The 144,179-nt window shown below is 41.0% G+C and overlaps 5 protein-coding genes and 1 long non-coding RNA gene across 10 annotated transcripts; 2 read left to right on the top strand and 4 right to left on the bottom strand.

The window, feature by feature from the left end:
• Window positions 1-4,329: 4,329 nt before the first annotated feature.
• Window positions 4,330-6,914, bottom strand: LOC121652365. Its single transcript, XR_006012587.1, has 3 exons — window positions 6,820-6,914; window positions 4,629-5,007; window positions 4,330-4,490 (listed from the first exon to the last, which is right to left on the bottom strand). It is a non-coding gene; the product is annotated as an uncharacterized LOC121652365 (long non-coding RNA).
• An 8,435-nt stretch (window positions 6,915-15,349) lies between these two features.
• Window positions 15,350-20,744, top strand: LOC121652251 (myb-like protein V). Its single transcript, XM_042004925.1, has 11 exons — window positions 15,350-15,446; window positions 15,553-15,687; window positions 15,791-15,829; window positions 16,358-16,435; window positions 17,231-17,278; window positions 17,424-17,951; window positions 18,493-18,540; window positions 19,014-19,174; window positions 19,276-19,340; window positions 19,599-19,699; window positions 20,620-20,744. The coding sequence occupies exons 1-11, from the start codon at window positions 15,350-15,352 to the stop codon at window positions 20,742-20,744; spliced, it is 1,425 nt and encodes a 474-aa protein (XP_041860859.1).
• A 28,745-nt stretch (window positions 20,745-49,489) lies between these two features.
• On the bottom strand, window positions 49,490-52,063 carry LOC121652246. Its single transcript, XM_042004918.1, has 3 exons — window positions 51,628-52,063; window positions 50,981-51,159; window positions 49,490-49,864 (listed from the first exon to the last, which is right to left on the bottom strand). Exons 1-3 carry the CDS (start codon window positions 51,815-51,817, stop codon window positions 49,490-49,492), a joined length of 744 nt encoding a protein of 247 aa, XP_041860852.1. The 5' UTR covers window positions 51,818-52,063.
• A 16,938-nt stretch (window positions 52,064-69,001) lies between these two features.
• lima1a (LIM domain and actin binding 1a) lies at window positions 69,002-95,892 on the bottom strand. 4 transcript variants are annotated; one of them, XM_042004347.1, is made up of 11 exons: window positions 95,804-95,892; window positions 91,725-91,889; window positions 90,395-90,440; window positions 81,312-81,686; window positions 76,410-76,470; window positions 74,210-74,289; window positions 72,322-72,387; window positions 71,608-71,659; window positions 71,201-71,265; window positions 70,989-71,122; window positions 69,002-70,484 (listed from the first exon to the last, which is right to left on the bottom strand). In XM_042004347.1, the coding sequence occupies exons 2-11, from the start codon at window positions 91,844-91,846 to the stop codon at window positions 69,482-69,484; spliced, it is 2,004 nt and encodes a 667-aa protein (XP_041860281.1). In that variant the 5' UTR covers window positions 91,847-91,889; window positions 95,804-95,892; the 3' UTR covers window positions 69,002-69,481. The 4 variants fall into 4 exon arrangements, with proteins under 4 accessions (XP_041860281.1, XP_041860282.1, XP_041860284.1 ...); XM_042004348.1 differs by lacking the exon at window positions 95,804-95,892 and adding an exon at window positions 92,944-93,079; XM_042004350.1 differs by lacking the exon at window positions 81,312-81,686.
• A 12,238-nt stretch (window positions 95,893-108,130) lies between these two features.
• LOC121652393 (monocarboxylate transporter 1-like) lies at window positions 108,131-121,614 on the top strand. 2 transcript variants are annotated; one of them, XR_006012592.1, is made up of 6 exons: window positions 108,131-108,290; window positions 114,129-114,397; window positions 118,516-118,659; window positions 118,788-119,585; window positions 119,768-120,599; window positions 120,702-121,614. XR_006012592.1 is itself a non-coding variant. In XM_042005170.1 (5 exons), exons 2-5 carry the CDS (start codon window positions 114,181-114,183, stop codon window positions 120,037-120,039), a joined length of 1,431 nt encoding a protein of 476 aa, XP_041861104.1. In that variant the 5' UTR covers window positions 108,131-108,290; window positions 114,129-114,180; the 3' UTR covers window positions 120,040-121,614. The 2 variants fall into 2 exon arrangements, 1 of the variants encoding a protein (XP_041861104.1); XM_042005170.1 differs by having other exon boundaries at window positions 119,768-121,614.
• Window positions 121,615-126,938: 5,324 nt separating this feature from the next.
• LOC121652394 (isocitrate dehydrogenase [NAD] subunit gamma, mitochondrial-like) lies at window positions 126,939-142,462 on the bottom strand. Its single transcript, XM_042005171.1, has 12 exons — window positions 141,215-142,462; window positions 140,334-140,381; window positions 140,117-140,122; window positions 139,937-140,034; window positions 136,047-136,162; window positions 135,780-135,840; window positions 132,419-132,551; window positions 132,211-132,344; window positions 132,013-132,115; window positions 130,394-130,540; window positions 127,388-127,543; window positions 126,939-127,313 (listed from the first exon to the last, which is right to left on the bottom strand). Exons 1-12 carry the CDS (start codon window positions 141,284-141,286, stop codon window positions 127,212-127,214), a joined length of 1,176 nt encoding a protein of 391 aa, XP_041861105.1. The 5' UTR covers window positions 141,287-142,462; the 3' UTR covers window positions 126,939-127,211.
• Between the last annotated feature and the right edge of the window lie 1,717 nt (window positions 142,463-144,179).

The raw sequence follows: 144,179 nt of genomic DNA, 5'->3' as shown, positions 1-144,179 counted from the left end.
TGAATGACTTTCCAACAAGTGGAGGCATCACAGGTCACCCATATCCTGTCAAATATTTCATATTTGGCTGCTTGCTGGACATTTTCTGTCAGAAAGGTCATCTTTATCAGGGGAAATTTTCACTAAATATCTCCATAATCTCCATATATAATACTAACCATGAGAGTCATTCAGTCACTTAAATTCACAAAACCCACAAATGTCTGCAGCAAATTTCCAAGTAATTGAAGCTGCAGCTGTTGGGATGTTTTGCTCTAAACCACATGGCACAAGAGGATTCAACAAGAAAAAAATAAATTCAGTGTCCATGGAAATCTGAGCTGTGGTTATGAAATGGGACATACTGTAGCTACGAAGTTGTTGTAAACTTGTTTTGTCAGTCTGTGGGGAGAGAAGAGATTATTTATGTGATGGATACACATCAGTGAGAAGATTTTAAGGATGATAAATGCAGTGAAGATGATCCGTTGCCCAGACATTAATCTGTGGTTTACGTTGAATAAATCCAGACCTTAACTCTTTCTAATGTTTCTGTATTATGGAAAGTTCTTTAAAATCACTGATCATATCAGAGTCATCAATCAGGAGACCAACACTCAGACATTCCAGCCCACATGGCAGTCAGCCAGAGGAATCCTCGGGATTGTGGTCCAGACCAGCAGACTTGGCAGATCCAGGGATTTTAGGATTGGACCAGTCGCTACATTCTTCAATGTCTCTGTCTTCCTCTGCTGATATCTCACTCTGTTCTCTCTCCCTCCCTCCCTCCCTTTCTCACTCTCTCTCTCTCTCTCTCTCTCTCTCTCTCTCTCTCTCTCTCTCTCACACACACACTTTTCCTCCCATTTCCTCTCTCCAAACCCAGGTGGGGTTGTTGACTCCACATGTTGGCCCAGCAATGCTGCCTTGTAACATATAATTTTTTTCCTTTTTGAGAGATAAATTGTCTATTCAGTCTCACACCAATGAGTTTGTTTACATGACCATCATAATGAGATAGCTGGGAGTAATGAGATTATTAGGCCGTAAGGTCAACCCTGTTATCTTTTCATCTCGCTCCACAGTCTGGGGACCACACAATTCTTCCTCGAAAAAAAAAGACCAGTTTGCATTTTGCTTAACTCTGAAAGTTTGAAGCTGAATATCAGTGTTGGGAGCAACAATATTGCTTTTTGGGGTAACGAAGTAGTGTGTTTACACTTAAAATATTGGTAACAAAATTACTTTACTGGACAACAGTAACGTGTTTTTCTGCATTACTCGAGCCGTGTTTGTCTATGTGTAAAGTTCTGATCTGTTTTAAGTGGTACTCGCATGCTGCTGCCTGTGTGTGTGCTTGCCCAGGCTTGTTGTCATAGAGATCAATTTGCATGACGTAGCTGATTGTGCGCTAACTAAAGAGAAGGAAAAATTAAGCTGGAGAGTCAGAGATACGGGCTTTTGGTCAGTGGCGATATTCACATTATTTTCAGTTCAGTCCAGTTTCAGTCCAAACTTGTGGTGAAATATCCTGTTCGCCAGTCAGTGGAAGGAGTTCTTCAGCAGCCGACCCGCCTAAACAAGCTAATCTTTTTTCAACCTTTCCTGGAGCGCAGCAGCCGGTAAGACAGAAATTAACAAGCTAATAGCAGGGTTTATTGTAGGAGACATGCTCCCCCTGTCGACTATTGAATCGCCCAGGTTTAGAAAAATTCTAGATAAAAAGATTATGAGACAAGTGTGCGCATTTCTTCCCACAGACAGGGATGTTGTTCTTGTGGTTTTAAAGCCATTTTGTTTACAATATACAGTAAACACTATGCAGACAGGCAGTGATGATTCGGCTATGATGTTTGTCCATGTCTACACGGTAAATTAAGAAATGGTGAAGTAACGTAATTAGTAGTGGCGTTAGTTTTCAAATGCAGTAACGAGTAAAGTAATGTCATTACAATTTACAGAAGTGATGAGTAACTAGTAACTAATTACTTTTTTAGAGTAACTACCCCAACACTTCTGATTATCCAAGTCCTGGGATCACGGCCGTAAATCAGCACTAGCTACTGTTCAGCATAACAACATTTTACTTAGAAAGTGGTGGTACATCCGTCACGTGATTGCTCTACACCAATCAGAGGCCAGCTTCTGGTAAACAGAAAAGAGATGCACTGAGCAGCACTGATAGAGAAGAAAATGTCCCAAAAATCATCGAAATTGGACAGACAGGAACTGAAACCGAACTATATACATAGACATGTTCATGCAGAACGACAAGGCAAAAAGCGAAAGTGTCTTAAACTACATTTGATTACATACTGTACTTGCTAACTTGCCTGTGCTTTTCTTTAGAGAACAGGACCTCTGGTCTGCATTTGTTAAATGGCTGTTGATTTCTTTTTGTAGTCTGGAAAAGGATTGTAATGAATATGTAAATAATCAAAAAACTGTATGCTGATGTAATTGTTTTCAAGTTTATTAACACAATAAACACTTATTTAATTCAAATCTATTTAACAGTTTTTCAGCCAACTTTGTTTCTAAAGCATCTTACTGAACAAAAGAGCTCAACAGAAAATGGCTAAGAAGCTAAAAAAAAAAAAAAAATAGTAAAAACAAAAAACAAACAAAAAAAACTAAATCAGCTCTGAATGGTCCCCAGACTGTGGAGCGAAAATCTGTTTCTGAATGTCTATTCTAGGTTCACCCTATGGCCTATATTGTAATAATCAGATCTGATGCGTCGGCATCCTTTTCTGAAACAGGATATTCTAAAAATCCTGGGCTGTGTCCGAATGTCCACCCTACTCCCTAATCCCTCGTTCACTACATAGGGCTGCACTATATAGCACACTACATAGTGCGCTCATTCTCTTAGTTCATTCTCTTGGCACGAAGCTGGCTATTTTTTCCTCGCTGCAGACCACATGAGTACCAGCCATCACCACGGCAACCACAACACTTGTCAAAATGTTATTCCAAATCAAATCCAAAGTTGTGTGTAAATATTTTTACTTTTTGTTCCTTATGTTGTATTTTATTCTTTGTTTGTTTGCATATAGGTCATTTCGCGTTGCTTGATTTTTTCGCCTACTTGTGCCATGTTGAGCTTCTGCCCGCAATGCATTGTGGTCTATATTGACCTGTCCATGTAGGAATATCATCGATGACCATCGATGCTCACTACTTTTCAAGATGCACTTGTAGGTAATTTTGAGTGCATTACTTTTTTCTCTCTGGACAAAAAATGGCGTGACCCCTATGTAGGGTACTATGTAGGGAATAGGGAGCACATTCAGACACAGCCTTGGTCTACGTTTTCCAGTCCATTATTGGAGTACATACAGTACGTAGTGATGCAACTTCCTCTTTTTTTTTTGTTTTGTTTTAGTATAAAGAAGTACACATACATTATCAATATGCTTATTTATATTAAACTATGCTTTTAGAAAACATTATGAGCAACCTAAAAATTTTTAAGCGCAGTTTCAGTTATATTTTACCAAAGTTACACATTTAATACAAGTTTCAGATCACAGTGGATCAATAAAATCACCAAACATTTAATTCCACGTATTTAGAAGTGATAAAAGCTTCTGGTAATATACAAGCCCCATGCAGATTTGCGCTTGCTGAACCATGTAAACATTACGTCATTAACCGGTCAGGGTGTCTCAGTGTTTTTTTTTTTTTTGTTCTTTTTTTTTTTATTGTTTTCTCTCTCTCTGTCGCTCACACACACACACACACACACACACACACACACACACACACACACACACACACACACACTATTTTATATTGTAGGTGGCTCTACATGTCAGTATCTATCTGCAGCCCCTGCTTCTCACTCATTATGTTCACTATGTTCATTATGACACTGAAATCATGGATTTTTAAGTGGTTAGAAGCTAGAAAACAATAGCTTGCCTCTGAGGTCAATTTAATGACCTAATATTAATATATATATATATATATATATATATATGTCCTCTCTCCAATCTCTCTCCTGATTATAAGACAACCCCCAATCTCCATAACTAACCTTCAGAAAACGACTATCAGTGTTTCCCGGCTGTTGAGAAATAACAGAGCAGAGCGGCTGGAGGCGCGGGCGGCAGTTAAGTTTAACAGCATCTATATACAGTGATTTACGTTGGTCTTTGCTGCTGGGGCTAGACTCAAAAGACCCGGGGCTAAAGCCCCAGAAAAATCGGCTGACGACACCACCGCAATCAGACAAATAGCAAACACAAAGTGAACTAATTGCAAAACTCAAAAAGCTCATTTGAATCATTGAACCTGTCCAATGTTCCACTGGCTCAACCTATAAAATATGTAATAATCTGTTCATCATGGATTTTTAGAATTTCAGCCAGGGCATCTGCTGTCTTCCCAGTTTTTGATGCCTTCTGTCTGAATAAGGTCATAAGTCGAGTAAGATGGCAGTCCAGCTCAGTATAGAATGTGTTGGGCAGGTTCTGATTGGTAATCTGCTGGAATTCTGCATACAACTACAATGAAATAACAGGAGGATAATACAGCAACATAGTTCAATTTGAAGAATCTCACACACATTTATAAAGCAGCAAATAGCTGCCAAATGAGAAAGAATCAGTTTTCACTTTAGAGAGTCAGATGATCTATATTACCTCATACTCCATTTTCAGAGTGGGCCAGATGTCCATGAGCTCCTTCACTGGTGGACAGGACATCACTATGGTCTGTCGGTGCAGGGGAAACGTGGTCTCCATCATCTTTCTAATGACAAGCAGGTTCTTGTCAGCCTTCTTGACTTCTTCATCGATTGTCTGCCTCAACTTCTCAAGGCTTGAGGTATCCTTTCCTTGGGGAAAGTTGGGTAGGAAGTTGACTTCTGCTCACTTGGGTCTTTTAATGTTGGAATGTGAAGGTTCATTTTCAGGATTATTTCTACTTTGGTTTCCAGCATTAACAGTGACCTCCTGACATGCAGCCCATCTCATCTTGTTCCTGTAATTGCCCATCTTAAACTTGATGCTGTTTTTCCATCTATCGGTCTGTGTCAGACACTTGACATAACTTGCCGACATGCCCCACCCGCGCCATGCTGGTTGTATCTCGGATATTAAAAAGCAACACAACGAGCAGTATTTTAGTTAGTAGTATGCTTTAAAACCATTAACTCAGTCACCAGTAAATCTCTGAAATCTCACAGACATTTCAGGAATGGCTGGGTGCAGGATCTGTTCACATTTCCACCGCAGGACTGCACAACACAGTCTCACTGCAAAGGTAAGCTCACCTGCTGTTAGTGAAGTTATGACTGGTGGTTAGGGTTACTTTAATTTCTCTGATTTTCTTTACTTGTTTAAACTCTGAGCATAAATGATTAATATGCATTACAATGTTGCAAAAGAAACAACTTCATATTTATATTAATAACTCAGGAAAGCCTGTAAACCAGAAACTGTAATAATACAGACATCCTTATAAATGAAGCTAAATATAGCAAACGGTTGAACACTGTTGTAAACGGTTGTTGTCTGTCTGCCAGTGTGTGTCTACAGGTCCTGCACTCCCAGCACCTGACTGACTCTCCACTGAAGCTCTGGGTCATCATGGAGGTCTACAGCATGCAGCATCTAAAGAAAACTTCTAGATCTGCTGTCATTGTTGCTCTTGTTGACAAATTTGCACATAGTTTGCACTGTTTTTAGAACAACTGCACATTATATTGTTTCAGTGCTGAAATTTCCATGCAAAGATGTGAAATTCTCTCTCTACATTACCTGAAGATATTACGCCACAACGTCAGTGTTTTAATTATATCACATGTGCATATTCTCTATTTTCTTTTATTGAAATTTTATCTGTTTACCTTTGTGCTGCTACTGTTTATTCGGACTGAGAATTTCAATAAAAACTTTTATGAAAAAGTAAAACTTTCAAGTTTCTTATCTGGTTGAATGGATCATGTTTTCTATTCAGGGTTTATCTCCACAAGATTTTTTAATGTAATTAAAATTTAATGTAATGTAGTTTTCATTATCAAAACTGACACTGGTTATTTATGTACTTAAGAGGCAACGAAAAGTCAAAATACTTCAAAAATGCCTTTGACACACTATTATTCATGTTTAAGTCATGTACAAAAAAAACTGCACATTTTTGCTGCACAAATATAAAAAAACCTTCCAACTGTAACTGTAACTGCATCATCATCATCTTGTGTCTTATCCTCTGATCAGTTGATCACCTTCCTCTCCAGCATCAGATGTTCTTCATGGTCTCTAGCTCTCCAAGGTCTACATCTTGGTGGAATATACTAATATAAATAAATACTGATCAAACATAGATTAACTTATTTCTATTTCCCTCCCTCTTTGCCTGCAGTTTACAAGTGAAGTTAGCCAATGTGAATATAGCGGCTTTAAAAAGCCAAATAAAGTATATTCACTAACATTACTTGCGCAATAAAAACAACAGCAACAACAAAAACTCTCCTACTTGCCTTTATGAAAATGCAGAGAGCAAACACGCATGAAGGGAGATGGTGTTGAAAGTGATGTCCTTCCCTCACCGCTGCGACCCAGGCCATCCAATGCCTCAGTTACATCCTCAACCTGTTGTCCAAAGCCTCTTTCACAAGTGGGAAACCGAAAAAAATCTAACGCTGTGGCCGAATTTTCTACCTCTTTTATTCGTGTGACTTCGTATGGCAGCCTTTCACACAACACGAGACTCCCATTTTATCAAAGATTATAACACAGCAAAGACGACGCACATTTGTTTACTACGAGGATGCAACCAACATGGTGATTGACTGCGGCTATCCCGAGTGTGACATCAGCTGACACAGACCAATTGTAGCTAGTCTCGGATTCTGCTTCCTTCAAGCAGGAATGTTTGGTTACAAGAGCCCAAGCAGCCATTGCAATCTCTTTATCACTTGGGTATGCCTTTCCCTGAGGACTCTCCAAAGGGATTAATAAAGTATTTCTATTCTATTATATTCTATTCTAAAACAACATATAGTGAATGCAAGCTTTTCTAAAATGTCTTGCTTTAGCTCTCGTGTCAACTTAAGTTGATGGTTGTTCTTCCCATACTCCGCATTTCCAGTTCAACATCAAATGCAAATGTGGGAACTGGAAAAAATACCTGGAGGCCATGTGCTGAGACGTTCTGGAGACGACATGTCTGAAAGGAAATCAGTAGAGGCAGTAGAGCTGCAGTCTTGTGAAGGTGAGATATGCACGACAGCTTTTTGTGCCAATTGCTCAATGTCTGCAAGGGAAGTAAGTTTCCTGTCAAAGTCTGGATCACCATAAAGCAAACTGACGTCAAGGTCGAATTTGAAGTTACAGAGAAAAAATAGTCCATCTGACAAATTATCTTTCATAGTTTACTTGTAATTAAATTTTTTTTCAAGTGTTCATTTTGCTTTACAACCTCAACTTGGCGATTACAACTTCCTGAATCTGCTGCTGCAAGTCACAAATGTGCTATTTTTTCTCTTCAAATTCAGTTCACGTGTGTGTGAGTTTTCTTTACAGCTGAAAATTTTGACATACATGTTCAGATTTTTGATGTGCAACTTCTCACATTGTATTCTACAAGTTTTCACATCAAATCTACAAGTTTGTTCATTTTGGCACATTTTTACCTTCATACTTAAGGAACACCACAAAGCAAAAGGCAGTTTTTCTTTTCTGTAAGGAACAACCTTGCAGAGACACACTCAACCAGCAATGACGTTAACTTCTGGGGTAGGTTAAAAAAATTTAATTCGGATAAAAAGCTATTTGGGAATCCCATTTTTCAGGGTGGCGGCTCACGTAATCCAGCTTACTTTTATCCCAGTTGTTCAAAGCAAAATAAGATTGGATCACCCTGATCCAAAATCCTGTTTTTCAGGATCACCAAATCTGGATTTTCAGCATGTAAATCTGTGTGTGCTGCAGGCCATGTGAACAACAACAGATAGAAGAAACGGTTTGCATGCCCTAACGACTTGCAAGTCAAACCACAGGGTGCATGTAACATAATACGTGCGTGTATTGTCCTTCATTACATTGCGACCAGGTGGACTGCCCCACTCTGTGACAATGTTGACGACACACCTGAGCCCCGTGCTGAGGTATCGCCCCAACCTCTGTCATTCTGTCAGAATGACGGACGGACTGGTAGTGCAGTGAGGGATGCAATCGTTATAAATTTCTTTTTTGACAGGTTCTTTTCTGACTATGTAATGATGAATAACAGTACAAATTGAATATTTTATTTGTGTTTGTTATTGAATTTGTTTCGGAGTTTATTTCATGGGGACATGATAGTGTCATGTTTTTATTCTTGCTTTACTATGCTGAAAGGCTTAATGGGTAGCCTATCCACCTATCCCTATGTTAACCACTTTATCCCTGTAATGGTTAAAAAAGTCAGGTGCAACATATAGACATTAACATGCACTGACTACAAAGATATTTGTCCAAATCTGAGGTTTTACCACAGTTACCCCCTGAAATCGCCCTTGTAATCCTACCCTCTGTTGGGATCAGGATAATCCTGTTTTTTTTATTCAAAGTTATCTAGACTACTACTCAAACGTTTTGAACAACCCAAACTGAGGGTTTTACCCAGATAAAAAACAGGATTGTATTACGTGATCCAAGTCAATTTCGGAATCTGGATTTCCCTTTTGAACAACCCATTTTCAAGATTTGATCCTATCTGATAACCAAAATCCGATCGGAATATTTACTTTAATTGGAGAAGTCAAGATGCTAGATAAATTAAGTCCCTAAATTAAAAGGGAATGGCTTAAATTTAAAATTAATGATATTAATATTCAAGAAGGCAAGAAAATCGCTGCAAGGAGAAGACAGCAACAGTATGAAATAATATCTCAAATTAACATGCTATATAACCGAAATATTTCAACTGATTAATTTAGAATTAATTTAGAAAAAAAAAGAAATGGCTGCACGGTAGTTTGGTGGTTAGCACCGCAGCCTCACAGCAAGACAGTTGCTGGTTCGAGTCGTGCAATGGACTGGTGACCTGTCCAGGGTGTACCTGCCTCTCACCTGTTAAAATGCTGGGATAGGCTCCAGCTTACCCGTGACCCTTAATGGATTAAGTGGTTCAGAAAATGAATAAATGAAAAAAGAAAAAAAAAACAATTTAAAAAAGGTTGTAAACAAATTAGATATTAACAACTGTATTACCAAAGACTAAAATAAGATAGATAATTACGTTTGTAACTTTTATAAGAACCTGTACAGGTCAAATTATATAGACAGTGAGACAATTTTGTTTTTTGGATACGATTAAAGGTCTGTCTCCAAAAATCGATAATTTTAAAGCCTTGACAGAAACTAAAATGTTAATCTAAACTAAACTGGGTGATGCCCTTTCTCACATGTCCATTGGTAAATCTCCCGGCCCTGATGGCCTCACTGCAAAATTCTTCAAACATTTTTGGAATGAAATTAGATTTTTAGTATACGCACGTTGAATGTTATTATTTACGTTCGGTAATCCCGCGCATGCGCACTACGCTGGAGGGCAAAAAGATTTGCTTTCGTGATGACTAAAACATTGTAGTGTACAAGTATATCGTCATTTTGACCAAATCTGTTCACATAATGAAAACTAAAGATTTAGGTATTACTAATTCAGATCATCTTTGTGCAGATGATCGCGGAAGGTACAGTGCAAAGCTAACTGTATTTAGCAAAAAGCTTACAGACCCATTTAAAATAGCTGACGATCTATGGGTTGACAGTCCTCAGAAATGACCGCCAGTTCAGTATGGCGATATCTACAACTACCTCATTAACACGTCAGGAATTTATACAGCAGAGGCGATGAAGGCATACAAGTCACTAGATTGCCATAACTTCTTTGTGTCTGGACATGTGGGGCAGATATTGTACCACAGCAATGAACGCATGAACGTAGTGTGTTTCTTAAAGTGTGCCGTAATGCCATCGCAGAAGATAACCGACAAGAAACGGAAGCATCAGGTGTGGATCTGCTTGGAAAAATTAAAAGGCTACGTAGTGTCTGCCCACTGAACATGCAAAGCAGGGTAAGAATTCATATCCAGTCGCATTCTCCTCATGGCTGTTATCCACTGCTTTCAGCGTTTTACATCCGCTGGAAACCTATTAAATTTGACATGACTGTCCTTCTTTCGTCTATTTGTGCAGCCTACAGCGCTACACGTGTTAACCATACTTATTTAATAATATTTCAGGGCGAGATTTAGATTTAGCGTAACTTGCAGTCAACTTCACATCTTCTAACAGTGGAGGGCACCGGCTCTTCTTACCCTCCAACTGGAGACTGGGTCAATGAGCACGTGGGCGTGACGTCACTTGTCAACGTGCGTATATAAGGCCTTCATGGAATGCATTGACAATAACATGTCACAGACTATGAAACAAGGTTTAATTACTCTCTTCCCTAAGCCAAATAATGACAAACTTCATTTGGCTAACTGGAGGTCCATCACTCTTCTATGTGTAGACTACAAACTTCTAGCTTACATTGTTGTGAACAGACTTAAGAGAGGATTAAATGCAATAACTGATGAGACAATCTGCATTTATAAAAGGGTACACATATTCATAACCACACACATTTAATTCTAGATACTTCTACTTGATTACAACTCACTGGTCCCACACGAGAGCCTAATCCTCTTTTTGGACTTCTTTAAAGCCTTTGACTCCTTAGAGAACCAATTTTTATTTAAATCCTTAGCCATGTTTGGATTCACGAATAACTTCGGTAAAGTAATCCAGATGTTATGCAAAGATATTTCCAGTAGCGTTTCCCACACCCTGGGTCCCTCTCCAAGGTTTTCGGTTAATTGGGGCATCCGTCAAGGCTGTGCGATTAGCTCTCTTTTATTTATCATTGCTAGTGAATTGATAGCAATTTGTCTTAAGAATTCCCCAGACATCCGGGGAATTAAAATATTGGGGAAAAAAATTAGAACTAGCCAGTTTGCTGATGACACAGCACTACTGTTAAAAAATGGTAATATGAATCCCAAAGTAATTGATAAAGTGAATACTTTTTCAAGAGCATCTGGCCTGACTTTTAATCTCCAGAAATGTGAAGTCCTGGCTGTCCATGAGAATAATCTAAGCAACATCCCACTAAACATTGGACGTCGTATAGACGTAGAAATTATGTCTAAATCATGTCCGTCAGTCCATGACCAATTTTGGACCTCAAAATGACGTCCAAACTAGGTCCACAATTTGGACGTCTAATAATGACCCCATTTGTACGTCAAAATGAAGTTGAAAATTTGGACGTCAGTCTTTTGGACATCTTTTGGACGTCACTTTTTTGGACGTCTAAAACAGGTTAAGGTAATTGACATGATTTAAATGTATGAAATAATAATTATTTAATTGCTGTTAAATTCAAGAACTTGGGTGGGGGAAACAGTATGTGGTGAGTGAATTTGGAGATAAATCTTAATTGCAGATACAAAGGCATTCTGGAGAACAATGTTATAGGTATATTTCATTACTTGAAAACAGGGTTCCACAATGTAAAATTCTAAAAGAAGAGTGGCATATCATAACGTGTATCCAAGAGCCACCCCCATTGGCTCAGCCAGTGGAAGTATCATTTGAATCGTCCGCTTCAAGCCTGCATACCTGAGAACCTCCATCGTTTGGCACTTTGCACCAAAGATTCTAGAGCGGAGCTCTTGCACTGTCATTGTCTACTAGATTGCAGGTAAGTTCGGTCTGCCCATAGACCTCCTAGTTTATGTTCATCGTCATTTATGAATAGCAACGATAGTCAAGTTGGAATATAGCGTTGTCGTTTTAGCTGTGTGTTAATCTACTTCAAACGTGTTGTTGCTACGGCATAGCATTGCATGTGCTTTTGCAAGACCCGAAGCCGGCGAAAAGCTGGTAACACATACGATGTTACGACGTGGATGTTAATAATTTGTGTAGTCTTAAAGGTAGAGAGTTTGGCAGAGATGTGCTAGACCGGCTGTGGTTTTGGTGAGCAGCCTGGGAAGCAAGTGTTAGCGCGCATGCTAGCACTAACCGCATGCTAGCACTAAGCGCTAAGTTATCATCGCGCTAGCTCACCACACATGGCACTAGCCTGTTCCTCATTTCCAAATAGCCTAGTTCTAAATCGCGTTTAACAGTATTTGTTGCATGCCGCAACATTGTTGATTTGTAATTATTTTTAAAACGCACGCGGCATGCACTGCAATTAGGGTTGCCAACTTTCAGATTTCAAAATAAGTAATGGGGGGGATTTCGCTCAGGGGGGAGGGGGCTTGGCAGTGGTGTTTGGTCGAACTTCCCTCAAACTGCCATGCCCCCCACCCCCTTGCTAGATTTCGCCTGCGGATAACGCGCAGCCACACACCATCCAGCTCAAGTCAGAGCCCTGTATCAAACATCCCTGACTTGAGATTGCTTCGACATGATCAGAGGGAATTGTTTTTTTTCCCTTGCGCTCTCTTCTGACTGCTTACGTAAAAGCCAGTTGTGCATTGTTGCAGTATGACCATGATGAATGTTTTTTTTTTTTTTTTTTTAATAGTCACTGAAGTATAGTGCCACAGTAAAATTGCATAATGACAAGACATATGATGTTCCTTGAGTACCTTGAAAGGGACCTCAAATAAGAGTACTTAGCTATGTATTGTAAAGCTTTGATTTGGTGCTTCTAATTCAGTTGTATCCCTTTATCAGGTGGTGAAAAATCATTGGAAAGTGTGTAAGAGTAACACACGTCACAAGGTACAGTTTTTCCATGTTCTTTTGCACACACAGATAAACTGTAAACACTAAAATTTTAAAACTGTCTGTGTCTACAGATGGCTATGAAAATGAGAGAATGGCGAAAACGCAAACGAGACATGGATCAACTTCTATGTTATTCTGACAGCGAAGATGAACAAAGAACTGAAATTAATAGCAGTGTTGAGTCTGGGAGTAGCAGTGTGCCTAGAACCCCATTATCAGGGGACAGCGTTCCTGGGACATCTTATGGTTTTGATTTTGACACTGATGTGGCTTGCTTTACTGATTCTGAACATGATGATGATGATGAGGGGGAGGGGGAGGAAGAAGGTGAAGTGATTAGCAGTTTTGAAGATGACCTGAGACAATGGGCCACAGAGCACAAAGTGACACACAGGGCACTTAACGGGTTATTGTCCATTTTAAGAAAGCAGGGGCACCCATTGCCAGTCGATTGCCGGACACTCCTAGCTACACCACTACAAAACACAACAGAGTCTAAATGTGGAGGGTACTACAAGTATTACGGCTTAGAAAAGGGAATAAGTGAAAACCTAAGACTTATGGATAGTAATGAAGTGCACCTGGCGGTAAACGTCGATGGCATCCCACTTTTCAAAAGTAGTGGAATGCAATTTTGGCCAATACTGGTGAAGTGTGGCCATTTTGATCCCTTTATTGCTGCAATGTTTAGTGGGAAAAGTAAGCCCAGTCCACTTGAGGACTTTTTGAAAGATTTTCTGACCGAATACAAATATCTGAAAGATAATGGCATAGTTTATAAAGGCCAGACCTACACCGTTACTATTGATGCTCTCATCTGTGATGCACCAGCAAGGGCATATCTGAAATGTATTAAGGGTCATGCCTCATATGAGAGTTGTGAAAGGTGTGTAATCCAAGGTACTCGTGTGGAGGGAAGAATGGTATTCGGTGATCAGGAATGCACTCCTCGGACAGATGACCGCTTTGCTAGAGTAGAGTACAGGAACCACCAAACTGGTCTTAGCCCCCTCATCGCTGCAGGGATTCCTTGTGTGAGTTCGTGTGTGTTGGATTACATGCATATGGTCTGCCTTGGTGTAGTTAGGCGAATGTTGATCTACTTGACTCGTGGCCCGAAAATATGTCGACTATCTGTGAGGCAAAAAGATGCAATATCCAAAAAACTAATTGGACTGAGAGGGAGAATGCCAAGTGAATTTGCTCGGCAACCACGTGGTCTACATGAAATGGATAGGTGGAAAGCCACTGAATTTCGCCAGTTTCTGCTATACACAGGACCTGTGGTGTTAAAAACTGTGATGTCCCCTGAAAGGTACAAGCATTTCCTGTCCTTATCAGTAGCCATGTCCATACTGCTGGAGTCCGATGACAGGATTCGAAACGCCTATCTTCATTATGCTCATGACCTCATCAAACACTTTATCACCAACTGCGCTGTCCTCTATGGCAAGACATTCTCAGTGTACAATGTACACGGACTTACTCATCTTCATGAAGATGCCAGCCACTTCAATTGCTCTCTCAATGACATCTCCTGTTTTCCATTTGAAAACCATCTGCAACAGGTGAAGAAGCATGTGAGAAGTGGGAGAAATCCTCTCGAACAAGTGACAAGACGTTTGTCAGAAAGCGAACATGTAATTGTGAAAAAGAACAAAACTCACCCCCAAGTGATTGTTTCTGTGAAAGAAAGGGACAGTTGTTTTCTGTTGAAAGACGAGAGATTTGCTTTTGTGCAACAAAAAAATGCGGATGGAACCTTGGCTTGTAAAATCCTTCACCAGCGTCACACCTCGCCCCTATTTCAGCAACCATGTAGCTCTGCACTTTTAAATATAGTGTGCATTGGAAGTGGTCAGGTGAGGATGAAAAATGGGCTGCTGCATGAAAAGGAGCTGTACCGCAAGGTGGCCTACCTCCCACAAGAATCTGGTGGTGCTGTGCTCTTACCCCTTCGCCATGGCCCGGAAAATACATATTAAAGGTTTATATTTTTATATTTTTTAAAGCCGTATCCCATCCATCTTTTAGTTTTATTCTCGGTAATCCTCCCATCCGCATGTCCTTTCTCACTGCATCGTGCTGTGGCCTCTATCCTCTAGTCAAAACATCCATTTCTGAATTTAACCATCTTCCTTCTTTCACACATAACCAACCATTTCAAGCTCAACTCCACTAACCTCACTGGGTGCTATTAACTTGTTGGTAATCCGTCCTTTCCCAATATGTATTGTGGCAGTTATGAATTTCTGCCACTTCCAGCTCTGGGGTGTCTTCTAACATGACATTTGGTATATATCTTGGTATATATATATCTTGCATGTGTAATCCAGCCCCTAGGTTGAAAATGTAACCTCAACATGTAACTGTTTGAATCAAATACGTGTACATTTGTAAACCACTGTTCTGCTTAGTAAAAATGCTTAGGCTAAGTAACAATGTAACTTAAATTAACATGTGTATGCCGTCTTTTACAGGTCATGTATGCGAGGGCAGTGTGGAAGGAGGGTGACATCGAGGAGGAGGGCGTAGTTCCCGAGAACTGGATCAACAGGACCAAAAAAATTCTTAGATGGCCACGGATGAGCAGCACCAAAACAGAAAAAGCTATTAAGGACAAAATGAACCCCAAGGATGACTGGATGACGTTCCCGTTAATAAAGATAAAATTTACATCAGGCAAGTACTGATTTAGATCAATAGAAAATTACTTGCATGTCCAAGTCAAAATATACTTTAAGTTTGAAATGTATCTCTTTTTGAATTTCAATTATTTTGCTTCCAGATGTTCATAGGCAATGTGAGAACTATAACCTGACCAGTCAGGCAGAGGATGATGATAAGGATGAGGATGAGGGTGTGGGTGTGGTGAAGAGGAACCGAATGAAGAAAAAACTTCCAGATGGTTTTGTAAGAAATGGTATGTTTTGTCATTCTGAAGTATTTAATACATTTGTATAAAATCTGTTAACATACCTTTGGCCTCTAATTTTACACAGCAATGTTTCTAACCGTTTTTGCAGAATTATCAGATTCCGACGAGGAAGGGCATAGTGACGGGGGTAATATTTTTCTACCATGACTTTGAATTTCCAGGGAAATTCTGGAACGCATGGACCTACATTCCCTGGCCAGAAGCTGTGTAGTACTGGCATATGTCAAAAATTGAATCAGATCAGTTTTACCTTAGCTCAGTAGTGCAATGGAAATGTTTAGAGACAGCATTTTAAGCGGACTAACATCCATTAGTCAATTTACTCCATGTGCACCAACACCATGGATTAGTATTGGGTATTGCATTGAAAATCCCTGCATTCTGTTTGTAAACGAGAGTGGATACAGATTCGGCACTCAACTGTTAAGGGCTTTCGCGAGCAGGAGTAAATTGATAAATATAAGTTGGTCTGCTTAAAATGCGGTCTCTAAACATTTCCGCCCGAGGTTGTACCAATTTTTCACATTTTGACACATGACCATACTAAACGATTTCCAGCAATGGAAAATAGGTCTATATGTGCCGTAATTTCCCTTACAATATGATGAAAATGTTGGCATGAGCATGCTTTCTTTTTTGTTCTACTAAATTCAAGGTGTCAAGCTACCCAACTACCCTGCTCCACCAGAAAAGCTGCAGCCCATTCAGGACAAAGATGTAATGTCCAGTCCTGGTGGGTATTTACTTCTCCCTTTGCAATATTCACTGTACATATACACTGCTCAAAAAAATAAAGAACACTAAAACAATACATCCTAAATGTCAATTAATGAAATGTTCCAGTTGAAAATCTTTATTAATCACATCGTGTAAGGTGTTGACAACAAAATAACATAAAAATTGTCTACGTAAAATTAATTTATTGACCCCTGGGGGTCTGGATTTGGAACCCTACCCAAAATCAAAGTGGAAAATCAACATACCAAGAAACATCTTTATACCTTCCGCGGTTTGTTTACCATTTGTGGGCATGGTGCTTCTGGTTACTATGGTAGCCCACGTGGATTTGATTGATGAAACGTGGAGATGCAGATCGGATTTGACTACTTGCTTGTGCAATGCTAACGGTCGAAAAAAAATCGGATTTCAGTTGCCAGTCTGAACATAGCCATACAGGCATGAGGGGGCAACACACACTACTGAGCCTCATTTTGACTTGTCCTGAGGAATTTCCAATGAAGTTGGATCAGCCTGTATTCTGATTTTCCACTTTGATTTTGGGTAGGGCTCCAAATCCAGACCCCCAGGGGTTAATAAATTAATTTTACATAGATAATTTTTGTTCTCAACATAGATATTTACATAGATATTTTGTTCTCAACACCTTATACTATGTGATTAATAAAGATTTTCAACTGGAACATTTCATTAATTGACATTTAGGACGTATTGTTTTAGTGTTCCATTTATTTTTTTGAGCAGTGTATTTACACAAGGCGGTAGTTATGGGCTCAATCATGTGTTTCAGACTTGTTTGATACCAGTGGATCAAGGGAAACGAGGGAAACAACACCGGGTAAATATTTATTAGAACTAGTGCCCATCTTTTTGTTTACATTTCTATCATTTTCCATGTCTGAACTGTCATTTTAAACTTTAGTGTTCATCTAATCACCTTGCTATTTAATTAGGCCTTGTGAAGAACATTCTCTGTTTTTCAGGATCTCGACACTCGACCAGAAGTGAAACCATTGCACACAACCAGCGCAACAGTGTGTCCCAACCCAGGTCCAGGTCCACGTCTACGCCCCAGCGCACACACACAACCAGCCGTTGCAACAGATCTGGTAGCAAGAGTGGTGGTGCTAGATATGGCCAAAAGTCCGGCAGCAGCAGTGGCGCCAGATATCGCCGCAGGTCTGGCAGCAGCAGTGATGACGCCAGACACCCCCACCAATCCGGCGGCTACAGCGATTATCAACACCGATCTGGCAGTGAGAGGGAGTCCTCAAGAGACAGGCAAAGATTCGGCAGCAACAGGACACCCACTAGCTCCCGGAGTTATCTTGGCAACAGGGACTACATTCGGTATAGCCATACATCTGACAGCCCCAGTGATCGCCACAGTGATCGCCACAGATTTGGCAGTGAGAGGGAGTCCTCAAGAGACAGGCAAAGGTTCGGCAGCAACAGGACACCCACCAGCTCCCGGAGTTATCTTAGCCCCCCGCATCACACACCAAGCCCGAGTGAGTTGTTCAAAGACAGCCATTTTTATCAAAACGCCTCACTCTGTGGCACTGATGTACAGTAATGCTCAAAATAATAGCAGTGTCTTTGAAAAGGTGAATAATTGGAAAAAGTCTTCAAATAAATTGTGCTTTAATGCATTAGGGACACTGCATGTATTTCAAAGCAAAAAAAGTTGGAAAACATAATTGATTCACAGAAAATTAAGAATGTTTAAAATGTCTATGGATCAGAAGGTTGCAGGTTAAATCCCACCCTAACCAGTAGGTAATGACTGAAGTGCCCTTAAGCAAGGCACCTACATTGACTCCACAGACTCCACATTGCTCCAGGTTGTAACCAATACCCTGTAATAACTAAGTTGCTTTGGATGAAAGCGTCAGCTAAGTGGAATATAATAAATGCAATGTAATTATTTTGAGCGCATCTGTATTCCTGTTGGTTAGAATATTACAGATGTAGTATTTCTCCTCCAATGTGTCCCAAATATGTTAAGTTTTGTCATTTGGTGATTTCTCAAACATACTTTCTGTGGTGCAGATGCAGGGACTGGGAGTGGAAGATGGACGTTCCCAATGCCTTGGGATGGTAAGTGTGTTGTCTAATATGAAGGACAGGACGCTGAGCTAGAGACACTTTCAAAACTACCACCTTCTCCCTCTATTCACTACTGATAGGCATGTGCTTGAGTAAAATGAGCCTTGTTTCATTTTTAAACTACTGACATTTCCTCCGAATTTCAATTAAAACGATTGTCATTTAGCAATTTTATTTGCACCACAAGAAAGGCAAGGTAAACGATAATGTTCCCCTAAACTGCTTTTCAATTATTATGAGTGACTTCTAGGGAGGGGGAAAATATATTCATGTATGAATTGTGATTCTTATCCTCTACAGTTCCAGATTGATTCCTACATTTCAGAGATTTATCTTTTAGCGTTGCAGCAAGCTGTGTTGTGCTAGATCAGTTGCTGCAAAAACTTTTGCTTTTAATCACACAAAAATGCTCTATTGAATGTCAAACTTTGGTTTTATCAATGACAAGACCCCATGTATTTCAGTGTACCAGAAGCGGGTGTTGGGTTTACTGATTGACCTTAAAAATCAGTATAAAATGGCACAGCCTACCACCTCTTCTGCCCATATCGAGAAGATTGGCTCAATGGAGGAGTTCCAGGACGTTGAGCAACGGCTGTGTGATAAAGACGCCTTTGATGCCCTGGTAGGTTTTACAAGTCGGAAATACAGATTTAGTGCACTTGCGCACTGCTGGATTCCTCTGGGGAGCGTCAGTCAATTTGTGTTGTGTACTTGGTTCAACAGGTGGCGAAAATCGCAAAAATCGGTGGGAAGAGCACCAAGGACTGTGTCCACAAAGTTCTTGACGGGTATGTTTCAACATAAAGTAATATCTGGGTAGTATGTGCCTTTTCAATGTTTTAACTTTTTTTGTTTGATCTGGAAATGTTGGCATTTGGAAATGACTGCATAAATTCTAAATGACTTCAAACTGAACAGGTTTTGTCCGATTTGAAGTCAGGGAATGAGAGGGAAACGTGTTTTTTTCACATACAGTGTATGTAAATATACGTTTTGAACTGTATATTGTTCAAATTGATTTATAAATGTAATTTATTCCTCTTTAGACTCTTCACCAATGCCCTCATGAGTCAGTTTAACATGAAGGGAAGGGGGAAAAAGGCCAAAAAACCCCTGGAACTGACCAAGACTTTCAGAGCAATCCAAGGTAAGCCTGTATTTTATGTTGGAAGAGAGAAGGTTTTGGTCCTGCTAATCTCTGAAAATTGTGACAAAACATTTCCTCCCCGTTAACATTTCAAATATAATGCCAACTGCCTACAATGGCGGATTGTTTTGTTTTATTAGTTGATCCATGAGCAACATACAGCCTTGGAGGACATTAAAAGACCGTTTGGTTACTACTTAAAGGCATGTGCTTGATTGAGTAGAATGAACATTGTTTCATTCTTTGAACAACTGACTACATTCCATCCGAATTTCCAATTCATTTAGAGCTTTTATTTACAGATAATGACATGGTCAAAATAAAACTGAGGCAATGTTTTTAGACATCACAAAAGCCAAGGAAAACAAAATGATGTTCACTTAAAAAAAAAAAACATAATAGTAATGTTCAGAAATCCATATTTGGTGGAATTGGCCGGAATTTTTATTTATTTATTTATTTATTTATTTATTATTTAATTACTGTTTTTGTATGCTTTCCATCAATTTTTCACATTGTTTTGGATGAGGCCTGGTGCAAGAATTGGTTGATGGCTCGTGACTATCCCTCTTCCTCTTGATCACATTTCTGAGGTTTTCAGCAGGGTTTGGGCCTGGAGTTTAGGGGAACATTATCGTTTTCCTTGCCTTTCTTGTGGTGCAAATAAAATTGCTAAATGACAATCGTTTTAATTGAAATTCGGAGGAAATGTCAGTAGTTTAAAAATGAAACAAGGCTCATTTTACTCAAGCACATGCCTATCAGTAGTAAACTAAGAAAATAATGAATTTCCAAGTGGTCTGTAAATTTCTTCCAAGGCTGTATTTTTGCTTACAGATATGCAGACTTTGTGTATCAACGCAGTTTTCATTTGCATATTTCTTCTGTCATCTATCATCTATCTTTTTCTGCTTGCACAGATGGAGTCATGCAATTTGACACTACGGCCACAGTGGAGCTCATCAAGATGTATGCTTCAGACCATTTGAAGCATGCACCGCAAAGGAGTGGGGGAGGGGGCTTCACAACCTGTGAAGGCACCTAAGGTGATTCGTTTTTTTGTTTTATTAAGGGCTAAGCAGCGAAGGGACCTTAAGTTAATCGTAGGTTTTTGTTTTAATAGGGGCCAAGCTGCGTAGGTAGGTTTTCTTTCTTCTCCTCTGGAAGTCTATGGCAGCCCATAGAACCGTTCACGGGAAAATGTCAAGATTTTTCTCAAGAAAGTTCAGGTTCCCAACCCTCTAGCGCCACAACCAGGTCAAATTTGCAGGTACATTTGCCAATAACTTTTAGACCGTTTGTCCGATAGATGTCAGCTATATTTTAACATGTTCTTGTTTTTTTTGTTTTTTAATTAATGGAATTTGTCATTTGTCCATTGACATGTTTATATAAATAAAGAGCATTGAGAATTGTTGTATTCATTTGGTGGTCATGTTTTGTAATGATCCGCAATCATTTGCAATAAAGATGGGGAAAAACAGTTAGATTGGATTGATTTATCATGACTAGTCACTTGTCCAGAAGGTAGGAACCTATTTACTTTACCAGTTAATTTTTACTGAAGCTTCATTTGGCTCGGCAGCAGATTAAACATGGAAATGTATGTCTTGGTATACAATTCAAGTGGCCATCTGCTGGTGAGTCAAATAAAGCTTCAGGAAAATAAACTGGTAAAGTAAACAGGTTCCTACCTTCTGGACATGAGACTACAGTGGTGATAAATCAATCCAATCTAGAGTTTTTTCCCCATCTTTATTGCAAATGATGGCCTACCTGAGATGAGACTACAGAAATCGATCGATGTCAAAAATAAGTCCCAATTTGACGTCCAAAAGACGTCCCCGAAGATGACGTCAAAATGGCTCTGCAAAATGACGTATAAAAAACGTCCACAAAGACCCTATTTGGACGCGAAATTGCTCTTAAATGGACGTACTTTGGACGTCATAAATGGACGTTCAATAGACGTCGGGAAAAGACGTCGCCTGGAGTAACAGTCTGCACCTTCAGTTGACGTAAAATGGACGTCCAAAAATGACTTTAAAAAGACGTCGTATGGACGTCACTTCGCTCAGTGGGATTGACAACATCCCTGTGAGGAGTGAGGTCAAATATCTTGGGCTAAGAATACAGTGATCCCTCGCCATATTGCGGCTTATCTTCTGCGGTCTTACTGTTTCGCAGATTTTATTTTGTATGCAGCACTGCATATTTAAGTATATGTAAATGCTATTTCAACTATTCTATGTCCAAATTTTACTGTAGGAATCAGCCCACTGTGCTTTGTTTTTTGGGTCGGTAAGCATCAATGCGCTGCGTTTTGTGTCTTGATTGGCCAAAGGACTGTGTCCAGGGTCAGTCTACTTCGTGTCCTGCTGTCTTTTTCTGAAAATGACAGCAACACATGGGTCGTCTGTGAAAAACTAAGTAATTATTAAGAAATTAACGTTGTTAAATACATGTAGGTTTTTGAGAGTGTATAAAGTGTGTGAGAATGTTGCAAATAGTTTATAGTTTGGAAAAGGTCTATAAACTACGGTGGCCGACAGATGCAAACGCGCTGCAAATACAGAAACGTGCTGCAAATACAGAGAAGCGCTGCATAAACGAAAAGGATCCTTGTTCCTTTTGTTTTTCGAAGGCAGAAACCATTGAATACCATTTTTATGAATGCTCTGTTAACTTGTTTTGGTCAGACATCCATAGCTGGTTATCTTTGAAAATGACAAACATTCCTTTGTTTACCTGTAAGCATATTATTTACTTTATCGATAACCTGGAAACAAGCATCTTGTAACGAGACAGATCAGGTTCAATCAGCATTTTAATAACAAGCTTGGAGATCAATGAGCAGCTTACAATGGAGGCAAAGGAGGGAATAAACTTGGAAGTCCAAACAACAATCAGGTGAGTCAGAGCCAGGAAGGTGGAAGGTCCAGCATTGTTGATACGAGGTCCGACAACGTGAGAGTGTGGAGCAGGGGTATATGAAGCCGGGTAGGGAATTGGATGCAGGTGTCCTCTATCAGTAATCAGACTGACTGCGGTGAAGCCTGGCGGGAGTGGGCGTGTTCGTGACAGAGCTAGGTGCGGGTGCAACAGTACCCCTCCTCCAGGAGTCACTCCCGGGCGGAGAGGGCACCGGCACCGGGGTCGACCACGGGGACAGGGTCGAGGATGATCAGGATGCTGCGCATGGAACTCCCTGAGCATGAATCGATCCAGGATGTCAGACCAGGGAACCCATGACCGTTCCTCAGGCCCGTAACCTTCCCAGTTGCCCAAGTATTCCAAAAGGTCCCGACGCCGTCTAGAGTCCAGGATGCCCCGGATGGCGTACACAGACCCATCTTCGGTATTCAGAGGAAGAGGAGGAGGGGGAGCTGCCGCCGCACCAGGCTCTGTGGAGGAAGAGGCAACAGGAGGATGGTGGCTTAAGCAAAGATATGTGAAAAACAGGATGTATTTTATATGTAGCAGGTAACTGCTGACAGAAAGTCACTGGATTGATCTGAGCTATGACTCCAAAGTCCACTTAGGACCTCAGGGTTTGTGGCGGAGCAGAGATGTGAAGGGCACGGCTAAGGTGCTATAATTCCGGATAAAGCGTTGATAGACGTTTGCAAAACCGAGGAAGCGTTGGAGGGCCTTAATAGAGTCAGGTTTTGACCAGTCTAGAACAGTCTGCACCTTCCTTTGGTCCATCTTGATTCCATCAGGACCCACCACATATCCGAGGAAGTCTACCGATGGCTGATGGAAAGCGCATTTCTCTGCTTTGAGAAATAAGCGATGGGTCCTGAGTCTGTTGAGCACCGGTGTCACATGCTGGACATGAGTCTGGAGATCTGGAGAAAAGATGAGAATGTCATCGATGTACACAAGCAGGAAGTGATGGAGCATATCACGGAATATTTTGTTCATGAATTCTTGAAAGATGGCAGGAGCGATAGCCAGACCGTACTGCACGACTAAGTATTCATAGTGGCCTGCTGGTGTGACAAACGCGGTTTTCCATTCACCACCCTGCCTTATGCTGTTAAGATTATACGTACTGCGCAGGTCCAATCTTTCAAGGGCTGACGGTACCAATGGGAGTGGATACTTGTATTTGATTGTCATCTGATTCAAGGTCCGATAATCGGTACACGGCCTCAGCACTCCATCCTTCTTTTCCATCAAAAAGAAGCTGGATGCCTCAGGAGATGTGTAACCCTGCGAAAGAGCCTCGGCTATGTATTCCTGCATGGCTTTCTGTTCGGGAATAGAGAGGGGGTAAATTCTACCTGCAGGCAGTTTTCCTCCAGGAAAAAGGTCTGTGGCACAGTCCCATGGACGATGAGGTGGAAGTTTAGCTGCCTGACGTGGACAGAAAACCTCTGGCTCTCTACTGATGTGGCTCCTAATATGACACTAGTCACCTGTCTGGGTCGAGGTAGCTGGGGAAAGCAGGAGGGATTGCACGTGGAACCCCAACATATTATTTCTCCGGTCTTCCAGGATAATATGGGATCATGATATTGGAGCCAAGGGAGAGGAGCAGGAGAGGAGTGTTTATGTAGCCTCATTAACAGACAGTAGGGAGAAGTCTGAGTGGGAAGGGAGAGTGGAGTAAACCTCATCAGACAGCTGTGTAGGTCTGAGGGATCTCAAGTTTCTGCGGTGGGATACCATTTTTGGAGCCGCTTGAGTGACATGAGGAAGGAAGACAGAATTTAACCAGGAAATGGCCTGAGAGATGCAGTGGGGTGACGGACAGTTTGGCTGTGGAGCAGTTTCTGGTCAGTGCCAAGTCAAGAGTATTGCCAGCTTTGTTTGTTGGAGGAGTCTGTACCAGTTTGAGATTGAAAGAGTAGATGAGAGCCAGAAAGTCAGTTGCCTGTAGTTTGCCAATGTGAATGTTCATGTCTCCCATGACTCAGACTGCACCCTCTCTATTTGAAATTAACTTGTCACGTGACCCGCTACTTCAGATGTATTCTGGGCCTAAACCATTCTGGGATTCGTAAACAATCAGAAGGGTTTTAAAATCTATTCTGTGACTGACTGGAAGCCAGTGTAAAGATTTCAAAACTGGTGTGATGTGTTCAGATCTCCTAGTCCTTGTTAAAACTCAAGCAGCAGCGTTTTGTATGAGCTGCAGATGTTTAATGGTCTTTTTAGGAAGTCCTGTTAAAAGACCATTACAGTAATCCAGCCTACTGAAGATGAATGCATGGATGAGTTTCTCTTGGTCTTTCTGGGAGACTAAACTTTTAATTCTGTTGATGTTTCCGAGCTGGTAAAAAGCTTCTTAGTGAAGCTTTTATATGGCTGCTGAAAGTCAGGTCTGAGTCCATCAACACTCCAAGGTTACAAACTTGTTCGGTGATTTTAAGAACCTGAGTCTCCAGGTGTTGACCAGTGCTGACCCTCTTCTCTTTGCTACCATACAGAATAATCTCAGTTTTATCTTCACTTAACTGTAGAAAATTCATCCTCATCCAGGTTTTTATTTGCTCCAGACACTGACACAATATGTCTATTGGGCTGCAGTCGTCTGGTGACAAAGACACATAAAGTTGTGTATCATCTGCATAACTTTTATAATTAATGCTATAGTTCTGTAATATTTGACCCAAAGGGAGCATATACAAGTTGAACAGAAGAGGTCCAAGGACCCTGGGGTACTCCGCAAGTCATGGCCACTCACTTGGATTCATAGCTGCTGATCGTAACAAAATAACTCTGGCCTTCTAAATAGGACCTGAACCAGTTAAGGAAAAGTCCAAACCAGTTTTCCAGCCTGTGCAACAGGATTCTGTGATCTACAGTTTCAAACGCAGCACTGAGATCCAGCAGAACCAGGACTGATACTTGACCAGAATCAGTATTCAACCTAATGTCATTTAACACTTTGACCAGAGCTATTTCACTGAAATTTATCAAGATTTCCACTTTCATTTAAAAAGTCACTAAGCTGGTGAAATACAACTTTCTCAATAATCTTGAGAAAAAAGAGGTTAGAGATAGAGATAGAGAGACAGGTCTATAGTACCTGACAGTACCGGGACAGTACCTAATTACTTAGATCAAATCGTAGGCCAGTTTCCACTTTTTATTTATTTATTTCACAAGGACATTGACCCAAGAGTAATGTGGCCCAATGGGAATCCTCTCGAACCTCCGGCATTGCTCTGGATGTGTATTTCAGCATGAGAAATCAGAGGTGGGGTGTGAGAGTGTGTGAAGCCACTCAAATGCGTGAGTCTCACAGCAAATGTGTGAGAGTTAGCAGGTATGCATTTAAGTCCATGTCAAGTTTCATTTTAACCTCTGTGTTAGAATAAAACCAAGTGGAACCTGAAACACCCAGTGGTTGTAGGCATTATTTATGAATTAGAAGATTTACTGGCAAAATTATCCCTATTTCCCCATAGTAAAGAATCCTTTAAAAAGTTGCTGGATCCAGGCTATGGCCCAAAATCTAATCATTTCTTTTTTCCATTTCTAAGATTTTCTGAAAATTTTATCAAAATCTGTCCATGACTTTTCAAGTTAAGTAGCTAAAACACAGACAGAAAGAAAGACATACAGACAGACAGAAGGGTAAACAGCATAGCAAATATGACAACCTATGTTCCAGTCAGATGATGATGTGTAGTCAAAAAGAAGCTCTTGTTAAAACACTCCAGAAGAAAAAGAAGACAAGAAATTAATAACGTCCAAAAGAAATAATCAACAATAGGGTTTTAAAAAGAAAACACTGCAGAGGCAACCTGCAGACTCCTCATGCACAGCAACATGGCTGCTGCTTGTAAATATTTATGAAGTTGTCATGGAGTCCATCCTTGGCTCAGGATCCTGTTTAAAGTGTCTCTGTTGAAGCAGCCAGGCAGACATTGTATCATTACAGCTCCATGCGGGTCATTAGAACAACACCACACACAAAGTAAATAGTGGAATCTGCATGGCTAAATATAGGAGAGCAGGACTGGGAAAGACAAGACATGCTTGGCAGAGCAGCTGGTCCTGATTCTGATTAAGGCTTTCCTTTGAAAACACTCTTTCGCATGGCACTATGGTTGTGTGAGTCATGAACAAATTGTTCCGTACTCGAGAATCACTTTACCGATTAGTAAATCATGATTCCTCATCCCCTCTGACTCTTTCACCAACTCGTCCCTGCTACTGCAGCTAGCTAACTGCGGAGCTAACTGAAGAGACCTAACAATATGGAACTGCAATTTTAACTGCACTTCTAGAATATATCCACTTAATCATTGTAATTGTGGGTAAAGCAAGACTTTGTGTTTCTTAACTAAACTCCCTCTTTCCCTACTGGACCATTACTATTTCCCTCCCTACTAGGATCTGTGAATGAAGAAAAACACCAGTACAATCTACACAGTAGCCTAGCCTGACTCACAACACAAGAGCATCATTCACCAGCTCACAGTATGTAACATTGCTCGACTCACAGCGCGTAGGACTCACTCACCCCTTTCCTTCCCATGAGCTTCAAATTATTCCTTAAAGCTCACAGTACGTAGCATCGTTGACTCAGACTGACTCTCTCACTCCATCCTTGTGAACCACGAACCATGGTAGCTTGCATTATCTTGGCACTGATTCATTACATGAATGAATCACTCTGTTAAACTGGGCACACACATAAAGACTATCTGGCTGTTTTTATCCTGATTTTCCCCCTTCCTAACCACAGACGGCAAATGCCTAATTATCTTAAGTCTGATAAGATTATCCGATAAGATTATCTTGTGGTCAGAGGTCTCTTACAAGCAAATTCGTCCTGACAACGAAACGGGTCATGGCTGACAATCACAAGTGTAAAACATGTTCAATATTTATGACCAAAATTCTTTACATCTGAGAGGAAAGCTGACGACTCCTGACTTGTGACTCTGTGATGTGAATGTAACCAATCAGAGAGCGAGCTAACTGGGGAGCAAGGAAGGATATAAAGTCCATGTTCATGCTGTCTCCACTCTCTTTTTTTTTATTTCTGGATGTTTCTATTTACAAAAGTCGCTAGACCACCATCCATGGGTGTAGAATTGGGTAGGGACGATTGGGACAGGCGTTATTATTGTGCCTCATTCTTGAGCGTACAGAGGGCCCTTCTGAGCAGACAAATATGTTTTGGAAGCACATCAGTTATATTGTGAGCAAAAAGAAACTGGTCATCTTTCCTTGATGTTGCTAGGCCACCTGTTGCAGGACACGTGTGAACCAAATCAGCAACAAAAAAAGTTCATATCACAGCCACATGTAAGCAGTGGTTCATTTTGTTTGGTCTAGCCTTGTTATGAGTATATAATTATATGTTCTTGGCAACGGATTCTGGTGATAGTTTTTTCCTTATACTTTTAGACCTGACCACTGCTTTTGACAATGTAGGCCACCAGATCCTCATCTCAAGGTTGGAACAGTGGGTGGGCATCACAAGAGCCGCCCTCCAGTGGTTTAGGTCATACCTCTCAGAGCGGAGTTTCTTCAGATCTGGGGAGTTTAGCTCCTCCAGTGTCAACCTTCCCTGGGGGGTGCTGCAAGGTTCTGTTCTGGGACCCCTCCTTGTTTCTTTGTACCTTCTGCCTCTGAGTACAATTTTTAGGAAGCATAACATCTGTTTTCATTTGTATGCTGATGATTGTCAGGTTTATTTTCTCCTCAGGTGTGCACGTGCTTGCTCTGTTCAGCCTCTACTCAACTGCCTCTCTGAGGTTAGGAACTGGATGGCTCTGAACTTTTTGAATTTCAGTGAAAACAAGACTATGGTCATTTTCTTTAGGCAAAGCAGTACTTGCAGGAGACCCAGTGCTGATCTTTCTATGCGTGCTCCTTATGAAAAGCCTGTTATCACAGATGTAGGTGTGAAAATAGATGCTGATCTAAAACTGGACAAACATGTAAATGCAGTGATTAAATCCTGCTTTTTCCAACTTTCTAAAGTAAAACCTGTTTCGTCCAAGCGTAATCTGGAAACTTTAATCCATGCTTTTACCACATCCCGTTTGAATTACTGCAACTCATTTTGGCAGGAGTTAACCAGGTCTGCATAGCCAGACTGCAAGTCATTCAGAATGCAGCAGCCTGGTATTTAGCAGATACAGAGAGATTGGAGCAAATCATTACAGTTCTAGCAACCCTTCACTGGCTTACTGTGCACTTGTGAATTAATTTTAAAATTCTTTTATTTGTTTTTAAATCTGTTAATTTCCATGCCCCTTCCTATTTGTCTGACCTGCTGCAGCCATATGTGCCATCTCACTCCCTCAGGTCAGCAGATCAGATTGTGTTAGTAGTTCCAAGGCATCAAAGGAAACTTAGAGATTCTGCTTTCTCTGTTTTAAGTCCTAAGCCAGGGGTCTCCAACTCTGGTCCTCGTGAGCTACTGTCTTGCAGGTTTTAGATGTATCCTACTACAACACACCTTTGCACAAGCCTGTTAATGACGTAGTGATTTGAGTCAGGTGTGTTGCATCAGGGTAGAATCGAAAACCTGCAGGACAGTAGCTCACGAGGACCGGAATCGGAGATCCCTGTCCTAAGCTATGAAATAAGCATCCCCAGCACATCAGACAAGCTCCCTCAATTGCTGTTTTTAAATCTCGTTTAAAAACACACCTTTATTCTTTGGCCTTTAACCCAGAGTAGAGGCTGGGACAGTCGCTTTTAGGATATTTAACGGTGTTATCTTTTGTTGGTTTTAGTTGTTTTTAATTTTCTGTTTTATAAGTGTCACTTTGTTTCATTTTTATAAATTTTTTTTTAATTTAGGTCAAGGGTTTTAATGTTTTTATTGTTCTATTTTATTTTTTATTTCTGTTTTTATTGTACTTTGGTCAGCCACATTGTTGTTTTTAAGGTGCTTTATAAATAAAGATGGTATGGCATGGTGTGGTATCATATATCGATGACAGTGGGCCTGATCCGTAGGCATACATCTGTTTACTATAATCCCATGCTGTGCGCTTTGAGTAACGTCATGCGCTAATGTTGAGCCACGTGGAGGATCACATTTGTTTTCAAAGTGGAGCAAGCAAAATGATCAGGCACGTGGAACTTTTTCATACTATCTCAGCCAAAACATTCAACAGCAGCTATGTGCAAACCTGCGCAGTGAATGTTCCAAGAAGCTTGAGACATCTGCTTGAGCACGTCATTGAGTATGTGTGTGAAAAAGCTTGACAAGTTGGGACTATCTGATTTATTTGTTTTATCAAGCTAGTTAAGCTACTGATTTATTCAGCAGTTTTGTAAAAGATGTTTAATGTCAGAGCTTCGGATTTCCAGTTTGCAGAGTTTTTGCGCCAAAAACAAAAAGAGAAAAAGACTATTTAATTAGTTAATGTGCACTAATGTGGACTGTTATTACACCCGCACCAGCCTCTGCCACGGACACACCCACTCCTGCCATGAATCACTGCAGTCAATCTCCGGAGTACTGATTGATCACACCTGCAATCACTTCACCACCCAGTTTCATATACCCCAGCTCCACACTCACTCTTCGTCGGACCTCATGTCAGCTATGCTGGACCCTTTCTTCTTCCCCATTCCCAGCTCTGACTCACCTGGCTGTGTTCTGGTCTTCCAAGTCTGCTACCTCTTTTGCCCATAACGTAAGCTGTTGGTTATTCTCCAAACTTGTTATTAAAATCCTGGTTGACTCTGATCTGTCTCTGAGAGGTCCTTCATTACAGCTGTCACATTTAGTTTATCCACCAATGATGTGAGATGAAAGCAGTTTTGCTCTCACTTAAACATATTAATAAACCATCATAAGCTGAGCTGGACCTTGGAAAATGCATGGATGAGAAATCCAGCTGCAGTTTAAATCTACGCTAGATCACTGATTGGGACGATAGAGCAGAAACGTTGATGAATAGCTGTAAACCTTAAATTAAACTACTGTAACATGATTTATTTTCCCCCAATTTCTGTAATATTAATTTGATAAATATACATTGATTTATACGTTCACTACATTTTGTGTATTAAGCCTGGTACACACATAACGATTTTTTCAATCTTATGAGATTTTTTTATCAGTTCAAGACCCCACACGTGAAGATAAAAAATCTGGCATTAAATAGTTTTGACCATAATGTGTGTGGTGTGCGCCGATGATCTAATCACAGAGCAACACACATAACGATGCTGTCCCGCAACTCATTTACAATCTGGTCCTCCGAGCTGTACAAACGTCGAAATGTAGAAGAAGAACCATAGCAACAACGGCAAAAAACAAAGAAGAAACATAGTAACAATCGGAAAACACAACACCCAGCATGGAAGCGGATATATAGGACGAGGTAATGATGGTGGTCTTGGGACTACTGTTAAGAAAAAAGAGCCAGAACTGAAAAAAATAACAGACTGGAGACAGCCGGAACATGGATTTTTTTTTACTTGTTCCCCAGCCAGCTCCCTCTCTGATTGGCTACATTCTGTGCCACGTCACCACCCACGCAGTCACAATGCACAAGTCATCGGCATTGCTTCAAGTTTTGACACAACAAATCTAATATCTCACCTAAAAAATGGTCATTGCAGCGAAGCAGTAAGGCAAGAATACAAAGCAGCCATGGCAGCAGCGAGCGGTGCTAAAGCTAAAACTCAGAGGGTCGATGTATCCATTCAGCAGGAGTTTGAGCGCTATAAAAACTTTTCCAGAGACAGTGAAAAGGCTAAACCCATTGATGATAAAGTGATGGAATTTATAGCACTCAACGACCAGCCTTTTTCTGTCGTCAAGAACCCAGGTTTTAGTACGTTTGGAGCCACGTTACACCCTTCCGAGCCGACGCTTTTTCTCGGATGTGTCCCTCTTGCCCTCAACAATATCATTCACCACTTGATCAACAAGACTACATCTAAGTTTTACCACAGACATATGGACGTCCGATGTTAGTCCGGTCAGTATGCTAAGCTTGACGGCTCAGTCAGGTTGTCGGGTTGGATCAAGATTTTAACATGCAAAAAGCAACGCTCACACTGGGGGGAGGTTAGATGTTGAAAGTTGAAATCGTTGAAGTTTTTTTTTTTTTTTTTATCATGAACTATAAGATTTTTAGAAAAAATCTCTGATTCATGATGCAGTCAAAGCATTCACAATTCTATAAACCTTTGATGGATTATTCACTTAATTTTTGAGGATGTTTTTGTTTATGTTTTCACCCCCACCTTAATCAAGTACGGAAGGGCTGGCCTGCTGGTATTGGGGAAAAAGTACGGTTTTTCACCAAAGTCAGATTTTATTCCACTCAAACTGCAGCAGACCACAGAGGCCCTCACTATCCCCCTTCTATGGCCTAGGAGATGGAGGAGAAAATGTAAACAAAAGTGGGGCAAGCAGATCCAGCTCTGCCTAGTCTCCTCCTCGCCAACGGCAGGTCTCTCACCAGCAAACTGTACGGAATTCATCTGAGGATCGTCTCAAGTAGGACCGACAGCTGTGTGGCAGTCTTCACTGAGACCTGGCTGGACCGCAATATCCTCGACACCGCGGTGGAGCTAGCAGGGCACTCTCTGGTCTGTGCCAACCGGACTGCCGCTTCAGCTAAAACCAAAAGAGGAGGTTTAGTGCTGTACATTCACAACTCTTGGTGTACTTCTATGAACATTATTGGAACCTTCTGCTACCCCGATCTAGAATATCTGGCAGTGAAGTGAAGACTGTTTTAACTGGTTAGAGAACTCAGCTTGGTCATGGTCATTGCAGCCTATCGTGAGCTAATGCTAAGTTAGCATTGGAGGAGCTGTACTGCCCGATCACCGGGCAGATGAACGCTAATCCAGAGGCAGCTGTGATTGTGGCTGGGGACTTTAACCACATATAATTAAAATCTGTCCTCCCCAAATTCCTCAAATTCATACACTTTCCAACAAGAGACTTTAATATATTGGATCAGGTGTACTGTAACATTCCAGGACCATACAAGGCTGCAGCAGCTCCTCACCTCATGTCAGATCATATTTCTGAGAAGTTGATCCCTGCCTATAGACCTCCAATCAGCAGGACCAAACCAACCACTATAACCATTCAGGTTTGGACTGAGGGCCAATTGCCCCACTGGGAATAATAAAGCTAACCTAGAATCTTAAATATTATTGTATAAATCTCAATGATCTGTTCTTTCATTGCTCACTCAGCTAACCAGAAGAGTATCAGCTCAAGCATATCAGTCTGTCAGGGAGTAGTTAAGTTTAATAGTTAAGTTTTATAAGTCTTTAGTAAAACATTCTAAAATTACAGACAGAGAACACTATTAGTAAAAGGACCTGAGAAAAGGAATGGTCCAATGGTCCATTTGTCAATGGTCCATTTGTTTGGGTTTTGTTTTTTATTAAGAGACCAAAAAGAAATAGTCTAAATAAATGTGCTGTATAAGTAGAGAATGGGATTAAAAACAAATGTAATGAAAAAAACATTTGTTTATAATTTAGTCTTTATTAAGAATAAAAAAAATCACTTGTATCTACCATAAGACATAGCATTTTCTTTTTAAGTTGGATTTATTGGTTTGCTTCATAGAAAACAATCAACAGGGTTCCAGCAGGGTCTTAAAAAGTCTCAAAAGTCTTGAATTTGCAAATATGCATTTAATACCTTAAAAAGTCCTTAAATTAGACAGTTTTGTCCTTAAATTTTATATGGTAGGTCTGAAATTATGTCGACCTAAAACTGTACGCTGTGTAGGGTTAAAATGTGTTGGGGAAATGTCCGAACTGCAAAGTGACCGAAGTGAAGTAATTATCTCCCATTACAACCCGACCATTATTTTGAAATTAGGAACCAATTATTGCTGACTTTGCAGGGAGAAATGATTGGGGAACATTAGCCCAACACACACAAAGCCTTTATTTTCGCGCAAAAGAAAGCTACCTGACAGTGACTTGAGAATCTAGTGGATTCGGTGAGTAAGATGGGATAGTGTAAATGTAATATTACATGGCTAGACAAAGGGTCATTCTCAGCCCGGTTGACACTGGTGGAGAACCTTTTCGAAGCCCAGTGTAGGAATAACATCAAACAGAACGATAGGGATCAAGGCTTTAGAGCAGGGGTAGCCAACGTCGGTCCTCGAGGGCACCAATCCGGCAGGTTTTCCAGATTTCCCTGCTCCAACACACCTGACTTAAACTAACGAGTAATTGTGGAGATCCTTATAGGTTGTTGGATTCGTTTAATTTAAGTCAGGTGTGTTGGAGCACGGAAATCTGGAAAACCTGCCGGATTGGTGCCCTCGAGGACCGACGTTGGCTACCCCTGCTTTAGGGTCACGAGCAATCAGCAAAGCATATCACCACCTTAAAAGCGAAACAGCAAACTCCCTCTGTGTTTATGTCTGGGCCGTTGTAATGGGCCCAGGCCTATCAGCTGGTTATGGTTGTATGTAAATGTAGATGTGTCAGTGCTTGCAAGTGATTGGCCGGGGACCCTTCAGCCTTGATCCCTACCTCCTTCACCAGGATTGGTCGCCGACTGCTCCGCTTCCTCATCGGCCAGCCTACTCGGAAGTCTGTGCTGCTATATAAGGCTGGGAATACCTTCAGTAAGGGCAGCTGTGTGTGATTACAGTCCAGCTCACTACTTGCCTTTTAAGCTATGGGACTGCACTTTTTGTGCATTTGGCCGCTGTGTTACCCTGTGGGGAATTAAGTATTGCTGTTTCCAGATAGCATTTGTTTGGCGGGACTGATTCTATGGGTGTGTCCCAATCCGCGCACTTCTATACTTCGAACACTACATTTAAGTGCTTAGTGTGCTGACACAGAAATTTCAGTAAAAACTCAGTGCACTGAAAGTACCCGGATGCTGCCCTAAACTCGGCCAAAAATCTAGTGCGAAACGATGGACACTACACGCACTAAATGGACGCCTTCTTGCTGACGTAGCAGAAGGGGAGGGACTTTCAACCAGTTTTTTAGAGCTGGCAGCCACCCACTCGGCAGTACCGATGCATTTATATAAACTGCCATTGTGTGTTCACCGTATGAGAGTAGAGCCGTAGAGCAATAGTTAAAGCACTAATGAGATTCTTCTCGACATTTGGGCTTCCTCGAGTTACACATACAGATCAAGGAACAAACTTTATGTCGACAGCATTTAATCAGGTCCTCCGTGAGTTATCCGTTCAACATGTTACTTCAAGCCCCTACCATCCAGAAAGCCAAGGTGCATTAGAGAGATAGCACCAAACACTTAAAAATTAATGCTGCTGAAGTATTGTTACAGTGAAGGGAAAAATTGGGATGATGCTGTTTCTGCTGTTGGCAGCTTGCGAAGCTTTGCAAGAGTCCTTAGGCTTTAGTCCAAATGAGCTTATCATAAACCTCGAGGACCCCTTCACATTCTGATAGACAAATTGTTGGATACACTATCATCCCCTGAGAAAAATGTGTTAGATTATGTATCCACATTCTGTGAGCGGTTGCGCCATTCTCGTGCTTTCACCTCAGAAACACCTCAGACAGCTCAGCACTCAATGAAAAAGCGTCATGACAAGTCTGCTGTATCAAGCGTGTTCAAAGAGGGCGATAAAGTATTAGCTTTACTTCCTATACAAGGACCAGCTTTAAATGCTCGATTTGCTGGACCATATGTGATCCAGAATAAATTAAGTGCTACTGACTTCATCATCGCTACTCCTGATAGAAAGCGTAAGATCCATGTCTGCCATATAAACATGTTAAAGGCATATGTGTCTCGTCATCCTAATCCGTTGGTAGCTATTGTTTCCAGAACAGCTATCCAGAAAGGTGTTGCTCTTGTCATGGAAAACACTGAGATGGCTTTATCAGATGACGGTTTATGTACCAGATTTAAGGCTAGACTAACTGCCCGGCTGACCAATACAGAAATGTTAAATTCACTACCGTCCACTCTTCAACATTTATCCGATCTTCAGAAAACGTCATAGATTCTTTGGTTTCCACACATCAGCATTTGTTTAGCAAAGTTCCAACTCGCACTCATATAACCCATGACATGGATGTAGGAAACGCCAAACCAATAAAGCAGCACCCATACCGCAGCAACCCGGCTAAGTGAGCAAAAATGAAAGAAGAGACTGACTATATGCTGCAGAACGGGTTCGCAAAACTGAGGAACAGCTCTTGGAGTTCCCCCTGTCTTGCTGAATCAAATCATGGAACTCCCAGATTTATTACGGATTACCTTATGGTAAAAGCCATAACAATTCCAGATGCCTTACCTTTTAACTCTCAAAGAGGACTGTGTAGCTACGATCGGAACTACCCAATATATTAGTAAACTGGACTACTAAAAGGATACTGGCAGGTCCCTCTGACTGAACGTGCATCCGAAATCTCTGCCTTTGTCACACCTGATCAATTTTTACAATATACTGTGTTGGCATTTGGCATGTGTAACGCAGAAGATATATAGCAGACTCATTGTCTCATTGCCAGATTGTCTTCCCATGCTTCATTCACGTCAAGAACAACGAAAAATATATGAAAGAATTGTACCTTTTGAGAACTCATTTAGTTATAATAAACCAGTTAAACCTTCTCCTGCTGTCTGGAGTCCTGCTTTTGGGTCCTCAGCCTGAGCACCGCCTAACAGTTTCGTCCTTTCATTTCATTATTCATTGAGATTAAAAAATAGTTAATTGCCATATTTTGGTAAACAATCATATTTATTAAAAAAAATAATAATAAAAAAGCAAACTTTTATGTTTGGTTTTGTTTTTGTTTTGTTTTTTCCACAGACTTTTATGTGTATGGATCAGGAGTAGTAGGTGTTACATTTCCAGCTGCATTTATATTTAATTTTATTAGTGCGTTACAGAAAGAAAAATGTTTACCCTTGAAGATCTGTTGATCTTTCACTTTTTCTTCCACAAAGAAATGGATTATGTTTTCTGTTTCAATCAGTTGTTTAGCTGTATCAATCAGTTAGACATCAGAACAGGTGATGCACATGTGGGTTTCTATGCACTCACTGGGTAAATGACCTAGTGACTTCAATAACTGAAAAATCCGATTCACTTCGATGAGTGACTCCTTTAACTTGGTTCAGTAAAATCAAGTTTTTATCATTACATGGCACAAATGAGGCTCGTGGTGAGATCTCAGCAGTTTTCTGAATCACTCACGTAGTACAGCCGGACAACCTCGATACGCACTTCATGAAAATACTTTCTGGATTACTCAACACATTCTGAAGACTCAGTGTAATACGTCCCATCACTAGTGATTGCTTCTCCTCAAATTGAACACCCAAAGATTTACACCACTGATTTATATCAAGGGTTCCACAGATTCAGAAATCATGGATCAATGAGCAAGGCAGAGAAATCTACAAGAATGTGAAAGACGTTGAAAAAGAGGACCCAACTAAGGTACTGGATAAGTTTGCCAGTTACAAAAGAAAAATGAGACAATTGCTTGTGATCTCTTAGAACAGAGGAAGCAAGGACCAAGTGAGAGTTTTGACCGCTTTGTAAATAATTTTAGGCTGCTTTTAATGGAGTGAGTATACTGTCTGTATGAGTATGAGTATCGGATGAAATGTTGGTTGATGCCATAATCGCGGGAGTCCATGAAAAAAGAGTGCAAGAAAGAGGTGAGGATTTTTCACTTACCCAAGCCGTAGAGATTCCCCATGAGTATGAAGTTTTAGAGACAAATGCAAATAGTCAGAGGTAATGCTTTATCCCAAGTGGCAGCAATGCAGCCAAACTTAAAGTGGCCATGCACTATGAAAAGTCGCATCATTCAGAAAGTTCAAAGCCAGTGCAGCAGAAGCTAACAGTTAACTCTCAGAGCTGTTGCAAACATCCTCAGCATAAATGGAATAAAGGCAAGTGTCCAGCAAAAGGCTGTGTGTTCATACTTTCATAAGCCCAGTCACTTAATGTGGAGACATCTGTGGATGAACACATAGTTTATGAGAATTTGAGCATTAGTCTGACCCAGTTAGTCACACAATCTCTTTCATAGATGATAAATGGGCAGTGTCTGTCAACACACACTCACAAAAAATCAAGTTCAGGATTGACACAGGTGCACGATGGAACACGCTGACATTGAATAGTTACCAACAACTATGCACACTAATGAACTGAAATCCTCCAACACTGTGTTAACCTAACCATACCAGCAGTGGAGTTGTCCACCATGTTCAAAAACTGCAGCTTTTGTAATGTTTGAAATATGGTACATTTCACAAGAAAGTATACTCACTGGAGAAACAGCAGAAGCACTCAGCTTGATAATCAGGTGTGACACTTCAAAATGCAAATGGGGCTCTGAGCAACAGCAGTGACAGCATCAGCAACCTTTTCTGTACCTCATGGCTTAAGGGACTTTCCAGAACTTGTACACACTGCATGAACTCTGCCTGATAAGTACACAACCAAAATAGACCTTGGTGCAAATGGAATTGTACATCCTGTTTGCAAACAGCCTGTGGCTCTCAAAGAGAAAAAGAAAATACACGTGATGAAAAGGAAAAGGCCACAATGCCAAAGAATGCCACAGAATTGGTCAGCTCCATTGTCTCAGTCACCCGAGGAGGCACAGTAAGGATTTGTATTGATCCTAGTGATTTGAATAAAGTCATCTAAAGAAAGCAATTCCCCATGCACACTACTGAGTATGTTGTATCTTCCTTTCCAGGTTAAAATATTCTCAGTCCTAGATGCAAAATCAGGATTTCTGCAGATAGAACTGGATGAAGAGTCAAGAATCCTCATGACCTTCAGTACTCCTTGTAGCATCCCAACCCGAATGTCCCACTCCAGAAATGACTGATGGCCCATCATGCCACTTTAAACATTTATTATCCAAACAACGCACAAAAATCGCAGGCACATCGTAAGAGCTGAAAGCAAAGTAAAACACAGTTACAACTCACATACATTCCATATAACCACACTGCCACTGGTTAATAATCTATAAAAATACTAGCTAACATTAGCTGTTTGAATACTGCAACACGCTATCATATACGGCAATAAACTCAAAATACACATTCATACAACAAACATACCTCTGCACCTTCCATCTGGGGGCTATGAAACAAGCTGAACAGGTTTCTTGAATTTCCTTGGCATGAACAAACTATACCATTGTAACTTTTTTACATTTTTCCTCCTTTTTCATTTTTTCACTGCTAGTGGATGCCTAATAACCAAGCAGAAGTTGCTAGGCATTGCAGGACTGCATTCTCATCTTCAAAATAAAAGCATTTTAAACAATAATTCCACAATCACAAATGGTATAAAACAAAAGTACCATGTTGTTGTAATTAAACAAAAAAACATGGGTCATTTAAACTCCCAGCAAATCATTAGTGTTTAAACAAAAATAATAAAGTAAGACCAAACACAAATGATTTCTCAACTTAAATGACCAGAAACATGGCCTTAACGAAGTGTTTGAAACACCTCAAACAAATAACACATCTTAAAAGATGTAGGGGTGCACTTTAGTAACTATCTAGTCACTGTCAAGCAACAGAACCAGTTTCTGAACTGGGCATTCAGGCACTGACTGCTTAGTGAGACGTTCATCTTTCTTGCCTAGTTTTAACTCATATCTTAACTCTCCTAACCAAACCATCTCTATACACTAGTTCCTGATACTCTACCCAACCTCTATTAATTTCTAGGCAGATCATCATCTTTCATCATCACTATATCCCCTATTTGGAGGTTTGTCTTTGGGGTGAACCAGCGTTGTCTGGTGGCATTAGTTACATACTCTTTTCGCCAGTGGCTCCAGAACTGCTCAGCTAAGTATTGTACATGTTTCCACCTTTTCCTAGCGTACATATCTTCTCTGTTGAACTTGCTGGGGGGAGGTAGAGCTGGAATAGACTTCATAGTTAGTAAGCTCCAGAGTTAAGGGTAAGTGGCTCAAGACTGTTGGGATTGTTCAGGTTGTTAATAATGAGCGGGCGACTATTAACTATTGTCATTGCTTCATCGAAGAAAACTCAGAAAGAAGCATCATCTAGACTCCCAGAGAGTGAGGGGGTGGAGTTGAGGATGCTCCTAACCATCCTGATCTGACGCTCCCAGACTCCGCCAACATGGCTTGAAGCTGGAGCATTTAAGAGAATCCTGTTTAAGCCTTCCAGATCCAGAGCCATGCCTGCACAACTCTGCCCCTACAGACCGAAGATCAGCTGTCTGCCCGCTTGCTGTTTCTACCAGCTCACAAGACCTTGTTTGTCATCAAATAAGTTCTCAGTTCTAGAAATCTGTCTGCTCTTTGGGTCCACCATCTTGCCTTTATGACAGAAGGAGGTGAATCCATGGTCGTTTTATTTTCATGTTTTAATTTTGGAAGACTGATGTCACTAAGAAATCAATCAATATTCTCATCTGTTGTGTTTAGTTGCGATTTATATAAAGATTTATAGAATTCTTTGAAAGTGTTATTTATCTTGACAGAAGAGATAGTTGTTTTCTCCTTGTTTGTTTTTAATTGATTAGCCAGGAACTTTTCAGATTTATTTCCATGCTCAAAGTTCTTTGAACAAAGTCTTTGCACCAAGAATTGTGTCTTTCTATCTGTTATTTCGTTAAGTTCAAGTTTAACTTTCCTTATATCGTTCAGTGTGCATTCTTCTGGGGAGACATGGTAAGCATCCTTTAGGATTTTATTTCTGAATTCTAACTCCGAAATTCTCGAAGCCTACTTTTTCTTATGGGAAGAGAAGGAAATTATTTTCCCTCTCATTGCTGCTTTTCCTGCTTCCCAAAAAACACACCCTCAAGTTTCTGGCAAGTTGTTGTTTTCTAGATATAAGAACCATTCTCTTTTAAAGTAGCTGATAAACTCATGATCTTTAAAGGTCCCATATTATGCAAAATTCACTTTTTAATGGTTTTGGAACAGTCATACTGGTCCCCCCGCATGTGTAGGAGACCCGTAAGTGTGAAACTCTTTCAGGCGCTCTCTCTCCCCCCTGCTCCACCTCTAGGGAAGTAAGCGCTGAAATGAGCTTGTTTGAAAGCGTGTACGTTATGACGTCATAAGGGACAATAACCACTCCCCACAGAGCGATGGACCCGTCTACCGGCTCTCAAAGCCCGCCCTCTAAAAATCACCTAGCGCCCAGTGTTTTTCCCTCTTCGGCAACCCTCGTTAGCGGACATGGCTAAGCGACAGAAGCACTGTTCTGTTTGTGGCTGCATAAATGAACACGAAAACGTTTTTTTACTTCCATCCACTGAACCCACGAGGACTGAGTGGATTAATTTTATTTTTGGAGGAAATGTACCCGGAAAACTTCCAAAGGTTTTGCATGTCTGTGGCCAGCATTTCAAAGAGGACTGTTTCCACAACATGGGGGCATGGAAAGCAGGCTTCGCCAACCGTTTGAAGCTGAAGCCAGGTTCAATACCAACTGTCCGTGACACAGCTGGAGAGGTAAGAGCTGGCAGTTATTTTATCGTTTCGGCCTTATTAGTCTGATAGCTTGAAAATATATTACGCTGTAATCAGCGTCTAGTAACCGCTAAGGCCTAACCTGTCAATCACCTCATGACGGGCGATGCGATGGGCGGAGCCAACAGCTGAGCTGCTCCACCAGGGTTCCGCCCACCATAAACGGCACATTTCTGAAGCTGCTAAAAAGAGGGAGGTGAAGAGAAGCCGCTGCACTCAAACTGAGGGTCGATTTGTCCATACCATGGCGGAAATATTTCATTTAGATATTAATGAATGGTCTCAGATTGGGAATAAAGTGTATAATATGGGACCTTTAAGTAATGACATATTAAATATGCAGTTTCTAGTTGCTGGTTTATTGTTTTTATTTCTCAGAGTGAATGATACTGGTGCGTAATCACTAGTGGAAATGGGATGGATTTTGATTTCTGACATGTCATTCATTAGTGAGCTGCTAGTTAAGAAATAATCTAATCTAGAATAGGAATGGTGAACGGAAGAGAAGAAGGTGTATTCTCTTAGTGTGGGATGGTGAGAGCGCCAAGCATCACAAAGACCAAAATCTTTCATGTGCTGTTTTACAGTTTCTGAGGATTTCCAGACTCGATGATTTCCTGTAGTACTGTATTTGTCCAATATAATGTTAAAATCCAATAATTAGTGTGTTATCTGAGTGACCATAGAATGAGATGAAGAGGGAGTGAAAAAAGGAGGGGTCATTTGGACTATATTCATTTGCAATAAGTAACTTTACATTTTGAATAGATAGTGTAACTATTATGAATCTGCCTTCTGGATCTGTGATTGCATTCTCAGTTTAACCTTCTATTAATAAGACTTGCTACTCCTTTTCGCCTAGAATTATAACAAGCTGAGTACACATGTGGAAACTGGGCTGTTGAAAGAAGATCTATTGTCTAGTTTGATAAATGAGTTTCTTGAAGGAGGACGATGTCTGCCTTAATTTTCTGCATCAGACTGAAAATCTTTAACCTCTTTTCCCTTGTACCAGCTCCACGCACGTTCCCAGTAACACACCTCAAAGTGTCCAACATCCGACAAATAAAAAGAAAACTACATGCATGTTACTAAAGCGTGCGTGTGTGCATCCCATTGCCTCTCCGCATGCATGTGTATCTGCCAGCTGAGTGTGCGACATGGATCTGTGTATTAAATGTCTGCATGTGTACTTGCGCTGTTCCCTCATGCATTGCACGTGTGCATTTGTGTGAATCGTGCAAAGTGCTAATATATGTCAGCAAGCTGGGCCAGGAGTCGTATTAATATAGTGATAGGTGGAATTACCGTTTACTGTGAAAGGGTCAGAGAGTTGAAGAGCAAACAGTGAAAAGTAATAAAGAACAGGTACTTCTTCTCACATAGGAGAACTCTGTAAGTTGGATTTTCTCTGTTTAACTGAAACATGGCAACAGCCCAATGACTTTATTCATCTGAACTCATCCGCGCCACCTGAGTTTGTTTACATGTGTAAACCTCGCGGCTCCGGTAGGGGGGGTGGTCTCGCGATGATTCACCGCCAGCAGTGGAAAGTAAAGCCACTTGAGGCTCTGGCGCTTAATTCATTCGAATACATGGCCTTACAACTCTCTGGTTCATCTCCTATTATTCTATGTATTGTGTACCGACCACCTAAACCCAACAAGGACTTTTTGAATGACTTTGCTGCTCTTCTGGCCCATCTATCCTCACTCTCTCCAAATCTGATAATACTTGGTGACTTCAACATTCATATGGACAAGGACAATAATCCTCTTTCCAGAGACTTTGGTTCCTGTCTAAACAGTTTTGGACTGCACCAATATATAAATTTCTCTACTCACTCCAAAAATCATATTCTGGACTTGGTTTGCTGCTCTGGTGTAATTCCCTCAGATTCTATAGCCCATCACATTCCCTTCTCCGATCACAAATTAATCTCCTTTAAAATAAGTGTGTCTCTTTATAAAACCCACCCTCCCCATTTAATTTCCTTCAGGAAAATTAAGGATATCAATCTTGACACACTGTCTTCTGCCATAAATAACCTCCCAACTCCCTGCAATGTTTCCACTCCTGATAATTTAGTTTCTCAATACAATGACAACCTCAAGAACCTTCTAAACATCTTTGCTCCACTGAAACACAGATGTGTTTCCTTCTCCCGCTCTGCTCCATGGTTCACTCCCGCCCTGCGCCAACTTAAATCCGAAGGACGCCGGCTTGAACGCCTTTCCAAGAAAACTGGACTCACCATTCACAAGGACATGTACAATAGCCACATTCTTCTGTATAAGGACTGTATTGCTTCAGCAAAATCCACATACTATTCTGGTTTAATCTGCTCTAATGAAGGAAATTCCAAATCTCTCTTTTCACTGTTCAATAATATCACCAAACCTCCGGACATGTTCCCTCCTCATCTTTACTCAACTGACGTCTGCAGTTCCCTTTTGTCCTTCTTTACCTCAAAAATCTCTGACATCCATCAACAGCTTGCCACTGGAGGAGCTGCTGTCTCCATCACAGACCCTCTACCTCCATTTCTTTCTATCCCACACCCGTTCTCAGATTTCACTCTTCCATCCCCTTCTGATATTTCTGAACTGATTCTGAAATCCAAACCTTCCACCTGCCTGCTCGACCCTCTCCCTACAGTCCTAGTCAAAGCTTGTCTCCCTTCATTGGTTCCTCACATCACTGCCGTCATTCATTCCTCCCTCACCACTGGATATGTTCCACTAGCCTTCAAGACTGCTGCTGTCACTCCGATCATCAAAAAACCTGGTGCTGATCCATCTGACTTCAATAACCTTCGTCCCATTTCCAATCTTCCCTTTCTCTCCAAAATTCTGGAAAAGGTTGTCGCCTCTCAGCTCCACAAACACCTCACTAACAATAACCTTTATGAACAATTCCAGTCTGGCTTCCGTCCTTTTCACAGCACAGAATCTGCTCTGCTAAAAATCACCAACGACCTGCTGATGGCGGCTGACTCCGGTCTCCTCACAATCCTCATCCTCTTAGATCTCAGTGCAGCATTTGACACCATCTCACACAACATCCTCCTCAATAGACTGGCAACCCTTGGTGTTTCTCATACTCCTCTCACTTGGTTCTCCTCCTATCTCTCTAACCGCACACAGTTTATTCAACTCAAGACCCACACTTCAGAGTCACTCCCTGTCTTAGCCGGTGTACCCCAGGGATCAGTCCTGGGCCCCCTTCTGTTCATCACATATCTTCTCCCCCTTGGCTACATTTTCCGTAAACATAATATCAACTTCCACTCCTACGCAGACGACACCCAGCTCTACATCTCCTCCAAACCGCACTCCTCTCTTCCTCCTTCCTCTCTTTCCGACTGCCTCCAGGAAATTAAAGCATGGTTCTCCTCCAATTTTCTCAAACTCAACAGCAGTAAAACTGAAGTTCTACTTGTCGGCACGCCCTCCACTCTAACCAAGTCTCACAGTTTCTCCATCAACATTGACAGTTCTACCATTTTCCCCTCCCCTCAGGTCAAGAGTCTCGGCGTCATTCTCGACAGCACCCTATCATTTCAAGCCCACATCAATAGCATTACTCGGTCTGCCTACTTCCACCTTCGTAATATCAATCGTCTACGCTCTTCACTCACTCCACATGCTGCTGCAATCCTTATCCATAGTCTTGTCACATCCCGCATCGACTACTGTAACTCACTCCTCTTCGGTCTTCCCAATAAATCACTTCAGAAACTGCAGCTTCTCCAGAACTCTGCTGCTCGTATCCTGACTCGCACCTCTTCCTTTCAACATATTTCCCCTGTCCTTCAACAACTTCATTGGCTCCCAATAAAGTACAGAATTAATTATAAGTTACTGGTCCTCACTTTCAAAGGTATTCACCATCTGGCCCCTCCTTATCTGTCTGATCTCCTCCATATTGCCACTCCCTCCCGTGCTCTCAGGTCATCCTCCTCCGTTCACCTTACTGTTCCCTCTGCCCGTCTCTCTACCATGGGGAGCAGAGCCTTCAGTCGCTCTGCTCCCCAGCTCTGGAACTCACTTCCATCCGAGATTAGGAACATCAACTCCCTTCCATCATTCACATCTGCACTCAAAACCCACCTGTTCAAACTAGCATACTCCCTATAACCCATGTATACTGACTGTTTTGTGTAATTTTTATATCAATGTCCGTTATCTCTTTTAACTCTTATGTAATTTATGTTTTTATTATCTTTTTATTTATTTTTTATTTTTGTGTACGGTGACCTTGGGTGTTTGAAAGGCGCCAAGAAATAAAATGCATTATTATTATTATTATTATTATTATTAAAATAGGCAGGTACTAATTTCCCACTTTCCTAATTAATCAGGTACTGTTTCACACAAATTTCTTTATACCTTTTTTCTTTAGGTTCTTCTCTTGCTTGTTTTACTGACTTTCTGAGGCGTCCTTGCTCAGCCTTTTTCACCAAGAGCCCAACGTGGAGCTTTCTCCCTGGAAAGATCACTTATCAAGTCCTGAAGTCCAGCTTTCTATTCTATCCAGCTGTTCTATTATATAGTATCTCCAATGATGTAATGTAATTTGTAATAGCATTACAATCCTTATTTCTGGTGGCCTCCCACTATTTTGTTTTACTTACAGGTGCTTTCAGTGATTTCACCAAAAGTGTCAAGAGAAATTCATCTGACTACCAATACTCCACGTCATTGTCTCCCTCGTTTAGCAACGCATACAAGTTTATCTCCAAATTTATCTCCAGATCTGTAGACAGGTGAAGCATTAGATTAGTGGGGTAAACATATATGATGCTATATGGTTGTTGCTAGTTAATCTTCTGACATCTAGAAAATGTAAATATTTCTCTGGTTGTATTGAAAGCTGTCACCCAGTCTGCTGCACTAGAAATGTCTCTGTTCCTACTGCAAAGCAGGAGGATGAGTCCCAAACTACTGACCTAACCTACATTACAGTGATAGCTGAGAACCATTCAAATCAGTCTAAAATAAATACAAATTGTTTTTTATTTACTATTAATAATTCAAAACGATTCTTTTCTATTATATCATGTTTTCTCTCCCCAATAATCAATAATTTTTTTTTTTTTTTTTAACAGCACTGTAGGAAACAGCTGCCTTACCAGTGTCTCTTACGCACCCAAGTGTTTCTTTCTTTCTTATCATTTTATTTATCGTTTTATTCCTTTTTATATATATATATATCCTACTGAATATTTTGAACTCTAGCATGGCACTTGCACGTCGTCTTGTTTATTCAAGAGAGGAACTTTTTGCATTGTGGACTAATGTCGGAATGCAGCACAACGTACCGACAGAGCTGAGGAGGAAGTACAGAGGCTTCAAGTCAGGTTCTAAGCTAAAGGCTGCTCGACAACGGTTTAAGCCTGTGATCCCCTCTGTACTAATGGGGAATGTCAACTCACTACCTAACAAGATGGACGAGCTGTTGGCACTGAACAATCAACAGAGTTATCGTGAGTGCAGCTTATACATCTTCACAGAGACTACCGGGGTTTCACTGCTGTGAGAGCTGACAGAGACATGAACGCCTGCGGTAAGAGCAGAGGTGGGGGGCTCATCATATATGTGAACAAACGTTGGTGTTGCCCAGGACATGTCTCATTGAAAAAGGAACTGTGTTGCCAGGACTTGGAACTGTTAGCCGTTAGTCTGCGGCCATATTCCTTGCCGAGGGAGCTTAGTCACGTGATCGTGCTCTGTGTTTACATCCCGCCCAGCGCGGAAGCATCAGCTGCCTGTGAGAAGATACACACAGTAACAGCAAGGCTGCAGACAAAGCACCCCAAGGCGTTTATGGTCATATCTGGGGATTTTAATCATGCTTCCCTGGACTCTACCTTGGCTCCCTTCTACCAGGCTGTAGACTGTCCCACAAGGAACAACAGAACAATAGACCTGCTGTACTCCAATGTGAAGGATGCCTACAGAGCCACCCCCCTCCCCCCACTTGGAAAGTCTGACCACAATCTGGTTCACCTACAGCCACAGTACACCCCCCTGGTCAAAAGGATGTCTAAAACCACACGCTCAATCAGGAAGTGGTCACCTGAGGCAGAGGATGCTCTGAGAGACTGCTTTGACATCACTGATTGGGATGTACTGCTGAGACAACATGGTGAGGACATAGAGGAGCAGACTCACTGTCTGACGGACTACATCAACGTCTCGCTGGACGTAGTCTCCCCCAATAAGACTGTCCGTTGTTATCCAAATAACAAACCTTGGATAACACAAGATGTCAAAGCTGCCCTCAACCGGAAGAAGGTGGCTTTCATGAACCATGACAGGGAGGCAATGCAAGTAGCACAGCGGGAGGTGAAACAATGCCTGAAGGTGGCGAGGGACACCTACAGAAGGAAGGTGGAGGATAAACTGAGTGAGAGCCGTATGAAGGAGGTCTGGGATGGTGTCAACACCATCACAGGCTTCAGATCAAAGGCCATAACAGTGGGGGGGACAGTGGAAGAAACAAACAGGCTGAATATCTTCTTTAACCGCTTTGACCAGCCCACGGTCCCCCCTTCCCCACTGCAGTACACAACCTCCCTGACTTCATCCCCTGTGCAGCCCCCCTGCCAACCTTTACCCCTCCCCTCATCTCAACACCCTCCACACATAACAGCAGAACAGGTGAGGGGAGAATTGAGGAAGCTCCACACATGGAAAGCAGCAGGCCCTGACAGAGTGCCTCCTAGTCTGCCAAAGCCTGCCGCACACGAGAGCTATCTACTGAGCTAAAAGTCATTTGAGACTGTTTTCTCAGCAGAGAGCTCGCCGTGTGCGCCTCATTTTCGCCGAACTTTCTACCTCGCGAGGCCTTGAGGTGAAAACCAAACACGTTTGATATTTTTTGCCTCTCGAGGCAAAAAACTCACCGTGTGCGTGCTACGAAAGTTACGTGCTGAGGGCAGAAATTCAAGTGACAATCAAGAAGCGCCCTCCGCTCACATGATTCCAAGATGGTAGCCCCCTCTTGTCAGAAATGAATGAAACGGAGACAGAGGTGGATATGGAGGAAATATTGCTACTCCTTCTGTTGATGAGGCGCCGCCGTTGCCGGCGTTCTAAAGTTAGGAGAACATGGATGAGGTCATGGCTGCAAAAGAGGACAGGGCAAGAAGTTTATGCTAATCTTCTCCAAGAGATGCGACTCGAAGACCCAGAATCCTTCCGGCAATACCACCGCCTGGACAGAGAATCCTTCGAGAGGGTGTTGGAAAAGGTGGGTCCATCGATCCGCAAAGTTGATACCACGATGCGACAGAGTATCAGTCCCGGAGAGAGGCTTGCCATCACGCTCAGATTCCTGGCTACAGGTATGTTTTTTACAATGTAAATTACATTGCATGCAGGATGACTGTGGCTGGCCCTAGTTTACTATGTTTATATGTAGCTAGCTCTACCAAAAAGAATTATGTCAATTTTGTTAGAAAAAGCAAGGCCATCACAACTACATTATGCTTTCCTTCCCTTGGTATGACAATTGTGGTTTATATTGTAAAAGGTGATCTTGATTCGTTGTAATTTCTGGTTAAGATTTTGATCCTGTGTCTTTGTAAAGCTCATAAGATTTTAATGTTTCTATATTTTAAGGTGAAACATTTCGAAGTCTGGCCTTTCAATTCAGGATTGGAGAAAGGACAGTCTCAAATATTGTTGATGAGACATGCCAGGCATTGTACAGCACAATGAGGGAGCAGTATATGAAGGTAATGAATTGCATTTTATTCAAACACAACAGTATGCACTACAGATGCAACAATGTATTTAAATAATGCAGTTTACAAAAATAAATGCTCTATTAGCCTAATATGTTCCAAAAATAGAACAGTAGAATCACACATTAGGCATCTGTGAATGAAAGAAAACTGTTTATAAACATTCATTTCAAACAATAAACAGAATTGTAAACAATAACATGGACCTAGTCTTAATTTCTTTAGAGGTCTCAACTGTGTCACACTGTTTAGGGAGGTTGACAAAAATCAAAAGACAAACAAAAATAATACATGCACACTGACACTCACTGGTGAGGAGGCTGTGAAGTGGCACTGACACACACACACACAAAAACTCAAAGTAAAAAATATAAACTTTGTATGTATACGCAATATTTGCAATGAAAATATTACAGTGTTTCATACACTTGGTCGTTGTCACCTGAGACATGATTTTGGTAAACAGGGTTGTGTGCTTGTTTGGGACCGACCCACTCATGTCGGGGATGAAATGGTTGTGGCTGGTGGTTAAACATTGGTGGTGGTCTTGGGCTGATGGGGTGTGTATTTTGGCCAAGTGTTCCCATTTGTGCCTGAAATCAAATATTATTAATATGGAATTGGGCCATGTTTCTAGTGTATGGATCAAACTCAGACAACGTTTGTGTGACATACCGACCAAATGCACAAACTGCATTATCTTCCACTGATTTTTTTTGTGCCTTGTTTCTCTGAGTAATTGACTCAGCCAACCCTTTTATCAACTGATATTCTTCAGCATCTCGTTGCCGTTTCAGATGGTTTGGTCGTATGATGGGTTGTTTTGTGAATTTGGGGGTAGATGTGCTTGTACTGCTTTCTCCTTCATCAGCTTCACTTTCAAAGACAGAAGATGTATCATTGGGGTCTTCACTTTGGCCATCATCTAGCACGTCAATGGTGTCCTCACTGCCAGCTGTATCAGATGGTGATGGCTGAAATTATTAAATTAAAAGCAAACATTAAATATCTCTTTTTTTTCAGGTCCCGACAACGACAGGTGAATGGATGGAAATTGCCAAGGAATTCAAGGAGAGGTGGAACTATCCTTGTTGCGTCGGAGCAATTGATGGCAAACACATTGCCATCCAACAGCCAGAAAACAGTGGTTCAGAGTACTTCAACTACAAACATTTCTTCAGTGTTGTACTCTTAGCTCTTGTAAATGCAGATTACAAGTTCACATATGTAGATGTGGGGGCAACTGGTCGTGCAGGAGATGCTGGCATATTTGCAAACTCAGCATTAAAGAAACACTGAGTGAAAACTCCCTGAATTTGCCACCAGCTGAAGAGATAAATGGAATATCCACCAGCAAAATTAACTACCACATAGTTGGTGATGACGCATTCCCACTGTCACTAACACTGATGAAACCGTACCCACACAGAAACCTGGACCAGCCGAAACAAATTTTTAATTATCGGTTATCCAGGGCTAGACGGGTGGTCGAGAATGCATTTGGCATTCTCTCCAACAGGTTCAGGGTGTTTTTGACAACAATCAATCTCAGGCCTGATAAAGTGCAACAAGTCATTTTGGCTGCCTGTTGTCTACATAACTATATGGTGGAAAACAATAAGCTTTCCTACATCAGCATTTGTGATAGTGAAGACACTGCTAACCATACCCTGACTGCTGGAGCATGGAGGAATGATCCCCCCTTGACAGGACAGCAGCCAACCACTGATCGAAACCCCAAAGCTGATGCAAAATTACAAAGGCAGCTCCTAACTGACTATTTCAATTCTGACTATGGAGCTGTGCCGTGGCAGCATGACATGGTCAGTCAGTGATGGTATAAAGTAGACAGGAAATCAAAACTAAGGTAGTGGGAATTCAGTAGGATGAATTTAATGTCATTTGTCTCCAAAGAGCCCCCTATGTTTCTAGTTGGCAAAAATCAGTTGCCTTTTCTCCTCCAACAAGTCCAAAAGCTGATTAGACAGACACTGTACATTTCTTATTGTGAATCTTTCCAACTGTATTTTTTATGTACACATATGTTGCAATTTTGTGATTAATAAATACATTATTGAGGAAATACTTACCGTATCCAAGTTTGTTATTGTTGGCCGAGCAGCGATGTAGGGAGCAAGAAATTGCAGTTTTTCCAAAAGCCATTTGGAACGTTTGGTCAAGTGTTTCCTGGCACTTCCACTTGTTTGAGGTTTTCTGGCCTTGGTATAGCTGTTCCGCAGCAATCTTATTTTTATTTTCACCCACTCCACTGAAAGAAATAGCACTGTATTTGTTATGAATACATCTCGTATTCAAATATCTAACAGGATTAATTACATCAGGTAAAGTACATTATGCACTGGACATCTTAATTGCAAGCCACAATGGAATTGTGGTTAAAAAGTAAATTGTATACCATCCAAGACTTAACAGTCAATTTACCCATCCTATCTATGCAGAATTACAATCATCACAGGAAATACAGACCATTCTATATACGAGTATAGCCTATTTCCACAAGCAAGTATGAGTGGTCTGGATAGGATTATTGATATTTATACCATGGTCAGTATTAATTGTAATGCCAACTGGCATGTATTTTTCGTATATATGCATGTGTAGTTCGGCAAGTCAAATTACAGTCATATAACACCGTACACAGGATGTTTCAAGCTCCCGGCTAATACGGGGCAGTTGGAAAACCTAGCTGGTACACATGACGTTGCACAGTTCGTACCTGTCTGGTCCAATCTTGCTGCCATCTCCTTGAATGCCTGCTCGCGCTTGTCCCTGTTTTTAAAGTCCGACAAGGTGACGACATATAAACAGGGATAGTCTGGCCACATTTCGACCAATTTATCTTCCAAAATGTAGTCATTGACAACTTCGCTGTGGGTCACCATCTTGGAACCATGTGAGCGAATCATGTGAGCGGAGGGCGCTTCTTGATTGGTCACTTGAATTTCTGCCCTCAGCACGTAACTTTCGTAGCACGCACACGGTGAGTTTTTTGCCTCGCGAGGCAAAAAATATCAAACGTGTTTGGTTTTCACCTCAAGGCCTCGCGAGGTAGAAAGTTCGGCGAAAATGAGGCGCACACGGCGAGCTCTCTGCTGAGAAAACAGTCTCAAATGACTTTTAGCTCAGTAGATAGCTCTCGTGTGCGGCAGGCTTTAGGACCTGCGCTGCTGAACTGGGGGAACCACTCCAGCATGTCTTCAACCACAGTCTACAGCTGAGGAAAGTGCCTACCCTTTGGAAAACATCCTGTATTGTTCCAGTTCCAAAGAAAAACCGCCCTGGTGAGCTGAACGATTACAGACCGGTGGCACTTACACTACTGTTCAAAAGTTTGGGGTCACTTGCCTATTGAATGGCAAAGTGACCCCAAACTTTTGAACGGTAGTGTACATCCCAGCTGATGAAGACGATGGAGCGGCTCATCCTCAATCTCCTCAAGCCCCAAATGCAACAGGCCGAGGACCCCCTACAGTTTGCCTATCGCGCAGGTGTGGGTGTGGAGGATGTTATTCTCTACCTCCTACACCTTGTCCAAGTACATCTGGATAAAGGGAGGGGCACAGTGAGGATCCTCTTCTTGGATTGTTCAAGTGCCTTCAACACAATCCAGCCCCTGATGCTTCTGGACAAACTGAGGGAGATGCAGGTGGACTCCTGCTTGGTGTCCTGGATTGGTAACTACCTCACAGAGAGACCGCAGTACGTCAGGCTAAAGGACATCACATCTGACACTGTTATTAGCAGCACAGGAGCACCCCAGGGGACGGTGCTGGCATCCCTTGTCTTCACACTCTACACCTCAGACTTCTGTTACAACTCAGAGCTGTGTCACATCCAGAAGTTTGCAGATGACACAGCCATCATGGGGTGTATCAGGGATGATGGAGAGGACGAGTATAGGAACCTGGTCAGTGACTTTGTCACCTGGAGTCAGATGAACCATCTCCAGCTTAACACCTCAAAGACTAAGGAGCTGGTTATTGACTTCAGGAAGTCCAGCCCACAACAATGTCCCGTCTAGTGACCATCAGGGACGACAAGGTGGAGAGTGTAGACAACTACAGGTACCTCGGGTTGTGGCTGGATAACAAGCTGGACTGGACATGCTGTACAGATCACCTGTACAAGAAGGGCCAAAGCCGTCTGTACTTCCTGCGAAGACTGGGATCTTTCAACATCTGCAGGAAACTCCTGTGGATGTTCTATCAGTCTGTGGTGGCTAGTACGCTTTTTTATGCTGTTGTCTGATGGGGGGGTAAAATGGCAAAAAGGTGTGCTAACAGGCTGGAAAAACTCATCAGGTGGGCGGGCTCTGTGGTTGGCATGAAGCTGGACTCCCTGGTGACAGTGGCAGAGAGGAGAACACTAAAAAAACTACTGGCTATTGTGAATGATGCCAGTCACCCTCTGCACACTGTCATCAGTGCACAGAGAAGCCTGACCAGTAACAGGCTGCTCCTCCCCAAGAGTAGGACCAACCGGCTCAGAGACTCCTTTGCCCCCCGAGCCATCAAACTGTACAACTCTGCATTAGGCAGGAGGGGGAGAAGGAGGGGGGAGAGGGAGGTGTGCAGTCTGCCTGATACAACACATGCATAATAACCCATACAAACAGTTGCAATAACTTATATGTGCAATAGTGAACTGGGAATCTGTACCACCTCTACTGTGTGCAATGCTTCTTTATATTGTTTTATTTAACTTATCTTATTGTTATTTATTGCATTCTATTTGTGCTTTTCTTGCACCTTGTTGCCTCTATTTTGCTTTGTACCTGTATGTATTGTGTCTTGTGCTTGTCCTGTTTTACTGTTGGTGTTGTATTGCTGCTGGTACCCAAATTTCCCTGAGGACTCTCCAAAGGGATTAATAAAGTATTTCTATTCTACTCTGTTCTAATTCAACACTCAGCTGCTCACCTCCTTCCTCAAGGGCCACCTGGACATGTTCAGGTGGGATGGGAAGGGGGGGTTCTGGCAGCATCTGCTTCGGCTGCTCTTGTGTCTGTTCGGAACATGCGTGATTTGTTTTTAGCAGAGCAGCTTGCTAATCGTTTACCTTATCGTTTGCCTTGATTATTTGACTAAAACTGTGAAATTAATAAAGTCCACAGTCTTCTTCAGAAATATGAGCTAATATGGGAGCAAAGTTAGCTAGCTTAAATGAACAAAGTTTAGAAGAGACAACAAGCTGATGTTCCACAACTTCCCATCAGACGAATATTCTCATATATGAACACTGTCCATAGCCACAAGTGCTGGCATCAAAGAAGTGATGTAGAACATGTTTAGTAAGTTTGCAAGTGCATAACAAATATATTTATTCTTTCCAAGTTAGCAAGGTCTTTTCTCTAACTCTCCCACCATGGATGAAGTTTCTTAATCAGAGGCTTGTCCCAACCAGTCCCATGTCTGCACATTTCCTGCAGCACTTTCTTTCCAATGTGCAAGAATAGAGCCACCAACCCTAACGGGTCTTTTAAAGAGGCAACGTCGACAAGATGCCACGCCGCGTTGCAGGTTGGTTCTAACAATTGACGTTGAACTTCAAGCAGTCTGACTTAATGTGCCATTGGATACCCAACACTCTTTCTGAAGGTAGGTCATCAAGAGTAAGGTTGAGATCTTCAATTTCTGTCGCATGTTCAGATGTTGGTATGCTTTGCAAAACAACTCTGTCATTGGACACAAATTTTTGCAGTTGAAGGCCAACTTTGGCACAAAATTCTCTGGCTTGTTAAACAAGCTGGATATCCTGTTCTGTACTGTATGTGCTTGCAACCCCATCATTGACATAGAGATCTCTCATTATGAACTGTGAGCCATGTGGGTGTAGGTCCAAGATACACCTTCGCCTCCTTCCTTCTGATTGGTCACCGCCCCTCCAATCCCTGCACCGACCACCAGCACCCCAGAAATAAAAGACTGTTGTGTGTGCTCGTAACCTCGTACATGAACCCCTAAGGCTCTTCCACTTTTTATGATCGTGTCACGTCCAATCATTGTGGTTAACTTCAGTTTGAACAGTAGTCATCTTTAAGAAAGCTGCTCACTTCATGGTCGATGAACATGGTGTCACTCTGTGTGTCTAATGGGGCATAGACAAGTTTTTTCTGTTCTTGGGTTGCTCTTTGATGACACCCACACAGGCACACTCATTGAAGTAGATTTTCTATCTCCAGCTGTAGAAACTGACATTCAAGTTGTGGCAGCATCTGTCTCTTTCACCTTGTTTAGCGAGGGGTATTCATGAGGTGTGGTCTTTTCCCTTTTTACATAGTTATCATGAATACATGTGGGATGTCAACCTTTGCATGTCATGAAGCCTATGTTGACTGCCTTGGCAGAATGCACAGAGGGGATTCACTTGTCCTTTTACTGGCTTTTTTCATTTTGAGTACTGAATGCACTTGCCTTGTACTTCTAGGGGTTCCTGTTCTTTTCCTTTGATATCCTGGACTCAGAGGTATGGAGAACATGAAATGAGGTGATCAGATTACATGCAATCTCTGCATCCATTACTATGATGGTGGCAAAATCCTTGAAGCTGGGGAACTCGTGACTTTTGTTTAGCACTTCTGTAGCCTTTCGGTTCCACTGTATCGCTACCCAATCTGGCAGCTTTTGGACCAGCTTTCTATTTTCTTCATAGTCATTAAGTATTTTACGACCTTTCACATGCCACATTGCATCTTGACAGGTATTCAAGAAATCTGAAAAGTCTCTAAGTCCCATGGCATCCTTTGGTTGGATTCTTGGACAATCTGTGAGCTTCTCTCTAAACGCTCTCTGTATGACAAAGGCCTAGCCATATCTGTGGTCCAGTTTGTTCCACAGGTCTTTGTAACCCTTATCATCATTTCTACTGAAAGTTTCTTCTAGTTGCTTATGAGCAGGAATCCCTACATACTTTCTTAAATAATGAAGCTTATCAGCTGAGGAGATGGCTCTTGTTTCTATGAATAACTTAAATGAAGCCTTCCACACAAGGAAATGCATAGGATTGCCATTAAAAACTTACAGCTCTGGCACTGGAAGTCTATACTGTCTTGGAAAGCTTGGGCAAAGGCTGCCACATTTGTTTCAGATGACTGCTAAAACATTGGGGAATTGTCTGCTTGTAGCTGGGGAGGCCTGGTGGCTTCCTTCAGCACTGTTAAAGGAAGAGGAACTTACTTTGTGTGCTGTCTCTAGACTGTAGACTTGTAGCCTGGCTCGAGCTCCTTTAACATCTTTCTCTGCCTGTAAGCGTTCAAGTTCAAGCTTCTCCGCTTCAAGCTGCTTTTATTTTTGTTCCTCTAAATGTTCTATTTTCTCCTTTTGCTTCTTTTCTTTCAACATGGCTTTGTACGCAGCTTCTTTTGCTGCCAGGCCTGCTGCAGCATCTACATGTTTGTTTATCAGGGTGCTGCTGTGTTGACTGGTGACTGACTTGTGACTTATTCTTGAAACAGTGGATCCATAGATGGAGGAAGCATAACTTCTTTTAAGCAGCTCCTTAAGAGTATGTTGTGCATGCTCTGCATTGAAATCCATATCGATGCTTGTAAGACTCTCATAGGCAATTTTCTTAATAACTGTTGTGACTGCCTTACATGCATTAATACGCTGTCTTAATTTGGTTTGCACTGGAATGAAATCTCTGGAATGAACGCCAGATCGCTGTCTAACAAGTTGTTCATTTTAAAGGAGTTCTTTCTGGGTCACGAGTTGGACTTTCTCTGTGTGACAGAGACTTGGATGGCGGTCGGTGATTCCTCTGCTTTTATGGAACTTTTGCCTCCTGACTGTGCTTATTTTTCCCCAAGGGGACAGGCCACAGGGGTGGCATGGCCACTGTCTACAGGAAAAACTTTGCCTGTAAACAGCTCTTGATGACACTGCCTAACTCAAGTTTTGAGGTGAATTTCTTTGAGCTGGGCACGGCTCCTCGGATGCTATGCGCTGTTGTTCACAGACCGCCCCAGTATAACATGGACTTTATCAGTGAATTTGCAGACTTTCTGGCTCAGATAGTGCCGATATGTGATCAAATTTTAATTGTCAGGGATTTTAACATTCATGTGTGTTGCCTTGACAAGCCACTGGCCATTTCATTGACTATTTTAACTTTGTGCAGTGTGTATCAGGCCCCACACAGGAACATGGGCACACACTTGGCCTGGTCTCATGTCTCATGGTTCTTTTGTTTCTTATTTGAATGTTGGTGATTCAGTTTTTTCTGATCACATGCCCGTGGTTTTTGATATCCCTATTCTGTGTAAACCATGTGTCTTGCGTTTGCAACTTCATCGTATGTTTAACCCCTTCACTGCTGCTTGGTTTTCCACTGCATTTAGGAAATATTCTGTTGAGACCCAGTCGGGCTGCCAGTATTGTGCTACTGATGTCAACACACTCTGTTTTCATTTTAAGTTTATCTGTCAGACTTCATTACATTGTGTTGCTCCACTAAAAAGAAGAGTCATTAGACCCAAAGGTGAACCTTGACTTAATGAGATAACTTATGAGGCAAGGAATGCCTGTAGAAGAGCTGAACACATATGGACAAAAGACAAATTACAAGTGTCTTTCCAGATGCACATTTATAATAAAACAGTGAAAGGTGTTTGAACAAGGCATTTCTCTGAAATTTTATCATCCCACTGTCACAATCCTTGTGTCTTGTTTAAGACTATTAACCATGTTCTTAATGCCTCTCAACAGCCTTCCTTAGAGGTCTCATTTGAGCTTCGTGAGATGTTTTCTCAATTATTTGTTAATAAAATAGAGAGCACCAAGTCCCTCATAAACCCTCCAACTCATGACTTGTCCATTCCCTTCTTTGCCACCACCATTTTGAATACTTTTGAGCTTATCTATCTATCTTTTTTGGAAGAGCTGATAGGTCACGAGACCCTCGGGTTATCCAGTTGACCCAGTCCAACCTAGGCTTCTTAAAGAAGCGCTTCCCTCCATGGTACCACATATTTTGGAAATTATAAATGGTAGCCTAATTACTGGGAATGTACCAGTAACTATTAAAACATGCAGTAATATAACCCCTCATTAAAAAACATGGTCTTGATCCCACTATCCTCTCAAATTTCAGCCCTATTTCAAAACTTCCTTTTCTCTCTAAGGTCTTGGAGAAAGTTATACATATGGCCAGCTATAATCATTTTTAAAAGAATACAATATTCTAAAGGTGTTTCAGTCGGGTTTTAAAACTCACCACAGCACCAAAACAGTGCTGCTAAGAGTTTTTAATCATGTGCTCCTTGCCACAGACCCTGGACATCATGTTGGTTTGGTCTTATTGGACTTAAGGCAAGGCAAGGCAAGGCAGTTTATTTGTATAGCACATTTCATGTACAGGACAATTCAAAGTGCTTTACATAAAACAAAGACATTACAGATATTTAGAATAGTAAAAGGCATCAACACATAATCAACACATAATCACAATAAAATAATAAATTACATTAAAATGATTAAAAGCAAGATAAGTTAAAAAAAAAAAAAAAAAAAAAAAAAAAAAAAAATTTACCGTGCAGATTTCATGCATAGGCGCATGAGAAAAGAAAAGTTTTTAACCTGGATTTAAAAATGTCTACATTTGGGGAAAGTTTAATCTCCACTGGCAGTTTGTTCCATTTGTTTGCAGCATAACAGCTAAATGCTGCTTCTCCATGTTTAGTCTGGACTCTGGCCTGGACTAGTTGACCAGAGTCTTTGGATCTAAGAGCTCTGCTAGGTTTATATTCTCTGAACATATCACAGATGTATTCTGGGCCTAAACCATTCTGGGATTTGTAAATGATCAGAAGGGTTTTAAAATCTATTCTGTGACTGACTGGAAGCCAGTGTAAAGATTTTAAAACTGGTGTGATGTGTTCAGATCTAACAGCAGCCTTTGACACTGTGGACCACCAGATACTCCTGTCTCATCTAAGGAACTGGGTGGGAATTCAGGGTTATGTATTGAAGTGGCTTAAATCATACCTGACGGACCAAACTATTTGTGTCCGTATCGGGAGCGCTATCCGCTTACTTGTGGAGTGCCCCAAGGTTCTGTTCTTTGATCTTATCCTCTTCTCCCTTTATCCTCTCCCACAAGGGTCCTTTCTTCGTAAACATGGCATTACTTTTCATTTTTATGCTGATGACAGCCAGATATATATGCCACTAAAGTAAAGTAATGCTTCAACACAATGTGTGAGATATGGGAGAATATGGAGCCAGGCCTGGAGGTTTGGGCACGTAGGCAAGCGCTTGGTGGCCGGGCCTTTGCCCATGGGGCTCAGTGGGGCTCAGCCCGAAAGGGTGACATGGGCCCCCCCTCCCGTGGGCTCACCACCTGCAAGAGGAGCCTTAGGGGTCAGGTGCAGTGTGAGCTGGGCAGCTGCCGGAGGGGGGGACCCTGGTGGTCTGATCCTCGGCTGCAGAAGCTAGCTCTAGGGACATGGAATGTCACCTCTCTGGCGGGAAAGGAGCCTGATCTGGTGCACAAGGTTGAGCGGTTCTGGCTAGATATAGTTGGACTCACCTCGACGCATGGCTTGGGCTCTGGAACCACTGTTCTTGAGAGAGGCTGGACCCTCTTCCATTCTGGAGTTGCTACCAGTGAGAGGCGCCAAGCAGGTGTGGGCATGTTCATTGCCCCCCGACTTGGCGACTGTGCATTGGGGTTTACCCCGGTGGACGAAAGGGTAGCCTCCCTCTGCCTTCAGGTGGGGGGACAGATCCTGACTGTCGTCTGTGCTTTTGCACCAAACAGCAGTTCAGAGTACCCACCTTTTTTGGAGTCCTCGGAGGAGGTGTTGGAAAGCACTCCTTCCGGGTACTCCCTTGTTCTGCTGGGGGACTTCAATGCCCACATGGACAATGACAGCGAGACCTGGAGGGGCGTGACTGGGAGGAATGCCCCCCCCCCCCCTGATCTTAATCCGAGTGGTGTTTTGTTGTTGGACTTCTGTGCTGAAGAGAGGGGCGGAGCTGTCAACTCATCACCTCCTGGTGGTAGGTTGGCTCAGATGGTGGGGGAGGATGCCGGTCAGGCCTGTTGTGAGGGTCTGCTGGGAACGTCTGGCAGAGTCCCCTGTCATAAAGAGTTTCAACTCCCATCTCTGGCAGAGCTTCAGCCATGTCCCGGGTGAGGCGTGGGACATTGAGTCCGAGTGGGCTGTGTTCCGTGCCTCTATTGTTGGGGCGGCCAGCCACAGCTGTGGCCGCAAGGTCGTCGGTGCCTGTCATGGCGGTAACCCCCGAACTTGTTGGTGGACACCAGCATTGAGGTATGCAGTCAAGCTGAAGAAGGAGTCCTATCGGGCCTTTTTGGCCTGTGCGACTCCAGAGGCAGCTGATGGGTATCAGCAGGCTAAGCAGAATGCAGCTTCAGCGGTGGCTAAGGCAAAAACTCGGGCATGGGAGGAGTTTGGAGAGGCCATGGATAATGACTTCTGGACAGCTTCAAGGAGATTCTGATCCACCATCCTGCAGCTCAGGAGGAGAAAGCAGTGCTCTGTCAACACTGTGTACAGTGGGGATGGGGGGCTGCTGACCTCGACTCAGGACGTTGTGAGGGGGTGGAGGGAATACTTTGAAGACCTTCTCAATCCCACCAGCACGTCTTCCAATGAGGAAGCAGAGTCTGGGGACCCTGGTGTTGGCTCTCCCATATCTGGGGCTGAGGTAGCTGAGGAGGTTAAAAAGGTCCTCAGTGGCAGGGCCCCAGGGGTGGATGAGGTCCTCCCAGAGTTCCTTAAGGCCCCTGATGCTGTAGGGCTGTCTTGGCTGACACGACTCTGCAGCATTGCGTGGACATTGGGGACAGTTCCCCTGGACTGGCAGACTGGGGTGGTGGTCCCCCTCTTCAAAAAGGTGGACAGGGGGATCACACTCCTCAGCCTTCCTGGTAAGGTCTATTCATGGGTGCTGGAGAGGAGGGTCCGTCGGATAGTCGAACCTCAGATTGAGGAGGATCAGTGTGGTTTTTGTCCTGGTCATTGAACAGTGGACCAGCTCTACACTCTCTTCAGGGTCTTGTTGTTACAGGTATAACAATGAGCAATAAAGTTCTTGATGACAGTGAATTGTTCCTTATGTGTTAATCAGTTGTTGTATACCTTTGAATGATGCTCATTCAAAGAAGAGTTTGAAAAAGAGGGCAAGCTCTTACTGTAGCATCCCAATCAGAATGTCACATTCCAGAAATGACTAATGGCCAATCATGCCGGTTTAAACATTTATTATTCACACAAAGCACAAAAATCACATGCACACAGTAGGAGCTGAAAGCACAAACTCACATACATTCCATATAACCACAATTTCACTGGTTAATAATCTATGAAATACTAGCTAACATTAGCTGTTTGAAAAGTGCAACACACGGCAACAAACTCAAAATACACATTCATACAACAAACATACCTCTGCACCTCCCATCTGGGTGCTATGAAACAATCTGAACAGGTTTCTTAAATTTTCTTGGCATGAACAAGCTATATCATTGTAACTTTTTTATGTTTTTCCTTCTTTTTCAGTTTTCACTGCTAGCGGATGACTAATGACCAAGCAGAAGTTGCAAGGCGTCGCGGGACCTCATCCTCGTCTTCAAAATAAAAGCATTTAAAACAATAATTCCACAACCACAAATGGTATAAAACAAAAGCACCATACTGTAAATTATTGCATTTGAACAAAAAACATGGGTCATTTACAGTCCTGTTGGCAGGTACAGATGGATCAGACTGCCATTTGGATTGAAATGTGCTCCGAAATCTTCCAGGGCATAATGGATGGCATGCTAAATGGTATAACAGGTGTCATGACCATTATGGATGACATTCTGATAGCAGCACTGGATGTTGAAACACATGATGTAATTCTGTCATTGAAAGAGCTACAAGCTACAACCCAAAGTTCAACTTTAACAAGTGTCCTAGTCACAAGCAGGGACGAAGTTTTGATTTCAAAGGTGGGGGGGCAGAAGTATTTTTTTATAATAATAATCTTTTAGCTCATTGTGTTTTCTAGTAGTTTTCTGTTCCTTATCTTTCCTTTTTTGGTTTAACTGGTTGTAAAGCATGTAGTAAAACATTATTACCCAATTCTTTGTTTCACTTTGTTGGTCAACTTCACACCAACTCAGTACCACCAATTTTACACGTATTTATGGAATATCATTTACATAGCACCACCCAATGGTGGGCAGGTCAAACTGGCATCACAGGTGGGAAGAAATTGAATAAAATGTCCATTATTCAGTGTAAGTAAGTAAATAAGTGTAACACAGAACCATTTAATTTTTTTTTTAATGAAAAGTGAACAGCAAGACCACAGGAGGGTTAACATAATGAACTCAATCAAAGTTTCCAAACACATGTTGTCTGCGATCATTGGCAGAGATAAATTCCTGGCAGTTTCTTCCTGTCCAAGGCATCAACTCTTTGATGTATTTGACAAACTGCCACATTCTTAAGGCATTTCTGCTTCACGCAGTTGCAAAGACAGGTCTTTAACCTCCTCAATGCCCTGAAACTCCTCTCAGCTTCAGCAGACGATGTTGGAACAATCACCAACAGCCTCACAAGGACCTCCACCCAATCAAAAAGACCTCCACCTGACCAAAAATACCTCCACCTGATCAACAAGACCTATGACTCCAGACAGCATGCCTCTCAGGATGTCTGGTGTTTGAACTTTGAAAGCTCTGATCCAGATTATCATCACTCTAAAATTTGTCACAATGTTTTATGTTTATTCTTTCAACCTCACCTCTGAGCCTTCAGCCTCTTCTCCTCCATCTCCTCCTACTCTCCCTCCTCCATCTCCAGCCTCTTCTCCTCCATCTTCTCCAGCTTCTCCTACTCTCCCTCCTCCAGCTTCTTCTCCTCCATCTCTTCCTACTCTCCCTTCTCCAGCTTCTTCTCCTCCATCTCCTCCTAGTTGTCCTCCTCCAGGTTCTTCTCCTCCATCTCCTCAAGCTTCTACTACTATCCCTCCTCCATCTCCAGCCTCTTCTCCTCCATCTCCTCCTACTCTCCCTCCTCCATCTCCAGCCTCTTCTCCTCCATCTTCTCCAGCTTCTCTTACTCTCCCTCCTCCAGCTTCTTCTCCTCCATCTCTTCCTACTCTCCCTTCTCCAGCTTCTTCTCCTCCATCTCCTCCTAGTTGTCCTCCTCCAGGTTCTTCTCCTCCATCTCCTCAAACTTCTTCTACTCTCCCTCCTCCCGCTTCTTCTCCTCCATCTCCTCTCACCCTCCCTCCTCCAGCTTCTTCTCCTCCATCTCCTCCAGCTTACTACCCCTCATCCATCTCCGGCCTCTTCTCCTCCATCTCCTCCAGCTTCTCCTACTCTCCCTCCTCCAGTTTCTTCTCCTCTATCTCCTCCTACTCTCCCTCCTCCAGTTTCTTCTCCTCTATCTCCTCCTACTCTCCCTCCTCCAGCCTCTTCTTCTCCTCTATCTCCTCCTACTCTCCCTCCTCCAGCCTCTTCTTCTCCATCGCCTCCAGCTTCTCCTACTCTCCCTCCCCCATCTTCAGCCTCTTCTCCTCCATCTCCTTCAGCTTCTCCTACTCTCCCTCCTCCAGCCTCTTCTCCTCCCTCTCCTCCAGCTTCTCCTACTCCCCCTCCTCCATCTCCAGCCTCTTCTTCTCCATCTCCTCTAGCTTCTCCTACTCTCCCTTCTTCAGTGTTTCCTCCTGCATCTCTACCATTCATCACCTTTCAAAAATATATTGGTGCATGACATGAACAGTGGGACAATTTGAGGTGCAACAATCATCAATTTTAATGATAGTTATAGAGGAAAAACTTCACAATTATCATTAGTTTGGATGTATAAAAATCACATTTGTATATATTTTTTGTTTTTCCCTTTTTAATGATAGCAATAATAATAACATTAACAATTACAATAATAAAACATTTTATTTATCAGCACTTCCAATAAAAGAATACAGTTTACAAGATTATTGTGAGCTTTGTAAACGATGAGGATCTTAAAGTGGATATGCTTCTTTATGGAAGCAGTGAAGGTGTTGCAAGATGGGTGTAACGCATTTCTCTAAATAACTTACTTCTTATGTCCACTTTTCCTTTTTTAGACATCCTGGCTGTACCTACTTACCAAACACACATACGCACATAAGCACGTGTGCACATGGACACCTTGTGGACAGTCTAAACCAGGGCTACTCAATTCAGTCCTACGAGGGCCGCAATCCAGCAGGTTTTCCATGTATCCCTGCACCAACACACCTGAGTCAAATTAATGAGTCATTGTGTAGAACCTGATTGGCTGTTAGAGCCACCTAATTTGACTCAGGTGTGTTGGTGCAGGGATACATGGAAAACCTGCTGGATTGCGGCCCTCGTAGGACCGAATTGAGTAGCCCTGGTCTAAACTAAAGGAAACAGGCTTCAGCTTGAGGGGCTGTTTTCTGCTTGGTCCTAGTGCTTTACGTGTCTCAGTTTACTATAGGAAAACATTGTTTTTGGACAGTAAAAAGGGCAGTTGACCAAAACGGCCTTTTGAAAAAGTGCAGGGAACATGTCCCCTGTGAACCCCCCCCCCAAAAAAAATTATGTCCATGTTCGCAAGACTTAAGTGCCATATGTTGGTTACTTCCTCACTGCAGATGGTCTGAAGTCAGATAAAAGTGACTGCTTGCTGCAGATAAAGTAGAGAAAGCACAGATCTCTCAGCTGTTTGGGTGACAGAAAATGGGAGGAACATCTGAGGCCACATCGGAAAACGGGCCAAATGAAGTACGTAAATAAGTACATAAAGGACGGTCTAAGTGCTCCATATCCATACACAAATGGGTCTTTAAAAAGCTCCACAAGGCAAATTCAGTTTCTGTTTTGTGGCAACTTCACTTAGAGTGCCTCTACCTTCATGCAGATTTAACTTGTTGCTGTTATTGTATTAAATGTTATGGTTTTTTTTTTTTTTTTTTTGTCTGGACTCGTAGCTGCTGCTGGGTTTACTTTCCTTTATAATTGTGCAAGCAGAGGCCAATAAGGTCACCGAGCAAGAGAGAGCAGCATGGAACCTAAGTGGGTGAGAGGAGAACACGTCGGGATGTAATCCAGGGATTTTTCAGTGTTTATTCAGCAGGGCACATTAGTCCCAACGTTCCTTCACATCACAGCACATAGTGTACCGCCACACCAGCACCACTGTTCAAACCAACCTGCTTCTCTCATCTGTAATTAGAGAGGTTAGGCCTTTCTCTTTCCAGTGGGTGGTTCAGTAAATGTTTGATATGTGACTCAGCCTCATTTATCAAAGACACACACTCCACAGTACTTCACTTGTTGTTTTAGTGCGTTTGTGTTTGCCTCAGACCTGGAACGAAGCATCTGTATTAGCATTGAGAAGTCTGTCGATGTTCTGAGAACAGCTGGATCTTGTTTGATCAGTCCAAGATTTAGTACAGACGTTTTGAGTAAACATTGACTTTTACCCCCCATGAAGACATACATTACTCTATCACCTATTTGTTTAAACATCTTTTCTTATTGCACATAGTAACTCTTTAACATGGGTGATCGAGTACTCTCAGAATACGCTTGAATTATTATTAAATGGATTTTTCCTTTCACAGCTGTCTATTCCAACACTCCATCATTAGTAAAGAACTAGGATATGGATTTGGACTCGCTGTTGTACCCCTGTGGTCCTGCAGGTATTTTTCACCAGGAATTTGAAGCTTGTGGGCCTCTACCCCATCATGGGAAGGCTGAGTAGCACTGAGTAGATGGATGAGCTGAGCTCCAGGTTGGACTTTAAATGCCCTAGAAAACACCGGCAGTGCTGCAGAGAAACACAGAATGTTAAACCTGTGGCTCTGACCAGACTGTAGTTCATATTGTCTTTAACAGAATAGATTTATCTTAATTTTAATTCAGTTGTTATTAACTCTCATTTTAAATCAGTCAAATGTTCTCTGGAAAAGACAAAGTTGAATAAATTAATGTTCTGTTCAACTGTTCTCACAGCTGAATGTAAACATGGTGATGGCGGAGATGAGGGAGAGATGGTATACAACGCTGACCACTGTATTCACTTGTATTTGTAATTTATTTAAAATTTATTGAATGAAACTTAAATCAACTAAAATGTATAAAAACATCATTTCATGTGTTCTTGATGATTCCTAGCTCCAAATCTCCTGGTGGCAAACAGTCTATACTTATATAGCGCTTTTATCCAAAGTACTTTACATTATACATCACATTCACCCATTCACACACACATTCACACACAGATGGCGGAAGCTGCCATGCATGCATGTATGGAAAATGGATGGATGGATGTTAGAATGATAACTAATGATGAAGATGATGATGTGACTGCGCTCTAATTATTGCTCATCCCTGTGTTTAAAACCAAGTATCCAGGCACCTGTTGCTACATAAGAGAGAGGTCGGTGGTCTGATATTATCATCAGCTCATCTCAGAGACGTTAACCTGAACGCATCATGTGAAGCATCATCTCTAATTTACACAGGAGGGGTGACTCATATTATTAGTCTGTTTTGACTCCTTGGTTTCATACGTCTAACAGGTGTAATAAACAGGGTCTAAATGTCATCCTTAAAATTAGCTCTGAATCGTGTATTTGTGAATTCATGAACACTGTAACAGGCATTCAATCGGTTACAGCATTACAGAGTAAATATAACAGGCGACAATGACAAAATAGCTTACACATCATGTGACAATTAGGCTGAGTTGTGAATTCATGGTGCATTTCCAAACTTCATCGCGGACCAGATTTCCATAAATGATTGAAGTGACATTTAACAGCTAATTTTGTAATTCTGGAGCTGTTAAATTTCCCTCAGGAAGTCTGACACACTTAGATAATTTAATTTATCACAACCCCTGGCAAAGCAGTGGGAGGCCAACAGTCCTGAAGATTCAAAGCTTGTTGGCAGTTTATGTTTAAGGGAGTAGGACCCCCACCCCCACAACCACCTTCTTTATCACTTTCTCTCTCAGGCCAATTGTCAGCTTTGATTTCCTTGCTTTCTTGCTTGATGATGGCGCCCCCCTCTGGGCAACCAGGAACCTGCTGCTCACTTCAGAATGAGACACACTATTAATCCAAGAGGGAATTTGTTGCATTACAGTGCTCCTTAAAACAGCTAAAGACAGTAACACACAGTAGGAGAAAAAGAAACAGAATATAGACAAGAATGACAGTAAGAAGTAGAATAAGCGGTTAAATTAAATAAAAATAGAAATAATATGCTAAAGACATTAACAAATACATAAATATTTACAATGTTTACAAAAGACTTTGGTTCAGATCTACATTACTGATATAAAGAGTTTTATGTCCAAAAGAAAGAAAGGATTTCATGTGTTGTACTGTGTTGCAATGGGGTGGAATCTGCCTGCACTGGGAAATCTCACAAGTTAGCAATAAAGAATTATGCAAACTTGGTGCTGTAAAAAAAATAAATAAATAAATTAAACAAGACTAAGAGTTTAATTAACTGGAGTGACATATATATATATATATATATATATATATATATATATATATATATATATATATACACATTTTACTTTATATTTTGTCCTTTAGTATATGTTTAACTTTACAACAGAAGAATTTCCAAAACCATGAAACAAAGCATTAAATAACTGTTAAATTATATAACCTTAAAAAGGTCAGTCTATAAATGAATTGTATAAATGAATGATGAATTAATTAAATATATCTTATTTTGTACTTGATGCAAATTAGAAGTAGGTTAAAGTACAAGTAGAAAAATGTTTTAAAAAGTTGTAAACAGGTAAATGTGAGAAGAAACCAACCAAAAATATTAAGGTAACATTGTTTTCTCAAGGCTCTTTTATTTTTCTACTCTTCAACTTTCAAGAACGAAGAACTTTCAAGAAGAAGAACTCTTTTTCTCAAATGTCAAAATGATGTATTTAATAAAGTTGTATTTTATATATAATGGTCATGACGGTGGCTGAAGACAGACTGTAATATTAATAATTAATTTCACAATAGTATTATAAACTTACCTGTCAGCAAGCTCCACTCAGCCCACTGTTGTAATGTAACCTGGCTGTCGCTACCACTGTTGAAAAGACAGGGGGATTAAATGGAGTCAAAGCTCCAGCTACTGGGCAAACGCCACATGGATATCATTCTGCACGACTCCGACACTTAACGGCATTTACTGTTTTATGAGAAATTAAGAATAAATTGGCAATTATTGAGCAAAATAACGACCAATATTGGCCATTTTGAAAGGGGCTATTATTGGCCGATAAATCAGTTGGACCTTAACACACATATACAGTATATATATATATATATATAGTCTAGAAAACATCTCCAGTGGGATCTTCTTGGGCAAGTTTGTAGCATGGGAGGAGACGTGGCCTAATGAAGTTTTTCGTTCTTAAAGCCCTTAAAGCCCTTCTCTCGCAGATGCCGTCTTATGGTTATTTGACTGCAGTCAGTATCAGTAAGGGCCTTAATTTGGGTTGAGGATCGGCCTGTGTCATCATAGACAGCCCGTTGGATTCTCTGGCACAGTGAAGGTGAAATTTTCTTGGGTCTACCACTTGACTTTTTGTCACATAACCCCCAGGATCTGTTAGGAAATTTAAATTGGCTGCCTTACTGCTTCCAACTCCAGAAGCGATGGCACATTGCAAGAGGCCTTGCTTGTGAGTGGCTGTAACTCAGGAGAAAGAGCAGTCGTCTTCCAAGTGGAAGGCTGGTGGATCAATTCCAAACTTATCCTGACTACATGTCGACGTCTCCTTGGGCAAGACACTTAACCCTAGGTTGCCTCCCATTTTGCCTACTGGGATACGTGTATGTGTGTGTGTGAATGTGACAGGTAGTGTAAAGCGCTTTGATTGGTCAAGCTGACTAGAAAAGCGCTATGTAAGTGCATTCCATTTACCATTTGTGCAGCTAAAAAATCCTACCACGCTGAAGGGCAGAAAGTCGTTTTGCCTTTGCCATCATGAGGTCAGTGTGATGCCCAGTTTGAGAACCACTGCATTAGAGGGTTCAAATTAGCCAGAACATTAAAACATTCAACTAGAAACAACACAGTTAGGATATAACTATTTATTTTTAACAATTCAAAGCATTTGGTCACCTGCTTTTAAAAACACAACATTTTAATATCATGTTATAACCATTTAAAAGAAAGAAAGAAAAATGGATGGTGAAAAATAAAGCAGTAACTTAGAAGTCAAGAAAGTTGGAAATGCTGAGCTTCCTTTTCTAAAGCAGATCTAGATGTTCTTTGTTTTAATGAGCCCACTGCCTGTTCAGTCCCAAAGCAGCCGACGGTTCCTGTCAGTTCCACTGTGAAGTTGGTTTCCATTAAAGCACATTGAAAAACAGCCAATGAAAACAGAAGAGACGTCTGTGGTCCCTGCTTCATTTTAAAAACATTCATTACAGAAGTTGAATTTCATCTTAAAACAGGTGAGATGTTTTCAGTCGGGGAACAGCTTCCTCGATGAGCTCAGAGTTCCCGTTCCATATGTCTACAACTGGAACCACCCTGGATCATCTCTGGCTGCTTTAAATGTCCTCCTCTTCCTCCTCCTCTTCATCCTCATAGTATCTGTTTTTTTTTATCAGCTCCTCCACTGTCAACATGTCTCGCTCCTCTTCCTCTTTATCTTCCACCTCATCGCTGTCCCAGAAGCCCACATCCTGGGACGACTGACTGGCCTCCACCCCCCCCTCGGGAGACGAGATGGTGGTCGGCTCTGTTGGACTTTCCTGACCCTCCATTGAGAGCACTTCCCCATCTCCCTCCTCCATTTGCTCCTCATCCTCACTTCCTGCAGCATCTAATTGTTTTTCTGTGGTGAGATGATGCTCTTTCATGTCCTTCATTTCCTCTTCCTGCTCCTCCTCCTCACCTGAACTGATGTCTCCGGTGGGGGTGTGTTGGTCCAACAGCTGCAGCTCCACACTGGGAGGTTCAGGACTGAGTTCTTGCCCCTCGGAGGAAAGGGGGCCACCGTTGGCCTGATCTGGCACCAAGAGGGGCCCGTCTGTCTCCTTCAGAGAGGAGCTCTGGCACAGATAGAGAGAGCAACCAGCTTGCTGGGAGGGTGAGGAGGAAAAGTCCCTCTCAGGGGGCCACTTGGCTCTGACAGGCTTACTGGCAGAGCCTGCTTTTGGGGTTGTTGGAGTCGCGGAACTGCTGGGTGTATCCTCCGGCTCGGTTCGTGGGGGCCAGGAGATCTTCAACCTGCGGGTCTCTGCCGGTCGGTCGGGTTTTTCTGGCGTTCCCTGCCCCATAGACTCCATCGTAGCTGTCAGGATGTTGACTTTAGCCAGTGGGGAGTCCTCCACACTGGGGCTCTCCAGGTCTGAAGCTGGACTTTCCATCTTTGGTTTGGCCCCAGAGACACTCTGTGGGGACATTTCTCCACTCTCTGCTTTGTTCTCCCACAGCTCTTTGTGGGGTCGGCGGCCGAAGCCCTCATCATAGTTACCTTTGGCCTTAAAGAGCTGACAGAAGTGCGGCTTGCAGTAGACGTTGCTGTGCAGAGACGCGTAGTTCGCCAAACTTAACAAGAAACACACAAAAGAAAAAAAGAAAATGAAGACCATTAATTGGATTTACCCCCACAGAAAATTAATGGAAAAAAAAAAGACTAAAGGAGTTGTTAGACCAATATGGCAGGGTGGTTTAACAGGACAAAAAGTTTAATTTTCCCTTTTAAACAGAAATTATCTTTATTTGAAAGTTAAGAGTAAGCAAGTTGATCAAAGTTCTAGAAGAATTAAGTATTATAATATTAATTATTATCTCTTTTAGCTGTTTTTTTTATAATGCTTTTTTATACAGGGAATTTAAATGACAAAACAACCAACATCGCTTCAATTTTCCAGGACCACTGTCCTGCAGGTTTTCGATGTTTCCTGCTCGAACACACCTCCAGATTAAAGTATCAGGATTTTTCTTCGGGTTTTAGGGGAGCTGGTTGTCATGAACCAGGACCGTCTGTTCTTAACCGCTTCCCTACCAACATCATCTCCTGTTTCTACGACTCCTGGCTGTGGTCCTCACCTCAGTTTAGTGTTGCAGTGTGAGCAGCGGAAACATGAGCTGTGGTAAACATGCTGATTGGCCACCAGCCTCTCCAGAGGATAAACCGTCTTCAGACACGACACACAGGTCTCCTTCACCGGCAGGCGGAAGCTCTGCACACAGAACATACTCTCATTCATCCACAAAGAACAGAAGTAAAGTTCATAAGTCTGGTTCCTGAGAGGACTCACCCTGGGGGTCCTGGACTGAGAGGAGTTCTTCTGACTGGAGGATGCAGGAGTTCCTGGAGTTGAGCCTGATGGAGCGATAGAAAGAAGAGTAACAATGAAAAGTGAAGCTGAAAGAAGTTATTTTGGAGTTGAAGAAAAGTAACACAAACTTCATGTTAGTTGTAAATATTAAAAAAAAAAGAAAAAAAATGCTATGATTTAAATGGAGAGAGACATATATATATATATATATATATATATATATATATATGTATGTGTGTGTGTGTGTGTTTGTGTGTGTGTGTGCGTGTGTGTGTAAAGATATAGGTTCTAAAGTTATCACATTTCAACACAAAAAAAACAACAAAACAACATTTACTTCTTCTCAACCTTGAAAATTTAGATCGCCAAGTCAAAAAGTGAATTACCGTTGCTCTCCAAGTTAAAATCTCTTCTGGTGTATGATTCTGACTCTGGACTCTGGAAAAAACAGAGAACTGCATCACAAACCATCTTTTGGACTTCAAAGACAAACTACACAGCAGAACATCAACCAAGAACTAAACATCAACCACCAAAAAGCACAGAACGTCCACTACAAACATCCAAAACATGGTAAATGGTAAAATGGTAAATAGTTTGTATTAATATAGCGCTTTACTATACCTTGAATGATACCCAAAGCACTTTACATTATACATCACATTCCCAATTCACACACTGATTGCAGGAGCTGCCATGCAAGGCACTCAACCACAACCCATCAGGAGAAATTAGGGGTTCGGTGTCTTGCTCTTTTTTTACTTGTATCAGCATCGATACGTGGGTGCGTTCGCTGACATCAGTTCAGTTCTGTGGTGTTTGTGGGGTCTCATTTAGTGACCAACAGGCTGAGGTGTTTCTCATGTCATTCTATGATCACTGCTATTTTGAGCAGACAAAAGTAAATTTTATTATCAGAGTACACACGTATGTGTGTGTGTGATATATATATATATATCACACACACACACACATACGTGTGGCATTGGCCCTAAAAATCAGTTGTTTCCTGGTAGAATTCATAAAGAAGTGCAGAACGTCCACCAAAAATTGCACATCATCTTCCAAGACCTTCATATCATCAAACGGCAGAAACTCACCGAGTCCAGACTGCACGGCGGGACGTTCTCCTTCTGCTTCCCACAGAAAGTGTCCAGCTGATCGCTCTGACAAACAAGACATCAGACAACAAGTTCATGTACAAAATACCGAACAGCTGATCAGATTTACTGATTAGGTGCATTGAGGTTTTCATCTTGAAAAAAAAATCTGCTTTTTTATTTTTATCTCTCCTGCTACAAACTTTACTTTTCTCATGATGTTGTTTTTTGGAAAATAGACGTGTGACGTGTCAGCATTGCTGCTGATGTTGAGGGGTGGGGGAGTCAGCCTGTCATTGCTCAGACCGTACGCCACACACTGCATCAAATTGGTCTGCATGGCTGTCATCCCAGAAGGAAGCCTCTTCTAAGGACGATTCACAAGAAAGCCTGAAACAGTTTGCTAAAGACATGCAGACTAAGGACATGGATTATTGGAACCATGTCCTATGGTCTGATAAGACCAAGATGAACTTATTTGTTTCAAATGGTCTCAAGCGTGTGTGGCAGCAACCAGGTGAGCCATACAAGTGTGTCTTGCCAAGAGTTAAGCGTGGTAGTGGGAATGTCATGGTCTGGGGCTGCATGAGTGCTGTCAGCACTGGGGAGCTACAGGTCATTGAAGGAACCATGATTGCCAGCATGTACCGTGACATACTAAAGCAGAGCATGATTCCCTGCCTTCGGAAACTGGGCCGCAGAGCAGTATTCCAACATGATAACAACCCCCAAATACACCCCAAAGACAACCACTGCCTTGCTAAAGAAGCTGTGGGTAATGGCGATGAACTGGCCAAGCATGTCTCCAGACCTGAACCCTATTGAGCATCTGTGGAGCCTCCTCAAACGGAAGGTGGAGGAGCTGACATCCATGATGCCATCATGGAGGAGTGGAAGAGGATTCCAGAGGCAGCCTGTGAAGCTCAGGTGAACTCCATGCCAAGAGGGTTAAAACAGAGCTGGAAAATAATGGTGGCCACACAAAATATTGACACTTGGGTCCCAATTTGGACATTTTCACTTAGGGGTGTACTCACTTTTGTTGCCAGCAGTTTAGACATTAATGGCTGTGTGCTGAGTTTTATTGAGGGGAAAGTAGATTAACTCAAAATGAGCTGTACACAGACTACTTTACATTGTGTCAAAGTGTCATTTCTGCAGTGCTGTCCCATGAAAAGATATAATTAAATATTTGCAGAAATGTGAGGGGTGTACTCACGTTTGTGAGATACTGTATGGTCTTATATATTTTCACTATTGTAGTTTTATTTAAGTCCCAAACAAACAGAAGCTATTCTGCTAAAGGACAGCTGGAAGTCAAAGCTAGCTGGATGTTTTTCCAGTTTCTAAATTTTTTACTTAGTTTGACAAAAAAAAAAAAAACTGTTTTATAACATGGTTTACAAGAAGAAGCCTACCACATCCAGGTAGAGGACTGATAGCCCAAGAGAAATCCAGAGTTAATATGAAAGATTAATTTTATTCTTTACACAGACAAGGTGATTTAGCTGGAATGAAACTTCTTAGTTACTTTACTTTGTTGTTATAGAAATTAGTGTTTTTTGGCATGAAAAGATAGAAATAAATAAAACTAATAGACATATAAAGGAGTGTTTGGATGATTTTACACATCATAGTGTTGGGAAATTGATTTATTCATAATAATTGTGACAACTGTAACATCGCGATAATTTCTTTAACAATAATTGTGCCAAGAAAATCTGTAATCGTGACGCATCACAAATACTAATCCCAGAGTTCACCAGTCGGTTAGTGTAAAAATGGCCAAAGTCATATCGTCCGAGATGTGGAGAGACCACAGAAAACTGTGGACACTTGTTTACCTTCTGAGTCTCCAACAGTAAGAAGAAATAAAAAAAACACTCACAGTGACTTCCTGTTTGGAGACGGCAGCTTGGTAGAGGGCCATCCTGTCACGGAGAGTCGCCGACTCTGCAAGACTTCCATCTGGTAAAAAACAGAAGATGATTACTGCAGATACTTTGGTAACAAACAGTAACCATGGTAACCACTTCACACAGTTAACCTTGTCTGACGTACATAAATGTCAGAAGTTATTCCTAATAAGCACTCGTTCAGTCCAATATCATCATTGGTCTCAGCTGTTGTTGGGAAAATTTTCTGTGTGTTAAATGTCACGTGGAGAAAACACCCTTTTATCTCTGTCAGGACCACCGACCTCGGGACATTTGTTGAGACAGCATCCCCTCGATGGGGGGCATCAGTGGATGAATGTGTGACTGAAGGTCATCTCTGCTGCCCCCCGTATCAAGCTAAGAAATATATGTTTCTTTAATGTGGAACCTCGAGGAGTCAAACTTCTGTCAACATCTCCTCAGTTTTCTGCTTATTTACTTTCACAGCTTTTTTAAATGGGTTTAAATCATGAATATCAGTTTTAACCATTAACAATCCAAAACATTTTGCTATTTTTGTTTATTTTAATATAAAATTTAATGTAGAAGCTCAACCCTTTTAATCCCAGTCCACATCCAGACATTTTTTCAGGATCGATATCAGTCGATATAACCACAATCGCCAACCAAAACAACAAAATATTTTATTAACGGTGCTTTGTAGAAATAACACATATCAACAGTGAACAAGCTTTTGCTCATCTGCATCTGGAACAGAAACATATTTACATTTTTCCTCCAGCTGTTTTTACTATTTACAGTTATTTATGCTACAATTTCCCTGCTATCCTCACAAAACCAACTCTGACTCAGCTGGTTTTTGGAGCCACGGTGCAACAAAAACATCTTTTTGGCTTTATTCCCGCTATAGAGGACCATTTTTTTGTTTTTCAGACAGACGTAGAACTTTCTGCTCACTTGCTGATCTTTGGCTGCTCCTGATTTGACATTACTGTCAATTTAAGGTAAAATTGGTGGAAAGTTTGACAGGAAGAGTCTTCATCATAATTTTCTGGTTAAAATAGAGGTCTCTTAGCAAAATAGTAGTGATTGTGATCATCTTTATGATGAAACTGTGATAAATAATGGTGTTGTCGTAGATCACTCACTGTGGATTTAGTCACAGAATAACCACTACATTTTGTGGCTTATCCCACTTCTCGTCATAAACAAATACAGTGAACACGTTATCTGAGCAGACTGGCAGCAAACCGGCTGCAGAGCTGCCAGGAGGTCAGAGGCTGGGGTCAGAGTGGAGGGAAGCAGGAGTCGGTCTCTTCCTGTGTTTTATCTCAAGCTGTCTGCTAAAGACAGAGCAGCTTGTGGTTTCACCTCTGAACTTCTGACTTCTAGGAAGGGTGTAATTTATCCAAAGGAAACCAGACGGATATTCACATTGTTTGTGAAAAGGATGAGAAGAAAAATGTTTGAGGCCATTTGAAAGGAATGATAACACACTCCATGATGTAAACTGGTCTGGATTCTAGCTAGCAGCATATTTACCTTCACTATCTTTAGTTAGAAAGAGACATGAGCTGTTAGACGAGAGCGCAGAGAAAAACCTGCTGATTTCACAGAAATCAATCCAGAAACATCAGGAAAGGGAGTCAGATTAGCAAACCTTCTTACTGGATTTTAATTCTGATCAAACGGATCTGATCAATATTTCATCAGGATAATGTAATAAACATTTTCCTCATAATAAAAAGTCAAATTCAACATTTAAAACGTCTAATTTCCTTGTAGAATGCAACAAATCATAACAGCAACAAGGTGCAGGAGTTCCAATCAGTTTCTCTATATTTTCCACTCAGATTTTTCTACGCTGGTTTGGAAACTACAGTGATTTCTCCTCGTTCTTCCAGCTCTTCCCAAAATCCAACTAATTGCAAATAAACTCCAAGAGTTGAAAAGGAAACACGTTGGATGTTTACACCATCTCTTACCTCAGTCGGATCACTTCCTCGAAGCCCTCAGAGGAACGCAGCAGAAATATCAGGAATACAGTTTCAGGTGTTTTTTTGTTTTTGTTTGTTTTTTAGGAACGCGTTTCACACCAGAAGCCGAAGTAGTGGCAGATTTGTGAGGTAATTCCAAACAAACCTGTCCATTACACCACCACCCGTCTTCCCTTAACAGAAGTGTAATCACCTGCTAATAGCTGCTCCATGTTAGCACGGCTGCTTCCTCTGCTGCTCTGCTCTCTGGATCCCTGAAAGAACACAAAGACACAGTTGGACAACTTAGAGAAAAACCAAAACCAAAGCAAGAAAAGTCTACTGATGCTCACTTGTCCGACTGAGCTGAGTGAACATGGAGAAATCCACTCTGTCCATCAGGAAGATTTAAGCAGGAGCAGACAAGACAGTCTCACAGAAAACAACTGAGGTAAAGTCAAGTGTGTCGGGTGTCCAGTCAAAGCCACTTTAATCCCATTATGAGCTCAGAGAGACAAGGATGAGAACGACACCCCATCTGTCCAGAAAACAAACCATTCTGACACTTCTTTTGTTGCTAAGCAATGTCAGACTCTCATTTTAACACACAGTCTGGAGACCCTGAGACCAGACACCAGGCATGGACCTGAGACCAAACACAGCCCTGGAGACCCTGAGACCAGACACCAGGCATGGACCTGGACCATGTGGTGTCTGAGACTGGACACAGGCCTGAGACCAGATACAATCCAGAGATCAGACATAGTCCTTAAACTCTGACAGTGGACACAGACCTGAGATCAGACACTGTCTGGAGACCGGACACCAACATGGTTCTGAGACAGACCCGATCTGGAGACTGGACAGGGTCTGGGGATCCTGAGACCAGACACTGTCTAGAGATCAGACATAGTCCAGAGGCCAGGCATGGTTGTGCATCAGATACAGTCCTGAGACATTTACCCTTCAGAGTCAGAGCTGTACTCGCACTGGCAAAAATCTATCATGATAGACAACAAACACCGTAAGTCTCAGCGCTTCACTTTACTGCTGCTTATCCTGGACTTTTTCCAATGTTACGTCTGAAACCACCAGTCAGGGAACAGATTACACAACAGGTCAGACAGTAACTACCTCACTTTCTCCTCCTCCACAGTCTGGGAAACCTTCAGTTATACTCCCTGATCTCAGGTCCTACACCTCTGAAACAAACATGGTTCTGCATGTCAACTTCATATTTATCTCCAAACTGTTTGTGGTTCTAAAGCTGCTCAGATTTTGTGATATTTAGAGCATCTGCAGGCTTCAGCAAGTCCAGCTGGAAAAACTAGAACTGAGACGGAGCTGGATGGAGGTCTAATGTAACGAAGGACTGACAAACTTAAACATGTCTAAACTAAACTATAACACCTATTTTCCAGAGTCTATCAAAGAAGATAAAAGAGTGCAGTCTCAGTGTGTTCATGCTGGCTTCTACAGCATCAAAAACCTTCAGTTATCAGACCCCTCTCTGTGGAACCGGCTCCCATTTTGGCTTCAGGAAGCTTCTACCTTTCAGATCAAACTTCAAAATTTTCTTTCTGATAAATTGTATAGTTAGGTCTCACTTGGTGGCCCTTATCCAGCCTTTCTGCTGCTATAGGCTGAGACTGCTGGGGGACGTCCCATGGTGCACTGGGCTCCTCTCTACGCTCTTTACTTTCCATTTAGAAATATCAGACATCATTAATTTATGTCTCTTCTTTCTCAGCAGGTATCCCTGGCTTAGAGTTATACTGCTTGTTGATCCCTCTTTCTTGCCCTCCCCACTCTCAACCAGTTCAGGTATAGGGCCATCCTTCTTGGTACTGGTTCTAATGGAGGCTTTCATTCCTGGGTCTGGTCCTGATGGAGGTTTTCCTTTCCTGGGTCTGGTTCTGATGCAGGTTTTCCTCTCCAGTGTCTCATAATGCAGCTCAGAGCGGAAGATTAAATTAAATGAAGATTTTTGATTTGATTGAGTCTTTATTTGAGCACAAAACAAGAAAAAAAAGATATAAAAGTGCAAGCCATTGCAAGAGATTTACAGTTCTGAGAATTACAGAGAAGATTTGATCCAATTCACTGGTTTTCTCTAGCTAGGTCATTATTTTTATGAATTGGTTTAGATTTAATCACTCAAGAAAATAAAATCAAAGTTTAAAGTCTGTTAATCCCCTAAAAAAACATTTTGGGTTTTCAGTTATTTGTGATGAAAACTTCTGTTGTCTTCAAATCGATGTCCTCAGATCCATGTCTTCACACCCATGTACCAGACTGGTCTGTGTATGTTGATGAGTATGGTGAGTCAGCATTGGGAGGGTCCAGAGGGATGTAAACAGTGTTTCGGAAGGCCAGACAAAGAAATCTGATGCTAATCCTGAAACTATTAAAGCTCCCACACAGCATACAGATGGGGCTGAAGACCCCCCCCCCCATGATCCCACCCTGTCCTTAAACCAACCTCACACAGACAATGGCTTGTTTACACTGAGCTCCACCAAAACACAGAGATAGACTTAAGCATCCCTCAGATTTTTTAAAACCTTCCTGGAAATACGCTTTATTTCTCACCTTCAGTAGAAATTAGAAACAGGAAATAAAAATCTGCAGCTTCTGCTGTTAATGACTGACTGCCTCCATTGTTCTGGATAATCAAGTATTCCAGCTTGTATTTTAGACATTAAGTCCTGGATGATCCGTCAGTCCTGTTGGCTCAGATCAGACAACTAGGCTGACTGCTTAAACAGCTTCAGTCTAAAATCTGCTCATTTATTTCTAGAAAGTTTTGGAGCTTCTCTCACCTGAACTCAGGTATCAGTCAGAGCTCCTCCAGCTGACCCAAAACCCTGCAAATGGGCTCTTTGATGGGACAAAAAAGCATGAGTTACCTGCTTCCCTGACAGATGGGAGTCCCGCTGACTGTTCCCAGATTTATGACAATGGACAAAGGGAAGAAGAAGCTTTTGCTGTTCCCACCACAAAACTCAGACGTCTGCAGCTTCCTTACAACTCTCCTCTTTCATAAATCCTGTGGTCTGATTCCTCATTCAGCTCAGCTTATGAAACCTTCTTCAGTATTAAATTGAAAACTTTGATGTGATGTTTGCGTTTCCCCAGGCTTGAAGATAAAATGATAGAGCTCCAGATGATGGTGGGTAAATAAACATCGACATTTCCAAGTCCATGACGTGGCCTTAGAAGGACTGTTTTAGCTTAAAATGCCTCTATGAGCTGAAGTAAAAACACCTTTATCTACCAGAGAAGTCAGTAAATACAGACAGAAGAAGGAAAAACACCATTTCTACCTTTGGTGAAGATGAAGCTAAGGAGGAGGAGCTGAAGATGGAGGTGAAGACCACTCTGCAGGAGTATGCATCCAACTAGTTTTTACCCCTTGAATGCATAGAGGAGGTTCAGACTCGGGGAGGAGATGTGGGGGAGGAACAGATTGGGAGCAGGTGTTCCGGGGGGGTGGGGGGTTCAAAGAGGGTGTGTCTGAATAAAGATAGGAATGACAACAGCAGGCAAAGCGTGCCACGGTGATACAGATGGGTGGGGAGGGGTTAGGGGATATCAACTCCCCCCACCTTTATTTCTCTCCTAACTGTGTCACCCAAACAGGAGGGTGGGGGAAGGGCAGCTGGTGCAGGGAGGTGGGGGGACTACTTAATGATGAGCTACTCCATGATGCAGCAAAGCATCTAAGAGGGCCAGAAAAGGAAATTTTTCTGTTTTCACCAGCTCCTTCATGACAGGTACCCCCAAGAACCTGGTGGGTAACCCACAAAAATGCTGTTTTGCTGGTAAAAATTACATTGATTAAATTTCTAGGGTACGGGTGGATATTTATTTAGTGCGGGTGGAAAGCAGGTGACAATAAGATTTTTTTTTTTTTTTTTTGGTTCATTTTCACTGATTAGTTTTCATTTTTACTTTTATAATTCACCTCCTCTAAATACATTCACAGGGAAAATATGAATTTTTTACTCAGTAAAGAGCGTTAATATCGTTAACATTTCAGATCCACAAGTCAGAAGATCCACTGTTAATATGAAAACACTGAATCCAGCATGTCACACCAACTGGGAGAAGTTGAAGACCTGGACCCAGACATCCAGCTAATTCTCAGTCAGAGATACCAAAACATTGGCCTCATAATGCTCATTAATGCTGTCATAATTGAGAGCTCTGTTGAGGAAACACACCATGTCCGTCATCATTGTGTCACACATTCAGGATGAGTCCGATTCTTTTCACAAGGCTCAGAGCAAACGCATGACTGGATGATAAATTCCTCCACAAATAACAGCTCAGAGCCCCGGGGGAAGCAGAGAGGCCGTTGGGATGCTGCGAGGATGTGCAGCAGTCAGCTGAGTGCTCGTGTGTGCAGTCTGAGGAGGGATGTGCACATTGCCGTGCACCATGTGATTGCAAGCATGATGAGGCCGGAGGGATCTGACCTCTGAGAACAAACACTTCTAATAACTGGATGTTTATCTGAGACAGAGGATGCTCTGGTGCAACATGTTACAGCTGACGGACTAAAATGAGAAAAATATCTCAACATCTGATACGTTTCATCATCTGGTGGACGTAGAACTCATTTTAACTGATCCAACAGCAGCCATGTATCTGATCTCTTGGAAAGCTTTAAATCAGTCAGCTTTATTTATAAAGCACCAGAGGCTGTCCAGAGTCTTTTACGTCATAAAAAAGCACATTTAAACATGAAAACAAAGTGCAGCTGGATGCTCCATCGTTTAGAAGCTAGAACAGCAAAGCACCAACTGAGTGCTAAGGTTCAGTCTTAGTACTGGTACTACTAAAGCCCTGTTTCCACCAACGCTTCCTGTGAGGTGCAGCATGGGACGCGATGGGTCAGTACAAGATCGCTCAGTAACAGACGGGTCAGTATCAGACAGCTAGGTACAGGACAGGCAGCTCGGTACACCATTGGGGATTATCAGCACTAAAATGTTATGAAATAGTTCTCAAAGGTAGTATGTACGATAAAACCAGTAGGGGCCCAAATGGACCATAGCCAATGCTGATCGGAACTGTAATCAATGAAAATAAATAAAGATGGAGGACTTGCCTTGTCTGGACTGTCTTCTCTCTCAAACATCATCTTGAGGCTGTTGAGAGGAACAGTTGACTTCTCGATGTCAAAGACGGCTGAAGATGTCTGACCCTCTGAATCTCCACCGGGCTTAACCTCCATGTCTGTCAGATCTCCAGAGTGAGCCGACTGCTCGCTGCTGGTCTCACAACAAATCTGGGTCTGTGGCTCCAGATCCTGGTCCTGAGAGGGCGTGTTGGGCTGGGTGTGGACCATTGAGGAGGGTGCAGGTTTAGGTGGGGCCTGAAGGGGGGCTGTGTGGCTCGTTGACAGCTGCTGCTGTTGCTCCCAGCGTTTCTTTAAAATACTCAGGTTTCCGGTGCACAACGTGGAGAGAAGTGGTTCCACAACCTGGAACAGAACCACAACACCCAGAGATATGATTTCAGACCGGTCTACTGGATGTTACTGGGCAGAGCTGGCCCAAGCCTTTATGGGGACTAACCAGAATTGGATCTGGTATTAATTTCCACGTTTTAATAGATATATGATAGATGAAGATATATGAGTGTGGTTTACTAAACCTATATTTGAAAGTACCAGGAAACATCATCAGATATTAAGAGTAAACAGGTTGAACAGCTTAATTAATGAAAAACATCCAATTTTCCACAACAAAAACAACACGAAATATTAATAATATCAACAAATACAATAATAACAAAACGAAACTTTCACTCATGTCTAAAAAAGGAAAAAGAAGCTAAGTTTATTAAGTTCTACCACTTATTGTTGAAATAAATAAATAATTTAATTAACTTTTTACCACAGTCATGAGCAGATCCCAAAAAGACAAACAGAATGAGAGAGATGAAAAAAAGAAAAATCAACAAATATATACAGGAGTGATACGAACCACCCATAAGACAACACAATGCTCTCCTCCCTCAAGTTTCTACCTTTCAAAAACTCTTTTTTTTATTAAACCGAGTGACATTTAACCTCAGTTCAACATTTTCTTCTAAGTCATGGTTGCTTAAAATTATTTTTTCTTCTTAATTTATCTCTCCCTCTCTACAGTTTTGCTTTGTTACCAGGAAGTAAATAATTTCCTACTTTTTCCAGTTTTACATTTCAATAAAGCCAGTTAAGTCAATCAATGCTGATTTTAAGCACTCAGTTCTCTGACTGATGTTAAAAACCACAAACTAAATTCAACCGGCAGAACCTGAGTGTTTACTCCTCTGCAGGAAGAAAAGACTTTAAAACACAAACGTTATCACAAAAGAAACTGAAGCTGGAAGCTGTTAAATCCTCACATCCACACCTGAAACTGCTGTAACAACAAAAACATGGAGAATTGAAAACCTGAGAAGAATGCAGATGAGCCAGCTGGTGTGGTGTTGGTTTGTCCGCTGGACGGATAAAAACACACAAGCTGTTCCAGATGTGAGGACTGAGAAGTGATCGAAACGAAGCAGCAGAAAAGTAAGTGGCCCACCCCCTTCAGCTCAGAGGGAAGGAAATAGAAAAGGAAACAGAGACAGAGTGAAGAGTGAGGGGGTGGAGGGAGAGAAAATGAGAAACAGACTCTCAGTGAGGGGAAAGAGCTGAAAAAAAACAAAAAAGAAAACCTGCAAACTGCCTCCAGGTTCTGGCAACATCAGATTTCCGAAAAGTTCAAGCTGAAGCAGCTTTGAGCGGAGACAAAAATCCATCCAGCTGTTTATGAAGTTCATTTGTCAGGAAATAATGGTATTGTAAAGATTTAAGTCAACATGTTTGACTTTTTCATTTCCAGGTAAAACCCAAACATGCTCACCAGAATATACCACGTCAGACGAAATCTGAGTTCATTTCCAGTAAGTCATTAACAACTACGCCACCTCCTGGACAATTAACAAAACTATTTCTGAGGTATTTGCATGAAAGTTTGGATTAATTTTAAGTCTGTGGTTTCCACAACCACAGCAGATATCTACACTCCCCGTCCACTTCATCGGGTCCACCTGTTCATTTACATAGAAGCAACTCAATACATTTAGTCATGTAGACAGGGTCAAGACAGTTTGCTGAAGTTCAAACTGAGCATCAGAAAGAGGAAAAAAGGGATTTAAGTGCCTTTAAAAGTGGCATGGTTGTTAGAGGAGAATGGGCTAAATGGTTGGAGATGATAAAAAGGCAACAGGAAGTCAAATAACCACTTATTCCCACCAAGGTCTGCAGAATGGCATCTCTGAACACAGAACACATCCAGCCTTGAAGCAGATGGGCTACAGCAGCAGAAGACCACACCAGGTGCCTCCAGTCAGCAAAGAACAGGAAACTGAGGCTACAATTCACACAGACTCACGAACACTGGACAATAGCAGATGGAAAATGTTGCCTGGTCTGACAAGTTTCCATTTCAGCTCCACATTCAGATTCAGGTAGGATCAGAATTTGGTGGAAACATCATGAAAGCATGGATCCATCCGGTCTTCGATCAACACTTGACCACCATTACACCACCACCATTCTAAAGTTTTTTAATTCACCATGCTGGTGGTGGTGTAATCCTGTGGGAGATATTTTCCTGGCACACTTTGGGCCCTTTAGTACCAACCATGGTTTAACCACATTTAAGTATTGCTGTTGACCATGTCCATCCCTTTATGAACACAGTGTAGCATCTTCTGATGGCTACTTCCAGCAGGATAATGCACCATGTCACAAAGTTTAGAAAGCAGCTGGAGATGATTTAAACTTTGTGACATCAAAGTTTAAATCATCTGCTTTCTTGAACAGGACAATGAGTTCACTGGACTCCAATGGCCTCCATAGTCAACAGATCTCAGTCCAGTAGTGCAGCTTTGGGATGTGGTGGAATGGGAGATTCTCATCGTGGATGCTGTTGATAAACCTGCAGCAAATGTGTGATGCTGTCATGTCAACATAGAGCAAAATGTCTGAGGAATGTTTCCAACAACATGTTGAATCTATGACACTAAGATTTAAGGCAGTCCTGAAGGAAAAAAAGAGGGTCTAACCTTGCACTAGAGGGTGGTCCTTCTAGTGACAAAATGGACTGTGAATTTAAACCAACACACCAGCAGGTTTCTGACTGCTGACATGGACCAATGTACTGAAGCTCCATTCAGGTTTTGGGGAAAAACTAAAAACACTTGAATGAAATTTTTTCCAGATACGACCTGAGGATTTCTGACCACTGACAGTCAATCTGAAGTGAGTCCATCTGAAGTTCATTATGATAGTTGGTTCTGGTGATGTTAAACCACCTTGTTCTAGAGTTGAATTATGGAGCTCCAACCTAAATCTACTGCTAATCCAAAAGCAAATGTAACCTCACTATGTTATGCAAAGTAGCTGCAAATCAAGAGGATTTGTTACAGAACTCTGAAAACCCCAGTCAGATGGAGTTAAACTGTTTAGAGTAACTGATAATCTCAGTGCAGGTTAGATTGAAATGTTCCATAGTTATTTTCCATCAGCAGTAGTTTCCCGGGGGCATGGCCTGAGTTACAAAACCAGTTACAAAACCACGGTGAGGGCAAGTCAAATCATATCCATGGTGAAGATGATGCCTAGTCAAAGCTATTTCACTGGCAGCAAAACAACAGGAATCATCAGAAACTGAGGCAAACGTTTAAGGAACACTTACAGAGATCAACCCCAGATTAATAATAATTTTCTGATAAGCCTTTCTGGTATCTAAAGCAGATGTTTATTTGAAAGATCAGATTTAAATCCAACACCTTCAAACTGTCCTTTAAGTATCTACAGAATATTCTTTGACAGACAGACAGACAGACAGACAGACAGACAGACAGACAGACAGACAGACAGACAGACAGACAGACAGACAGACAGACAGACAGACAGACAGACAGACAGACAGACAGACAGACAGATAGATAGATAGATAGATAGATAGATAGATAGATAGATAGATAGATAGATAGATAGGCATTGGCGCAAAAGATTTAGATAACAAACAAAATAAAACCGCAAAACAAACATACAAATCTAGAAACCAGATAATAAAATATACAAATCTATGTACAACATAAACAAATCAACAGAGCACGGGAAAATAAGTAAGAAGAATAACCTATAGTAGTATGAAGGAACTCCGCTGTCTGACCAGAGTGTGGTAGAGAGGATGGTCAGGGTTATCTGTGATGTTTGTTCAGCGACCTTCTCTCCACCACAGTTTCAAAATTGTCCAGTTATAAGCTAATTCAATAATAAAAACTAATGATGAGGGGCCTTTGAGTGGTTTAAAGATCCCTATGCAGCAAGAAATTGGATTTTTATGTTTTGGATCTCATTCAGGTAGTTTAAGCAGATGATGATAAACATAAGTATGAGCAGTAGTGAAGTAGTAATCATTTTGAAGATGGGAGGCTCTAGAAATTACCATACACTATGAAAATGACAATGACTCTTCATTCTCCTCAGAGGTTTCTGAGGCTAACTCAGGGATAGAAACACAACATCTGGAGTCCAAGTTTCAACTCTGAGGATGTATGATCATTTCTAGAGAATTCGGATATATTCCTGATGTGGTGAACCACATCAGTCAAACACTGCAGTTTGATGACAAAATATCCCGACCCTGATGTGTGATGACAAGCTGACTGCTTTCTGCATAACCTAGGAATGGTGATGCTGTTCAGCCCAATCAGGATGAACACCTTGTCCTATTCAGAGGCCAGGGAAGCTTCAGGCAGTACATGCCAAAAAAGATAACAATATATAGAATAAAGATTTACATCTCTAAAGTTCTTACACCTGGTGTACACTGCAGCTGGCCATCCAGTTGAGGTCGACAAGAGAATGAGAGAGGTCCTGTGGAGTTACACAAACAAACTGCCTTTATATAGTTTAAAAACAAAAAATATATAATTTTTATCTGATAGGTGTATTTCAGGCTGAAATTGTTTTAAAAGACTAACTCATTTAAAGTGGAAAAAAATTCAATATATCATATTTTTACAGTTGTTTTTGACAGGGTGACATTTTTGTCCTTAGGATGAAATGTGTGTGTGTTTTTGAAGGATCTGTGTGTGTAGGTGTGTGTGTGTATGTGTATGTGTGTGTGTGTCTGAAATGCTTCTGTATAAACAGAAGTATTAAAAATGTGATAAAAGTCCTGTTATAGTACATTTAGTAACATAACAGTTTGTGATTAATATGTGATTAATTGCAAGTTAACTTAGGACACTCCTGATTAATTGTTAATTGTGATTAAATATTTTGAACGGCTACAGCCCTATCACTTATAACACACTGCAGATGTTCACATTTTTCCATTTATTCACTGATCTACAAAAAGAATTATGTTAATTACACAAACTAACAAAGAGAAAACTTAAAACTGAACATTAAACCTGCAGAAGAACAAAATCTAAAAACTGTATGCATCCTCTGAAATGAGAAAAAACAGCCATGGTGACCTCTGACTTCACGTCCAGTTATAGAGTTTATTCCAAATAAGAAAAATGATGTGGTGAAGTATGAAAAGCTGCTGAACATTGAAACATCTGCAATCAGACAGGACTACTGCATGTTCTTGTAATCTTTCTGGAGGTTTTCTTTTAGTCTAACTGCTTTTACAGCTCTTTGGTGACCCCTGTCAGCAGGGGACACCCAAAAACCCAAAACCCCCGTCTGAACCCTGCACATGCTCAGGCATGCAAAATGTTGGAGGTTCAGCAGCCTGTGTCTGAAAGTCTGGCTGAATGAGCTTTACAAAGGTATTGTAAATCTTTTCCACCAGCTCTCAGTGAGAGCCGCATTTTCTGCCAATTAGGCAGAAGTAAGTTGAACTAGAAAAGAACTAGAGCTTTACCTCCAGTATCTTCTCCTCATTACTCCTCTCCTCAAAAGAGTTTTTCCTTCTCTTTTTTACCTCTACATCACCTAAAATAATTTTATTAACTTTTATTTTTTTTATTTATTTATTTGAATTTGTTTTCTCTTTATTTATTTTTAAATACAATACAAAAGGCGAATGAACATCCTCCAAGTGTGAAGTAAGCTGGAAGATGTTGTGAGGGATTAGATGCAAGTTCTGACCTGGTGGAAACTGAGCAACCGTTATATCCTGCACAGTTTTAAACCAACACTACTTAACTTTCTGACCTTAAAATTCTGTTTCTGATTCATGTTGATGCCATAGTGACAGTGTTGCAGGAAGTATTCAAAATACTTTAGTAAAAGTATAAATAAACATACAGTACAAATGTACTCTAGTAAAAGTACCACATTAACCATTTTTACTTGAATTAAAGGAAGTACTTGCTTTCAAACAGACTTAAAGTATTAAAAGTAAAAGTATTTGCTCAATGAATTGGCTAATGCAGTGGTCTACAGGATTATTCAGTGTGCTGACTGTCTGTATATCAGCAGTATGGCCTGTATAATTTTAATTAACAATGATACAGATTAAGCTACTAGGGACACTGGAAAAATTGTACATTCATTCATTCATTCATTCATTCATTCGTTCGTTTTCTATAACACTTCAGGGTTGTGTGGAGTCTATCCCAGCAGTTATCAGGTGAAAGGCAGGTACAGCTGGACAGGTCACCAGTCCATCACAAGACCAGCACCGAGAGACAAACACCACTCACACCTGGAGAGAACCCATGCATACACAAGGAGAACATGCAAACTCCACACAGACCCGTGTTTGAATCAGAATTAAGTTCTTTAGGGGTGAGCTACAGAGTTAAATGCCAGTAAAGTACCAAAGAAGACTGACTCCAGAATCCATCTTGGGTGTTTTACCATCAATAATCCCTACCTACGGTCACCTGGAGTGTCACAGCAATGCAAAAGCCACAACATGAACACAAAAGCCACAAGGCGAGCACAAAAGCCACAACAGTGCAAAATTAGCAATAACACAACATAAAAGCTGCAAGAAAAGTTGTGCTGCTTTTATTTTTCCTCCCTGGAATTTACACCACACATAATGGATAAAAAGCAAGATATTCTTGGAATAAGCTTGAGAAATGAGTTAAACATGAATGGTAAATAATGTTCATTTATTTCGGTATGCATTATTTTAAATGTTAACTGTAATGTGCAGATAAAGGGTTATTCCCTGTTAATGGTAGTCAGTCTGCACCATTTATTGTTATTGCCAGGTAGGCAGAGTTTTCACTCCATTTAAACTGAGCGATCTGCCGGGGCATCAACCACATGACCACTCAGATCCGACCACGTGGGTGGTTTATATTCTTTATAAATATTTATATTTATGTATGTATGTATGTATGTATGTATGTATGTATGTATATATATATATATATATATATATATATATATATATATATATATATATATATATATATATATATACACATATACATAAAATATACATAAAGATAAACTAATGCTGACATGGAAACGTGGCTGCTCTGTACTTAGAAATAACCTTATAACTTTACCTTAGAGGATTAATAAACTATTCCTAATTTAATATTACTTCACCCCAAGTTAACAACAACTAGTAAAGGAGGCTTAGGAAGAATTAAATCACATAATTTTGTAGCATTCTGACTGAATGCAACGGTAAAGAATCATGGGTGTTCATGTTGTTGAGATGAACAGATCTTGAAGTGTTGCATTAGCAGTTATAAATCCAAAAGCTGTAAGCTCACTGTATCACAGTATCACTGTTATGTTTGTAAGTTCTTTTATTAAGTTCTGGTTTATGTAAGTACTGTGAGTCTAAGGGGTTGGATAGAAGATGGGGTTTCCTCCCTCTACTGTCCTCAGAGTACACCCGCTGAGCTTTTATGTTATTGTGCTCGGTACTTTGTGTGAAGAAAACAATGGTTGTAAATCCAAAATGTAACAGAAAAAACTTGCAAACAGCAGTGGATCCACTTAATGTGCAAGAAAGCACCTTAATAATTAATTATATTACTTACTGATCCAGACCAAACATATCTCCATATCTATTAGTATGTTCAGCAATCTTGTAGATAATTTTCTGTCCCAGTGACTTTAATCACTGACGATGATGATCACAGTAACATATAAATGCTAAATGGTCTGTACTTATATAGCGCTTTTACATCTACATCAAATTCACCCTTTCACACACACATTCACGCACTGACAGCGGGAGCTGCCATGCAAGGTGCTCAACCACGGCCCATCAAGAGCAATTAGGGGCTCGGTGTCTTGCTCAGGGACACCTCCACATGAGCTCGACGGGTCGGGATTGAACTGGCAACCCTCAGGCTACAGGATGACCACTCTACCCACTGAGCCATGCCGCCTCATTATATACCTAAACGGCTATATGTGAGTCTGGTTATTTAATCTTATTTTTACATAATCAATAAAAAAGAAAACATCAGACTAGAAGAAAATTTCGACTAAATCATTTTAAAACTGAACATGAGTTACTCTGGACTGGGAATGGTAAACAACTTCCTGGATGGCTAGCACAGAATAAATCTCCATGGTAACTGATGTGTTACTGATTTTGTGAAACCAAGTCAATGATTAGTTTATCTATGATAACCAGGAAATCCGTCAACCGAGGACCAAGCTGGTCCGTCGTCCAGAACTGACCCAGTCTGTCAAACCAGGACCAGCCCAATCCACCAATTCAGGACCAACCCAGTCCGTCAACATCACGGTGGCTCTAGGAAACAAAGTCTGCTGGTGGAGGCCTCATCAGTCCAGACCACCACAGGGTGCAAACCTCAACAGAGTCTGAACTAGGATCCACTGGAAATATCCTCAAAACAAATGTGATGACAAATGTGTTAATCCTGAAAGTGGCCTAGCAGATCATTTGCGTTTTGGTTCAGGCTTAATTGGATCTGGTTCCTGATTGGACTGCACTGCTGCCAATAAACCTCCCTGTAACACCGGATCAGTCCTCATTCTGACTGGACAGATCACCCTGATTTAAACTGCAGCTGCTCCACTTTTCTTCAAGAGAACGTTTTCATCAACACACCGAATGTGAACCTTGTTAAACCCACCCAGGTGTTTTACTTCCTGTACTCACACCTGATGATGTCTCCGCTGTAGCTCCTCCACCCACAGATGGGGGCTCAGACATGAAGAGGAGAGTGGGTACCTACCGTTTCCTTCTTCTCCGCACTGCCTTCTTCTGCTGCCATCTGGTATCTGTGAAGGAGGGAGACCCGTTACTGATGAAGGGCGATGGAGGAAGACAACAGACTGCTTCACTCTGAAAATAAGTTTCTTCTCCTCTCCAAAAACATCAACATGCACACAGGCATTTCCAAGTTGCAGCAACTTTGAAAACATAAGAACTGAACATTGGAAAATCCTGCAGATTAAAATGATAAAATAAAAAAATTTTTGCATTCCAAACATGTGTGACAGATCAATACATGCTGATGGGGATTGACGCATCACACATTAGCTGCTGCTAATGAAGGTAAATTTAGATTTAAAAAAAAAAGGTTCAACAGTTTTACATGTTTACTGTTTATCTGGACACCCAGATAGTTGTTGCTTAACTAACAAAGACCAGAATAAACTTTATGTACACCAACAATGAACACCAGTCAGTGTATTAAAGCCCCACAACTTTGTCAGATATTCCCCCTATCGATGTCTAATCCAGCATTATCTTCATCCTGTCTCTTCTCTTAGATCACTCCAGCCAGTAAAAGTCAGTCTGATGATGATTCTCCTCTTATTTCTTGTGCAGCCCCTTTCTGTCTTTTCCCCCCCTGTATTCCTCTCATAATGTCCTCCTGGATTTCTTTAATGAATCACCATGGTGATGTTTAACAGCCAGTGATGACCCTGATGTTAACGTCAGTGTTATTTCAGATGACGTTAAATTACGTAAAACAAAAAGGATGTCAGCTGGTTTTCTGTAATGACTCATTCTTGGTTGTATTTTCAGATGAGTAAGGCAACATTAAAATATTTTCAAAGAGGAAGAAACCTGAGATAGAGTCAGGTGATGTAAGATAATGGAGAGGTTCTTTGTTCTTGTACATAGCCCTTTCCCACAGTTTAAAAAATCCTGGCATAAACCCTCAATAGAAACTTTTTTAAATGAAAAATTACATTTTTCTGAAATTTATCTACCATTACTTTGCTAATTTAACTTTGCTTGCCATCTCGTCTTTTTTCTAATGAAATGAAGCATTAACCGAATTTGTTCCAGTGTGATAGGACTAAACTGATGGACCACTACATGTGACCTGTTCCTGACCACCTAGTCAAAAGAAGTAACTGTAGAAAGGAAACAACCTGCCACACCACCTCCACCTCATTTCACTAATTAGTTACTTGATCTGTAGTGAAAGGAGAGTTCTGGGTAGCACAGCGCCTCCAAAAACTGCTTCCTCAGTGAAGTCTGCAGAGTCCAACAAGAGTTTAGGGCTGATGATAATCAGACTCTCGGGAACACAGTAAGCAGAGACTTACCTGGAGAAGCGTTCTGCGATAGCGCTGTTTTTTCCTCGGGCGACGATGGACAGCTCCTTGGCGGTGACTCTCAGAGACTGAGAGGACCACTGCTTACGGCTGAATGGTTGAAGAGAGGTCATCTTTTCTGTGTTTGTCAGCTTTCCTGGAAGACACGTCCTCACACTGAAAAGAAACAAAAAGCTGCATCGTCAGCCACAAAAGCAAAGTGAAAGAGGCTGTGTCCTCTTTTTGTTATTTCTCCAAATGAAACACTTCCATTGTGTTCACATCAGAGGATCTGTTATATCTGCCAAGCAAGCATGGAGACGCCTTCCATCTGTTCCCTGTGGGACACCAACCTGTATAAAACTATGAGGGTGAAGACAGCCGATACTCGGGTATCACAAAAAACCGTCCTGTACATGCACAAACACACATGTACATACACAACTTTAGCAGACAGGTAGAGGAAAAGTCTGTTTACTTGTTCCGCACCATCACAGCCTGCGTGTGAGGACAAGCAGCCACATGCAACAACTCAGAATTTTCCCACTCTGGATGAGTCTGGTGACATAAGAAGCTCCAGGGCCTCCACCCAAAGGCCCTGTGTTTAAAAAAGCTCTATTTAAAACTAAATTTAAATCCCCAAATCCTCCAGATAAAAACTGAGCCAGACTGAAAAATAATGATTTAACACAGTCCTTTGTGTCTTAAAAAGTCTGAAACCCCAAAATATTTCATCAGTGAAAACATCAAACTGATAAAATCCAAAGATTTTAAATGTTTATTATTCAGCTGCCTCAGAAACTTCCATCTATCATACTGTTCAAGCAAACAATTCATGTGAGATTGTGAACAACAGCTGGAGAAAAACAGTCATCTCAACTTTCAACAGAGCAATTTCATGTCCTGAAATGTTAAAAATGTTCTAAATGAAGAGAAAGAAACTGACAAGGAGCAGAAAATGTGAGATAAGCCAGCCTCCTGCAGCAGCCGCCTGCTAAACGAGTCCTAAATGACCCGTCAGACCGTCGCAGCGTCCAGATAACAAACAAATCAGGATGTAAAACTGATGCAGCTCATGCAAATTCAGAAAGTCCCGTTCCAAAGAGCAGCATCGCTCCAGCAAGTTAAAATAAGACGTCTAAGATGTTAACATCCTCAGACGTTCATTAAACTTTAACCACCCGTTCAACAACAATCTAAACTCCAACAATACAAATAAAAACAGATCTACCTTCCTCAGATGATTCTCTCCAAGTCAAGTTTTCCTCAGAAGTCCTCTATCGGTCCGTTTCTTTCTCTGAAGTAGACAGCTAAGTTAAACTTCTTGTCAGCCAATAACAAAGCAGCTTTCAGCTCCACCTGGCAGGTACAAGCTGCAACTCCCACACTGATCAAGCAGCATGGAGCACAGATGGGGAGGGGGGGATGATTCCAGGAAGCTCCTCTGACTCACATCTGCCCACTTCCTTACAAGGTGACGACTTTACAGGATGCGAGTCATTCACAGAACCAGCTGACGGTGGTTCTATGAATCATTTAACATGTTGGAACAAGGGAAAACTGCTGGATAAACATCTGGATTGATGAGCTGAGTCCGTCCTGAATCAGGTTCTCTATCAGAGCCTCAAAAGTGAAGAATGAAGGAGAGAACTCCTCTTTCCTCCTTCCTGATCAAACTATGAGTTTCAGAACAAAGATGATTCAGTTTTCTGTCTGACATGCTGTCTGGTGTTTGTTGTGGTGACTGCAGCTCTGAAGGTGTTCTTCTGGGGGGGTGAAGCTTGTTACTGCTAATCTAAAAAGATCTGTTCCTGAACAGAAACTAAAACATGAACATAAAACCACACGCAGCCTTTCCTGGGAAATTCTTTGGAATCCCGTGTGCTGTTGTTGGGAATTTGTGGGCAGAGATGAGGCCAGGCTACAGCTGAAGCTTCAAGATGGAGATGTGACTCGGAGAAAAGACTTCAGACTACCATGAGGAGGGTAAGAGGTTCTATTATTGATCAAGAACACTGTCCAGATAGAACCTGATTCATTTATGTTACTCTGGGTGGTATTTCCAAAGGGAATTCTCACCGTCCTCAGGAGTTTCTCATCATGTTGTAGTTCACTTTAACAGTTACTGTCTTCATCAAACTCCACCTGTTCTCAACATGACTTCCTGATGGACAAAAGCAGCCCCCAGACTAAAAAACAGTTCTGCATCACTTCCATCTTCTGTATGCCAGGTAGAGATGATGATCTTCCACTCCGGTGTTCCCGCTTTATCCTCCTGAGTGATATCTGCCAACAACCTCACATTCACTGCGAGGGTGTGTATAATTCATGACTGAATTCAAAACAAACCTTTTTTCATCAGTAAAATCTCAGAGGTCAGTACAGATGTCTGATAAACCTTAACTCCACCTTTCTAGTCCAAAGTTTTCTAGGATTCACTTGTTACAACATGTTGGATCCAAAGAGGACAAATTCTGTCGGAATTCCAGATGTTCTTCATCAGGCTGACAGAAATAGTATGAACATCAGATATTCTCATCCAAATCTGAAAGGGTCAAGAAGCAGGGATCAGATTTATATAGAGGAAGACTGGAAAACATGAGCCTGACTTGAACTCAAACTATTCTTTCTCAGAGTTATTTTTCTACATGATCCATATATATCCAGGAGGAGAGGACGGATGTCATCAATCCCAGATCATTAAACCAAATTTGTCTGAGGATGAAAACAGACACCTGTCCTCCACCTACATTTTTATATTTACATCTAAAAAATCTGAAGTCCCATTGTTAGATCTTTGACAAAACCTGATGCTTAAGAGGAAGTCAAACAAGTCTCCATCTTACACTGGATCTCCGTCCTACGCTGGATCTCCATCCTACGCTGGATCTGCATCCTACGCTGGATCTCCATCCTACGCTTGATCTCCATCCTACGCTGGATCTGCATCCTACGCTTGATCTCCATCCTACGCTTGATCTCCGTCCTACGCTGGATCTGCATCCTACGCTGGATCTCCATCCTACGCTTGATCTCCATCCTACGCTTGATCTCCGTCCTACGCTGGATCTGCATCCTACGCTGGATCTCCGTCCTACGCTGGATCTCCATCCTACGCAGGATCTCCATCCTAAGCTGGATCTCCGTCCTACACTGGATCTCCATCCTACACTGGATCTCCATCCTACGCTGGATCTGCATCCTACGCTGGATCTGCATCCTACGCTTGATCTCCATCCTACGCTGGATCTGCATCCTACGCTTGATCTCCATCCTACGCTGGATCTCCGTCCTACGCTGGATCTCCATCCTACGCTGGATCTGCGTCCTACGCTGGATCTCCATCCTACGCTGGATCTCCATCCTACGCTGGATCTGCATCCTACGCTGGATCTCCGTCCTACACTGGATCTCCATCCTACGCTGGATCTCTATGGGTTTCTCAGACGCTTTAACATGTTTCTTTTTTCTTTGTTTTTCAAAGTGAAAAAAACATCAGAATTTAATTAAGGTGACAAACTGGTTTTGCTGGTTACAAATAAGTAACAACCTTTCTGGTGGATTTATTGAGTTCTTTCTTCTAAAATGTCTATGTATCCATTGTCTGTTTCATTCTTGCTTCTGTGTTAACTTACTGTGAAAATCAGTATCTAGATATTATTAATATCATATTGCTGTGAAATCTGTAATCTTTCCTCAATAAAAAGAAAAAAATGCTCATAGAAAATATTTCTAGAAAAAAAAACTGAAAACACGTCTTCCTGTCTTCGTAATTTTAGAAAACATCATTCTGTTTTTACTGTACAAAACACGGATCATCATGGTTTCATCTAGAAATGATTTTCTGTGGTTATTTTGTCTAAAAACAAGACAATTAAACCCCAGTCAGACCAACTGGTAGACAGACAGGAAACAGTTATGTCTGAGATGAGACAGGTTTCAAGTTAAGTGTGACGAAGAAGAGTTTAATCTGACTATGATGGTTTTGTTTTCCTTGCATCTTGCAGCAGCTGCTGGTCTGTTAAACCAGGTTTCATCCGGATCGGCTGATTCAGCTACAACAGTCTGCTTTCAGCATTTCTTACACTCACCTGAGCTCTGAGAAGAGGTTTTCTGGCTCACGTACATCACACCTGATGTCTTCTCAGCGTCAATTTACTGACTGATATCCCTCCGCCAGGTGATGGTCGGCCGGCGCGCGGATACCTGCGCCAAGGTGTTAATTTAACTAGAGCCGTTTCACAAGCAAGAAAACGGACTAATTAAAAAAAATTACACGAAGAAATTATAAAAGATAACAAGTAAATGATTCAAAGGAACTTCAATTTATAAAACAACCAACTTTTAAATATCATAGCATTTCCGGTTAGATCTATTTCTGTCCAGCAGGTGGAGGTCAAGCGACTTTATCACGAGCTGATTATGTAATGTTCTTGTTGGACCACCAGATGTCAAACAAAATCTATCTATCTATCTATCTATCTATCTATCTATCTATCTATCTATCTATCTATCTATCTATCTATCTGTCTGTCTGTCTGTCTGTCTGTCTGTCTGTCTGTTTGTCTGTCTATCTGTCTATCTGTCTGTCTGTTTGTCTGTCTATCTGTCTATCTATGGCCCAGCTACCTGGCAGCCAGCAGTGTGCTTACATAACAGCAGGAACAGTTTCCAACACGTCTCCTTGAAAGTTCCCAACGCTTCACAATCCTGTACTTTTATTTATTTAGGACCATAAAAACTCATTTACAGTCTATCTGTTACTTTATACTTGGACTGAAGACTGGAGATTGTCTTTGTGTTGAATAGAGGAGAGTGGGAGACCTGAGCAGGACAGTCTCCTTCCTGCCCTCAGTTACTGAAACCTGAACCTCTTTCATTCACTATTCTCTATTTAAAAAGCTCATCAGATCAACAGAGATTACCTGCTTGGAAACACACACACCTGTTTTTACCTGGAACGGATCATTTCTCCTCTCTTTTTCTCATTCAGACAGATGTGAACTGTCTCTGTTAACGTGGATCCAATATTTACAGAAACATAATTGTAACTTTTCATCCCAGATATCTGGATCAGTCTTCATTTGCAGGAATATTTACTTTTTTAAAAAAAATACAATTTCTTTTATCCACTCAGTCTTGAACAGGAACTTATGTCATCCTTGAATGTCCTTGATGACCTTCAGATGCGTCAGATGCTTTTGGTCTGAGATTGAGCAAAAGCTTATGTTCGTCTTCATATGAATAAAACTGTTACTTCTTCTGTTTTTGGACCTTTAAACTGTTTAAACTGTACATATATATATATATATATATATATATATATATATATATATATATGAAACTTTGACATACAGAATATCAAACTATAAAAACTAAACTTTGATTTTGTGTATGTCAAGTTTAATTTCTATTGTGTTGTCCCATGGAAAGATATACTAAAATATTTGCAAAAATGTGAAGGGTGTACTCACGTTTATGAGATACTGTATATATAAATATGCATCTCTCTCTCTCTCTCTCTCTCTCTCTCTCTCTCTCTCTCTCTCTCTATATATATATATATATATATATATATATATATATATATATATATATATATATATATTATGATAGTACAGAATAGTAAATAAATAGTAGTAAATAAATCCCAGTCAAACCACAGTCTCTCAGGCTGAGCCTCTAACACCTGATCAGGATGTCCACTAACAGAGAGAGAGAGAGAGGGTGGGGGGGGGGGTGTTGTTCATCTTGTTCTGCAGCTTTCCTCTGGTCAGTCAGATCAGTCCTCTCCTTTTTGTGGGGAACTGGTTGCTCAAAGGAAATTCTGTAAAGCCCTCCATGAAAACGTAGCTGTCATTAAAGTGAACTACTGCGTCAGTGTTAGGTGCATGTCCTAATGTGCACGTCTCTGTGTGTGCTACATGCTTTGTACATATAAAAACATGGAGGACAGGAAACAAATCCACATCCTTGTGTTTGTGTACAAAAAACTGTCGTTTTTCTCCCAGTTGACCCAGTTGACCCAGTTTAGGGGGCCAGGGCGTTGCTGTTCCACCTCTGCTGTGATTGGTGGGCAGATGAGGGTGGATTCTCCATGTGGCTTTAATTTGAACTTCTTCATTCTGTTTTAAGGAGAAAAAAAAGCCAAGACAGTTTCTCCTGTGGTCAAAGCCAGAGATTGATAGATTTTTCTGAATACCTGTGGGCTGTAAACTAAAAGCTATGTGCTCACAGTGTTCTCAGAAAGGCTGATTATCTGGTTTGTCTAAAATTTTATTCATTTAATGTTGCACAAGCTGAGATAAGGCCACATACTGAACCCTGTGGCCATCTTCTTTGTTAGTCTGTGAATAGACTTTGTATCATTACCTTCCCACCATGCACTTTGTTTCACAGAGAACCTGTTCAAATATGAAGAATAAAAAAAGTTTAACAAAGATGAGGTTGAGATAAAAATATTTGTATTAATTACAAAACAGCTTTAAACTTCTTTCAGGTTTCAGAATTGGTTTTTACCCAGATAGCTAAAGTGGCCTGACATTATGATGCCATAAATCTGGTCCCAAATCTGGCCCAAAACATTGGCCTGGATACTAAAACTGAACCAAATCTGTGTAGAAAGAAGATAAATTTAAGAGGTTAAAGATGAGCGTCTATAAACTGCTGGCCCACCAGCATCAGATTAAATCAGTCTTTCTTTTAGAGTTGTGTGCTTTGGCGGTCCTCACTTATCCACCATTCAGGTCCTGGTGGTCCTCAGATCTGAATAAAGTCAACTGGACTTCGTCCTCTTGGTTCTTAACTCTCTACCTTCATCATCAGAAACTTTTCTTCAGCTTACATCTGTCTCCAACTAACCTGATCAATCTGATGGCTTTCTAGGCCGTTGCTACCTGTAGATTGTTTACCTGTCTGACCAAAACTGTTCTGGTCACATGATACAATGAATGGTTGTAAAACCTGCTGGAGGAGAGTCCAGGCTGCTGGGAAGGTGGTACCCAAGATCACCTCCTCCATTCAGAGATGGATTTTCTAGTTTAAAATAGATGGCTTGCAAGACACTTCTCTTAAATCTGTCTTCGCTCTAACATGTGGACATTACTGTCCTCTAAAGAATGTCCTTGGTCATTGAGATGCAGATGAAGTTCTGAATCTGGACCTGTAGATCTGGTTCTCCTGTGTTGTGTGTTTATTAAGTGGTATGTAACGTCTCTCTGAAGCAGCCTCTGTCTGAGGTTGTTGTTTGGTCTAAAATGTCATGTTTGGGAAAGATCCTTCTGAGTTTCTTAGACACTCCTGACACATACAGAATTACAACATTTTTCCTGTTCTTTCTGTCTCATCTGTTCCTGTTGTTTTTCCAGATTTTCTATCTTATTTGATAAAAGTCCATCTGGAATATCTTCTGTTTTAAGTGCTTTCTTGATGTTTCATTTAAAATTGCATAAAGAATGAAGTCATTTGTTATACCATATAAGTAAAAAATGACAGTAAATGACCATGTAAGCCTGACACCAGTTCACTTTTTCTGAGACACATCTGTCCAGTTGCCTTGTCCTTTTGAGACTATCATGGAAGTGAATATTTAATTTTACTGAGCACTGTGGCAGTAGTATACTGTACAATATAATAAGCTAATCTAGTTAGCATCAGCATGCTAGTATCCAAAGCAGCAGATGATTAAGTAGGCTGTTAACTTTGGCACGATTGCTTCCACCATAGAAATGGCAGCAGCTAGCCAAAACAGTGTAGTCCAGTGGTTTACCATCTTAGTGAAGCTATTTGTTAGCATCTTCATGCTAATGCACAACTAGGAAAATAACTGTTCTTCCTGTGGCCCATTTGGCTTATCAGTGATCAATAACACAGTAATGATCACTCTGAAAGATCGCGGTTGTTTGCAAACATTTTCCTTCCATTTAAAAGTGAGGTCAGTTCTGGTCCATGTACTGTGGTTTAGTGGGGTCGGTTCTGGTCCATGTAATGTGGTTTAGTGAGGTCGGTTCTGGTCCATGTATTGTGGTTTAGTGAGGTCGGTTCTGGTCCATGTACTGTGGTTTAGTGAGGTCGGTTCTGGTCCATGTACTGTGGTTTAGTGAGGTCGGTTCCGGTCCATGTACTGTGGTTTAGTGGGGTCAGTTCTGGTCCATGTACTGTGGTTTAGTGAAGTCAGTTCTGGTCCATGTACTGTGGTTTAGTGAGGTCAGTTCTGGTCCATGTTCTGTGGTTTAGTGGGGTCAGTTCTGGTCCATGTACTGTGGTTTAGTGAGGTCAGTTCTGGTCCATGTTCTGTGGTTTAGTGGGGTCAGTTCTGGTCCATGTACTGTGGTTTAGTGAGGTCAGTTCTGGTCCATGTACTGTGGTTTAGTGAGGTCAGTTCTGGTCCATGTTCTGTGGTTTAGTGAGGTCAGTTCTGGTCCATGTACTGTGGTTTAGTGGGGTCAGTTCTGGTCCATGTACTGTGGTTTAGTGAGGTCAGTTCTGGTCCATGTTCTGTGGTTTAGTGGGGTCAGTTCTGGTCCATGTACTGTGGTTTAGTGGGGTCAGTTCTGGTCCATGTACTGTGGTTTAGTGAGGTCAGTTCTGGTCCATGTACTGTGGTTTAGTGAGGTCAGTTCTGGTTCATGTTCTGTGGTTTAGTGAGGTCAGTTCTGGTTCATGTTCTGTGGTTTAGTGAGGTCAGTTCTGGTCCATGTACTGTGGTTTAGTGAGGTCAGTTCTGAAAAAAAGTAAGGCTATATCTTGATTTTTATTTTAACTTTGATTTATCAAAGAAAAGGACTTAATGCGTAATTTATGGTGAGAAAAAGCTGATAAAAGCATAAAGCCAAGCTTGGTTTCAGCATTGGGTGGGTTCATGGCTTTTTGATAGTTGCATAAAGGGGTAGTCAAGGTTGGGAATCACTGGTCTGTATAAATAAACTCTGTTGTTATTATTAACTAAACTATAATGACAAAGCAGAAAATATGTGAAAATAATAAAAATTTAAACTTAATCTTTTTCCACTAAGGTTTTTATCTGTTGACTCTTGTCAGCTTCAATGCACAGAGGCAAACAGAGCCAAACATCATGGGGAAAGAACAAACGAGGTCAAACAGCTGGACATGACCTTTCAGTTATTTTAATGTCGACATTTGTTACACTACAACACCCTAAACCAACCAACCAGAATGCCTAAAACCGACTGCTTAGTCAAGCTTAAGTGGAACGTACCATTCCCACAGATTCTCAAAGACAGCTATATACAAAGAAAAGATGGAAATATTTACATTTAAAGTTTCTCAGAGACCGTTTTTAGACAAAACCCAAACCACTTAAGAAAATCATACTAAATGCTGTATGTTTCTTAGCTGCTTAGCCAAATTAATCACATCTACCTTGTCTTTGCAGGTGAGCATAACGTGGAAGGCTTCTGCTACTGCTACCACACACTTCCCTCTCCTCCATCCTCATCTCTGCATGCATTTTAGAATATTTAAAACATTTGGCCTTCATCTTTTTCTGGGTCAACGCCAGAAGGCCAGAGAAGACATGGAAGCTGTAATTAGACAAATTAGATAAACTCCAGTTTGAGTACAGCTGCCACATCAAGAAACTGAACACACGAGGGAAGGGGTGATGCCCTCTGGTGAAACTGGAGCATTGTGGTAAATATCTATGTCAGACACAAGTTTGGACACTTTTAGTGTCAATGCTGCAAGCTGTTTTGTTTCTGCAGAGATAAAAACATGAAGGTGAGCCAACTGAGGTAAAGTTGAGAGGGTGGATGAAAATGGACTCATCTGTCGGTATGTCAGAGGTGAAGGAAGTTCTACAGCACAATCAATTAGATAAACAGATCAATACTGGGAATTTAAATGTCCCCCTCTCTTTTCTGTAATGTGCACAACATCAACAAAGAGAAGTTGGTTCAACTTTCACACACAAAACAAGATGAATTGTATTAACTAAACTTGACAAATCAGAGGATATGATCCTCAAAGTGCTGCCTGATTGGTCCAGATGAGAATTGGCACTCTGAAGCAGGTAGATGATCAACCCCAAGAACATTATGGTATGCAGACCTACTTATTGAAGTGAGTCATTAACAGTGTCTGCAGGACTATGATGATGTGAGATGTTAGGGCAACTGGTCTGTAGTCATGTGGTTCAGAATGTTGGCTTTTTTAGGCACTGGAACAAGGTAGGATGTTTTCCACAGCACAGGAGCTCTTTTCTGGCTCAGTCTGGTACTGAAAAGGTGCTAAAGAATCCAACACAGTTTTTCTGAGCAGGTTTTTAGAACCCTGGCCCTGACACCATATGGACCTGCAGCCTTATTCCAGTTCACTTTCCACAGTTGCTTCCTCACCTGACTGCAGGAGACAGACAGGCTAGAGGCAGAAGAGGAGGACATCTCAGTGTGCTCTGATGTTGAGGGAGAGGTCCATGACTGAGCTGCAGGGTGACAGAGTGGAGGTGGAACAGGAAATCTGGGGGCTCATGGAGGGTGTGTGGTCTGTTGGGCTGTAGGCAGGGGGTGAACTGAACCTATTGAAGAACATGTTCAGCTCATTAGCTCTGTCCAGACCTCCATCAGTCTGATGGAGGTCATCAGTCTTTATTCCTGACCACACGTCCCTCATGTTGTTCTGCTGGTGCTGCTTTCTAACTTATTCCTGTGGTCCTCCTTGCACATATTAATCCTTGATTTCAGTTGTTTTTGTGTTGTCTTCAGTAACTCTGTGTCTTCCTCCATGAGGGCTTACTAATAACAAATAAATACAAACAAACTTGTTGCATCAGAAAAAATTTGGTTTCATGAACTCGAGTGAGTTTATTTAACAGGAATGATGTGACTTTGTAGACGTTAAATGAAGCTGAGTTTGTTGTAAGTTCATAAAATTGTTGAAGAAACTTGATCAATTCCACATAAATTTGAAGAGAAATTTAAAAAAAATCTTGTTTTTATTTCTGGCCTACATTATTGTTTCTAGTCCCGCCTTCTTAAAGTAAGTGATGAAGTATAACTTATTGATGCGCTGCAGCAGCACGTTGCTGTGGATGTGGTTTTAGTTTAATAATAGCAGACAGCCAGCCTCGCTGTTACACTGCAGCAGCTGCCTGGATGACTGGTTTTAACACAGGGATGAGCAGTAAGTGGAGAGCATTCACGTGACACCACCAACATCAATTACAATTCCTTCATCTTCATCATCAATTACCATTTTAACTGTTAAACTATATTTTTATGTTAAGAACATGTTGTCTTGACATTGAAACTATGGTAAAAGGTGGATTATTGCTGGTTTAATGTCAATATGGAGACCAGAAGATGTTTTCCTGAGAACTGGTTTCCTCACACCAGGAGACTTGGAGCTAGAAATCATCCAGAAGATATGAGATGATGTTAGACATTTTATTCTTCCTAGATAACTCAGTTTGATTCATTTAAAAAAAAAGAAAAAAAAAAACAAGAAGAAAAATAAAACTAAACAAGAGAAACTCTGAGACATTCTTCATTAATATAGAAAATAAAATGTCGTTAGAGTTTCCTTGTTTGCCCCTTCATGAAATCATTACAAAGCTTTCTGACATTTGAAATATTAATTAACCAAATTAAAAAGAAAGAAGTACTTCTGGCTAATTTCAACTATTACTAAGCTCTCAAAGTACAAGTTTAAAGTTTAATAAAATGAATGAACTCTAATTCATTGTTAATAAAAGTCAACATAATTTTACATGTATACATCTTATTTACATTAATTAATTTATTCAACCTTCTGTACTCCAGCGATCATCTGAACTTAACAGTGTGATGCCAGGAAGCTTTCACATCAGTCCACACAGAAGAACGTTAGTTTCAGCTTGGAAATGTTTGGGGAAGGAAGTGTTGGATCAGAGGTTGATCTGGAGAAGCTGCAGAAGAAAACCTCTCCTCTGTTTTTTTAACAGCTGATTCATCATTACCTATATTTATTCAAAGTGATTAATACACCTACAACTCATTGACCCAGCAATAAAAACAGAAGATGGTAAATGGACTTATAGCGCTTTTCCAGCCAGTTTGACCCTTCAAAGCGCTTTGATGTATCAATGAGGTTGAAACCCCCCTTCCCCCGTCCTCCTCCTCCTCCTCAGATTGTCTATCACTTCTTTTGTCTTCCACTGTGAATAATCATGAGCTAAGATCATCACTGATCACATTAGCATTCACTCCTGGCAGCTCTGCAAACGTGTTTCCTTTAGTCATATCAACACTTTACTTTTTAGGACAAGGAAAATAGCTGGGAGAAGTGTCTATCAGACATGGAAGAACTCGGTAAAAGTTGTGATAGAAATGTGATCAACCTGAGACCGCTAGGACCTGATGCAGCTCCAGCCTTAGCTGCATGGGGATTCCTGGGGAATTTGGTCATGGTGATGTCCAGCTGATGTCTCTGGAACTTATTTACAGCTGGTTATTTACAGGAAGTTATTTTTGAAAATTTATTTGTGAAAAGTTACTTACAGAATGTTATGTACAGAAACTTATTTATGGAAAGTTATTTACAAAAAGTAATTTACAGAAACTTTATTTACAGACTGTTATTTACAGCAAATTGTTTAGGAAAAGGTATTTAAACAATATTATTTACAGGATGTTATTTACGAACAATCATTTATGGAAAATCTATTAGGGAAAATCATTACGGGAAAATTGTTTAGAGATAGTTATTTACAGAATGTTAATTACTGGACGCTATTTGCCATATTTTATATACACAATATTATTTACGGAATGTTATTTGTGGAAAACTGTTTAGGGGAAAATCATTTAGGGAAAGTTATTTATAGAATGTTAATTATGGGACATTATTTACTATATTTTTACAGAATAAAGAACGTTATTTACAGATAGTTATTTATGGAAAGTTCTTAGAAGTATTTTATTTACAGCACCATAAGTTGACATGAATGTGCTGTTAAAACCTTCCTTCTGATTTTGTGTGAAAGCATTTCCCTGCAACCTCCTGTCACTGTGTTTTATCAGTGAACCTTTGACACCTCCGGGTACCAAACAATATCTTAAACCTGCTGACAGAAGTGTTTTATACGTTCCAGAGTCCAGAAGGAGTCAAGAAGCTTTGAAACTCTTTAAACTTATTTTATTGACTCCTCTGGCTTGTTTGAAGATAACTTTGGTTCTGGATGCTGTAAATTAGTTTTGCTATCCTCGTGAAATTGGGCTCCTTTGTCCAAATCTCCAGAACCTAACTCATCAGGTTTAAAGGAAAAACTAGTATTCAGTCAGTTTGGGTCCAGGTTTAGAGTCAAGATCAGACCACAGAAACATGTAAAAGTCGGGATCATTTACTCTGAGGTGTTGGAGGAAATGTTTTTGTAATTGTATGTATTAGCCCTTTCACACATTTATTAAAATATTTATTTAAAAAAACAAAATAAATACAGGAAAAATCTAGAAAAAAATAACAAAGTAAAAGACTGGAATAAAATGTACTACAATTAAATATTGAATAAATTAATAACAATAAATAAATAGTAATCATAAATATAAAACTGAATGCATAAATAAAAGTAGAATAAATAAACTACAAAACAATAAATTAAATTTTAAATAGGTCAAAAATAGTTTGTAGGAAATCTGGGTTAATGAGTTATTTATATCATGGTAAATAAGTTTAATGAGTGTTGGCCAAATAAACAGACCATGAATGAAAAGAGACATAAAACCAGTCAGGCAGGTGAACAAAGAGACAAAACAGGGATCTTATCAAAGTATTTGTTGTGTTCATACAAATCAGGACATTTTGGAATTTGTATATTAGCAGTTGTATGGTCAGAGTTTGTGCAGCTAAAAGCAACAGTGAAGACATTCCTGTCACTCTGAACGACTCTGATCCTCTCATGGGAGGAGAGAAGCTAATGAAAGCAAAAGCATTCCTGCAAACTTTATGTCCTGCTGAGTCATTCCAGAACACAAAAGCCAGCTTTCCTTCTCAGATGTTGCTTACAGTCGTTACCATCCCCCATACAATCGTATTTCTCATTCCTCACTATGACTTAGGGTTTTTTATGGCTTTTCTATGGCTCAGTGCCGAGGACATGGACTGAATGAAAAGCAGGAGTCTCCATATCTGTTCATCTTTTCATTGTCATCATGATGAGAAACGCAACAAGCAAACTTTTTCAGCTTGTAAAAACCACAAAGGTTTAGGGGGGTAAGGAAGCTCAAAGATGAGAGGAACCTCTGTGAGGAAAATCGTGTATATTTAGTAATTTGGCGTTAATGAACAGTAACAGAAGCCCAACCCATCCACCACCTATGCCTTTCCCTCCTACTGTCATTAGCTGAAACAGAAGGAATATTATGGAGCATTTAGCAATGCTCCATTTAGGAGCATGACGTCCTCAGATCCTGTCAGCTAGAAAGATTTGGCAGAAGCTGCTGATGGAAATTAAGCCAAAGCTCATCACTGTAGAGGAGCAGATCCAGAAGAAACAAAAGAGTTCTTCTTTTCCCTGGGAATGTTTCAGGACAGGTCCAATTACCATAACACAACGATCAGAGGATCACAAGAATGTGGTTCTGTCTGCATGGAGGAGGAATGTTAACTCAATTAACTGTACGCTGTCCTGAGAGGCTTGTTGTGATGTGGGAGCACACGGGTGTGGGGGCCACATAAGACGACCTCTGACCTGTTTTGATGTATAGATATGTGGACTTCTGCCTTCATGCTTTTACTTACAATTTTAATGTTATTATTATTATTATTATTATTATTATTTGTTAGATTATCTTGCTTTGTAATTTATTGGCTTTGTCTCAGTGGTGTGTAGATTTTAATGATGTCATTATTAATGGTGTCTTTGCTTTATCACCTTCTGATCAGTTTTATCTCATTGATTAATATTTTTAGATTGTTTTCCTCACAATTTTCTGTTTTTCTTTTCCTTATTCCAGGGAGTCTTTTACCTGGCCAGGGACAAAAGATAAAAAAACAAGCCCTTTGGCTACAGCTGGCAAATTTACAAGTGTTCTTTCTTCTTTTTTAATCAAAGTTCACTGATAGAAATCTCTAATATATGTGACAATGCTTTAATGTTAACGTTGTGGGGAAAGAGTGAAAGCAAATTATGAAAGGATCACACAGACAAGGACAGCTCCTGTTCAGTGACGTGTTTGCATAAAACCAGTTTAACCTTTTATCTGGAGAACATACATGTTGGGCAGAAAAGGAGAAACTACGTTCACGTTGCATGTTTAAATGTTCAAATACGAGTTTAGAATGAAATCTTATTTATTTAGTTAGTTAGTTAGTTAGTTAGTTAGTCGTTCATATTATCATCATCTCACGGAAGTGTGAACGGTATGTTGCCTGAAGTGAACGCATGCGTAGATGAGAACACGACGTCACGCAGTGACTTACGGATGGGATGGATGTTTCGCGTCTGTTTATCAATTTAGAAGTATTTGCCCACCCTGAACCGATAAAATTATGCCCAATTGATGAATTAAAGAAGGAGAAAGAGAAAAAGGAGAGCAGAAATATTAACAACAGCCTTTTGTGGAGCAGACAGACGTTCAGTTCTTGATTCCTCATGTTATCTGCAGCGCATATTGCTTGTAGGGGGAATTATTTCTTTCCATTACTCATTATGTTGTCATTTGGTGGAAAACTAAATTCAATATATTTAACTACTTATTGCATGCATGCAATAAGTAACACACAAAGTTAAATATATTTAGATAAGGACAGTAACATACGATCACATCTGTTGAATAAAAAGCTTAAATAACACCAGACTGTAAATATTTATTACAATCATTATAGGTCAGGGTGTGATGGTTAAGCCTATCATCAGACAAGAAGATGGGATTAACTCACGCTGGAGACATGCAGGACATGAAGGGACATGTTGACGAGACATGCTGGATGGGAATCTGAGGACGACACATGCAGTTATGTCAGCCGGGTTATGGGTTTGTGTCCTGACCTGAACTGCTGTAGGGATGAAGATGGGGGAAGAAAATGTGTGTTCAAAACAACAAAGTTTGTGTCAATACTGAGAAAGTTGACACAATAAATACTAAACATTAATGTTATATATTTTGAAGAACTTTCAGATATTCTAAGTTATAGTAGTAGTGAGGCCTAATATTTAAATAAGAAAATAATATATATATATATATATATATATATATATATATATATATATATATATATATATATATATATATATATATATATATCTTTTTATTTTTTTACTAAAATAAACATTTACATTTTTCTAAACTGATTAAAATAATAAATTAGAAATAACTTTCCATGGGTACGTGCGGTAAAGGCTGTGCCCCACCTTCTGCGCGCACGTGCGATTTGTCAGTTTCCCTCCCACCTCCGCCGAAACCTGAGTTGTGCGCATGCGCGGTGATTGTAATACCGTCCCCATCATCTCTGAGCGCTACAATGTGAGCTGTGTGGTACCCCAGGCTGTTGAAGCGGCGTGCTGTCCTACTTACAGCACGGAAAACGTGGACGACGCTTACACCGAAAGAACTCTTACACCGGACCCAGCAACGGGAACCGCAGGTAAGTAAATGTTTGTGAACACGGACTAACCGTCGCGAGCGTATTATTTAAAGACGTTGACGTTGAATGAAGACGGTTGTTCCCGTTTACATCCCACTTAGTGTTACCGGTTTCCAGTAAGTCTTAGTCGGTAAATTACCTAGCTCCCTGTCTCTTTGTTTCTCTCCGGGTCTGCTTCTGGTAAATCCTTTTACTACGACTCTGCGCCGATTAACCGGATTTGAACAGTTGTTTCACTGATGCTGAACGGCTACGTGTCGACCCAGCTAAGCTGCCATGCTCGTCTTTGATCACGCCACCGCCAGAGCACAGCGAGTGTCTTTATGTATGTTTGGTTGACTTAAATCCTACTTTGGTGCTTCTGTATTTCCTGCTATCTATGTTTTTTCGGCGTTTGATCTGCAGCCGGTTCTTATTTACAGCCTGCCCTCTCTGTCCTTTCAAGAACTGCGTTACGAGACAAGGGGTCAGGATTCATCGAGGGGTCTGCTAGATAGAAACGACACAACTCTCAGAAACATAAATGGATCCGTATATAGTGGTTTTCTTTCGACATATCAACGACATTGTACAGTAATCATGTATTAGCTCTCGCACGCTCATTGCGTCGAATAAAACACCCCTCCAGTCATTTACCCCACCTCTGAGGTCAGTTAGTGCCCCTACTTCCCACCTGGTTAGTTAACCTCCATCTGTGTGGTCAATTAGTCCTCCTTGGTGTTTGGTTAGCCCCACCTCTGTAGTCAGTAAGCCCCGCTCTGTGGTCATTTAGCCCCCTGCAGCAGTTCCTCTTTCTCAACGGGACCTGGCAGACCTGGTACACCAGCTTTTACAGTGTCCGTCTTTGTGCACGCCACTGTTAAAGAACGGTTTGGTTGACTTGAATACTACTTAGGTGCTTCTGTGTTTCCTGCTCCCTCTGGTCTTTTTTGAGGACAGCAGGACAGCGGCTGAACAAGTTTCACCTTGGAAACGTTGGGCCCCGTTGCATACCAATAGCCCACCATTCCTGGTCTCTCAGCAGGTCTGGCTCAGAGCCCAAACCTCAGTGGAGTCTCAGCTCAGATTTATTTGGTGCAGCCATTCATGTGTTATCTGTCCTGAACTAATGGTCCAATGTGTTATCTATTCTGCTCAGAGCTGCATGAGTTGCACATGCCGTCTCTGAGGGTCAGAGCGCAATGGATAGATCACATGACAAGTTCACGCTCAGTGCTGGCATGCAGGCCAAACTGTCCAAAATGGCCACAGCAGCTTGTTTATTTATAGGTGTGTAACTAGGAGATAATGTATGGTACAAAACCTACGATGTCATTTTCCATGAACAGGACTGACTTAATTTTTCCCTTCTAACACAGCTACAGCATTTTTATTGATCCATTTATTTATTTTAAACCCTGTTGTTTAATATAAAAACTAGAAAACTGGTCCAGATACTGAAACCCATGGATGGTGTTGTCATGGATGAGCCTGCTTTGGTTAGTGCTTCAAGTTTGGAAATTGTAGTTGATTTGCTTTGATCAGCATGGGCTTTGTCCACAGTTTGTTGGCTACTCAATCATTTTTAACAGAAACAGTTTGATAGAAGTGGTTCAGCCGTGAGGTAAATGAGGGATTTAAAACATCCAATGCCCCGGGCTCCAAACTGGTTGTCCCATTTTGACCAAACTAATGTACAAGTTTTTTTTTCAGTTTTCTCACAGCAACTCTGCATTCACAGACTCTAAAAATACATAATTAGTACTTCTGAGAACTAAAATGGTAAACCATGCAGCTTCAACAGGTCACTGATCACACTGTCCAGAGTCAAGTCACCTCTAGGGCAATAAAACTATGTCAAATTCAGTTTACTTTGATCTGATAGACATTTTCAGTTGATCAGGACTCTCCAGTCCATTAGTTGGTTTTAATGAACCTCTAAACTGGTTGAAAACTGCAAAGAAATACTGAAAGAGCTGAAACATGCCATGAAACTCGAATGATATATCTTCTAAACTGATGACGATGTGGTTCTAACATGTTTGTGTTAATGACGTGATTCTCATTAGTCTGGTTCCAGGAATAAGTTTTTTTCTGACATGAATGAAAGTAGCTCAGCCCTACCTCCACGGTGTCTTCTGTCCTTAGTTTTCCGTGAATGGCTTCAGTGTCTTGTTTGTCTCTCTTTATGTGCACAAATTAAAGTGTTAATAAGCATCTTTATTTTTACTGCTCAGTGATGGTCACATGCAAAGGATCATCTGGAGTGTGTTTGTACCACTGTCAGTCTGATTTGCAACCATGAAGTTCTGAAGAGTTTCAGGTTCCTCCTGGTTCTGTACCACATTAACCAGACTGGATCTACTGAATGGCTGGACTCACTGAGGCCTAGATTAGACACAGAACTCAAGACTGGGATGTCGGATCAATCTGTCCCCTCTGGATGAACTGTCTTTACATTAAAAGTGTACCTGAATGGTATTATTATTCCTCTATCTTCATTAATGTCAGACAGTCCTAAGACAGCGGTGGCGGTTCTACCTGAACAATCGACTGTCAGTGAAACAGACTCCATAGTTACTGTTGCTATGGACAGAAAACTTTGTTCTCTGCATGCTGTTCATAGTCGGGCTGTTACAGTGCACAAGTGACCTTTCAGGAGGATAAATACCGTTGAGTTTAAAATAAATCTACTTTTTGAGTCCGTCACAGACAGATTTATGTTTTTAACCTCTCTGTTTACAGAAACCAATTTAGTTTTTTATTCCATTCTTCTATTTATAGAAGATAATTCAGCCACCCAAACTCTTCCACCTTATACTCTCACTTTCAGAGAAACACTTCCCATATTTACGACTTCATTATGGGATGTAAACCTAACCATGTCAGGCTAACTGGTTAATGAGTTTTCTGTAAGAAGAAAAGCAACATTTTTTAATTTAACCTGATTTTAGTGGACAACTGAATCAAATAACTTCAAAGAATTGCATCTGCAGTCCCTGACTGCTTTTAGTTAGTTTTTAGCTAACCCTGGTGCAATCGTGGGATTGTGCATCGGCCCTGTCAAATAAACAACAAATCAAATGAAATAATACACACAGATATTAATATTGTAAACTCAAGCTCTAGTAACATCTGGAAAAATGCATATAATTGCATTTAAATTCCAAACAGTAGAAAAAGAAACAGATGATCCCTGGCCAAAACTGAACAGACCTAAAGTTAAAGCACCATTTTAAGTACTTTAACTAACAGCTCCAGCTGTTCTCTGATTAAGAGGCTACAGCATGTTACAGTATTTTTAACTTTTTAAATGTTTTTGTTCACACTCTTCATAAAACGCATTAATATGTGATGGTAAGCCCGGGCACGTGTCAGCTTTGCATGTTTAACTTTCAGTCCGACACCTCTAGCAGAGTTAAACATCTGCTCTGACTGCAGCTGTGTGTTCTTTTAGACGGGCATGCGGCTGATTGAGAAGAGTAAACATTGTATGCTTTCATGTCAGTCTCCAAAAGTCTGCAATAACACCACAAAACATTGCTCGATTTGTCGCTAGTTGATTTCTTTTTTTAATAGAATCGCTGGAGGCGTCTGAAAACTCCCTACATATTAACGCCAAAGTCGCAAAGTTGTTAAGCTCTGACGTGTGCACCAGTTTTATCAGTGTACCGGAAACCGTGTGCTGACTAACGTTCCACATTGTTTGCAATTCAACTACGAATAAATGCATTCATTTTTCATAATCAGTTCATCGTAATTTACACATTAGTCCCACCCCTAGCTTCCAAATAACAATATAGATGAAGTTCCAACTTGAAACAAATAAGTCCAAATTTTTATCTGGCAGAACATGTCCTCAAGTTTATTCTGGGAGATTTTTAGGCTGGAAACAGATTAGACAAGCTCAGTAACCATGGTTACAGGTGAACTGTTAAAAGCTAAAGTAGTAAATAAAGTTGTTTTCATTTACTTATTTTTTTCAGTTATGATGTGTCATTACGAGTCACCAGTGTCTCAAATACAGAGTTTGTTCCAGAAGCACTGCTGAGATTCTGTCTGATAGAAATGAGATTTTAGAAATGTTGAGTATTATTGACCCTTGTTTACTAAAAGGTAAGCTACAGAAGCCCCCCTGGGCTCTGATGGTATTGAATAGAAATCTGATTAGTTGGTGTCGGACCACCGGCGCTGTGCGAGGACAGTTGATGTCCGACCACCGGCGCTGTGTGAGGACAGTTGATGTCGGACCACCGGTGCTGTGCGAGGACAGTTGATGTCCGACCACCGGCGCTGTGCGAGGAACCACCAGGAGACCACCGGGACCTTTTGGAAACAGTTGAACTTTATGGTTGGAGGTGAAACTTCCTGGGTGACATTTCACTGCGTAATTTGCGCTCTTCTAAGGTCAAAATACATTACAGGTTGGGGGGGGGGGGTTGTATCTGAACTGACATGACATTTACTTGCACTGTTGCCCCCTCCCTCTAGAATGTGAAGCGGGATCAGCTGTTCTCCTGGATGACTTGTGTGACTTTGTGTGGGCTGATTTAACCTCCATGGTGTTTTCTGTAAAGCTGTGACCAGTATGACCAGTACCGGCGGTGTCTCTTTGGTTTGGGGAGTTGTTGTCAAACTTCCTCCCTGGTGACGGAGGCCCGGAGTTGGGTAGAGGTCTGAGCTGAGTCAGTCTTCTGACTCGGTTTAAACAAACATGATGAGGAAGTGTGAACTGCAAGCTTCTGTGAAGCCTTTGTTTTGGCTGAGCTTGCAAACTGTAGAGATTCATACCCGTCTCATCAGAGCTTCAGGATTAGATGTCTGCAGAAAGTTTCACATACTCCTCTATCTTCAGGCCCGGTTCTGTATATTCCTTTGGGTCAGATTATTTTCTCTTTGTAAAGCCAGAGTTGGTCTGAACGCGATGCTTCCAGCTTTATTTCAAGACTTCTGACTCTTAGCACAGATACTCTTTATAGTGTGTAGTCATTCAACCCGTCTGCTCAGCAGTGAGCTGAAATGTTGCAGGCTTTACAAAGTCCAGCCGGTGGGGACGAGTGGATCCTCTGTTCATATGGAGCTCCAGCACTGATGTGCTAAAACTAATATGCAGGTCGGTTTTCTAGAGAATAAAAATCTAAAAACATGTCAGTTCTATGAAATACTGTAACTTGAGAAAAAAAATTAACCGGATGAAAAGTTACACCAATATCAACTTTACCCCCCAATATTTTTATTTATTCATTACATCTGATGCTTCCGTTGTTCCATCGCTGTCCATATTTATCCTGATGGAGCCAGTCCAGGTTTCACTCACCTCGTCTGTACAGGAAACTTTGCCTTTATGTATGAAAGCTAATCAGAGACGAGCAGAAACTGTTGTGTGAAAAAACAGTTCAGAGTCCGGTATGAATGAATGTAAAATAAATATGGTGCAAAATCCTGAAACCCAAGAAGTCCAATCAGAAGAGACTATCTGATGTCTAAATGGAGAGGAGATCTGCTTAGTCTCAGAGGACATCAGAACTGCTCAGACCTGGAAGTAGCTGCTGAGGGTTATATCTATCATTCTGCTCATGTTTGCTCCTCAGACTTTCATTCATGGATTCATCATTGGAGGAGAAAGTTTCAGGATGATGAACACAGTGATAGATGTAAATTAACAAACCAAAGGGAAAAAAAAACATATTTTAGGTTTAAGTAGAAATTATGTGGACTATTGACTATTTTCTGTCCATAACAGTGTCATACCAACATGTACGAGGACCTGTTGGAGACTAACTTTGCAGCCTGAAATAAAAGATAGACGATTCTTTCACCTTTGTCCACCAACCGTTTCTTCCTCTGTTCTTCTTCCAGGTGCTGTTCTGAACCTTGATCAGTATTTGAGTCACTCTGCGTCTGGATCGCCATGCCTGCAGCGGTGGGTGGGCCTGTGGGGTACACCCCTCCTGAAGGGGGCTGGGGCTGGGTGGTGGTGGCAGGTTCCTTCATCTGCATTGGCTTCTCCTACGCCTTCCCAAAGTCCATCACCGTCTTTTTCAAAGACATCGAGGTCATCTTCAATGCCACGCCCAGCCAGGTGTCCTGGATCTCCTCCATCATGTTGGCGGTCATGTACGGTGGAGGTAAGACACCCGGATGATGTGTTGGGAAGAAGGTTTGCTGTGTTGGTGGTTTTCCATGTCTGAAGTTTTATAGGAAGCTTAATGTGAGTAGACTGTTTCTGCAGGAGCGTTTTAGATTTTAGATATCCGCAATATATTCCGGGGGAGGGGAGCATGGAGTAGCAAGCAGTCATTAAATGCAGCCTGTTTATAGGGAGCTGCAGCTACAGTAATGCTAATTAGCCATGTGCTAGCTACTTTCCATCTAAATGTCTGTCTTTAAAGAAAGCCATCCTGTCAGTTGGAGTTCTATCACTCATTTTCATCTCAGCTCAGCAGGAAAATTTGATTGAACTTTGAACTTTTTACAACACTGCTTACTGATAAAGGAAACACTGTGCTGTCTGACGTACTGGAGGGAAAAAAGACGACCAGCACATAACGTTTGCAGGATTATTATAGAGCAGTATGGTCAATACAGAGATCCTTCCATTTTCTGTCAAACAACAAAAAACAAACATGCTTCAGCTCAACTTCACGCAGGATGGCAGTTAATCAGGGTTGTTCTTCATGACTGGTTGGAGAATATCCATATGCACCCCATCCACTCCCAGTAGATCCAGTGAGTCCAAAACTGAGAGCCAAACTTTTCACTTCCAACTCCTCCGTCCTTTCTCCGCACCAGTTTTCCAGCGTGCTGGAGGAATTCTCGGTAAATCCAGTATTTCAGGATCACTTTTCTTGAAACGTACAACATTTGAATCATTTTAGCATATAAAACATTTCTAATGTAGATTGCTACAGATGTTAGACTTTTTGAGAATGGCAGACCACAAAAAGATCTTCTGGTTTTAATTCAGCATGTGACTGAATTCTTTGATAAATGATTTGACCAAAAACAGTTTACACACACAAAAAAAAAATCTTTTTTTTTTTTTTTTGGTCTTGTCGGAGTACAAAGGAAAAAGTATCCAGGAAAAAAATAATTTTTGATGGGTGCTGATTGATCTGAGCTGAATATTCTCGAACACGATAACCAAACTGACAGTTGTCGGTCTGTGTAGTAAAGGTGCATCCAGAATCTTCCTGTCATCACTGAAAATGAGAACATGCGAGGAATTTCCTCTTTGAAGTTTCATGTCGGCAGCATGGCCTCTAGATAACGGTGATAATGCTCCAGCGCTACATCTGGAGGCAACCAGAACTCGGGTCAGAAGCTGTAAATAATTCCTGTTTCTCTGCAGCCATCTCAGCACAAAGTCATTAAATCAGTGGTCCGGTGCGTCATGGCCGGTAGGTACGGAGCAGGGAAAGTCACGTTTTATCTGTTTGTACTTTGATAACTTTGTGAAGGTTTGGACATGACTTCCTGACTTCTTTATTTTTCACAACACCTGCTCTATCTTTATTTACTCATCCAGTACCACCAGCAGCTGAAACGTGACCCAGAGACACAGAAATGTGTTTAGTTTGCACACATACTAGTTTTACTATAACTGAAAGTAAACACGTCTGAATTTACAGCAGAACCTTTTAAAATGCAAAAACAATCAAAATCCAGCAGCTCAGAGAAAATATGCAGCACACGCAGGTCAAACAGCATTAAGACATTAAGCTGATGTTTAAACATCTTTCTAAATGTACGAAATGTAAAGCAGCTTATTTTGTGGGGGGGTTCAAGAATTTAATCAGACGAGCTGATCATGTGCTGCTAAATGAGCTGTTTCTCCGATAAGTCAGATAAGTCTTCACACCACAGACATGATGTTTATTGATTTGATCAGATTTCCTTCTTCTGATGCAGGTACTTCTTCTCCCCGTTGGTTTAGTCTAAGAACAGAGCAGTCACGAATAGAGTAATTAATTCCAAAATCAGAAATGACCATAAAATGATTCTTTATAATAGTGAATACTTTTCCATGCTGCTGTATCTGCTGCAGGAATGAAGTCCTGGAGAAGCCCGACTTCAGCCTGACGCAGTCTGACTCTGTGTTGTGTAGATGATGTGAAGAATTGTCCATCATGTCCAGCAGCTTTGAGACAATCAGCTCCAGATTAGTTCCCAGAACAGAACTTCTGGGTTCTGAAGTTCTGGTTCTATTCGGGCTGCCACAGTTCTGAACATGGACATCCTATCTCATCTTTTTCATGTCTACAGAGAGTTTAACAGAACAAATGTCTAATTATTTAAGTTGTTTAGAGACAGATTTCACGCCTGCAGCACCACTTGTACTGCCATCTAGTGTTCATGTGGTTATACAGCAGTACGTTCAGTACTATCCACACCATGAGGAGGCTCATCTATTTTGCTCAGTTTATTTCAAAGGAAAGAGTTGTCTCCTGAGCTCCAGGGACCTGAGCAGAACCTGGTTAGATGTGTTTACTTCACACTGGAAACGTGAAGAATCGGAGAGGCAGCATTTTTTATTACTGAGTGACCTTCAGAAGCTGCTGGTGGTGTTAATGATAGACGGAGAGTAACTTTGTTTGACACCTGCAGAACAGATGAAACATCCTGCCATGGAGCAAAGCATAGATGTTGACCTGACTTCATGAACACGGTTACCTGGTCAGATCAGTGTTTTTCATGAGCTTTTACATTTTAGGAAGTTAAAAATGGGGAGGAGCAGGCAGATGTTGCAACTCTTATTTTTTTATGTCATAATTCAGAGAGATTACAGTTAATGTCATCATCAAACTGTAGAACAGAAGGCGTGTTTAACTGATGTTGAAACATGAGCTAGCACACGCGCATGCACACACACATACACACACCTTCTTCCGTCAAACAAAAAACCACATTGAGGAAGTAAGACGTCACTGACAGCTGACTAATACCACACCAGATGTTCCAAAGAAGACGGAGAGATTTAGTTAGTCTGGAGAGTTTTCTGAACAGCTGAAGGAACCACCCACACACACATATACACACACACACACACTGTGACACACAGTTATGAATATTTAAGAGGCTTTTTCTTTTTAACATTTCCTGTGTCTCCAGCCACACCTAAAGTTAACAAAAAGCTGATCACTGAACTGGATTATTATTATTATTATTATTATTATTATTATTATTTCTACTACCCCTATGAATCAGAAAACCTTTGAAACCAGTTACCACTTCCCCAAACACAGGGCCCCCCTGGAGCCAGGCCCAGAGATGAGCGCCTGGTGGCCAGGTCTATGCCCATGGGGCTCGATGACATGGGTCCCTGTCTGTGGGCCTGTGGGCTCACCACCTGTGGGAGGGGCCATAGTGGTTGGATACAGTGTGAGCTGGGCAGCAGCCGAAGGCAGGGACCTTGGTGGTCTGACCTTCGGCTGTAGAAGCTAGCTCTAGGAATGTATAACATCACCTCTCTGGCAGGGAAGGAGCCAGAGTTTGCACGTAAGATTGAGCAGTTCCAGTTTGATACTGTTGGACCCACCGTGACGCACGACTTGGGCTCTGAGATGTTCGTAGCTGTGGCCATAAGTCGGTTCCTGTAATCCTCAAACCCGTTGGTGGACCCCAGCAGTTAGGGATGTAGTTAAGCTAAAGGCTTTTTTGCCTGTGGGACATCTTGATGACAGTGAAACAGTTCAGAAACATTATTTTAGAGAAGATGTTTTCTCCTTTGAAAGCTGATTATTGAGATTATTTACACACAGGTCTGGATCAGATTTTATTTCGGGTCGGTTCATAAAGACTATATTCTGACTGAACGTGACACTTCTGATGCATTTTAAACCACTTCCGTTGTCGGTTGAGTTTTATTTAATCGCTGTGACTCTGAATCCATGTAGCTCCTCCTCCTTCCTTCTTTTTTCAACTTAACAGACATGTAACTGGTTCTGTTACACAACCTCCATCTCAGTAAGTGGCATAGCAGCACCACCTGTGGGTGGATAACTGAGCAGCTGACCTGTTCAGTTCCAGAAACACCTTAACCATATTTGGTTCTTTTCCTCCTCATCTGAGACAGCAGCAAGGATTTTAATCATCTAAAAAGTTCAACCCTCTTGACTAATTTTCTATTAAATACCAACAAAGTTTACTGATCACTATGTCTATAGTAACAAGTGAAGGTTTTACCTGACAGATGTCAGCCTATTGTTCATTTGCAGCTAACGTTGTTCCTCTCTTCCTGCTTTAGGTCCGATCAGCAGCATCCTGGTGAATAAATTTGGTAGCCGACCGATTGTAATCCTCGGCGGCTGTCTGGCAGGTTCAGGTCTGGTTGCAGCTTCTTTCTGTAACACCGTGGAGCAACTATACTTCTTCATCGGAGTTGTAGGAGGTCAGTCTGGTTTCCAATTAGTCCCTGGATTTATCCAGGAATTCTGGATTATCTGGAGGACTCTCCACGTGGTCATTTTTCCTCCTGGTAGAAATGGATAAGTTGACCTCTGAACTGGTGTTTTCCAGGTTTGGGACTGGCCTTCAACTTGAATCCAGCTCTCACCATGATCGGTAAATACTTCTACCTTCGCCGTCCCATCGCCAACGGCATCGCTATGGCCGGCAGCCCCGTCTTCCTGTCCACCCTGGCTCCTCTCAACACCTGGCTGTATGATGAGTTTGGGTGGAGGGGCAGCTTCCTCATCCTGGGGGGGCTCCTGTTTAACTGCTGTGTGGCAGGTTCCGTGATGCGTCCCATAGGACCCAAACCTCAGCCCGTCAAGCCCGGCCCTGAGGCGGAGGAGGGCAAGGCGCCACCCAGGAAGACGGTCCTTCAGACCATCAACTCTTTCATCGACCTGACGCTCTTCAAACATCGTGGCTTCCTGCTCTACCTCATGGGCAATGTGGTCATGTTCTTCGGCTTCTTTTCCCCCTTCTTCTTCCTGTCCAACTATGCCAAGAGTAAAGACATCAGCAAAGAAAAGGCTGCCTTCCTTCTGTCTGTGCTGGCCTTCGTCGACATGTTCGCCCGTCCCTCCATGGGTCTTCTGGCCAACACCAAGTGGGTCCGTCCCAGGGTCCAGTACTATTTTGCTGCGTCTGTCCTCTACAACGGGCTGTGCCATGTCCTGGCGCCACTGTCGGTGGACTACACGGGGTTCGTGATCTACGCCATCTTCTTTGGCTTCGCCTTCGGGTGGCTGAGCGCAGTTCTGTTCGAGACACTGATGGACTTGGTAGGGGCCCAGAGGTTTTCTTCAGCAGTGGGTCTGGTCACCATTGTGGAGTGTGCTCCTGTCCTTCTGGGACCACCACTAACAAGTAAGACATCCACTATGGATGAGACAGAATGACATCCAGGACCTGGACTCTGTCTCATCACATGATCAAATGTTTTTCATAATTTTCAAAAATAACTTAAACCTTTACAGAATCCTGTCTCTTATGTCTCTCACATATCTGTCTCTGACGTCTCATGTCTCTGATGTCTTTGTCCCTTCCAGGTAGTTTCTACAACTACTACCACCACTACGACTACACTTACATCACCTGCGGCATCATCCTGATGATTGCCAGCGTCTTCCTCTTTGTGGGGATGGGCCTTAATTACCACCTGCTGGACAAAGAGAGGAAGGAGGAGGAGAGGAGGGAGGAGCCTAAAGAGGAGCGCACCGCCATGTTGGAAGCTGCCTCACCATCCAAATCTGCAAATAACGATGAGTTGGCTCCTGTTACGCTGGATGACGTTGCCAAGATGGACGAGGACTCCGTATAGATGGAGGAGAGTACTGTAAGAAAAAACGGATAAAACAGACTCTAAAGGGACACCTCTAGTTTTTATAGAGATAACAACCCCCCACCACCACCTGAAGCCATACAAAATGTGAGTCTTCTGCTGTGAAGCCACCTTCAGCAGATCAGACTTCCAGAGTTTTCCGTGCCTTTTCTAAATGTTCCAGAACACGGACACTGCTAACCACGCTAACAATTCCTCAAACATTCGAGGGTCTTTGGCCACCACAGACTTTCAAAATCTCTCACAGATTTTATAATGGATCAACAGAACAAGAACCTAAGAGTCAGTCCATCTGTCTTCTCCTAAAACTCAAAAACTGAACAGTTTCCTCCATGTGAGGATTTACAGGGCCCACATTTAGATGCTATGTCCACGCTTCTGTCTGATGTCAAACTTTTTACTCTTCCGGAAAACACAGGGATGGACTGATCTTCTGAGACCTAAGACCAGCACCAGGGAACAGGTCTGAAACCAGGTCTCAGGTCTAAAACCAGGATCCGGGTCCCAGGTCTTAAACCAACTCTCAAGTCTGAAACCAGGTCCCAGGCCTGAAACCAGGTCTCAGGTCTAAAACCAGGATCCGGGTCCTAGGTCTTATACCAACTCTCAAGTCTGAAACCAGGTCCCAGGCCTGAAACCAGGTCTCAGGTCTAAAACCAGGATCCTGGTCCCAGGTCTTATACCAACTCTCAAGTCTGAAACCAGGGTTCAGGTCTGAAAAAAACAGGTCTTGTGTCAGAAACCAGATCCCGTATCTGAGGTAAATGGGTCATTTTGTGTCACACATCCTGAGCAGCTTTTCCTACAAACATCACATCTGTGGAGAGAGTTCACCTCGGGTTCTGAAGTTGGTTTCAGATAACAGAAATGGAGATGGATGAGATCATGTTCATTCACAGACTTGAAAAGAGGCTGGGCAGTAGACGATGGTGGATGAAAACAAGTTTCATCATTTCCTGTGTAACCACTCCAGTATGGACATGTCCAGCGTTATGTCCTTCAGGTATGTCTCCAAACTGAACAGACCAGTCTGAATCTCTGTGGATCGGAGAGGTTCTGATTCATTTCCAGGTAGCTGTGACACATTGACAGAACAGAATTATCTCTGATTCATCTTCTAAATGTGGCTAGAAAACATGTCGTGTGAGCAGCTTCCTGTTTGTCTGACGTGGAGGAACCCGTTGAAGGGAACTATAGATGTTTCTGTAGAGGAACACTATTTATTTAGTTGGGTTCTCCAGATGGGTTCTCCAGACTTCAACAACAGCAGAGATGTTAGTGATAATGTTAAAGGGTGTGTTTACACCATGTGTTTTATTTTATTTAGTTTGTTTAAAGACCAAAAGTGTTGGAAACTAACAAGTATAATGTTCTAGAAAAGTTCCTGTTGGGATTTTAGTAGTTTTATTTAAGCCAGTGTTGGTACGATCAGCTGTTTCATCTCTCAGCACACCTGATTTGAAGCACATCTGGATCTTTGTGTGTGTGTGTGTTTACGCCCCACCTTGTCACAGGTGATCTGACACCTGGACAACTTCTGATTGTAACTGATAACAAACACGTCATTTATTCACGGTTGATCGTTAGTGTTTTCTGGGTTGGGGGGGGGCACAGCACCTTTTGTGTTAACATGAACAGACTTGTGTTTCTGGAATTTTGTTTTGGTTTGCTTTTAGTTAAGGTTGTGATGTTTGTGTGACTTAAGTTTCCGACAGACAAATAAACAACTTTTAAAACAAACTCAAGAATATTTTTTTTTATTTCAGTTAATCAATAAACTGATCAGAAGATGAAGCGATTTATTTCATTACAGTAAAGCCATGAATGGCAGGACTGGACATAACAGGGCGGCTCCAGCTGTTCCATGAGAATTATTTTAACTGTTAATCAATGAGGAACACCTGAGAAATCCCACCGACAGGCTGGTGTTTCCACCGTTTTTAAACCAGCGATTAGAAAGCATCAGCTGAAGACACAAGTTTCCTACCACTTGGTGGCGGTAATGTCAACCAGCTGTTAATTTTTTATAATTAAATGAGTTTCCATAAAGAATGTTGTCATTTTAATACACATACAAATGATAATATTCATACAGATGAACAATAATTTAATCAAAAGTACGTACAAATAAACAAGGGGGTTCATTCATTGATAAATTATACATTTTGCACAGATTTAGACTTTTAGTAAGTTTTTGGTTATTAGATTTTATTTTTAGAATTAAAATAAGCATTCAGATCAGATTTTTTAAGACAAAGGGCAGTTTTTTTTTTTAATTTCATTTTATGTACATAAAACTTTGCTAAAATAATGAGCAACTTGATATATGGTTGAATTTTAGAGTAGTTAGAGCTAAGTAGTACACCAGACTTATTTAAAGAGAAATCTGTTTTTAAAATCTAACTGAAAGTCAGACCGGAAATTATAAATATGCATACATTAAAAAAATAAGTGCTTTACTGTTTCAGTGTCATTTTGACAACAATTTTTTATTTATTTATTATTTATTTTTTAATTTAATCCAGGGATGTATCTACAGCGGACACGGGAATATTTGTGTAATCTTGAAAAACAGTTCTTTAATTTTGCTGAGTCATGTAAATTTATAGGGAAGAGCAAATAAAAGCTTCCCAGTTTGACCGTGTAGTCGTCGTTCTAACCGTCTTTATCTGGCAGGTGCAGATGTTTTGGTAGTGAGTCGATTTCTAATAAAGGCATTGTTGAACTTATCAAATATAGAAACTCCATCCACTCTGACACGGTAACTGGTCATATTGAAAGTGTGTGTATTTGGTTCACAGTGTGATAGTGATACCGGATGGTTGTGCATTAACAGTGTTATATTCTGGTCGAGGTGTGGGAACACTGTATTTGCTCTTAAGCTCATCATGTGAGTACAAGTGACATCACTATCAAAGAGTTGCTTTACGAGAAGGATGTTGTTGTCAAACCGGTTTTATCTTTGTGTCTGATGCAGGCGTTGTTCCATAGAAAGAGTCGGTGTGGTTGGATTTGTAAAGAACAGACCAACACAAGAGAACTTGTCTGTGGAAGTTTTCCAGCAACATATATAAGAACAACAAACATTGATAAGAACTTGAGACCACCTAGATTTTTTAGATAAATCATTTTGGAAAATATTTCACACACTATCTGGGTTTTTCAAATATTTTTTTAACCAGCTTACTTTGGTTGTAACATCTAAAACGTTGAGCCCTCCCTCTGAGAGAGGCAAACACTTAACATCCTTTTTAATTTTGTGAGGCTTGTTCTTTCAGAAAAAATCTAATAGAATTAAATATGATTTTTTTTTCTTGGTTACCTGAACAGAAGAAAACACGAGCTTTTAGAAAGACCTTCGTCCATAAAGGGAAAGGTCTCCAGCAGACCAGGAATTTCTTTTTTATTGAAGAGTTTACTGGGTTCAAATTGTCATTCATTAACTGTTTATCATCTTTGGAGATGTCCATGCGAAGTATTTGACCGCTTTTTTTACTGGAATCTAAAACATTTTTAAGAGGGAGTATGTCACATCTGTTCAAGTTTATATTCAGACTGGAGCTGAAAGCGAAGGGATCCTCAGCTTGGCGGTTTAAAGAAAGACTGGTATCATCGGCCAGTTGTTTATTTTGATTCGTTTAAATTAAGACTTTCACCCACAATCAGAAAAACATAAGGAGAGACTGGGCATCTCTGACAAATGCCGCTTCTTTCCTCTGAGCCAGGCGATGTACTTGGAAGAAGAAATCATCAAATTTGAAGAATCTTTAGATTCTTTAGATTCTTCAAATTCAAAGATTAAATTATAGGTGCTGTATCAGACTTTTTGGAAATCTAAGAATTAAAAGGTAATCTATAAAGATCAAGCAGATCTTTATAGCTTATAATTAGGGACTTCATTTAAACCAGATTTTAAACATTTTGCTAAGACAGAGGTGACAATTTTATAATGGTTTAAGAACATCATGGCCTCCAGTTATGGAGGAGTAAAGAGTCTGTATTTGGTTTTGGGATGAGAGTGAGCAGACCCTGGTGTAATGATGGTGGTATTTCTTCATTACCAAAGGTTTCATTAGAAATAGCTAAGAGACATATTACAAATTTTTAGTTTTTTTTTTAAATTCAGAGGCTAAGTCGTCACTTCCAGGTGATTTGCTGTTTTTAGACTTTTGATTTTTGTGAAATCCTCCAACGTTCATTTTTCTGAACATTTTCTGTGATAGTGTCCACTTGCTGTTTTAGGTTATTTATTTGTTTCCAAAGTATTCGAGCTTTGGTGAGAATTACAAGTTTAATAAAGTTTTGTGTAGAAGTCTGTTGTGTATTTCGTTATTTTGTCTTTGCAGACTGTGTCATTTATTTTCAGTTTGGTTATAAAGTTTACTTCAGCATTAGTTTTTTTTTCTAAATTAAAACTGTTTTTTCCTCCTTCCTCCAACCATTTCCTTCAAGGGTGCATAAAAGCTCCCTCAGCCCTCTCTCCAAAATACTCATTTAATTACGAATTGAATGAGTATTTTGGAGAGAGGGCTTCATAATTTTTCTAAAGTGAGAATGTGAACTTCATTGTGAATGTGAATTGAGTTGGTCAACTAATCAACTATTTTTTTTTCAGAAGCTCTTTTCTTTACAAAAGAGGTTGCTAGTTTTCTAATGTCAAATTTGAGCAATTCCCAGTATTTTCCATATTCTCTGCTTGCTAAAGTTCCAGCAGCCACCTTGTATCCCTTCCATACTCATGAATATTAGGTTTCAGTTTTTATTGCCTTGTGTTTTGTGTGTTTTATTAAGTTCAGTTTTATAAACAGCAGTAACGAGGTCCAGGGTGAGTCTAATGCTATTCAGCACTGGAGAGGCTTCTAGAAACCAAACATCCAACACTCATGGGAATTTATCAGAAACAAAAAATAAGATACAGATAAAGAATTAAGATAATTCTATTTAAAAATTACAGTACCGTTTTGACTTAGTTAAATTTGACTCTTTTATTTTGAATATTTTGTATATATTTTATCACTGCATCATACAGTATTAGTGATATAAGTTTACATTAGTTTCTCAGCAGTTTTTTTAAGTCCTTCCTTTATTTGCTGCAATAAAATCTATTCATTAGTCATTTTTTTGTTAATCCTGACTTTTTTTGTGTTTGTTTTTTGTTTTTTTTAGCAGCCTGATTTAATTCCGTGAATTTATCACTTACAAATTAGACCAATAGTGTTGCTATTTGAAAAAGCCCAAGGGCCACTTTGTACTGGAAAAGTTGGGCCTCAGCATAAAAAAGTTTAATCCTTTAAAGCCCAACATAAGAAAAAAATTTATATTTTAGTCCTTTTTTGAACTGAAGTCTGTATTTGGCCCTTTACAAATGTAAAAAAATAAAAACAAAATAAAAAAATGTGTATATGTATTGTATAATACCGTCATATGTAAAAATAATTGTAGAGTGCTGTTATATTATTATTGTATCAACCAGGGGGAAGAAGATGCAAATCAGACTGTTTACACCAGGGCTTGGAGCCAAGTTTTTACCATAAAATGTGCAAAATGTCTCAGAAATTGTATGTAAAAAAGATCATACATACGGTATTATAGAGTAAAGAACACCTGATCTAAAGCATACCGCCACTTCCAGACCAGTTGCAGTCATATTAGACCCAAAAGAAGATTAAAACCATTTACCATTTACCAAAAGAAGATTAATGATCTCCGTCAGAGCCGACCCACCAGCATGCTGAACGTGGACCATTGAAACACAGATCTGGAGATCCCCCCTGTCGGAGTATCCGGTGTGCTTGTAGGCAGGCGTACATGTGCCCATTCATGTGTCCTCAGTTCATGTCAGACAGGTGGCTGTTCCTGGGTTTCAGGAAATGAAGTCGTGATTTTAGTTTTCTTTCAGCTAATTTGTTCCCACCTTAAAATCTGCTCCATCCTGAATAATCCACCTCCGTAAACAGTTAATCAGTGAATATAAAATCCTGACACTGTTCATGTAAAGAATACAATATTTCAGATAAACACTGACTCCTGGTGGACACAACCAGCAACTCCCACGAATGAGGTCAAATACTTCCATTTACAAACTGTTTCCTATCCCTGAAGTTTCCTCCCACTGGGATTCCCCACCTCTGATCCAGTATCCATCAGTTTATGGATGATGAGCGGCTGTGGAGGATTTCACGTGAAGGTTCTTCCACTGATATTGCATCAAAAAGTAATCAGAGTACTGACCTGTTATTGAACTGTTAAGTTACTGATCACATCACCCACACCATCTTTGATTGAGAAATTTCTTACAGACACTTTAACTCCTTTTTATATTGATTTTATCTTATTTTTATTCAATCTGTGATGAGGGTGGAGCAGTCATGTCTGAGTTTATCATGACATAAACATGATTAAACCATCAGCTACGTGTATCAGAACAGCGGTTACCTTTCAATCAGATGTTCGGTGGTCCAATTCCCACTCTGTTCAAACTGCAGAAGCTAAAAACTGATCATTAACCGGATTATTGATCATAAACATCTGTGTGATCAAGCTGTGATTGATCAGCTGATTTTAGCTGAACGAATTAAATCCTCTCATTGATCTGGTACACCTCCTCCTGTTTCTATTCATACTTAATTTCCAGTTGATCACTTCTGATCCTGTTTAGAAATGATCATTTTTATTGGTTTTATACATTATAAATATTCTTGGATGTTACTGAAATGTGGATACAAGCTTCACTGATTATTGATTATCTGCTCTCCTCTGATTAAACTGATGTTGAAGATACGAGGGTCAGGATCAGACCGGTAAATCTAGTCCATCATCGTCATGTTCGGAGTTGAATTACTCTTGTTTCCTTCAGACTTTGATGAACATCAGTCATCTTCCAAGATTTTGTTTTAATTCTGCTACATTTACATCATCATGCGTAAAACCATTTTGTCTACTGATCATTTCTAAAAACATAACGGAGCATCAGAGATTGTTGGATAATAAAAACATGAGGATAATATTTCATAAATACATTCATCGTCTTCATCAACCAGGAAACAGTTTAACCCAATCAACCATGATTAGAAAACATAGAGATAAGCTTTATCCTAAAGTTGCATAGAAGATTTTATGAGAACCTCCATCCTCCTCCTGCTGTCAGGTTTCTAGATGCTGAGTGTTTGGGGTCCTCCACTCTGAACAACATTCATGATGGTCTGGACTACCTCGGTGGTGGACCCTTGTCCCCCCAGGTCCGCAGTGTGGATCTGTAGAGAAAAGTGACAGTTACACAACTTTCCTGCTTTCTGTGTTCATGGTTATGTAGGCATTAGCGTCCTACCCGGGTCTCAGCCAGAGCGGACAGGATGGCCCGACGGATCATGTCTGCATAGGAGTGGAGCTTCAGGTGGTCCAGCAGCAGACAGGACGCCATCAGCATGGCGGTGGGATTGGCTATGTTCCGGTTAGCTATGCTCTTCCCAGTATTCCTCGTTCCCTGTTCACATGAGAAGCAGCAGCAACTGGAATTTAGTCTGACGGGACTGAAGTTGTGTCCCACACATACACAGAAACATACACAGCTGTACATGGATGCCATGTGACCCAAAAAGACAGACATGATAGATTTTTGAGATGTCTGCGCTGCAGTCACCACTGCCTATCCAGAGCCACGGAGGGCCTCGCCACTCTGCCACCGTGTCCTCTCCTCACATGAGCCGATTTTGTGTTTCACAGTTTATAGACCCACCAAAGAAATGTTGTTTTTCTCACAGAATTATCAGAGTTTTTCTCAATCATCCACTTTACGGGTTATTTTAACCTACACATAGATAACACCTTAGCCCTTCTATGAAGAAAATCTTTAAATGTGCTTAATTTGATGGATTTTATCCAATATGTTCCACAGCCGACTCACAACAGAGGACACACCCTAAACTTGGTCATTACCTTTGTCCACCAGTGTGTCCTCTATTTTTGACTTGGCTGTCTGACCACTGCCGTGTGTGTTTTAATATCACAGTTTTTTTACAGTGGGAGACCTTGGAGCGAACTGTTAGGAAAAGCAATCTAACCTTAGAAGTGGTCGCAAATTTTATTACAGTTTTAGATAAATGTCCTCCAGTTGTTTTACCTGCCCCTTGTGATTTTATTGTTGATGATTTTAACAGTCAGCGTCAGTCTAGCATCAATTTGCTTGCCCCACTTACAACAAAAAGGGTACAAAGTAAACTTATTGCCCCCTGAAGAAGCAAGGAAATAAAAAACTGAATAGTAAATGCAAAGCGGCAGAAAGAAGATGGAGGAAAAATTTTTTTTTTAGTGACCAGCTGATAACATATAATAATGCTATTAAAAAGGAAAGAAATTCTTACTTCACCAAATTAATAAATAATCATAAAAACAATTAAAAAGTTCTATTTTCCGCAACTGACCATTTATTTAACCACAATTCTAATACATTTCAGACAACTTCTGATCCTGTCTGTGAGGAGTATGCTGAACTTCAGAGGAAAAATAAACACTTTCAGATGCAGCATTTTATCTTCCAACAACACTGTTTCTAATCCATCTGACGAAACATTGGACAGTTTTGTCCTGGTTAATGCTTGATAACGTTTTCTCCACAGTGAACAGTTTTGGTGCTACTGGATCTTACTGCTGCGTTTGACACAATAGATCACGCTGTTCTTTTAAGAAGACTTAAACATCTGGCTGGCTTTTCTGGTGCTGTTCACAAATGGCTCCCATCCTATCTTACAGACAGAAAACTCCTGGTAGGGTTTGGATACATGCTCCTCCAAGATACATTAAATTACATGTGGTGTGCCTCAGGGTTCAGTTGTAGGCCCTGTTCTTTTCAGTTTGTATACGCTCCCTCTTGGTGGCATCATCGGGAGACATGGAATTAACTTTTGCAAGTATGGTGATAACACACAGTTTTATATCTCCATGTTTCCTGATGATACTAGATCAATGGGTGCCCTTTTTAACTGCATTTCAGATATCGAATTCAGGATGGCTTTTAACACCTTACTGGGACAAAACTGTAGTCTTAGTCATCTAAGATGTCTAAGGCCCTATAAGAGAAGCATGTTTCTAAACTATAGGCATTGTCCCTGAATCCATCTTTAAAAGTGAAAAACCTGGGCTTCATTTTTGACTATGACCTTAGTTTTGACACACTCACACACCTGTGCTATTGCTGACACACGCCTGTGCACATGCCTGTGATTGGTTGAAATTATGGCACATTCATAGCGCTGCAGCATGTTGAGCAAGCATGTTGACAGGACTGAGCAGACGGTTCACTGACAGCTTGTGCACAGGTGTATGGCAGCAAGCAGAGAAAACAATGAGGGAGAAGATTGTTTAAACTGAGGGAAAGTTTTGTCCTTATACAGCTACACAGGTAGGAGAAAACACTGAAATTCATTTTGTCTGAACAGAATTAATTCATATTTGCTAAGTTGAAGTTTTTTTTTATACAAAAATATTTTCCACTCAAAATGTAACTTATGCGCAAAAATCACCTGTCTGCACTCAGAATGTTGCTTTGCTGCTCAGGAATGAGGCACAATAATAGCTTCATAGATATTAACATACTGGATGATTTAAAGGTCACCATGGTGATTCATCAAAGAAACCCAAGAGGGCATTACCAGAGGGGGAAAAAGAAGAAGAGGGGACAGAGCAAGGCATAAAGAAAAGAGTCAACATTAGACTGACTTTGACTGACTGGAGAGATCTCAGAGAAGAGACAGGATGAAGATAATGCTCGTTTAAACTTGTAACACACTTGTCCCTGTTCTCTATGTGGCAAGAGCAAAGTTTGTTTTGGTCTTGTTATTATATACTTCCTGAGAAACCTTGTATATGGAAGGGCAGGGGTTGTGCACGCTGTGGTGTCCCTGTCTTTGTCTGAGATAGGTGCTGTATAGATTTTTGTAGTGAGAAAATCTAAAGTTTAGTAGAGCCTCTTTAAAATCCATGTGTTGTATTTTTTTTAGGCTTGTGTCTTCTATCTTTTGTCTGTTTAAATGTTGACAGTGCACTTGAGCTCTTTGCAACTGTTTTCCAATGTGTTTTTTATGCTGCAAATGAGGAGCTGTTGGCCTGAAACCCTGTGGTATTCTGACTAAAACATGTCAGACATCTAATTGAGACCACAGATAGTCCTACGCCTCCTTTCACATAAATATGACTGTTTTCTGTTGAAAGTTCATGAGCTTCCAGAAAAAATAACGTCTATGACACACAAGAAAAACACTGAAAAACTTTGAAGACATTTCTCATAAGTTCTGAGAACTTTTCATGAATTTAAACTTTTGAAGAAAACTTGTCTCACTGTCTCAAACACAGCGTAGTCCTCTCCATAGTTGGCCCCAGGTACTAGGCCAGGTCCACCAACCAGCCCAGCACACACGTTGCTTACAATGTTTCCATACAGGTTGGGCATAACCATCACATCAAACTGTTGGGGCCTGGAAACCAGCTATGAAACAAGAGAACATGCTCATTTCTTCTGGTACAGCAGGGCATTTATGGACATAAATGGATGTTTATGGACATGTATGGACATTAATGTACATGTATGGACATATATAGACAATTAAACATGTGTATGGACATATATGGACATATATTGCAGTGCATGGAGATATATTGACATATATGTATATGTTTGGACATGTATGGACATGTATGGATGTGTTTGGACATATGTAGAAATGTATGGAGACGTATGGTGATATAGGGACATATGTATGTGTATCAATGTGTATCGACATGTATGGACATTGATGGATAAGTATGGACATTTATGGATGTTTATGGACGTATGTGGAAATGACACATATGGACTAGGGCTGGGCAATATGGCCTATAACTGATATCCCAATAATTTTTTTTTGCCTTGCCCTTTGTCTTTTTTTATTATATGAGGTGGGCACCCCAACCCGCTAACATCAACTCCCACCACCCCTAGAAAAGCAAGTTCATTTTATTTTCTATAATTACTCAATTTATATGTTATAAATTTTTTTCATTCAGTTATTTTATATTCAAATATTATCTAATCATTTAAGTTTTTTTTTCTATTTTCCACCAGATCACAACAGAAGTAATCTAAGGTTCTATTTTCTCTAGAACAGGTTTATATTTTTTCCTTTTATTATAACAACTAAACAGCCTTTTTTTTTTTTATTCCTGTGCTGGTATGTAATTATGTCATTTCATGTCTCTACATGCACACACAGGTGAGCCGCACTCCCATCAGCAGAGAGACAGCGCACGTTAGAAATTGTTGCATCAACCATCTATAAATGCGATGGAAATATCTGCTTCGATAACATCTGTTCAAAAGAGCATCTGGAGGTGTTTCCTGCTCCGGTGTACTAAAAACTTCATGTCCATTGGGAAACACACACAACTGAACAATCAGTTTCTTCGTCACTGTCGTTTCTGAGGCGAATTACTGCTTAAATTGACATCTAGTTAGAAAGCTAGCCGCCTACACCTTGTCTCCATATGTTTTCCCGTCTCTCCTGAAACAACAACATGCATGTGCATAGGAGAGTTTTCTGGATGGGTGGGGGTGGGAGCTGTCTGTCTGCTGTGAGTGAAAGAAGCCTTGCTGCATGTGTTGAACTTCACTCAGCAGCAGCAGAGTGCTACGAAGAAAAACCCACGTAGACGACTTAAAGTGCTGCTGTTACAGTTTATACTTGATGTTCGTGATATAGCCAATTCATATATCCTACAAAAAACATCTCAGGATACGTCGAGTATGCTCGATATATCGCCCAGCCCTAGTATGGACATGTATGGGCATATATGGAGATATATGGACATGTATGGATGTGTATGGACATATTTGGACATCTATGGACGTGTATGTGGACACATATGGATGTCTATGAACATATATGGACATGTATAGACGTATGTGCACATATATGGACATGCCTGCATGGTGGTGTTGTCCACAATCATGCTGTCGAAGGTGATTTCTGAGTAACCGCTGGCAACCTCTTTACAACTTTCCAGAAAGAGTCCATCAGCCAACTTCCTGCTCAATGAAGACACAGTAGGACATGTCAGATGTCTTCAGAGTGGATCAGAGTTAAACAGAAAGGGACAGACGCTGACTTATCAGAGACTGACATGATGTTAGCTTTATGAACAGCTGTGACTCGTCTCCGTCCTTTGTCCCGAGCCATCCTGAATGCATAGTCAGCAATCCGTAAGGATTTAGTCCTGGTGATGATCTTTAGACTCTCGACAACACCAGGAACGTTCTGCAGAGATGGAGAAAAGCTCAGACAGTTTGGACGGAAGCTGGTGTCCAGAAAGAGAAGCCATGCTAACACACCTCATGCTCCAGACTGCTGTACTCTCCTTCTGTGTTCTCCCTGATTATCATGATGTCCACGTCTCTATGGCGAGTCCTCACGCCGGGCAGAGACTGGCAGTGCATCACGTTAGCATACAGATCCAGACTAGTCCTGCAGAGAGCAATTCAATTAATTTAATTCAGTTCTCTCTTTCTTTCTTTTGAAGGGAAATTTATGGCACAAAGAGTTTTTCCATGTTTCATAGTATGTGATAGTTTAATAAAAAGAAAAACAAAGACAACTAACAACAAGTAACAGGTTAGAAAACACATGCAGTTGAGCTTCAATGTAATACACACGAAGGTAAAAAAAAAGTGTAAATGTAAACAGTAAATTAAATATCCGAAAGTAATGAGATATTAATACACACTATAATATAGTAAAGTGCAGTAGTAAATTATTATATGTAGTGTAGCTGAGCAAATACCAAAGTAAACCATCCACCATTTTTGTGGTGGAAATTGTGTGTCTGTCATAAATAATTCTAAAGAGAATCGGGTCATTTTCTGCTTGATACTGCTTATTTCTTAACAATGAGAAAGAAATCTGGGAGGACAGGCGTGGTTTTTGGTTGTTCTAACAGCAGTGGAAAACTTCAATTGTGAAAAAAACTGAATGCAAAGAACACAAGTTGTTAATCAGATACCAAATTCTGCGTTTTCATGTCGCTGTTAAGCTCAAAATGGCGCAACAAGTCCCGTTTATCATGCTAGTCATTGCTAATAGAGACAAGGCGACGCCCTGCTGCTGAGAGTAAATGACTATTTTTAGAGATATTGTGAAATATGAAGTTGTACTTCTGAGACGTGGAGAGATTCTGCTGTTACACTTTGATTATGTTGACGTTGAACCTTTAAATCAGACACGTTGGTAACATTTTTCTCCCTGCGGTTCATATAGTAAATAATTTTATTCTAATTTTGCAAAAAAAACAACATTTGGACATTAGTTGTAACCTTGTAGATGATTGTAAAAGTGTGAAACTTTGCAATACGTTTTATTGTTACAACGTGAAACGTGTGTTTTTTAATGAGGAAACTACAGCAGATCCTAAAAATGTCAAAACCTGACGAAGTTGTACTTCTGAGAGGTGGAGAGATTCTGCTGTTACACTTTGATTATGTTGACGTTGGACCTTTAAATCAGACACGTTGGTAACATTTTTCTCCCTGCGGTTCATATAGTAAATAATTTTATTGCTGTGAAATTGGCGAAACCACTGGTATATGCTCAAGAGCAGTGGCGGCCAGCCAAGCTGTCAATCGCGAAAAATAAAAGAAAAATTCATTCAAAAACACATTACGTCTCTCTCTGATTAATGCTTGGTTTTGCAAGAGTCTATCTTTTAAAGGTCCATTAATGCTCGATGCAGAGGACGGATATGGGGACGGATGGACAATATTGTCTGTTTCTGCAGAATTTGGTCTGTTTTCATGCAGCTTAGCTATCTGTGGCTTGACGCAGAAGACAGAGCAATACCACTGGAAATTGTGGGGGAAGTGTTGAGCAGAATAGACGACATACGACCTAGGAAAGAAACAAACCAGAGAAGAAGAAGAGAATCAGGAACAGAATTTCTTTTCAACTCGTTGGATCTGTCAACAAGGAACAAGGATCATGAGGAACTATCAGATGATGCATGGCTACTGGACCTGGAGTCGATGACAGAACTAACAGCAAAACTGAACTCACTTAACAGCGAGTTTCATGGAAACGACCGACGCCTTCCCCACATAATAAGTGCCGTGAATGCGTTCGAGGCCAAGCTCAGTGTCTGGACTACTCATCTCAAGAAAGAGAGGCTGACATACTTTCCCAACCTGGAGAAAATGTCACAGTCCATCATATAACCATGATTTTTGCCCTGAGCAATACTGTACAGAGTTCAGTCAGCGAGCCGAGGTTGGTTTCACACACCGTTTGGCAGCGCTAATGCATCAGTATGAAGTTGTTTCCAACTGCCCAACACGCCACGCCCTAAACATTCGCAATTCCTTCTGCAAAAGCTTGCATAATTTATACAGTTGTTGTCCAAGTCTTCTTCTCCTTTTGCTTTTTGTTCCCTTCCTGCTCCTCTTCTTTGTTTTTGTTTTTTTTTTTTTTTTTTGCTGGTTGCATGTTAGCTATTCGGCTCAGCACTGCCCCAACGATTTCTGATGGTATTGCTTTTTCTTCCGCATCAAATACGGAGAGCACACCTACTAAGTGAAAAAACTGACCAAATTCTGCATGTAACCAACACAGAAGACAGACAAAACTGTCCATCCATCTGCATATCCGTCTTCTGAGTCGAGCATTAATGAGTCTTTAGACACCATTGAAGATATTACTTCATTTGTCTCAAACCCATTCCTGCCTGGTATTATAGAGGAGGTAGCAGCCAAACTCCAGCAGGTTTTTGCTTTGCCATGTGGAATTGACATAGAAATGACTGATTTGCAGAATGATGCAGAGCTAAAAGCCAGATCAAGGCACAATGACTTTTGGAGACTTGTCAGCAGACAGAAATTTCCTCTCTTCAGTGCATGTGCATTAAAAATTAGTGCCTACTTTGGATCCACTTACCCATTTGAAATGGTATTTTCACAGATGAAAATAATCTAATGAAAGTACAGCACTGACTGACAAACACTTCACAGATTGCCTCAGACTGGCTGTTTGTAGTTATGAGCCAAACTACAAAGCCCTCACAGACAGTATGCAGTCACAGCCGTCACAGTGATTTACTAACAAGACGGCATTTTGCCTTGTGATGGAACAGTAATGATGCAAGAAACACAGAACTGAACTTACCTGAAAGTTCATTTGCTAAACACAACATTAAATGGGTAATGGATATTTTGTATGATCTGCTCACTTTATTGTAAATAATTTCCTCAAATGGAAAATAGGTCACTCTTATATTAAGAGTTTAGGAATATAAGTTATGTGAAATTATAGACAAAATAGTGACGGCCTTACAGATAGCTAAACATACAGTGTTACAGTATATTCTTGGTCACATCCATTTGAAAGCTGGACCAAAGTGTTTGATGCATGTTAATTACAATAAACCTGAAAAAAGCCTGAACTTGTAAGCATTATCTGGACAGTCTTTCATTCAACACTTCAGTAGGGTAGATCTCTTCTGTCACCCACGCTGAGGTTAGATATCTTGGGCTTAAAAAGGTTGGTGATCACAAGAGTAGCACACACTCGCCGTTTCATTACGTGGTGACGAACCAAGTTTCTTATAACTGTCCCACATTGCTACAGCATTTACAACATTAATTCGGATATATTAGGATCATTGGTCTGTAGTGGTCCATTTGCAAATGCACACACATGCAGGAGACTCACCGCAGCAGGTTGTTCCTGGACTTGTACGATGGTGGCAGGTTGTGGTTGGTCTCAATGTTTCCTGATTAAACACAGACATGTTAGCCAACTTCCGTTCATTAAAGGATGAGAAATAGAGCATTTCAGCTAAAAACTGTTCCCCATGTGCCTGTTTTTTGGTGGATTTAGTACATAATGTAAATATTGATATTTTCTTACTTGTTAACAGAAACTTAGGAAACTTGTATTTATGATAAAAGATATGTGAATATATTGTCCCAAAATGACCTTTCAGTGCAACACCATTACGTCTGATGGCCATGATGGCGTTATTGATGTCATCCTCTGCAGCCAAAGTGGAGTCAACATTGACCACTTCAAAGTCCACTGGCACACAGCAGAATCTGAACACAAACACATGAGGAAACGCTGTAGTGGAGAAACAAGGATCACACCTACTAGTCAAATTATGAAACTGTGTTTAAAACATAGTTGGCTGGGCTGAAGAAGTGGTTTAGCAGATTCTGATGTCAGACTTAGGCTAGGTTCACACTGCAGGACATGAGGCTCAATGAGAGTCTTTTCACATTTCCAATTAAATGCGACTTGTATGTGATCTGCTGTATGAACCTTATGCATGCGTAGAAGACACAACGACATGACAGCGAGCGTGTGTGTGACGTCTTCTTGTTTGCAGTAACAGCAGCGTATGTTGCAATTTTAAAGTTATTGTCCAACCATAGCCAGCACATTGGCATTGGCATTGTTTTAAGGAGGAGATACAAAAGAGGAGAGCCAGATTTTTGGTAATGACATTTTGTGGAGCAGTGTCAGCAAAGTCTGTACAGAGAAACGTGTGAGTACGGAGTCGCAGCTAGGAGTGGTGGAGAGTGATGCGAGCGTCTTTACAGATAAGAGTTTATAAACAATGTTTTGTATGACGTGTAGGTCGGATTAATGCAACCTGGCTGTTGCCGATACGTATCACATTTAGGACCACATATCCAAGTGGCCTGGGTCTCATTTGAAAAAATTGGATCTGTGTCTTTCAGACTGTTATGAAAATATCAGGAAAAGGTCACATAGGGGCAGAAAAATCGGATTTGGGTCACTTCAGCCTGCAGTGTGAACCCAGCCTAAGATCTCACTGAAGATAACTGCTGGAAAGCCAAGAAAAAACAAACAGGGCAGGCTGGTGTGGCCTCATTTATAAAACTGTGCGTAGCAACGCAAACTACAGGTGGAGTCTGCGGCACAAAAAGGAAGTGCTGCACGCTTCAACTTTCAGATTTATAAAAGAGTGTGCACGCACGTCCTACGCCTGTTTCCGTTTATAAATCAGAATCAACTCTGTAATACATATTCACCACATCATTTCCATGATGGCTCAGGAGGAAAAAAGAGTTAAGAAGTGGAATTTTTCAGAGATCCTGATGACAAACATAAAAATGTTTCATTGGTGGGCATTACTATTACAGATGCTGTAATCGCCATGTCAGAAGGGAAGACACGTCAGAGGCATCGGAACGTGCAGCTGGATATGTCCGTCAGTACAGCATCCGTCTGTCAAGCGAGAGACTGAAGTTCGAATCCCACAGGGGGGAATCTCTTGCTAAACGACAGTACTAATGCCAATAATTTAGTCATTTGTTTTCATGTACAAAATAAATACGTAGAGATACATCTGATATTGGTAGCAGTTTATTTATTTGCACTTAAATGCCTTCAAAACCAAGCTAAAAGCATCAGAGACTGCTCAGTAATGTGCAATTGTTTTTCATGACCAGTTTTATATTAATGTTGTTTGTTTTATTGTTGTAACTGTTGGACTGGCTCCTGGTCTGGACAGATCCCCATGATATTGTTTCCTCGCAGCAGCATCAAGCCAGATGTTTATTACTTTTACTATTTTATACCTACATTCAGTTTAGAGATAGAAATTACGGAGTCATGTTTGTGCAGAATGGGGGGGGGACTGCTTTGTTTGTGCGTGTATGCATCAGAGACGTGCAGTGAGGTTCATGGCTGGTGAGGCACTGATTTACAATTGTAAGAACTGAAAATAGCATCTTATTTTAATATTCATTCAGCACCATGCAACTACTGGTAAAGCTTCATATCCCGTCAGTCTCCAAAAGTCAAAAATACCAGAAAAAGTTACTAGATTTGTCACTTTTTAAAAAAAAAAAAAAAAAACTGCTAGAGGTCTAAAAACTAGCTAGATATAGCAACAAGCTCGCTAAGTTGGCAGCACTGCACACACTGTGTTGGTGTGTGAGTGCGCCCCCTTGAGGTGAGGCAGAGTACTGTTTGCCTCACCTGCTGACTTTTCTCTGCACTTTACTGCATGATAAGCAGAAATATTTCTGTCACACATACATTAAAGACATTACACACACTGTAGAGAGTCACGGTGTATAACAAATATTTCTATAAAGTTTATATTAGTGAAATGCTGGAACAAAAACGGGCACGCGTCATTCAACCCAGTTTGTGATAGATCGCGCAGTCCGAGTTGAGGCATAGCTCGCCCGTGCCTCCACCGGGGTTTATGCCCAGTATTTGATCAGAAAATACTCAAATTCTGCAATTTTTACTTAATAAACTGTCAAGAACGTGTTAGAGTCATACTGAAAATGCATTTTTAAATCAAATCAGTGGAAACTATTTATATGTTTTATGTATTTTTTTCTTTATCATGACAGATGAGGCACTGCCTCTCCTTGACTGCACATCACTGGTATGCATGTGTGCGTGTGTGAGTGTGTTTTTTTTTATTGCTATGTTATTTGTTTGGTGTGTGACGGCTTGTTTTATTTTAATATGCATAAAAACGCATGACATTTTCATTTCATGATGGTATTTTCTGGTTTAGATTTGTATTATGAGAAACTTATTACTACTTATTTGGTAGTACCAGGTTTATGCATTTAATTAAGCTTTTATTTTGCAGTGCCACTTTTTTTATGGCTCCTTCTACTTCAGGTTCTTCAAGGCTTACAAGAGGTTAGACAAGGGGGAAAAAAGTAGTGTGAGAAACATTTTCCTGTGATTGGTCAGCAAGGTTTGAGGACAAGAAGTTGTGATTCACCGTTCTGTTCAAGTTCTGCCCTCCGGCACAATCCAGACAGATAACCATTCTTACGGATACACAAACATGCTCATAGATGGATAACCCAAACCATATATAAACGGCTACACCTATAGATGGATAACCAAACCTCTTCTCTGAATATAAGAACCTGTAATAAAAAAGACCCCTGAAATAAACAAGCTACTACAAAATTTAATGAAATATGTAAACTTGCTACCTTCTTATTTTATTGCACAGGACATTTATACATTCCAATATTTTTTTACTTAATAATAAATAAATCAGCTCTCCATACAATCAGAGCCCACTCGGCAATCCACTGACTGGTGGAAAGAATCATCCCTTCCTGTGTGACTCGACAATAAGAAAAATGTCATGCTATTATGTAACTGACACATCAATCACTATCCAGCTGATACCCCACCTACCAAGTAGTGGAACGAATGCTGTGGAAACGCAACAGAGATCAGGGTTTATTATTCAGGACAAGTACGTCATCAACTTTACTTCCTGTCTCTAATTATTACTAATACGCAACATGTGCAGGATGAGTGTGTCGCATCTGCCATCTAAAATCACCATGTAGGACTGCCCCAGCATTCTGGGAGGTGTTTAGTCAAACAGGTTGAGTTTGACTATAAAGGCTACAGCGACTCCAAGCTGCTGGTTCAGGTTTGAATCCCAGGCATGGGTCTGTTGCTGCTTCTCAACCCCCCTCTCTTTCTAAACAATACTTTCCTGTCAACCAGCTGTCTGATAAATGTCCTGAAGACTAAAACTACTTTCCCAGATACGACCATGAAAATGGGTGTAAACTGTTTTGTAGTGCTGCAACATTGTGGTGGAAGATAAACAAATGTTGTCAACTCACAAAAGTTTTTCTACAGAAAGATGCCTGCTACAATGTCTGAAATGTACAAACAGATGAGGAAAATTATTGTGATGAGTCTATTTTTAACTTCTCACAAAAGCTGTGCAAAACGTAGAAATTTTCAGTCACAACAATCACAAAAGAACGCTGTGAAATCCTGGAGGGACTCAACAGTCTTCGTGTGTGTCTGTTGAACAGTTTAAATAAACTTACCGGAATAGTTCCCGCACATGGTTAGCAAGCTCCGGTCCGATGCCGTCTCCAGGAATCAGGGTCACCGTGTGCCGGCCTCCATACTGTGCAGGTGGAGGCTGTAAACACAAGTTAAAACAACTCTTTCAAATAATGTGACGACTGTCCGGCCATAACAAATTAATAAGCAGCCATACTCACTATGCTCTTGTGAAGGTAAATTGAGGTAGGATGGTGGGGGATCCGGACATAGGACAGAAAACAGGAGGATTAGGTGGACAAAGAAGAGAAAGACCAACATTTTTCCTGGTGAAATCAGTTTGACTAGACATTGATGATCATGGAAAGTCAGAGGGTAAATGTTGGATCTGATGGTCTGATATTGTTTAGCACTTATTTTTTCACTTAGACAACTTACTGTGTAGGTGGATGTGTGTCTGTGATGACATTTTTCTGCTCCGTCAATCTGAAAACACAGAAGTTACTGACAGATTGTTTAAAAAATGAGAAATTCATATTTTGTCTGACTTGGAGACTTAAAATTTGAATTTTCAGATTACTCTGTGTCTGTAACAGACAGGACATGTTAACTTCAGTCCATGTAGTGTCTGGCTCAGTGGGAACCAGTCCTAAGGATCCAGTTTCAGCCTGGTCCTGCTGGGACTCAGAATGAGGCTCAATGAGCAACAAAAAGCAAACTTTAAATCTTCAGCAATAAAAAAACTGGAGAAATTATAGAGAACAAATTTAGTGACCTTTAATGCTGACTTCAGGTAGTCTGATAGATCAACAAATGCATTCAAGAAATGCAAGCAGACATTATTGGAAGGGAAAGGGAAACCGAAGACTTGTGAAACGCCAACACCAAGTCAATTTGACCTTAATCCCCATGTTTTAATAGGTCAAAGAGAATGAAACTGATAAATGATCAATAAAAATGGAGGTTGCTTCAGCTAAAATAAATACAAAGTTGATTTTATTCAGAATATGCAGATGTTTTACTAAATCTGTAAATAAATAACAAAATACACTTGTATCCGCTGCTGAGAAAAGAAGTTAGCAACATACTGTGGTGCTGATGGGACAGCGAAGAAAGAAGCTAACGTTAGGTAACCGGAAGTAACTTGCTCCGGTTAGTTAACGTTAGCTAGCTGAACAAGAAGCTGCTAATCTACTTAACTCTACATTTACCTCCAGCTCTCATCAAACCAACCAGTAAACTTTTTCTTTTTTTCTGGTCAAACCGCGGTATTTTTTACGGTTAACTGGACATCAGGTTAACTTAGGAACCGCTCTTACTTTTGGATAATGGTAGCTCCTAATGAAAGGTTGTAGGACCGCGGACAGAGACCGGACAGATCGCCCCGACATGTTCACTGTCCCGCGGAGAGATGGGAGAGACGTGGGCGAGCGGCGCGCTCACCGTTAATCCCCATATTTTCCTGACTGTTAAACCCTGACTCTGATCACTAGTCTTTATAAGCCCTCTTTAATTATCAGGCTGTCATCATCAGGACAATTAAAAACACACCTGGTCCACACCTGGGGTCTGTTTCAGAAATCAGGTTATGTTTAACCATACTGAGAGAAATTCTGAATTTTCTGTCCCAGAAACATAGATACGTTTTATCATATAACCATGGTAACAGTGTGAGTAACTTCATTACATGGTAACACTCAGTTACCATAGTAACTGACTCCAGGAAGGAAACCTCCTCTGTGATAGCTTTTATAAAATGAAACTCAGGTCCACCTGCAGCAGATGTCAGACATGGGTTGTCGTAGTAACATGATCTCAGAGATCTAGAAGCTGAATTAATACACGTTTTGTGTAGGTAGGATTTTCTAACTTCCAATAGATGACCTATCATGTCCTGATAAAAATTAATCAAACAGTACCATTTTAGTCATTCAGATTTTTTGTCCGTACATATCCAGCATTAGGATCTAGAATGTGACTTAAGGTGGCAGCAAACCAAAGTACCTTACTGCCTTGAGTTTCAGTGAAGATGGTGCGACTGTGTCCACTGACTACGTCCCTAGTACATACTCTTACATTTTCACCCACAAATTATGAGTCCCTTACAAAATTACAAGCTCATTACATCTCACTATGTTTCAGTGGGTAGGGCAATAATGATGCAAGCATACAGAGATGCAGATGTGTTCAGGAGGCAAACGTTGTCAGATATGTTAAGTTTGATTCACACTGGATGGTGTTTGAGACCAATAGAAAGACTTCTTGTTAAAGACACATTACATAACTTTATGACCTGCTCTGATCTATTATGTGGAGCCGTCACTGCCCAGCAGCGCCTCTAGGCTGAGAAACCACACTCTACTACTTTTTCTTCCAAGACTCTGCATGACTTTGCAACTGAGTTTCACTTTATTTACCATGTCACACTCTAACAAGCAGATTTAAATACACCGGCCATTTTGAACGTGCTCTGTGGCTGATTCAACAAAGGAATGCAAGAAGACATAATTGGAAGGGATAGTGAAACTGAAACCTTGTGAAACACCAAGTCAATTTGACACGACTGCAAATTTCACAACGATTGGAAAAGAGCTCTATCAGCTGGCTGGCATATGAATTCCACATGAGCCTGTCCAGCAGCTTTTCTCTGATGTCAAAACTTTTGCCTGTAGACTTTAGGGTCTAACTCATAAGCCTGCAGTACTGTGGTTTTCACTTTTTCATAGTTTAGGCTATCCTTAGAGGGATTACCACTACAACCTCCAGGGCTTTACCTGTGCGAGTTATATCAATTTTGTTTTTCATGGCAAATTGCTAAAGTTTGATGTGCCACCACAACCAGGCCCACTGATGAAAAATCTGGATTTTAATAACTTTGTGTGTCCGGACTCTACTGAGCAATTTTGACAGTCCATCCATCCATTTTTATTTCACTTAGTCTAATTCAGTTCAACTTCGACCATATGATAAAATCTGTAGGAGGAGTTTGTTAAAATTGGACGACTGTAAATCACCAGAATGACCACTAAAAAGGCTGGTTTCCCACTGGGTATAGGCCATGGCTCCAAGACGATTTTTGTTGGTCTCCCTGTAGAATATGTGTACCAAATTTGATGGTCAGCAGCACCTCAGACTTCCAGTACAACCCTGAGTCCTGTCATTCAAAGAAATGCTTTGATTACTCTGCAGTTGTGGGGAGTATCAGTGATGGACAAGAAGCTGAGTACAGAGAATTGGTCATTCAGTTTGTGAGATGGTGCAGAAACAATCACCTCATCTTGAACGCAAACAAAACAAAATAAATTATTGTTGATTTCAGGAGGAACATGAGTAAACAAAGCACTGTTTACATCCTGGAAGAAGAGGCGGAGGTGGTGGAGGAATACAAGTACCTTGGAGCTCAGCTGGACAACAGACTGGACTGGAAATGCAGCACAGAAGCATCTTCTTCTGGAGGATGCTAAGATCCTTCATTGTCTACACCAAGATTTTGCATATCTTCTGTAAGTCTGTTATGGAAAGTGCAATCATCTTTGCAGCATCTGCTGGGGCAACAGCATCAGAGCTAGAAACTTAAGGAGATTGAACAAACTGATCAAAAAGGCTAGTTCTGTGCTGGAAATAACTCTGGAGTTGACTGTCCAGAAAAGAACCCTGCACAAGCTGCTGAAAATAGTGGATGAGTCTTCAACATCTTTAGACAATACAAAGAAGAAACAACAGTGTGTTAAGTGCAATGCAAGACAGAGAAGTACCGAAGATCATTCTTGCTAGCAGCCATTACCCTCTGGAAATGATTTCTTAATGACCCCCTTCATGCAACCAGCAAAAAACAATGGACCCCCCACCCACCCTGCCCCATGCTGAAATTATTCTTGGCTTTATGCTTTTATCAGTTAGCTTTTTGCCATAGAAGTGCATCCTGGTAAAATAAATATGTTTTAAAATGTTGTATAACATATGTCGATGACATTTATTAACTTTGGGACCTGGTTTACAAAGGTTGTAGGCTACCAAAATGCCAGTTCCATGAGGATGAATCATCAAGATGATAAAAAACTTAAGCAGATACACCTCAACTTGTCTCTGTGTGGACACTGACTTAATTAAAATATCCCACAGAATCTGAACAGCTGGGCCTCCACTGTGCTCTTTGGGTGACTGTAGGTTGGGAACCACTCTTCTACACAATACAGTGTGGAAACAAAAGTGTTCAGTCAGAGCCTTCTTCAGGTCAGCTGGAGCACAAATGTGCAGGTCATTCCAGCAGCAGACATCAGTTGA

This window comes from Melanotaenia boesemani, chromosome 13 (genome assembly GCF_017639745.1).
Source record: "Melanotaenia boesemani isolate fMelBoe1 chromosome 13, fMelBoe1.pri, whole genome shotgun sequence".
NCBI classification, from domain to species: domain Eukaryota; kingdom Metazoa; phylum Chordata; class Actinopteri; order Atheriniformes; family Melanotaeniidae; genus Melanotaenia; species Melanotaenia boesemani.
This window is presented reverse-complemented; position numbering and strand designations above follow the sequence as displayed.

Excerpts from the sequence above, each read along its gene's own strand:
- LOC121652251 (XM_042004925.1), top strand. The coding sequence starts at position 15,350 with ATGAGCAGCACCAAAACAGAAAAAGCTATTAAGGACAAAATGAACCCC. Across the intron at positions 15,830-16,357 it reads GGAAGGGCATAGTGACGGGG|GTGTCAAGCTACCCAACTAC; the intron begins GTAATATTTTTC and ends ACTAAATTCAAG. Across the intron at positions 17,279-17,423 it reads AACGAGGGAAACAACACCGG|GATCTCGACACTCGACCAGA; the intron begins GTAAATATTTAT and ends TCTGTTTTTCAG.
- LOC121652246 (XM_042004918.1), bottom strand. The coding sequence starts at position 51,817 with ATGATTCGCTCACATGGTTCCAAGATGGTGACCCACAGCGAAGTTGTC. Across the intron at positions 51,160-51,627 it reads AGCAAGATTGGACCAGACAG|TGGAGTGGGTGAAAATAAAA; the intron begins GTACGAACTGTG and ends TATTTCTTTCAG. Across the intron at positions 49,865-50,980 it reads CAATAACAAACTTGGATACG|CCATCACCATCTGATACAGC; the intron begins GTAAGTATTTCC and ends TAATAATTTCAG.
- lima1a (XM_042004347.1), bottom strand. The coding sequence starts at position 91,846 with ATGACCTCTCTTCAACCATTCAGCCGTAAGCAGTGGTCCTCTCAGTCT. Across the intron at positions 90,441-91,724 it reads ATCGCAGAACGCTTCTCCAG|ATACCAGATGGCAGCAGAAG; the intron begins GTAAGTCTCTGC and ends CCTCCTTCACAG. Across the intron at positions 71,266-71,607 it reads TTTTAACTTGGAGAGCAACG|GCTCAACTCCAGGAACTCCT; the intron begins GTAATTCACTTT and ends TCGCTCCATCAG.
- LOC121652393 (XM_042005170.1), top strand. The coding sequence starts at position 114,181 with ATGCCTGCAGCGGTGGGTGGGCCTGTGGGGTACACCCCTCCTGAAGGG. Across the intron at positions 118,660-118,787 it reads CTTCATCGGAGTTGTAGGAG|GTTTGGGACTGGCCTTCAAC; the intron begins GTCAGTCTGGTT and ends GGTGTTTTCCAG. Across the intron at positions 119,586-119,767 it reads TCTGGGACCACCACTAACAA|GTAGTTTCTACAACTACTAC; the intron begins GTAAGACATCCA and ends TGTCCCTTCCAG.
- LOC121652394 (XM_042005171.1), bottom strand. The coding sequence starts at position 141,286 with ATGTCGGGGCGATCTGTCCGGTCTCTGTCCGCGGTCCTACAACCTTTC. Across the intron at positions 135,841-136,046 it reads TAATGGTGTTGCACTGAAAG|GAAACATTGAGACCAACCAC; the intron begins GTCATTTTGGGA and ends GTGTTTAATCAG. Across the intron at positions 130,541-132,012 it reads TGGACAACACCACCATGCAG|CTGGTTTCCAGGCCCCAACA; the intron begins GCATGTCCATAT and ends CTTGTTTCATAG.